General features: G+C 39.9%; 7 protein-coding genes and 1 pseudogene across 10 annotated transcripts in view; 1 reads left to right on the top strand and 7 right to left on the bottom strand.

The window, feature by feature from the left end:
• Nucleotides 1-24,478: 24,478 nt before the first annotated feature.
• LOC144042967 (nanos homolog 3-like) lies at nt 24,479-25,519 on the top strand. Its single transcript, XM_077556113.1, has one exon. It carries the CDS (start codon nt 24,643-24,645, stop codon nt 25,264-25,266), a length of 624 nt encoding a protein of 207 aa, XP_077412239.1. The 5' UTR covers nt 24,479-24,642; the 3' UTR covers nt 25,267-25,519.
• A 12,761-nt stretch (nt 25,520-38,280) lies between these two features.
• Nucleotides 38,281-39,706, bottom strand: LOC144043110 (uncharacterized; annotated as a pseudogene).
• A 3,580-nt stretch (nt 39,707-43,286) lies between these two features.
• Nucleotides 43,287-52,515, bottom strand: LOC144042968 (lithostathine-1-alpha-like). Its single transcript, XM_077556114.1, has 8 exons — nt 52,373-52,515; nt 51,566-51,648; nt 51,413-51,475; nt 49,876-49,903; nt 49,717-49,802; nt 49,463-49,600; nt 46,794-46,905; nt 43,287-46,715 (listed from the first exon to the last, which is right to left on the bottom strand). Exons 3-8 carry the CDS (start codon nt 51,473-51,475, stop codon nt 46,645-46,647), a joined length of 498 nt encoding a protein of 165 aa, XP_077412240.1. The 5' UTR covers nt 51,566-51,648; nt 52,373-52,515; the 3' UTR covers nt 43,287-46,644.
• Nucleotides 52,516-71,936: 19,421 nt separating this feature from the next.
• On the bottom strand, nt 71,937-73,748 carry LOC144043109 (uncharacterized). Its single transcript, XM_077556348.1, has 3 exons — nt 73,715-73,748; nt 72,689-73,294; nt 71,937-72,604 (listed from the first exon to the last, which is right to left on the bottom strand). The coding sequence occupies exons 1-3, from the start codon at nt 73,746-73,748 to the stop codon at nt 71,937-71,939; spliced, it is 1,308 nt and encodes a 435-aa protein (XP_077412474.1).
• Nucleotides 73,749-89,488: 15,740 nt separating this feature from the next.
• Nucleotides 89,489-105,743, bottom strand: LOC144042964 (uncharacterized). The gene is made up of 3 exons (XM_077556108.1): nt 105,316-105,743; nt 102,886-103,170; nt 89,489-91,049 (listed from the first exon to the last, which is right to left on the bottom strand). The coding sequence occupies exons 1-3, from the start codon at nt 105,320-105,322 to the stop codon at nt 89,713-89,715; spliced, it is 1,629 nt and encodes a 542-aa protein (XP_077412234.1). The 5' UTR covers nt 105,323-105,743; the 3' UTR covers nt 89,489-89,712.
• Nucleotides 105,744-113,003: 7,260 nt separating this feature from the next.
• LOC144042965 (uncharacterized) lies at nt 113,004-122,493 on the bottom strand. Of its 3 annotated transcripts, none has more exons than XR_013291025.1 (3): nt 122,254-122,493; nt 119,599-119,794; nt 113,004-116,299 (listed from the first exon to the last, which is right to left on the bottom strand). XR_013291025.1 is itself a non-coding variant. In XM_077556109.1 (3 exons), exons 1-3 carry the CDS (start codon nt 122,429-122,431, stop codon nt 115,590-115,592), a joined length of 1,206 nt encoding a protein of 401 aa, XP_077412235.1. In that variant the 5' UTR covers nt 122,432-122,493; the 3' UTR covers nt 113,004-115,589. The 3 variants fall into 3 exon arrangements, 2 of the variants coding, with proteins under 2 accessions (XP_077412235.1, XP_077412236.1); XM_077556109.1 differs by having other exon boundaries at nt 119,599-119,916; XM_077556110.1 differs by having other exon boundaries at nt 119,644-119,916.
• Nucleotides 122,494-126,306: 3,813 nt separating this feature from the next.
• On the bottom strand, nt 126,307-132,961 carry epor (erythropoietin receptor). The gene is made up of 8 exons (XM_077558532.1): nt 132,859-132,961; nt 132,586-132,721; nt 132,288-132,454; nt 129,751-129,902; nt 129,515-129,671; nt 127,491-127,578; nt 127,319-127,406; nt 126,307-126,890 (listed from the first exon to the last, which is right to left on the bottom strand). The coding sequence occupies exons 1-8, from the start codon at nt 132,959-132,961 to the stop codon at nt 126,486-126,488; spliced, it is 1,296 nt and encodes a 431-aa protein (XP_077414658.1). The 3' UTR covers nt 126,307-126,485.
• Nucleotides 132,962-135,744: 2,783 nt separating this feature from the next.
• rab3db (RAB3D, member RAS oncogene family, b) overlaps nt 135,745-144,179 on the bottom strand; it is a 14,973-nt gene continuing 6,538 nt past the window's right edge. For both annotated transcript variants that reach the window (XM_077559159.1, XM_077559160.1), the window contains exons 3-5: nt 137,627-137,745; nt 137,404-137,528; nt 135,745-137,326 (exon numbers count right to left, since the gene is read on the bottom strand). In XM_077559159.1, the coding sequence (XP_077415285.1) occupies nt 137,139-137,326; nt 137,404-137,528; nt 137,627-137,745 (432 nt within the window). In that variant the 3' untranslated portion in view covers nt 135,745-137,138. The remainder of the gene's footprint in view (nt 137,327-137,403; nt 137,529-137,626; nt 137,746-144,179) is intronic.

Raw genomic sequence — 144,179 nt, 5'->3', positions numbered from 1 at the left:
CCATTCCACTTCATTGTGTCTAAAACGTCCTTATTAGTAATAATCCAGTCCATGCTTTCACTGCGTTGTCGACTGCGACCATGCTTGTAGTTGAACATTCCTCTGTCAGCCAAGTGTTCCAAATATGTCAACTACAAGCAGCATTGAGGAAAATGACGTGACGGATGGACTGTAATTAATTACTTATATGATTAGAAATCAATTGAGTTCCTTAATTTCAATACTACTGTAGATAGCGAGAGCGCTTGTCATGTTTTGTTATCCAATTCTAATCCATTCCACTTGAACTTCCTTATTACTGAGAATCCATTCCATGTTTTCCTGCTTGTTTCCTGGCTCATAACCTGCCGGTATTAGCGTCCATTGTCTGTCACGGACGAAAAAGGGAGTCATGATGGATATAAGGAAGAACGTTTCTGAAGAAGCCACGGCCCAGCTAACAGCAGAAAGTCCCATGCTATATTGTCCAATAATTTCTATACAGTGCATGTGAAGTTCCTGACTGATATACAGATGAAGCGGGTTTTTAGAGGGAACTTTATGCTTGAATTCACACTAAACTAAAAACATCATTCACTTATGGTTGTCGTCAAAGGATGCTGATAATAATATAATTGACAATACTAATCCTCCACACCTGCGATTGGCTGGCAACCAGTTCAGGGGTGCCCCGCCTACTGCCCGAAGCCAGCTGGGCTCCAGCATCCCCCGCGACCCTTGTGAGGACAAGTGGTTAAGAAAATGGATGGATGGAGCAAGTGTGGAACGATACATACTAGAGACATGAGTGTAGACAGTGAGAGTCTAAGGCAGGCGGCTATAGCACATGTCATACACAAGGAAACTCGGTCTGGTAACATATACAGACTAAACAACAGGGGTCCAAGGACTGACCATTGAGGGACTCCACGTCATGGCCATTCGATCAGATTCCAAATTTCCAATGGTCACAAAGTAACTCCTTTCCTCCGAGTAGGATCTGAAACATTTAATGACATGACCCAAGTTTCCAGCCTGCCCAACAGTATATTATGGTCTATCGTGTCAGTTGCTGCACTGGGGTCCAATAGGACGAGCATCGATACCTTCCCTGCATCAGTGCTCAATCTTAAACCATTTAGTACTTTAGTCAGAGCTGCTTCTGTACTGTGATGAGATCGGAAAGCTGACTGGAATTGATCAAAAAGTCCGTTTGAGCTGAAGAAAATACTGAGTTGATTAAAAACCACTTTTTCAACAATTTTGGTTAAAAAGGGAAGGTTTGAGATAGGTCTATAATTTGCTAGCAGGGAGACATTCAGCGTTCTCTTTTTTAGGATGGACTGAACGGCGGCTACTTTCAGAGATTTAGAAAGCTCGTCTGATTGAAGTGAGTAGTTGATTATTTGCTGTAAATCGATTTGAACAGATTTCACAAAAGTTTAGAAAAAGCCAGAAGGTATTGAGTCAAGACAGCTCGCGAAAGGTGTCAATTGCTGAACCAAGTCTGTTATAGTATTTTGATCCACTGAGTCAAATTCTGTCATGGTAGTTGAATTATTCCTCTGTGATTTTAAGTGCTGCATCATTTTGTCATTGTGCTGGTTTGTGACAATGTTTGACCTGATGGCTTGTACTTTTTCACTAAAGTAGCAGGCAAATTCATTGCATTTATCTGTTGAGAGGAATTCTGGGGCTGTTTGATTTGGGGGATTTGTGAGTTTGTCGACCACGGCAAATAGGGTGTGTGTATTGTAGAGAAGGATTTCAGAAAAGTGTTATTAACACTTTGTTAAAATTGCAAAGACATTGTCTGTACAGCTCAAAATGAACTTGGTGTTGAGTTTTTCTCCACTTTCGCTCTGCTTTTCTGCACTTTTATTTCAAAGTCATTATGTTGGTAGCACACCTCCAAGGTGTTTTAGGTTGGGATGAAATGGTCTTATTTTTTTTAATAGGAGCAACAGCATCCAGAACATTTGAATTTTTTTAAGTGAATTCATCCAGAAGTTTATTAACAGTCTCTGCATTGACAGTTGGTGACGCAGACATTTTTTCCATAAACATATTGCTTGTGTTCTCATTTATATACCTTTTTTCAAGCGAGACCGTGGTTGTCTCATCTTTTGGGATTGTTTGTACTTCAAAGAACATACAGAAATGATTTGAAATAGCCAGATCTTTCACCTCAACAGATAAAATCTCAACACCTTTAGAGATGACAAGAATGTGACCTTGATTGTGTGTTGGACTTTTTACATGTTGTGAGGGACCAAATATAGTGGCATTCTCATGAATATGACAAAATGACAAATGTACAAAATTATTTCATGGGATTCTTGAACTCTTACAACAGACTAAATCCAATGCATGTTTTGTTAGAGGAAATATTTATTTCCATAGAACATCATTTTCATTTACATAATACTGTACACCAAATGAGCTCTTGTATTTCACTGTGTAGGTGTACCTAATTGCCACACCATAATAATCTTTAGGCAAGGCAAGGCAAGTTTATTTGTATAGCACATTTCAGCTACAAGGCAACTCAACATGCTTTACACAAGGAAAGACAACATCTATAAGGATCAACAAACACAGCAGTTAACAACATTCAGCAGCAACGCAAAGATAAAAGTAGCTTACACCATTTACTAAAAGAACATACATTGACAATGTTAAAACCTAAGCCAGCAAACTTTAAAAAAACATTTAGAGTAAATAATTTATATATATATATATATATATATATATATATATATATATATATATATATATATATATATATATATATATATATAATTAAAAGAAAAAAACATGATCTAAAAATGTTTTAAAGGCCTTAATCAAAGGTATGTGGGGGAAAAAAAGCAACGTTTTTAACCTAGATTTAAAAGCATTCACACATTTCTTAAATATATTCAGGACCCAAACCATTCAGTGATTTATAGACCAGTAGCAGAATTTAGAAATTTAGCCACAAAACAATAACATAAATGCAAAGCAGTTTGGCAAAACTGACCTTTTTTTAAACTGGAATATCATCATACAATGTTCAATGTTCATGTTAATTAGCCTGTGCGTTAAGGTTTGATAAATAATAGTTTTTCATCTTTAAATGTGGCAGTCTGATGATTTTGTGAAACTAAGAAAGAAAACAAACTTTTTTTGTATATGGATGTATGGTTATCTACTAATGTAGCAATACAATATTTTCAGTAGAATAAAAAAAATCCATTAAAGCATTAAACAGCTGTATGACTAAAACACAACACCATCAGCTGGAAATTGGCATGGGAAAATACCATTATTACAAAATGGGGTTACATACAAACACAACATTGAATCACTCCCTTTGCGTGCCATCCATTTCCACATTTGAAGTTTGCTACAGTACACTGCAGTTATTGCCAAACATGGACTTACTGGATATAACACAATATCATCATTATGACAAACATGCAAGCTCCTGCTCTCAGACATTTTATGGCTTCCTTTTGTTTGTTTTATGACTTAAGTCCATATAAATTCCATTACTGCATGAGTAGATTTGCTGAAATAAAATAACATGTTCAGTTTAGATCATAGGTGTCAAACTCCGGTCCTCGGGGGCCGCAGTCCTGCAGGTATTGGGAGGTTTCCCTCTTCCAACACAAGCTGATTCCAATCAGCGGGACCTTTATCAAGCTTATGCAGAGCTTGTTGATGAGCTGATCATATATCAGCTGTGTTGGAGAAGGGAAACCTGCAAAACCTGCAGGACCGGAGTTTGACTCCTATGGTTTAGATGGAGTCAAATATGGACGAAAGACCGGAATCCTGATTTACTATAGCAATTTAGAGGGAACACCATCTTTACAGCATCACAATACCGCTGATGAGTTGGGATCCTCTGAATCTTGTTAAATCTTCAAATTGTTCAAAACATAATTTGGAGATGAACTCGTTGAGACTGACTTGCAGCACCTCTACAAAGTTGCAAGTTGTGTACTTTATTTTCTTTCAATTGCGTCATTTCAACCAACTGCATGAAGACACTCAAATGCACACATCAACAGAGTTAATTTTTATATTGACTTTCAACCTCGGTGCAAGCAAATAGACCCTATTCTCATAGACCGGTGCCCGTGCATAAAAACTGAACATTGTCATTTGCGTGCCGGTTTGCACCGAGCCGCCACAGCAATTTAAGTAACAAAAAGTAGACTAGATTTTAGACTCTGAAAAAATGGGTCTAAATTGTGGTGCAGGGGGTGTAATGTTATTTTGGTGGATTTAATCGAGGCGCAGGCAGACAGATTCAATCCTCCGCAGATACATATGGTGGATATCACCGTATTTAATTCATAATCATAAATATGGCAACAACTGTAGACAATGCTTTGCAATTGACTTGCGCTGGGCATGAAAATAAAGCCCTAAATTTGTAATTGTCACTATCTTTACTTGATCCAACAAGAAAAAAATACGTAGGTTACAAGATGTGAACAATAAAACAATCTAACTGATTTAAAAAAAATAACTTAGTGATGATGCATTATGTGAAACGCATATTGGCTATAACATATTTGTGTGTAATACACAATATGAAAGACAAGACAAGGAAGCTGATGTAACTGCTCTGACGGATGACAGCAGCAACTATGAAGTAATGGTGTAATGGTCACATCATTGTCTTAAGAGGCATTTTGCACGTGAATATTTTGCACAATGTACACTGAAAAAAATGTTTTGGCTGTGTAATCCATAATCAGGAATTTAAATCAATGTACGCTTTAATGAGGAATATGACAAAAACATACTTACTACTTCTCATAAAATCAGTTCAGTCATCAAGATGAATAAGCTAATAATCTACGCAAGACGACCACAAACCAACACAAGACATTCTGCTTCAGTCATACAGGAAATGTTTAAATTCGAGTTGCGTCAATGCCAAAAGGGAAGTGATCTGGTCAACTTTACTGTATGTAATGAATAAACATGCCGTCACTGGTCATGCATGCATGATCAATTCAAATTCGTCTTTGCAAAGATAACAATGCGCATGGTTTTGGTAACCTTATTTACTTTCATGAGCTGGGTAAAATATTAGAAATGTGCGCAAGAAAAATATACATACAGCAGTGCAAAGTGAATTTCCTCTGAAGTATATGTGTGAGAAATAGACAAAATATAAGCCTTATTTGGATGTTTAAGATCTAAGATCATTTTTGTGCCTATAAAATTCTCTGTAACTAGAAACTCATCACTCCATTACTTCCTGTTTCAACAAACCACTGACGTTTACATCATAGAAATGTCGAGATTATTTGGTTAGTTTTGTCTGTCTCATCATGTGTCATCTATTGTGTTGCGTGCTTTTTTACAGATATTGTTGACATACTTCTAATTCTAACACTTTCAAAGGATACATTTACATGAGTAAAATGTTCTATTTGTTCAATTTTGAAGGTACTATATTTGAAGGTACTATAGCCTACCATAGACTATACATTTCATTTATTTTGTCACCGAATTCTTAATTTTCTCTCCCAGTGGACATGGCAGCTATATATATATATATATATATATATATATATATATATATATATATATTATATATATATAAAGGAATAAGGGGTGGGACTAGATAAGTCATTTTTATGGAAATAAATCTGTGCCATCAGTGGCTCCAGGTGGCGGAGTGGTACCATCACTCGCTGTACATCACTTTCTGTAGAATATGCGCTTAACTCACAACACGGAAGTAAGGTTGATAATAGAATGCATAGATTACAAAATCTTCAGTTTAATTAAATTCACTAATGCAAAATACTATGCATCCCATAACAAAAACGACTACATCTAGTATTTTCAGCACCATCAATGATCAACGCTGGCTCGGCTTTCACTCTGGAGTGAGCTCAGAGACGACGCAATGAGCTGGTCTTGATGGGAAATGTGATCTTCCTCCAGGCAAAACACTGCTGCTTTTGTCCATATTGTGTCGCCATACCCAACAAAAAACAGGCAGCACTTTGTTGTTGCTTTAAAATGATCGATAAAGCCCAGCACCAAATTTTACCAAATAACTTGCAAAACAGATGGACGCAGGGATGAATGTGCTTGTTCCTTAAAAGTGAATTAACATTTTTATTTATTTTCCAAAAAATGTCATTTAAACTATATTGATGTAAACCATCTGAGCAGAGATGTGTATACGGCTCCCCAAGATGCAAAAAGTTTCATTCCCAGTTTTGTAGTCATTGCCTGTCACATTTTATCCTCTTGAGGTGGCATCACAAACAAATACAAACACAAAAACCACAGAAAAAGCAGAACTCATTTGTTCACTGTGCGGAAGTGTCACAAGAAGTAGAGAAGGTCTTATGGGACGGTTGTGCATGACGGAGGTTTGAACTCCAAAGCTTTGCGGGCAATATTTTTCCTGAAAACTTAGTTTGAAATCTGAACAGTTGGGCTCAGCTTCTAAGGTTTCACTGTATATCAGAACTTGTGGTCAATGTGTTTGCCATTTACAGAAACACACCAGGGGTCAGATTTGGATTCCCTGGCATCATCATTGTGCCCGACATCTGAAAAACAAAGAAAAAGCACAATGAAAAGCTGTAATAGTTTATATACATGCTTTCTGCAAGAATGTGCAATCATGTAAAGTTATCACCATTTGTGGAGGAGCAGCAAAATTGACTGATGCTGGTGGAACAAAGTTTTGCAAGGGCCACCAGTATGGCTGCTGTGGAAAATTCACGAGGACTGACTTATTATAATTATTGTCACATTGCATAAAACTGCATTGAGCTTTAACATATCTAGCTACATCAGGGATGTCCAAACTACGGCCCAATTTTTAAATATTTGAAATCACTTCTGATATGGCCCACAAAAAGAGAAGGGTTGAGGTTAGCGTGAGGAGTGCTAGAAGTGTGGCTGTCCAAAAAATTGTGAGGGGGTGCGTGAGTAATGGGGACTTACTACCACTAATAAACTTGCGAAGACACAAATTCAAAGCTAAGATAGCTACAAAGGTTCTCTTCATAACACTGGCAAATAAAGATAATTCAAAAAATGTTTTCCTCCACTTTCGGCTGAGTGTCAAGGTCAGATTTGCGAACATATAACATTCATGTCCTCAAGTACTGTATAGTCATCTTACTACATACAGATTGCCCTTGTTTGGGTTCTGAATGTAGAGATTGAGATTTAGCTGCTGCTCAGTGCAGGTAAGGATCTAGTCAAGTGTGAGGCTTATCACCTTTAACAAAAAGCCTTGACGTAGCAGGTTTGCAAAATAACTACAGTAAATGAACAGTGTATAATTAATTACATGATTGATTGATATTACCACATTTAATAAGATAAAGTAAAACCATTTCAAACGGGCTCTTGAATCTTTTTATTTTTCTGTGTGCAGCCCTTGGAGGAAAAAGGACATCCCTGATCTAATGATCTACTGAGCTATCTATCAAGCCATCTATTCTCATGGTACATGGACTAAGATGCAGTTGAGTTACTTGTACATAAATTATCTAACACTTTGATGCCAAGGTTTCCTAAAAGTACTCTAGACTTATATTCCCCCCAAAAAGAAGAAGAAAAACTTAACATCTTGGTGTATAAAGTAAAAATCCAGTGTTACTTAATATTTTGTCTAGCCAATAAGTACTGAATGTACATTCAAAAAGAAATTACACAAGTAACATCACTTTGAATGTCTTGAAGGGAGGTATTTATACAAGGAAAAAAATCAAAGAAAGTACAACGAAGCCGTGAATAATAGTGGCAACTGTGGGGGGCGCGTGGTTAGGTGAAGAAACGAAAGTAGACGTGCGGTGCAGCGAAGTTAGGCAAAAAAAAAAAGTCAGGCAGGACAGGACAGGATTGGCTGCTGCACAGCCTGCTCTTGTATGGAGCATTGTCATCAAGTCACCGACAGATGTCGCCATTTTTGCTGCAAATTGAACAACGCAATGGATTTTATTTAGAAACACGCTAATGTACAGGTGTGTATATAAAATAGATAAATGAAATGGTGTGGTCCTCAGATGGGCACCAGAGGTTGTTCGGTGCCCTGTTTTACAGGGTAAAACAGCAAAATGGCAGCTGCCAGCCCTGTTGCCAAATAATTATTTGTTATAATAATTATATGTTTCTTATAATTTCTCCATAGTGTATATAAAAAGTGTGTTTAGAATCTATCACCATTCTGATGCAATCTTCTTCCAAGTGTGACGAGATGAAAGTTGGTAAAGTATTATTTTTATATATATATATTTGTTTTAAACAAGCCAATGTAAACCGACAAAGCCACCTTGGGTATTTCCCCAAGGAAATTACGACCAAAAAAAAGGCACTCGATGATTTTGATCAAAGTTCCGTTCCATCATAGTGGGTCATATAAATCCCCACTCAGTAACCATGTGCCGCGTTTCCACCGCAAGAGCCTTCCCAACCGGGCCACATTTACAGGAACTTACGGGGACGAGGGAAGGGGGTAGCTACTCCGCCGGCCCGATAAACTCCCGATTGGGTTTTCGTGCCGATTGGGTTTTCGTGCTGATTGGGTTTTCGTGCTGATTGGCTAAAAATTATTTAGTATAAAAAATTATATAACCTTCATGCGCGACGATGATGCATTCTCGGCTTAAGTCTCTTCCAGCAAAACAATTCTCTTAATAATCCTTTGCCTATTTTCGTTCCACTCTACTGTTAGCCTTTTCAAATTCATCATCTAGACGCCGTCTCCTCTCACTCAAACCATCCATCCATGCCAAGTACATAAAAAAAAAGCTGAAAAAACGGCAACCGCCACAAGTTTTTCTATTTCCTTGTTGTTGTTCTGATTTTTTCGGTGCCGTGCTTGGATGATGTCACAGAAACCGTCGCAAGGCGTCTATGTGTCGATCGAAACTCGTGATGTCACGAAATGGCTCGTACTCGGCAGTGGAGAAACAGCCACAAGCAGGCCGGCTGAGAGGACGGTTCCTGTGAAAGTCCCCACCCCCTTCCCCATACCTGAACGTCCTGTGGGGTAAACGCGGCTATGGTAATTTATGCTGCGAAAAAGTCTCATTTCAATAAACCTGGCTCATTTAAGTCAGTGTTCCATTCCATCAACATTGTTTATGTGAATCCAAACTCAGTAACCATGGAAATTTATGCTGCAGACCTAACTTGCTCCGGAGCAGGTTAACTGTCAAGCATAGTTTAGCTGTGTCAAAAAAAAACGTCAAAAGACTGTTCTGTAGCGTGGATTTCTGCACTTGTGTAGCACCTGAAATTGTGTTTTTTCTTTTGTATGACATTGTATTTGATTAATGACCTCTATGCACATTTAGTTTATTATAAGATGTAATTTAGCACACTACCTTAGAGGGCAGTGTTGAGCTTTGGTTTTGAAAGGACGGTTGGCTAAGCGTACCAGAGGAGAAGTATCCCCCTTGGATGAAAAAAGAGACGGGACTGACGAGAGAGAGAGAGAAAGAGACAGACAGACAGAGAAAGACAGAGAGAGAGAGAGAGAGAGAGAGAGACAGACAGACAGACAGACAGAGACACAGAGAGTGAGGGGGAGAGAGACAGAGACAGACAGATGGACAGAGAGAGAGAGAGAGAAAGAGAGAGAGAGAGAGAGAGAGAGAGAGAGAGAGAGAGAGAGAGAGAGAGAGAGAGAGAGATCATATCTCACCACTTCCCTGTTTCCAAAATCAATTGCTTTAATTAAACTAAAGTAGCAGGCGGAGGTCCCCCACCTTTGGCAGTGGCCTTAGTCTTTGTTTCTGGTGGCTACAATGGTGGGCAACATATTTACAGCTTGACACCTGTTTAATCTTTTTTTGGATTTTTATACATTGTGATAGGCTACTTGCCGACTTGTTGCCATGAACGCTTTTGATGGCTACTGTTGAGATGTAACAGTGAAAAATGAATATGTAGGTCAATTCGAAGTGCTTTACATGAAATTAATGATTAATAGCACGATTAATTAGGAAATACACATCTAACATGAAACCATTGTAACTTATGCATTTAGTCTGTCAGCTATTTTTCTTTCTTTTTTTTCTTGCCAATGCCACTTCCCTCGTCTTATTTATAGCAGCAGTATTGCCTTTTTGGGTGATTTGTGTCTTCAATTCCTCATACAGCTCCATCAATAACTTTTGTTCTGTTTGTGAGAAGAATAGGTAAGATTGGGTAAGTATTGCCTTTGTAGCTTACTGTACTTTGAATCTGCCCAAAGCACAGCAGTTCGCCCCCCAGGCTGTCGGGATGGAATATCAGCAGGCAGTAGTTGTGTTTTTGGTTTGAGCAAGTAATAGGTCTGTTCACGGATGGCGTTCAGGTCTGCCCCTGTGTCAATTTTAAACTCTACTGGTGTACAACCGAGCAACAATTTGACGGCCCATTGCTCAGAAGACGCATCTGCTTTTGTCACTGCCCCAAGGAAATATGGCTGCTGTTGTTGCTCTAGTCATTGCTCAGCCTGCTCTGTGACCTCACTCACTGCTTTCTTATTCCTACACATTTGGCTCCAATGTCCGACTTTGTTGCACGAGTTGCACATAGATTTCTTAGCGGGACAATTTTCATTTTTGTCATGCTTTGCTTTCCCGCATTTTCCACATTGTCCATTATATCCATCTCTTTGCTTAGGCCTTTGGTGCGCTTGTGGTATTTGTGTGTGACTTCACATAACATCCCCGCTGTTTCTCCCTGCATGCTGATTTGAGATGCCATCTCTCCACTCTGCCTGACCGTCTCAATGGTCAGCGCCAGCGTCAGGTCGTTCGTCAGCTGCAGCTTACATGAAACTTCTTTTTCCAATATTCCCTCGACGATCCTGTCGCGGATATTTTCCTCTCAGGTTGCGCCGAAGTCACAATGTTCGTACAAGGCTCGGATGAATGTCTCTGCTTTCTCACCTGGCTGTTGCGCCCGTTGGTGAAAACATGCGCGTTCATTTGTCACGTTCCTTCGCGGCACAAAATATTCATCAAACTTGTCGAACACACGTTCAAAGTCGTTTCTGTGTCCTCCCTCGTTTAAAGCAAAATATGGCAAGGAGGCTTTCTTGTCTTTTAGCACCTTCCTTTATTTCCCAACACGCGCATATATAAGCTCTCTCGCGAGACCCCGCGAGGTAGTGCAGCTGTAATGTACGCACAAACACAAATCTAGCACCATTATATGACAGACAATATGCGTATTTATGCAAAAAATTGCAGCAGCAGACTTTATCAATGAGGAAATGAATGCCCTGTATGGCTGAAAGGAGGTAGGGACAGAAGAAATCTTGAGGTTCATTGTGAAAATCCAACCACCGACCAGGTTTGATTCATGGACAATGTTGCTATGGTTACTGACTGTTGTGGAGGCGATCTTTTCCTCCGCGTGTTCATTTTCTTTCGGGTAGTGAGAATGTTGATTATCTGGATACAGGCTGGAGATCGATGAACAGTTCCTTTGAAGCTTTTATTTCTACAGAATATTCCGGGCACAAGGGAGTTACAGACAATGGCTGTAGCCTCTCACAAGTGTGAAGATTACAGTACAATATTCTTATACTATCTTGAAGGGCGGTACCACACAGTTTCCAGTAAACAGTTCAACCGGAAAAAAACAAAAGCCCATTTGAGGAATAGAGGAGGTTTTTCAGTCATGACTGCACCTGGCAGAAATTGCGATAACACTCACAAAGATACATCCGCAGAACAAAGCTCTACTGAGGAAATAAGGAAATTAAAACAGTTATGACTAAATCTGGGCAGAAGACCCTCTTCAATCCCTCTTTCGGACTCGAAAGAGTCTGACACATGAAATGAACAAAATTTAAAAAATTTAAAAAGTACTAGCGGCGTCATCGTCGCAGACGGCTGGCGCAACATTAACTCTTTGACTGCCAAAAACGTTAAATAACGTTTAGTAAAATCCTACGGAGGAGCGCCAAAGACATTAAAAGACGTTCACCAAGTTTTTTTTTTTTTTTTTTGGGAAACGGGTGGCCTTGGCCAGCTGTGCTGAAAGTATCAAGCAGATCTAGTTAGTATAATGCCTATTTTTGGCCCCTAGATGGCAGCGATGACTCTCTTTGGACAAGATTGGGTAGGCGTCAGTAGAAGACGTGAGGCGGAGCTAGAGTGTTGAGGGGACAATGGCTGAGGAAGCCATAATGGCGACTGGTTGCAAGCAGCTCACGTTTGAGCATTTTTTTCAAAGACGAAAAGCATTGACCAATGCTAAAGAGCACATTGATGACGACGATGATGATGGTGACTCCGAGGTTGACGCCGAAGTTGGAAGCGTTGACGCAGCGGCTATGATCACGTCATAAAGCCTCACCGGTTAGTGATGCTAACGCCGGAAAACGCGGAGCACAACCGAGCACTTCTGCTCAGGCCGACGTTCAATCGGACGACAAAGAGTGCCCCGAGTCCAATGCATATTCATCGGAGGAGTGGGTACAGTCTGATCACGGAGAAGACACTGGTTATGGACTGCAATGCCACCATAAATGGAGCGGATAAGATGGATCAACCACCCGGTATAGGAACTGAAGGACAATGAGGAAGCCAGACGTAACACCACCGTAATGTCACCGTATCATGATCCTAAGAGTAGACTTGATGGCAACATGGCCAAACACACACTGCAGTATATACTTGCTATTCCCCGGAAAAAAAAGCCAGCAAGAAAGTGTAGCGTCTGCACGCTAAGGGGCCATCGCAGTAAAACTAATCTGTTGTGCAAATCCTGCTGCGTCCACTTGCACGCAGGGGAGTGTTACAAAAAGAAAAACTGTATTTGAAACATCCACACAATTGTAAATAGTACCACGGTTGCAAACATTTGTAAATAGTTTGCCAAATTGTTTTGTCAAATTGTTACACTGTTGAATGTAAATAAACGTATTTTGCTATCAAAAAACACTTTTTCATTGTTGGTGGTAGTGCTTTACAGAAGTAGAGCACTGTTAGGGTGTTTGTGGCATCATTCATGGAAAAAAAGGTGTCAAATTAACTAGTGTGCATGAAATAATATCGTTTCACAAAAAGCTTGATTTCTCCGTTTTTTGTTTCAAAACAGAGCATTTCGGTGAAACTAACCATTTTCTATTGTTGATTACTGAAAAACGGAATAAGGTAGAAACAAACTTTTTTTCTGATGAAAGATGAGAGTTCAATCTTTCATTTGGTAGTATGTGTGTTTCCATAGTCCAAACACAAAATTTTCTGTGGACCTTGAAAGATCAGTCAAAATGCATAAATCGGCTGGCACTGACGGCATCCCTTTTCTGAAAACGTCTGGCAGTCAAAGAGTTAAGCAAGGGTTGTGTGGGAAAGATTGGACATTATCATCTCATCAGTAGAATAAGAAGCAAAAGCACGCATCAATGAAACATCCCTTTAGCAGTGAGAGAAGGTTGTTTAGCAGTATGTGGCATTAAAGAACTATTTGATTCATTAAAAGATTTTGCAGTGGAGTAAGCATATGTGTACCACATGTTGATAGTGAAGGGATGCCCCCTGTCCATGGGGTGCCAGGGAGTTTGTGGAGAATCAATACTTCGCTTAGTACGATGCGTTGTGGTTATGTTCAAGGTTGTACTGAGGGGCTTCCAGAGATACCAGATTGGCATAAAAGTCAATATGAGAAAGAGTGTCGTGATGTAGCAGCAGATGGAGATGCGTTCCCACTTCGAAGCCATCTCGAGATGATGTTCTTGGGTTGCTGCTGGAGGGCGCTGTCAGCTTCTTCAGGACCTTAGAGTAGACTGCCTGGTCCCAGGATGAGTCACCGGGATTATTCTGCCTGAACTCAACCTTTAATAGAACGATGCCAGTGGGAGCCGGTTTGCTTCTCGGTTGTTGTTGGGTGATTGCCTTGTGCAGGGACAATGGCTCCAGCCGGTGTCCTTGCCGGTCGGGTGGAGGAGATGTGATACCACGTATCACCTTTTCCGTGCAGACGAAATGCAGAAGATGTCCTCTCCGTCACTTTGTGGGGTCCTGTCCACCTGGGCTCAGACCATTTACGTTTAACCACCTTCAACCATACATATTCACAATCATATATTTCTGAAGGAGCATCTGGTTGTTTTTTTGTTAGCTGGGAGAAAGTAAATGTTAGTTGTTTGAGTACATACATATATACATATATATACATCCATATATATATATATATATATATATATATATATATATATATATATATATATATATATATATATATATATATATATTTATATACATATACATACACACACATATATGTATATATATATTTATATACATATACATACACACACATATATGTATATATATATATTTATTTATTTATTTTTTTTGTATGTGGGTGAGTATGTGTATGTGCGTGTGTGTGTGTGCGTGCGTGCGTGCGAGCGTGTGTGTATTCATCAGTTCACCTAAAGCCCATTAAAAAAAATCCCATACTAATAATATAATTAGATATATATATATATATATATATATGGATATATAACCACTATTACCAGCAAATATCTGTATCTTGACACTGGTTTGATCATGTCAGTGAAATCCATCGAAACCACCTGACCAGGAGCAGTCACGTCTGGATCGTGAGTGCCCTGGGGAGGTTTAGATGTAGGCATACTGTTATACCTGCTGCAAACACTGCAGTCCTGCAGTTCAATTTTAACAATTGATCTCATGATAGGATGCCACCAGGTGTGTAGACGTCTCAGTGTTTGTTCCACACTTACATGGCATGTTCCATGGGCTTCAGAAATTAGATTTTTCAATTGTTTCTGAGCTGGAATGCATTTACCTTCTTTCCGCCATATACCTGCTTCATCTTTTTGTCCCCCTTTGGACATCCACACACTCTTTTCTTCTGAACTTGCTTTTTCCAGCCACAACTTAACTGTTTCTACTATCACCTCCTGTGGATTGTCACATTCAGACTCACTTACAGTTAGTTGGAGTGTAGGTCGGTACCCCGCAACCTTTTTTGCTGCTTGATCTGCTGATTCGTTTCCTACTGATACAAAATCATTAGTTCGAGAGTAACCTTTACATTTAATTAGGAGCATTAAAGCATCTCGCAATTTAAGAATATCATCCTGATATTTAATGGGTGTACCGGTTACAGTTTGGAAATCATTTCGCTACCATTCTTTTAATGCAACATGAACTGTTTTGTGTGCATACGCCGAATCTGTGTAAATATTTACTGACTGGTTTTCTGCCAATCTGAGAGCTGCTGTCAATACCAACATTTCAGCTCTTTGTACTGACTGAGAGCCTAAAATTCTTTCTGCTTGGACTTCTTCAAAAACTGTTTCTGTGGGTTGGGTTACTGCCAATCCAGATTGTAGGCCATCGTTTTCTTTGAAGCAACATCCATCTGTGAAAAGGATCAAGCCCGGGTTGTCAATAGGTGTCGCAAATTGTGGGTTTTTGCTCGTATTTTTCCAATGGAGTTGATGCATACGGACAAACTTGTCGACTTCCTCCTTCCCCCTTCTGATAAAGGGCAGCAGAAACACTGCTGACCTTTTCGGACACATCCAGATAGAACATGCGACTGTAATTAGGAATTACAAGAGCTGTAGCAGTGGAAAGATGCTGTTTTAAGGAGAAGAGCAAAGACCTGGTGGCTTCAAGACAAGTAGTTTCAGATGGAGCTGCCAGCAAGAGGTCATCCACATACTGCACCAGGAGAACACCAGGGGGCAGTTCAAGTGGAGACAGCAACTGGCGAAGACAGTCGTTGAAGAGTCCAGGTGAAAGGACAAAATCTTGAGGCAGGCGATTGTAGGAGTAGCAAACACCATTCCAAGTGAAAGCAAAAAATTGCTTCATTGAAGGGTGGAGTGGAATGCAAAAGAAAGCATTAGACAGGTCAATGCAAGTGAAATGAGTGTGGGTTGATGTAATTTGGGACAATGCCGAGTGAGGATTCGGGACAGACAAAGTAGGGGTTAAGACGGCCGCATTAATCGCTCGCAGGTCATGGACCATGCAAAACCTTCCAGTATCTTTCTTGTTGGTAAAATAGGTGTGTTATAATCAGAGCCGGGAATCTCACACAACACTCCTGCTTTGAGCAAACCGTCAATTGTTTCCAAAATGCCATTCATCCCAGCCTCTTTTACAGAGTATTGGGGAACATATATTGGTCCTGGTTTCATCTGAAACACAACAGGTGAGACGTTACAGAGACCAACATCAGTGGGATCCATGGACCACAGCGATGTGGGAAAGAAATCAAGACGGTAATGAAGTGAATCTTCTGTTTCAATTTAATTATAACTTTTGATTTAGTTATAACTATTTAGAATTGGACTAGATTGCTTTGATTTACTTAGTATAGTTCTGTGTGTGGGTTCAAATGTTGTCAGGGACTGATCTTTTCTTTGTGCTCTCCTGAGAACATGTGGTGGGGGCAAGCGAATGTGTTAATTAGACCCCTTTGTTTATACTATGGCTCCCCAGTCTCTCTGTCTCTTCTGAAAAACAACTCAACTCTCTTATCTGATTTTCTGTGTACCATGTGACTAACTGGGAGGGTTTTTTGCAAGGACAAAGAATATGAGGGACGAGCAGAGGGTTGGGCGTCACAGTTTAGAACCAAAATGGCGCGGGTAGTTGCATATTCTCACTGTCCACAAATTTGTGAATAAAATCCTTTGGAAATGCCTGAATTCACTGATCTCATTGTATGTTTTGATAATCAACATCATGAACACGGAAAAGTAAGTATTCTTCTTACTTCAGTAACCAGCAAAATCGCTGTCGGTTGTTTCACGTCCATGATGCCTATCCAGAAGCTGGTGCTCCAAAACGGAAGTGGGTAAAAATGTGTTAAACTGAATCCAATAAGCATCAAGTGACGGGAAATAGAGCAATTAAGAGTGAAATAAATGTTGCCAATCAGTGGCCTGTGTGCATGCCAGGACAAACGGACCGAGATCCTTCGCTGTGTGCTGAGGCGAGACCATCAAGGAGACATGTGGGAGTTGTTCAGGTCTCTGGGACACCGAAAAGGATACACCTGGTTTGCCTGCAAACAAATCACCCATGTTCAATTCCCACATGTTGTTTTCAATTTCCTGAAATGCCTTGCTATAGATCTCATTAGTGATGGGAAAATGAAGCATCATGAAGCAATGAGGCCTTCCATCCAACTGCTTCGCTCCTTGGCCGAAGCATCATGAGGCTTCATTTGCTCTATTGCGCCATCATGTGGACAATAAATGTCATGACCGAGAGTGATTAAAATGATACCATAGATTTGATGGGGTCAAAAGGGCAGGGAGTTGTGATGTGAATGAATATGCGTGTGGTACTTGAAAGAATGATTGCTCTATTTGTTTTGTTTTTTAGACATTGACATATAAACAAGGAACACATTTCATTCATTTTTATTTAGGAAAACTAGCATTTCCAAAGTTTTGGGCTTCAAACGGTTTCTTCTTTTACATAGGATTTCTCCTGCTTTTGAAAATATTCTTTCGCAAGGGACGGATGAGGCCGGGGGTACAGAGAAAGGTTATTGCTAGTTTGTAGCGGTTTAGGTAAACATGTTTGTGCAGCTCCCTGTAGTCCAGGGGATTTGACATCCTGCTTATGTTGGGTTCCCCCAGGTAAGTGTGGACCTCCACAGTCACATCTGCGGTCTCACTCTGGGTCCTCCTCTGCATGACTGTGTGGTCCAATCGCCGCCACAGTTTGTCACCTAAGACACAACAAACAGACTAACAGGCAGTTCTGGCTGCCCATCGTAGAGATGGGAGCAAAAGAATGCCTTATCCCACAATAATGCACTGCCGCTCATTTCCTATTGCTTAATTAACACCATTAGAATGTATCGAATTTTTTTATTTTTCTGGAGAAGAAGAAAAAGGAAAAATAAAAGAAGAATGTATTGAATATTACCTTGCTCCACAGGCTGGGAAGCTTCTGACGTGTGCGGTTGTGTTGATGAAGATGATGGGTTGGAGGAGGAGGAGGAAGATGCCCTGTGCCGGATCACTGTCGCACCTTCAGCTGTGAGCCTCCTCTCAGCCTCTTGTGCTTTATTGGGGCTAAAGAGTGTTCTCTTGTTACCCAAGTTCTTTAGAACAAAGTTTACACTTCACCTTTTAAGTAGAAGAAAGACATTAAAACGAGGGATACACTGTGTTGTCACAATAATTTACAATATTTATTCACACTGGTTATTATAATTTGTACCTTTTTAGGAGAGATCTGCTCAAAATGATCCCAGACAGGGGATGTTCTCTTCTTTTTCGTTGTGGACTAGACATTGCAAAACGAATCCGATTGAATTGAGGTTTGAAGATGCGAGTTGTGTTAGTGTCACCTCTGAGCTCATTGTCGTCTCGGTGCGCCATTTTATGTCGAATCACCCGCGAAACTATGTGTTGGCGGTGACGTAGGAAGCCCGTCTCGCGACGCTTCGGACGTAGCAACGCGCGTTCCAAGGCTTCGGGCGTGGCCACAAGCGTTCCGAGGCTTCTGAACCAATGCGTAACCAACACATGCCTCGATGCGCGCTTTGCAGATTTTTTTTCCGGTTTACTCGGCACACGCATCGGCGCCTCGGCACAGTTGGGCACATCACTAGATCTCATCCCCTGATCTGTCATCGTACAGAGTGCAATGCATTCAATCAGTTACCATATCATAAGATCTGAGGTAACAAACCCAAGATGACCAGAGAGCTCAGCTTCGAGCCAACCACTGGAGTCCATATTCACTCTTGTCCAGTAGATGTCGGCAGTGGCGCATGCCACAGAGCATTGTTCAACAAGCGAGAACTGGGAGGTGGCACTGGAGGCAGAGGAGGCAGAGCAGCAGTAGGTGTTATGATCCGGAAATTCCAGGATAAGTCCATCAGGGCTGCATTTGATGAGAGGGAATGTGGCGATGAGGAGATCTCTCCCCAAAAGATTGACTGGACAGTTAGGTGCAAACACAAAAGAATGCAAAAGAGTCTGTGAAAAAACATTGAACAGTCACTGAGCATGTGGATTCAGGGCACCATCATTGTGGAAACTGTCCACCAGAGGGAGGCAGATACTGTTGGTTTGGCACCGGGGAATGTTGTTGCTGTTGCGTGCAGTTTGTTGGCCTCTGCCTCTCCACCCAGACGCTTGAGGTCGCTGTCTGCAATCGTGGGCCCAATGACCAGGTCGTCCACAATTGAAGCACATGTTAGGCCACCCAGGGGGCGCACCTTGACCCATGAATGAACCTGCTTGATTCATCATGCACTCGGAATCGACAGAGGGAGATGAGATCACAGCAAGAGTGTTTTCTTCCTGCTTTTTCAAATTTTGCAACTGCAACATAGCAAGTTGTGTTTCTGTACTTTTGTGTTTGTCTACCTTAGACTCTTTTTCTTTAGCATGTCTCCTCAAATTATGTTTAAGATGTGACAACCACCGGTCAACCTCAGCACCGGGAAGACCAGGATTGGCCTCCATGGCCTGTGCCACAGACTTGGGAACGCCCTTCAAAAGGGAAAGGTCTAAGACGACAAGGTTAAGTAATTTCTCGCCTAAGAGCCTAATTATCAGGGAGAGAAAAAAAATGTAATTAAAAAAAAATGTTACATTAAAATATTAAACTATAAAAGCGGACATAATTGTCTTAAAAGAACACGGATATCACCTGCTATTAACATTTGTCCCGTAACCGCTCTCTGCACTGCTTGAAGCCAATTGGCACCACCAGACTGCATAGGCGGAAGTTTCTGCATCAAAACACACTCACATCAGTGGGAGAGAAAGGTTTGTAAAACATAGCAGAGTTACCAGTGGACGGGTCAACTTTAGCTAACATGGGTGCCTGCAAGATTTGGGAATGAGTCACAGGCCGATGAGGAGGAAAAGCTGGACCTTTGGAAGATTCCTCTGGTTCGGGTGGGCACCTGAAAGATTCTGGACATGACACTTTAATTCTGCTACTTGATTCTGTAACTGAGCAATGTACAGCCTGTTTTTCACTTCCTCATTCGAAGGGCCTCTAGCTGCGTGTTCCGCAGCGCCATCATTCTTGCTCTCGACTCATTTCCACAACTTTATTATCATGCTCTCTCACAAAAGCCCATTTGAGGAATAGAGGAGGTTTTTCAGTCATGACTGCACCTGGCAGAAATTGCGATAACACTCACAAAGATACTTCCGCAGAACAAAACTCTACTGACGAAATAAGAATTATTAAAACAGTTATGACTAAATCTGGACAGAGGACCCTCTTCATGACCGAGAGCTTAAATGACCTCTTTTTATGAAACAGGCTCGAGTTACCTCTTTTCTGAGTTTCCCACATTTCAGGGTTTCTTGACCCAGAGTTCTCACTAAACCTGCTTTGTGAAATACACCCCTGGATATGTGTGCCTAACGTTGCACTTGCAACTCTGGCCAAGGCACGACGGAGGAGTCAACAGCTGTTACCCAGCCGATCCAGCGTGCGGCCAGGTGACGTCAATCAGACTAATTGGGGCACGCAATCCAAAATTAACTGCCAGAAAGATAGCTCAAAAATAATTACCAAAAACTAAACTAAAACAAAAAAAGTAAAACAGCCAGTTCCATGGCTTACTGTGGTCAGTCTCGGCTAAACAAAATATGCAAGTAAAAGATTTAAATCAATCTTTATTAATATGCTTGAAAGTTAAGAGTCAGGTGGCCATGAGCCATACATATTAACTGGCTGTGTTGCAAATCATGCTGGAGAGGAAAGTGGAGGAGGAGTGCACAACTGCTCAACAGCTAAACCAATACAGATCCTGACATTGACGTCACGAGTCCCAAAATGGGCGTTAGCGCAACCCTTTTGGCAGCATAGAAAACGCGTCTGCCACTTTGAGTAAACGGCAAATTCCACACTTCAACAATGATTGACAGCTGTTGTTTACCAGCTGCCATAATGAGAAGCATAACAGTGTCGCCGAGGTGAATAAAAGCACTCCTGACATTTCATCGGCAATCCAACATGTCCTCCTCGCACATGTATATCATGTCGTTTTCTTCAAAGTGACTGTCAATGCACTTGGGCAGAAAGTTGACGGATAAATGCCTTCCAGTCTGTTCTTGTTCATTAATGCTGCGCCGCTAATTTTCGTGCCGCAAGGGGGCGTTTTCAGAGAAAGTCAAAGTGATGTCAGGATCTCTATTGAAAGCACCACAAGAGCCAAGTTAAATCTTGAAATTTTTTAAACGTATTAACAGAAAGCTTTAAAAAATATATATATTTAAGAGTAAAGAAATGAGTCGTTTCCTAAATTAATTGAAAGAAGAAAAAAAAAAGCATGATTTAAAAATCTAAATTATAGGAGAAAAAGCTTTCTTTTTTTCTCTTAAAAAAAAAAAGGTTTTTAGCCTGGATATAAAAGCATTATTATTTGGGGCTGACCTCACTTCTGTTGACAGCTTCTTCCATTTGTGTACAGCATAACATCTAAATGCAGCTTCACCATGTTTACTATGAACTCTGGGTTCACACAATTGACCCAAATTTGCAGATCTCAGAGCCCTGTTGGTGCGATATGCTGCGATTTACAGATGATCGGATTAGTCGGCTAATTGTAAGGTCGGTGGCTAGCAAAAGACCTCTAGCCTTCAAGGACTGGCTTTTAAGCTATTATTCACATGACATGCAGAAAATTTGCCAGGAAATGCAGAAAATTAAACCTGAATTATAAGTGTGTGTATGCGACGCGTATTTTGTTTGCGTCTGTGTGTGTCTGCGCGGCGGTTATTTCCTCCTCCCTGAACCTCCTGCCTCCCCCTTGCCACCACAGGTAAAACTGTCTAGAACCACCACTGTGGCCACAGAAACTTAAATGGATTACATGGCTTGTCGTATATGAATCCACAATCTGCTGCTTTTCGTTTTCATTTTCATTTTATTGACCTTTGGAGGATTTTGTTTGTGTGTTCTGTAAAATCAGCACAGATTGTTTTCTTTGTTGTTTCATTGCATTGTACAAAAATTTGATCTGATGGTTTTTGCACTTTTGATTAAGTTGAGGTGAAAGGTTTTGATTGACTGAATGATGACTTTGAAGTAAATGACAGCAACTCAACTAAAGTGGATCTGAAGAGACCTTTGTTGCGATGAACGAGGTCTGGACTAGAAAAGCTTTGGATGGCTTCTTCAGTTCCAGCATTTCATGTTTTTACTTTTATTGATTATAGAAGCCAATGTTGTGATTTTCTTTGTCAACACGTTCAATAAATAGCAAACATAATTCATGTTGAACAATGTTTCCATGGCAACATAGCAGTGCAAGGGGCAAAGTTGGATAAGCCTGCGTCCAAGTCGGTCGGCCGTGTGGCATTTGTCCTGCCTTCCAGAGAATAGAAAAGAAAAGACAGCGCATACACAATATCTTCTCTTCGTCTTACTTTGCTTCATCTTCAGCTCTAACTCCACCTTTTTAAATGTTCCTCCACCTGCTGCCTCATTCACTGCACAGGCCTCCAGACTCTCTAAATGGCAGCATTTTGTCCCGAAAATTTGAGACGGCGTAACTAAAATTTTCATCTATTCGCGCCAGTGCAACCAGTAAGTTGGCGATTTTTTAAATATGACTATTCTTTAATCATTGTTGGCTGGCATACTTGTTTTCCACACTTCATCCCATTGATAAGTAATATAGTGAAAATGAGTGGGATGAATATTTTTGCAAATTAATTTATAGTGTGTGCCCCTAAAGGTTCGGGTTAGGGGCCATTGTGCACAGAGTTAAAGTTAGTCTTGAGCCTTCACAATGTCATCTGAAGGGATATAGGCCCTATATCCATCAAGATGGCAAAGAGGAAGGGGCTTAAGTGCTGATCCATGATGCAGCTCAACCTCCATCTTTGCACAATTTCTGTGCTTCTCTCAAAAGTCATATTCAACATGCCACACGAGGGCACATGCTGGAGAGAAACTTTTTGTCTGCACCGACTGTGGCAAAAACTCCTTGCTTAAACATGTAAACAAACATACTACAAACCCAATTCCCAAAACGTTGGGACACTATGCAAATTGTGAATAAAAACCGAATGCAATTATGTGGAAGTGCCAAATTTTCATATTTTATTCAGAATAGAACATAGAGAACAGGTCAAACGTTTAACTGAGAAAATGTATCACTTTAAGGGCAAACTATGTTGATTTTAAATTCCATGGTGTCAACAAATCTAAAAAAAAGTTTGGACAAGGCCATTTTCACCACTGTGAGGCATCCCCTCTTCTTCTTACAACAGTCTGCAAACGTCTGGGGATCGAGGAGACAAGTTTCGAAATAGGAATGCTGTCCCATTCTTGTCTAACACGCGCCTCTCGAATTGTTCAATGGGCTTTCTTTGTTGCACCCTCCCCTTCATCGTGCGCCAAATGTGCTCTAGAAGTGAAAGAAGTGGACTGCAGGCTGGCCATTTCAATACCCGGATCCTTTTCCTACGCAGCCAAGAAGTTGTAATTGGTGTTGCTGTTGGTCTGGCATTATCGTGTTGAGAAATGCAAGATCTTCTCTGAAAGTGATCATGCCTGGATGGGAGCATATGTTGTTCTCCAATCTGAATATACCTTTCTGCACTGACGATGCCTTTCCAGATGTGGAAGCTGCCCATGCCACACGCACTCATGCAACCCTATATCATCACAGATGCAGGCTTATAAACTGAGTGCTGATAACAACTTGGGTTGTCTTTGTCCTCTTTAGTCAGTATGATATAGCGCCCCAGTTCTCCACAAAGATCTTCGAATCGTGATTCGTCTGGCCACAAAACAGGTTTCCACTTTGCCACACTCCATTTTAAATAACCCCTGGCCCAGAGAAACGTCTGCGCTTTTTGGCCTGCTTTAGAAATGGCTTCTTCTTTGTACTGTAGAGTTTCATCTGGCAACGGCGGCTGGCTCGGTGGATTATGTTCACCCACAATGTTTTCAGGAAGTATTGCTGAGCCCTTTCTGTGATTTCCCTTACAGTAAGCATTCCTGTTTGCGGTGCAAGGCCCCGAAGATCATGGGCATCCAGTAGGCTTTTTTGGCCTTGACCCCCCCCCCCCCCCAAAAAAATCGGTTAAACACACGTCTGCCCTGTGGCATTATGGTGAAAAATGCTCCGTTTTTAGCTTTTAGCATACAAGTACATTTAAACTTTTGTTATTTGCCAGTCAAATATGTTTACTCCACATTGGCAGTTCCACACTTCTGTAATCTGTCCTGTGAGGGAAATAAAAAATGTTCCACTGTGTATTGGATTCATAGCCAATGAAAAAAAAAAAGTAATTTAGTTCCCATTTATAGTCTCAGTACAGCTAAAAAATTGCACTTGCGCATGTTTGCGAATTTTGTGCATGGATGATTTGATGTCAGTGAGTGAGTGCAGAAAATGTGCTCCAATTCTGGAATGACCCAGGTCACATCAGCATCAGGGTTGCTTCGAAAGTTGGGCGGGGCTTAGCCAACCCCCTTTGTTTTTCTTTCAGCGCGTGTCTGTGGTGCGCTTTGCGCGAGTCGCGCGTGTCTTCAATTAACTAATCAAAGCCCGGCAGCAGACACCGCGCCGTCAGAGGGGCAGGGCAAAATCCACAGCCACTTGCTTTGCGACTAACAAGGGAGCCGTTGTGTCTGAAAACGCCACAACTTAAGTTATTTGGTTTGGAAGACTATCATGGAGTCTAACAGCAAATGTTTCCAGCCTTGGAAAGATTACATGGGTCTGTCGGATGCAATGCGTCGAATCCTGGATGTGAAAACCTCCATGCAGTCTCGCCCAGCGGCGTCCAAAGTTCGACACTCCGACGATGACGTCACCGAGGCTTTGGCGTCTCTGCGCATGGACGCACTAGCAGAAAGAAGCGAGTCCGAGGCCAAAGGTGCTGCAGCTGCTGCAGCTACTGGTGCTGAAGGTCCAAACCGAGGCTTCTCCTTCTCCACGCAACAGTCAGTTGACGGCCAGTTGACTGTTTCTGACTTGGGAGGAGGGAGCAGCGGTCCGCGGCATCGCATGAAGAGCGCACGTCAGCAGAGACCCGAGCCTCTGTCTCATGCAGGTATGAGCATGAGCCAGTGCAGTTTTTGTAAGCAAAACGGGGAGAGTGAACTGGTCTACAGTTCTCACTGGCTGAAGAATCTTGCTGGCGAGATTCTTTGCCCCATTCTGCGCCAGTATGTGTGTCCACTGTGCGGCGCCACAGGCGCCAGAGCCCACACCAAGAGATTCTGTCCCCGAATTGACCGCGAGTACAGCTCCGTTTACGTTCAATCCAGACGTCGAAGATCGGCTAACATTTGACTTTGACTGTCATCTGCGTGCGTTTTCCCCCCAACATTCATGTGTGTGTGTGTGTGTGTGTTTTCTGTTTTAAACTTTTGATACATGAAGACGTGGTCGGCTCGTTCCTTCCTTGTTCTTGTTTTGTGGTGTGCAAGCTTCTTTTCAGGATGATGCATGTGACCTGAAAAAGTTAAAGCTCCTCTCCGTTCTTGGAGGAAAAAGTGTGTGTTCATGTTTAACGGCACCCAATTAAAACTGATTGTAAAACCTACACTTTGTGTTGCTTGATCTTTTGCTTCTGATGTGAAATAATTTGTCAATAACTAATGAACCCAGCTTGACTTAACAATGAAAGTTTTCATGTAAATGTATACAGCATTTAAAAAACACACGTTTGAATCATTATCAGACACTGTGAGGGTGTACAAATACGGTACCATTATTTTTGGTTTATTGTATCTGTGTGATTTGATATGTTACACCAAAAATATTGCTACGGTGTTTGTATGCAAATGTGCTTTGAATGCTGTTAACAACGCATACGCGGTTTTGTGGGGTAGCAATGAGTGGCAGCTGCCACCTGTACGACCCCACTTGCCACCTCTGCTGCCGATGAGTCAATAAATTCAAAATGTTATTATAAATGTCCCTTATAATCTCTCCATTGTATGTGTACAAAAGGGCACTTGCCCTTTTGGCACTGATGCCCAAAGTGCCTCTTTGTCTTTTTGTTGGGGGGGACAGGTTACTTTTGTTGCCTTTCAAAACTAAAATTCACATAATTTACATAAATTAAATTTTTATCACAATATCTTTGGTCACGACATCCTCGAATATGACGTCATACTACGAGATGCGCCCTCATTTGAAGCCAGGTTGCTCGCCGCTGCACCTGCGGTCAGTAAATTGGTTGCTCCGTTTTTATTTTACAGTAGTCTTACTCACAGTAAACAAAAGCCAAGGTCATAGAGTGCCGAAAACTCAAGCAAAACAAATGCCGTTATTTGGCAGATTTTGTAGATATTATCACAGCATGCTAGCATCATCATCAGGGAACGGCAGTTGGAGACTGGTGTATCTCAAATGCCACTTTCTCCAGACCTGAATCCTATTGAAAACCTGTGGGATCAGCTGAGTCGTCGTGTAGGACGCCATACCTCAGCCGACAATGAGTCGACTTGTGAACAGCATGAGATGTCAAGCTGTAATTGATGCTCAAGGGCACATGACCAGTTATTGAGACTTTGACATTTTTGGTTGTGGTTTACACTCTAAAAACAGATGGGTCAAAAATAATCCAACTATGGGTCAAAAATGGACCGATCCTCTACTTGGGTCTATTTGACTTAACTATGAGTCAAGAAATGGGTCTTTTAGTGTAAAACAACTCGTAAATATTGGTCAGAGCCTTTACTTGGGTCAAAAAAACATAGACATTTTGTATGCTTTGTTTGATCAAATTGACCCATTAAGTGGATCGGTTCATTTTTTATCCATAATTGGGTTATTTTTGACCCAACGGTTTTCACAGTGTACCCACCATTGTTGTTAACTTGACATTGAAACAAGTATTGGCATTGTAAAAGGTTGCATTGAAAAATAAAATACAGTATAGACAAAAAAAAAACCAATTTTTTCTTTAAGCATATTTTTTGTATTATGATGTCTTTTTCAATGCCAATCTGCAGATTTTTTTTACACTCTTTTTTTCGAGTGTCACATGTTTTCAGTTTCAACTCAGGTTTTCAGTTTCACTTTCTTTTTCCATTTTCAACTTATTGGCAGTGTTTTAACGTGGGGACTGGGTTGGGGGCGGGGCTTTGAGCGTGAGAACACCTTCCCCAACCCTGCCCCACACGTTAAAACACTGCCAATATGTTAACTCTTTCACATATTGACTTTTATGCCAATCTGGTATCTCTGGAAGCCCCTCAGTACAACCTTGAACATAACCACAACACATCGTACTAAGCGAAGTATTGATTCTCCACAAACTCCCTGGCACCCCATGGACAGGGGGCATCCCTTAACTATCAACATGTGGTACACATATGCTTACTCCACTGCAAAATCTTTTAATGAATCAAATAGTTCTTTAATGCCACATACTGCTAAACAACCTTCTCTCACTGCTAAAGGGATGTTTCATTGTTGTGTGCTTTTGCTTCTTATTCTACTGATAAGATGATAATGTCCAATCTTTCCCACACAACCCTTGCTTAACTCTTTGACTGCCAGACGTTTTCAGAAAAGGGATGCCGTCAGTGCCAGCCGATTTAAGCATTTTGACTGATCTTTCAAGGTCCACAGAAGATTTTGTGTTTGGACTATGGAAACACGCATACTACCAAATGAAAGATTGAACTCTCATCTTTCATCAGAAAAAAAGTTTGTTTCTACCTTATTCCGTTCTTCAGTAATCAACAATAGAAAATGGTTACTTTCACCGAAATGCTCTGTTTTGAAACAAAAAGCGGAGAAAAATAGCTTTTTGTGAAACGATGTTATTTCATGCACTCTAGTGAATTGTACACTTCTTTTTGTCCATGAATGATGCCACAAACACCTAAATAGTGCTTTACTTCTGTAAAACAGTTACCACCAACAATGAAAAAGTGTTTTTAGTTTGCAAAATACGTTTATTTCCATTCAACAATTTGACAAAACAATTTGGCAAACTATTTACAAATGTGTGCAACCGTGGTACTATTTACAATTGTGTGGATGTTTCAAATACAGTTTTTCTTTTTGTAACGCTCTCCTACGTGCAAGGAGAGGGAGCAGGGTTTGCACAACAGATTACTTTCACTTTCCATTGTCCGTTTCGCGTGCAGACGGCCTTTTTTTCCGGGGAATAGCAAGTAGCAGACTGTACCCACTCCTCCGATGAATATGCATTGGACTCGGGGCACTCTTCATCGTCCGATTGAACGTCCGCCTGAGCGTGCTCGGTTGTGCTCCGCGTTTTCCGGTGTTGGCATAGCTAGCCCGTGAACCTTTAATGACGTCGTCATAGCCGCCGCGTCATCGCTTCCAACTTCGCCATCAACCTCGGAGTCACCATCATCATCATCGATGATGATCATCGTCGTCATCAATGTGCTCTTTATAGCGTTGGTCGATGCTTTTCGTCTTTGAAAAAAATGGCTCGACCGTGAGCTGCTTGCAAACCGGTCGCCATTATGGCTTCTTCAGCCATTGTCCCCTCAACACTCTAGCCCCGCCTCACGTCTTCTGCTGACGCCTACCCAATCTTGTCAAAAGAGAGTCATTGCTGCCATCTAGGGGCCAAAAATAGCCATTAGGCTCACTAGACCTGCTTGAAACTTTCAACACAGCTGGGGAAGGCTTTCCTCCACCCGTTTCAAAAATGTTTTTTAAAAAATTGGATGACGTCTTTTAACGTCATTGGCGGCCCTCCGTAGGTTTTTACTTGACGTCTTTTAACGTCAGTGGCAGTGAAAGAGTTAAAAGTGAAAAAAAGAGAAGTGAAACTGAAAACCTGTGACACCCCCCCAAAAAAAAATCTACAGATTGGTATGAGAAAAGACATCATAATACAAAAAATATATACTTAAAGAAAATTGTTTTTTTAATGTCTGTATTTTATTTTTCAATGCAACCTTTCACAATGCCAATTCTTGTTTCAATGTCAATGCAGCTTTTTCCACAATGACATTTTTTTTTCCAATCCCAAATCTTATTGTCAATGTTGTGGCTCCTTAACCAAGCGACATCGACAAGTGGAAGCTGTTTGCAAGACTCAAGTCGTCAGACGCATGGATGGTCTGTTCACTAAAGTTCCTCTAAACATTTACAGACGTTGTTGATGTGATGTAAAATCCAAACCCAAAGTCTTTAACCCACTCAAAAAGAACAAGCTTCCACTTAACATTGACAGACGTTTATAAAGGTGGTGTTAAAAAACTACACTAATGGACTGAATCACTGATCTGTACGTATAACTGGATTGGTCGTAGTCCATACACGCCCGTCCAATCCGTTGAAGCCACAGGGTGGCCATTTCACCACTCCCATCCCGTGAGCAAACTGCTGTACAGTATATACTATACATATATACGGACAGATTAGACCAGGCCACAGGGGTGTCAAACATACGGCCCGTGGGCCGGATCAGTCCCGCAAAGGGGTTTAATCCGGCCCGCAAGATGATTTTGGAAAGTAAAGAAAAAATAAGCAATGTCGGACCAAATAATCAGCTGGCCCCAAACAAAACATATAAATTAACTGCCCCACACAATGCATTCTGCGAACAATATATATGCAAAACGGGTAGCTATAACATGTCCTGAACTAATAGAGGAAAAGTTTTGCCGCGTTCCATTTGCATTTGTGTTATTTTTTGGAACAATATAATTACAGTTGAGCCCCGTAATTTAGGTGTAGTGAAATAGTGAAAATCTGGGTATAATTGATGCTAATTGTGTTAAAATTATATACTATGATTTTACCGATCTGGCCCACTTGGTAATATATTTTCCTCCATGGCCCCTGAGCTAATATGAGTTTGACACCCCTGGATTAGACATAAGTGGGGGAAGAGTGGGTGCTTTGAAGACCTGCTTTTTCTTTTATCGCTCAGTTCCTTGACCATTTACATCGGAGCTTCTGTGATTACGTAATCATGTTTTAACAAATCATGATTATTGTTACAGTCTCTCATTGCATTCCTTATTTAGTTGTTTTCAATAGTTGTTGACCACCGTCAGTTCTGATCAGGTTTTTTTGACAGGAAGAAAAAGATTGCCCTTATTGAGAGATATAGCTACAAACTTAAAGGTAAACAAAAAATGCAGACATTGCCAGAAGGGCGCAACAATTGCGAAAAAAATGGATTTATCGAGAACACATGGACAAAAGACTGTCGGATCTTCATCCAAACAAAAGAAAGACTCATCTTTTGAGAAGGGAATACCGATCGTGAAAAGAGTGGAAGAATTGGCGGAGTTTGAGAGGCAATAACTGCAATCAGTAACTCACATCATTAAATTGTGGGTTATGTCTTACCCAAATTAAATTATTGTAACATATTACTAATGAACCCAAAACTAGAGCTGTTACGATTTGAATAATGTAAGTATAGCATATGATTACTTGCTGACACTGGCAAGGTTAACTCTTGTTTATACACCTGTTCCTAAAACAGTTCTTAAAACATTGTTCTTCTGTGTCTATACATTTTTTTTTTGTTTCCCTTTTTTACGAAAGTAAATATTTGAATTTCAGCTAGTATTTTGTATTTATTTATTTTTACGGACGGACGGGGAATGAATCGGTACTTCTGCTTTGAGTTTTTATTTTTTTTTATTTTTTACACAAGAGAAATATGTGTACTTCTTGTTGAAGAGCGTGGGTGGTACTGGGTACATATTTGTATTTACTTCAGATTCGGAACACGTTCCTGGAAAGTGTAATGCGCGGCAGATCGGCCATAGATGGCGCAGCGGGACAGCAACTGGAGCAACTGGAAGTCCACATGTTGAGTTTTATTAAAAAGAAATATAAATTGTAGAACTACGACCTAAAATTGTGGCCTTAAGTCTGGCAATGAGGTATTGAATTTATTAAAATTCTGTTGTAAATTATCTTTTAATGTAAGTTATCTTTTTGTACAGCCAAAAATGTGATGACCCTAATTACATACCTGTCAACTTGTACGTTTTATACGTATTTTATACGTTTTTTTACCATTTCAAATCATGTACGCCGTACACCGACTTTTGTACGGGGAAAAAAAAATGCGCTGACATGCGCATGCGTAGATATACATAGAGTAAATATCGTGGAAGCAAGCATGGAGGAGCCACCTAGTAAGAAACGAAGAACTCAAGTATCGGGTCGACACCAGAAAGAATGGGAGTTACTTCAAGGTGAATATGCTGGCTGGATTAAAGCATCGTTAAGAGGCACTCAATTCTCATTCTGTGTCCCTTGCAATAAAGACGTGAAAGTTGCTGCGAGTGGATTTTACGATCTGAAGAGCCACTTTAAAACTGCCGGACACGTGGAGAATGTGAAAAAAACCAATTCACATGTCCCATTAACCAAGCACTTCGTCTCTACCGCAAATCCTGCAGCATCCCACAAAACGACAAATGCGGAAATTCTCTTCTGCCATTTTCTTGCTGAGCACAACATTGCTTTCACAGCTGCGGACCACTTCTCGGATTTGGTGAAAGTTATGTTTCCGGATTCACAGACAGCTAAGGTAATTTATTATTATTATCATTCATATCTACAATGAATCAGCATTTATGGCACCGTGTCAAAAATTAAAATTTTATATTTTAATATTATATTTTTGCAGGAGTTTGCATGTCGGAGGACCAAGGCTACGATGATTGTTAAGGAGACCAAGACACCAATGAGGAGGATGAAATCAGGCAAAGCATCACACCAGCCATGCAAGCAACTTTTTTTTCCTCTGTTCGCTCCTTCTACGAGGCTGTTGTAACTAAAATGATACAAAAAATTCCATTTGAGAATACAATACTGAGTGACTTGGTGGTGTTGGACCCAAGAAAGAGAGAGATGTTGGATTACACAAGTATTGTTAAGCTTGCAAACAGGTTTACACCAGACTTTGATCAGGAACAATTAAAAGATGAATGGGAAGACTATCAACTAATACCTGATGATCTTCTCCCTCAGAAAAGTCAGGATGGACAACCAATTCGTCCAGAGACATTTTGGCCTCATGTGTTCAAAATGAAAACTGGTTTGGGGCTGGATCGCTTTCCACTGATGAGAAAGATGTATCTAATTTTACTCAGCCTTCCTCACAGTAATGCTGATAGCGAGCGGGTTTTCAGCCATATGAGGAAAATTCATACAGAGTACAGAAAGACAATGGGAACAGACACTCTTACTTCTTTATTACAGATGAAATTGAACTGTGACAACTGTTGCTCACAAGTGAGACCCTCATTAGAGCAGATAAAGTCTGCTAAATCATGCACATTGGCTTACAATAGGAAGCACTGAAGGCACAGTTTATTGCATTGTAAACTTTTTAAATTGAATAAAAGACTTTGTATGCAAATTACCTTTGTTATTTCTATTACACTGTCTGGTTACCGCGAGTAAACATGCGTCGTACGGTGTTTGTAAGGTTTTTTTGGGGTTTGTAAGGGGAATCATAATCATTTATAAGGGCAGTTATCGGCAGAGGTTGACAGGTATGCTAATATCACATCCAGTAGCCAATATTTTGCTACAGGCTAGTAATACCTTGAACTGTGTTGCCACTTCCAGTGTAGTGGGCAACACGGCTCTTCTTCGCCGAGGGGAGGCTGCTCTTGCTTAGACTCGTTCTTCAGGCATCCTTACATTTTCGCCAATATTTTGATGCAGATGTAATGTTTCCTCTGCTGTATAACTTTTTATAGACCATGGTGACTTCTCTCTTAAATCAGAGCGGCCATCACTCACGTATTGAGCGTGAGTTCGGGCTGGGCGATATGGCTCAAAATTCATATCTCAATATCAATTGCATCCCTTCACGTAACAGTACATACCACAATGTAAACTTACAAATGTAAAAGTATTTTAAATTATTGATAATAAATGAATCATTTCTGACTAAGTTTATTATATTACAATAAGCTAAATTCATCAAATAAATAGTGATAAAACACAATTATTATAACTTTTATTGTGCAAATCTCAAGTCAGAATGAAATGTAAGCACTCCTTTGTGCAAAACACAATTTATAAAAAATATTTATCAACATTTATTTACATTAATGTAGTCATTTAAAATAACTTAATGTGTGCTATGTGATTTTGTACTGACTGCATGAAGACATACCCATCTCAGAGCTCACATTTTGGAAAAGGAGCGCAGTAGCTCCTAACCATGACATTTTAGGAGCGCATGTAAAAGATTTAGGGGCATGCACTATAAATTGACTTGCAAAGTAAATATTCATCCCACTCATTTTTCACTTCATTTCTCATAACTGGGCTGATGTGTGGAGCGGAAGTTTGACAGCAATGACAATATTCACCAACAGTAATTACAAAAAAATAAACATTTTAACTCTTTGACTGCCAGACGTTTTCAGAAAAGGGATGCCGTGGGTGCCAGCCGATTTAAGCATTTTTGACTGATCTTTCAAGGTCCACAGAAAATTATGTGTTTGGACTATGGAAACACACATACTACCAAATGAAAGATTGAACTCTCATCTTTCATCAGAAAAAAAAGTTTGTTTCTACCTTATTCCGTTTTTCAGTAATCAACAATAGAAAATGGTTAGTTTCACCTCTGTTTTGAAAAAAACGTATTTTAACGTCTTTGGCACTCCTCCATAGGATTTTACTAAACGTTATTTAACGTTTTTGGCAGTCAAAGAGTTAAAAGGGTAATTCCGTGTCAATTCACATACCCTCTCTAGTGACAACACTTCAATTTACCTGATTTTTACCATTAGTGGCGTTAAATATATATATATATATATTTTTTTTAAATCCACCTTTTAAGGTTTAAATATGTAGAAGTAGAACACCTACGCTCTTTGTAAATGCAGATTCTGAAAGACAGGCCCAGAATACATTAATGTAACAATTTACAGGTCTGTGCCTCCCTTAAAACAAAAGAGAGGAGGAGGTTCAAACTTTGGATTCTTTCTGTCGACATTATAAGGCACAAATGGAATAAAAATCAGACAATGTACTGTATGCACGCAGCACTTCTGCATTCGATGTCATAAAGCACCCAACCTGCCGGTGGGGAGTGACTTCAACTGAGCGTACTGTTGATGTGATGTAAAACTCTAATCCTAAATCCTTAACCCACTCAAAAAGAACAGGGGCTGCTCCTTGCTTTAACACTATGTCTATCAGAATTTTAAAACTACAAATTAGATTTCCCAGAGCCGTAATTTTCACGGCTTGAGCTGTGGTAATGACGTCATTGCTTAAAATGATTATTACACGGAAGTACAAGCCGTTTGAGCAGCTAGTAAAGGTATTTTGTGTATACTTAAAAAAAAAAGAAAGAAGTAAATTATGTATTGTAGCTCCTCTCCGGGGTCCACACAGTTAGTATAAACACTCCGTTCACTTTCATCCTGTATGTTTTTTTTTTTTTTTTTACAAATGTATGTAATGGTGTCTTTTCCAAAAATAAATAAACAATTTAATGGTCCAGCGTTCTTTGTGGCTCAAGTAACTAATGTCTAATGAACTGTCTGAATATGTGCTTGGGCTGTTCTACCAATATCTTTACTCTGAAAAATGACTACTCCATCACACAATGATGTTGTTTTTGTTGGAAAATATTGTTGAATGCATGTATGAATGTATGTGTCATAACAAAATTGACTTGTGCCCTGCAGACGTACAGCAGCTGGTTGGTCGTCAAGAACTTCCCCTTGAGCCACTGGGGGAGAGCTCCATTTTGGGTCAAAAGGATCCACAGCCCATCCATGTTAAAGTGGAAGCTGCAGCTCCGCAGTTCCCCCATGTTGAAGAGGAAGAGGCTGAAGTGGGCACATTTCCACTGTCTGGTGTCTCTGCGAAGAGTGAAGACGACCAAGACAAACCACCCGAGTGGTCACAGCTTTATCATGACAGCCCAAGTGGAGGCCACTTTGGAGGACCACCACCAGATGGCCTCTTAGCTCCACAGTCTGACAGTGATGACGTGGAAGAACGTCTGAGTAGCAACAGCAACTGTGAAGGTGACAACAAGCAGTTGTAATGCTCTGAAAATGAGAAAACTGGCAACAAGAAAATGACACAAATGTGGAAAAAGGGTTTTCCATGCTCAGTGTGTGGTAAAAGTTGGACAAACAAATCGAAATTGCGTGACCACATGAGAACACACACAGGAGCGAAACCCTTTAGTTGCCCAGTTTGTAGTAAGAAATTCTCTTATAAGCATGTCATGGTCACACACATGGTCACACACACAGGAGAGAAACCGTTTAGTTGCTCAGTTTGTGGTAGGAAATTCTCTCGAAAGCAAGATGTGATCAGGCACAAGAAAACACACACAGGAGAAAAACCCTTCTAGTTGTTCAGTTTGTGCTAGGTCCACTTTGACTGCACACATGAGGACACACAACAAGGGAGATTAAATGTTTTATAGTATTCCCCAATTTCCCACCCCAATATTGCTGTGTCCTAGGCAGACCACATACTGTTTTTCAGAAATTTCATAGTCATGAAGATCTGTAATGTACCTTGTAAAAGTATCAAGCTCCTTCACTTCTCCTTTAAAGAAAAGTCTATTTTGCTACATTACTGCCTCTAAGTGTTTTTTCCCCCTGTAAAAGTCAATCTTATTTCACAGATCTACACAAAATATTAAAGGTTTTTAAATGAGATGAGAAGTGTGTGTGTGTGTGTGTGTGCGCGCCTTTGTTTTTTACTACATTGTGGGGCCCATACACGCGTGTTTTTGCATGTTTAACTACCATTGTGGGGACCGACTTGAAATTGTGGGGACATTTTAGTGGTCCCCACATGTTCAGAACTCTTTTGAGGGTCAAAACTTGGTTTTAGAGTTTAGGTTTGAGTTGGGTTATGGTTGAGGTCAGGGTAAGGAATGGGGGTGCGACAACAACGGAGTGATTGACGAAAGAGGCAATGAAGCAACCCGAGTAAATATTGACGTATGTAAACAAACACGCTAGTAAATGATTGAGTCCAAAAAACCTATCGTGTCCATTTTTTTCTTATTGAGCGATGGGCACACAGGCAAGTTTCTATGGAGGACCAAAAGTGCCAAAATTAAATAAATGAATACACCATTAAATAATAAATACATGTATCATTAATTCATTAAATATTTCATTTATTAATTTAATATGGAATTAAATAAATCAATGTGTTATTAAATGTGTCATTAAGTAATGACAGTACCTATGATTATTTGTAAATATATATATATATAATTATTTATCTATTTAATTAATTATTTCATGGTCACTGTGTTGCAGTGTTTTATGAATTTACTTTATCTGTCAAACTCACCCATCAAAGTTTGGTGGGCAGGTCCTAACACCTGATTGGTCACCCTGCTCACCAAGTCAAGGCAAATCCATTTCAGAATAATGAATTGATGCAGAGCGAGTAGCTAGTAAATACAATTCGATAGGCTGGGTGGCGCTATTGACCTCAATAGATGCGTTACCATTAGACTCAGATTTACTCTCTCATGAGGTGCTTTTTGAGACGTGTTGAAATGGAAGTCACTTTTTCCCCCCCGCATTTCCTGTAGTCATGTGACCCCGCCCGGTAAAAGGAAGAAAAGGAAGGTGTTCTGTTACCTTGCCTTTTGCAAGCGCCTTGTGTTTTTTCCATTTTTGTATCCTGGCTTGGTCCAGCATTTTTTGTTATTTACCCGATTTGGACTGCAATAAATCTTTGCTACGCCCTCACTGTTGCCCCTGATTTTGGGATCCACCTCTCCGGTCACTACTGGACTCTGACAAAATAATCCGACCATGGATCCCGCGGGCGACAAAGAGGTTAGGCACGCATTGGCCAGTCAGGGTCGTCAGGTGAGCCAACATAAAACCTCACCCGCAGAGCTCCGCAACGCGGTCAACATGCTGGCTCACTATTTCAAGGACCTGAGCTCCTGGATGGAACAGGGGGACATCAGAAAGGGGGCTACCGCAGGTGTAGCTGCCGGGCTACACCCCGGGAACCTATATTGCCACCCTCTGCGTTACGCAGCAGAACCGGGGAACTGCAGAGTTATTATTTTTATATTTTTTTACATCACTGCTTCCTTATTTTTTGTCAGCAGCCCCTTACGCTAGTGATATTGCTATAGTTGCGTTTATTATTAGCCTCCCGACTGGTCCGGCGACAGCTTGGGCTATGGCCATGAGCAACGCACGGCCTGACCTCTGAGCCTCCTACCAGCATTTTGTGGAAGAATTACGTAAGGTATTTGATCACCCGGTGAAAGGCAAGGAGGCTGGGGGGGGGGCAGCTGATAGACTGTGTGCAGGGGAAACATTCCGTCGCGGACTACTCAATCGAGTTCCGCACTCTCGCGACTGTTATACATTATTAACATTTTTAATTCTTTATTTCATATATTAACCATGTTGAAATGTTTTATAGATGTGAAGTAGGTAAAATAGTGTTTGAGCTCAGTATAATTTGACCTTAAACTAAGCTGGTGCACATTGTTTGGTCTAGAAGTTCCTTCTCAGTGTTCTGTGCGAAAACACATTCTTTCGTGAGAGAGAGCGCGCACTCCCACAACTCTACTACATTAGGAGCTGTCCAGTTCAACTCGTTTGTGAGATTTTGTTATGGGAAGAAGTACGAGAAGTGCCCTGAAAGTATATTTTGTCTTGAACACAGGTGCAACTGAGAATTCTGTTTTTGTAATCTGTTTTCGTCTCTTATATAACATATTTACTTATTCATGAGAGGAGGAGGAAGAGGTATTTTTCTTTTAGACTTGATTGTAATAAAAAGCTGGCTCTTCGAAGGAGGGGGGGCATTATTGATCTGAAACTGTTTGAGTTTGATTCAATGATGTGACTGTAGATCTCCGGAATAAATCATCCTGCGCAGGGACTCTGTTCATGTCTTATCTCATCATTTGATTTATTGGACACGCAAAAGTATGGATTTATTAAACATACACCCTTCACGACTGAAAGTGGGTTCAGAGGAGAGACAGCGGCGGCTCAAGTCTGGAGTGTGCTTCTCCTGCGGGCGGCTGGATCATCGCATGGCCTTCTGTCCAGTAATGACGGCTTGACCAACACGGGACACCAGTTCGTCTCGCAAGTGTGGAGACGGTTTTGCTGGGCCATGGGGGCAACGGCCAGCCTCTTCTCTGGTTACCATCCCCAGTCCAATGGACAGACTGAGCGGGTCAACGAGGACCTGGAAGCTCTGTGGTGCGTGTTTCTCGACTAGCCATCATCATGGTCCACCTTTTTGTCATGGGTGGAGTACGCCCACAACACCTTGGTCTCGTTAGCTACAGGTCAGTCCCCCTTTTACGCAGCATACGGCTACCAGCCCCCACTATTCCCGTCCCAGGAAGGCCTGGTCGACGTTCCCTCCGTCCAGCTCCACCTGAGGCTAGGGCGGCCTTGTCTCGCAGATCGCTGTCAGATCGCATACCGGCAGCGGCCTGCACCTGCTTATGATCCTGGAGAGAAGGACTGACTGGCTGCCTGCTTGGGATTTGTGTCTGGCTGGCAACTCCCGGAAGCTGGGTCCCCGGTACATGGGCTCTTTCTGTCATAGTGCAGGGCTGTCAGTGCTGCTCTTTTTGCGCATCAGCTAATTAGGACTTTATAAGGACTCAGACGCCGACTAGATGACTTTGGATTATTTATCTATGCTTATAGCCGTAGTCAAGTGTGTTTTTATAGACCTTTTTGCCATAGTATTGCTCTACTCTCGTCTTAGTTTTGCTAAGTCGTTTTGTGTTTTGGCTGTAGTTTTCTCGTGTTTTTCTTCATAGTTCCCGAGTTGTTATTTGTGGTGTTCTGTTACCTTGCCTTGCAAGCGCCTTGTGATTTTTTCATTTTTGTATCCTGGCTTGGTCCAGCTTTTTTTGTTATTTACCCGATTTGGACTGCAATGAATCTTTGTTGCGCCTTCACTGTTGCCCCTGATTTCGGGATCCACCTCCCCAGTCACTACAGTACACAGTAGAAAAATGTAGGTTGCACAAAATGCAACCATTGGACTCTCAAACTCTGTTTATTTCATATAAAATGAGTCGATGATGTCATCTATTGGTGGTTGTGCATCAGTATAGTTGTTTCCAAGTTTGATATTTACAGTAGAGCATAATCAGATTCTGCCCCATCTAGCCCCGTATAAATGTTTTTAATTAAGAAGTATATTTGTCAAAGGTAGTGGGGTTAAGAGTTGAACATAAAAAAAGTGACTATCATGTTGCAAATGCACTCAAAGTAACTGAAACTCCATGAAACCATTAACAACTCCCAATCCTGTGGTGAACTTGGCCTGACTTCAGTGTCTTTGGTGCAAGGGTGATACCAGTTCCAGAAAAGTAAACGTGCCACACCTCCTTTAGCCCAGCTGCTGCAGCTTTGTAGCTTCCGTCTTTGTCCAGAGTACATCGAACTTGAAAGTAGCGGTCAAATGCGTCAAGAAGTTGATCCGAGACACCCGAGGATTCTCCACTAGGCTCTTTTGGCTTATAAGAGGCGATGCCTCGACAAGGGGCGGGGCTCGATGTCTGCTGCTCAAGGAGGCCCGAGAGAAAAGTCGCCGTGTTGCACAACAATGCTGAGAGGTGTGCAGCACAGGACTGCTCCCCGGGGTGATGCCCCATGTGGATGTCACCTGCAGGTCCACACAGAAAGTCCTCCAGTCTGTCCATGATGATCAGTGATGGAGGGATGGGAAACGTATTGGTGGACTCAAGAAGGCCTGCCACTTGCTGTAGCAACTCCTCCAATGTCCTCGCATAGCAAAATTAGCATAGTCCAAAACAAGGAATTTCAAAGTCATTAATGTTTTGACTATAAATAAAAACAAATAATTATTGTCCTGAAAGCTGCCATTTAAAAAGAGTTGTATAGACTTTTATTATTATTATTATTATTATTATTTATCTCTACTGTATATGGAAGTCAGAATATTAGACAGCATTTAATGCAGAGCAATTCTGCACCACAGCAAACCACAACCACCACTATAATAGGCATACTCAAGGCTGCTTTAATGCACGGGCTTACCTGGGCTGGAGCCCAGGGGCCTACAGTCATACATATCAGAATAATTATTAAAAAAAGAAAAGAGAGAAAGAAGACAATTAGTTGATTTTTCTGTCAATCATGCATGTAATGAGTTGACCAACCTGCTGCCGCAGATGATTCTGTGCATCGCTGTGGTCATAATATGGTGTGTCTCAAGAGAGGGCCTAACAGAGGTCTTAACAGTTTCATATACTATTGTGCCACTTGTTCAACTTTCTGTCACTCACTTCGCTGTTGTATCAATTTACTAACCACGCCCACTCCGCCAGGAGGGGATATCAATACAGTTAATGGCGAGCAAGGACAGACAGCTATGTCACCGAAAAAAAAGTTTTAGAGCAGCGCTCGAAAAAAGGTTAAAAAGGAAAAAATGCGCCGTGACAAAGAGCTAATGGGCCAAATTCCCAAGCTCACCGTTTTTTTAACACGTAAAAACGCGGGCTTTGAAAGGAGGGGAAGTGGTAGGTGGGACGAGCCTAATCGGCAAACGGGCCGCTACTACTACACCTGAGGCCGCCGCCGCTGTTGCTGCGGCCACTACCACCACCAGCTGCAGCGACAGCGCCCATCCGGTCCGGGGGAGGAGAGTCCGGGGCATTGCAAAACATACAATAGTCATTCTTAAAAATGATAAACCAATAACTGAGACAAATTGTTGACTATATACATAACAAAAGAAAACAAATAAAACAACAAGCCAGGGGGGATAAGTCTACAAAAAAAATACTGAAATGTTTACATAAATTGTAGGTCTTGATAGCCCACTTCCCTGACGTCTTCTTGCTGTGCTTCAATTACTTCAATGGACTTTCACACTATTCTAGTTAATAATGTTTAGTATTACAAACAGTGACATAAATATTGACGGTGCAGCTGGTGCGTCGCACCGGGGCTCAGAGACAGCGCAGGGGCCCATGACAGAAGGGGAGGGAAAGAAAGAAAGAAAGAAAGATAGAAAGAAAGAAAAAAAGAAAGAAAGAAAGAAAGAAAAAGAAAGAAAGAAAGAACAAAAACGGGGAAATAAACGGCCAGAGTTATTTTGTAAATACGATGTTGGAAATGATCATTTAATCACTTGACTTCGGTATCTGTCAGTCACGATAAGTCTCGACGTGATGCGAGTTGAAAATGAAGTGGTATAGTGTGCACGCCAACGTCGCCATCATGCTTTGCAAACTAAAAAAAAAAGAAACTGCGCAAAAAACAATAAAAGACCCCAAAAAAAACATGACGTTAGAGCTATTAAAAGAGATGTTATAGACGTGGCTTGAGTCTAGGCCATTAGCAAAATCTAGTGTCCCGCTCCCACCGGAGTCGAGCTGTAGTTTGCCGGCAGCTAGCTCCATCGCAGAAGCGACCCTCCAGCTGCGTGTTGCTTCTTCCGGCAGTCAAAAGGCGGCTTCCCCGTGTCCCCGCCGCCTACGCAGTGTTGGAGGATGCTTTTTCCGCCGCGTGTTCGTTTAATATCGGGCAGTGAGAATGTTGGTTATCCGAATACAGGCTGGAGGCGATGAACAGTTCCTTCAAAGCTTTTATTTCTACAGAATATTCCAGGCACAAATGAGTTACAGACAATTGCTGTAGCAGATCACAAGTGCAAAGTTACAGAGGACTTACAACATTCTTATCCTATCTTGAAGGGCGGTACCACAAAGTTTCCAGCAAACAGTTCAGCAAAGTTAACTGATGAGCCGGATGTGCAGAGATACGCGATATCACTCAAGGACACATCCGGCCACAGAACAGAGCTCAACTGAGGAAATGAGGAAGTTATACAGTCATGACTAAATCTGGGCAGAAGACACACTTCAATCCCCCTTTCAGACTCAAAAGAGTACGACACATGAAATTAACAAAATTAAAGAAAGGTACCAGCGGCGTCATCGTCGCAAACGGCTGGTGCAACATTAAGCAAGGGTTGTGTGGAAAGATTGGACATCATCATCTTATCAGTAGAACAAGAAGCAAAAGCACGCAACAATGAAGCTCGCAAAAGAGGAATAATGCATCCGAGGCAACACAAGATAAAATGGATGCGAAACATTTGGCTCCCTCTTTAGACATCCCTTTAGCAGTGAGAGAAGGTTGTTTGGCAGTATGTGGCAATAAAGAGCATACATAACAATTTGATTTATTAAAAGATTTTGCAGTGGAGTAAGCATATGTGTACCACATGTTGATAGTTAAGGGATGTCCCCTGTCCATGGGGTGCCAGATGTCCGCCGGGGCAGGATCATGAAGGAATCGACGAAAGTGTCGTGTTGGTGAGCTAGATGACCAGGAGAGACACACCAAAACCAGGAGAGAGGCTGTTGCAAGTCTGAGTCTGAATGCCATGGTGAGACGGGAGGAGGGTCTTACGCCCGTTCTATAGTGATGAGTTGAACTAAGACGCAGTCGGCTTCTTCAGGACCTTAGGGTTAGACTACCTGGTCCCAGGCTGATTCACCGGGGTTATTCTGCCCGTATACCGTGAAATCAACCTTTGTTGAATGATGTCTTCAACAGAGGGCAGCTGACACTGGACCAGTAGACGTGGTTTTCCGGTCGTCGTCAGGTGGTGGGATCGCTGAGCCTGAAACCATCCATTCTCGCAACACTTCCTCATCGATTTTTTTAACTGTTCTCTCTCACTCTCCCGTTCCCCCTCAGGCAATCCTCCCACGCACACATCACATGCATTCCTCACTTTCTCACCCAGCAACACTTGTTCAGAATGGTTTGGTATTTGCCACAAATCGAACCATTCACTTTCCCTATCAAACTCTCCCTCCATTTTGTTTTAAATCGACTCCCCTCTCTCTCTCTCCTTTTTTTTATTTATTATTAATTTTTTTTTAAATGTTCGAACCTCTTTGTTATCTCAAAAGTACTCGATACTACTCATACAAAAGTACTCAAACCTTAATTTAGCAAAAGCACTCGATACTACTCAAACCAAAGTACTCGAACCTTAATTTAGCAAAAGCACTCGATACTCTTATACAGAAGTACCCGATATCCTACGAGGGTACCCGAATCTTTATTCCAAAGGTGTTTGATCCTTTTCGCAAAAACACCCGATTCCTTTTTCTTCAAAAATGCTTGATCCTTGTCTTCAAAAATATTCTTAAAATAATCTTATTTTATTTGAGGAATTCTAGTTTCTAGGATTCTTGACAGAACAAAACAACTTCTCCTAAAATAAAATTACAATTGCGCATTTCACTGTTCATCCAGCCACAATTTATTTTTTTAGAATACCAATTCAAGGCGTAATTCCTACCTCGATTTCAGCCAACAGAGACGATGAACAGTTCCTTCAAAGCTTTTAATTCTACAGAATATTCCGGGCACAAATGAGTTACAGACAATGGCTGTAGCAGATCACAAGTGCGAAGTTACAAAGGACTTACAACATTCTTATACTATCTTGAAGGGCGGTACCACAAAGTTTCCAGCAAACAGTTCAGCAAAGTTAACTGATAAACCGGACGTGCAGAGAGATACGCGATATCACTCAAGGACACATCCGGCCACAGAACAGAGCTCAACTGAGGAAATGAGGAAGTTATACAGTCATGACTAAATCTGGGCAGAAGACACACTTCAGCAGCCTCAGGGGAGGAATTTGACGCCAAATGCAAAAAAGCTAATATCGCATTTGGCTCAGGCGCTCTGGACCATTCTCCAGATACAATGAACACTGAAACAGGGTGTTTGTCTGATAAATGCTACTTTTATAGGAGCGTCGTAAATGACTTTGCTGAGCGCGGCGCGCAGATGAGCTTCTATAATGAGTGACTATAGCTACAAATTATTTTTGTTATGAAGTGCAGTTAGTTGGATTCAAATCTATGGCAAATTACTTTATTGTTTTTGGTGCCATAGTGTGCCTTTTGCACATGTTCAAACATATATAAAAGTTGTGAAATAGAATATAATGTATTGGAAGATTTGTGTGGTATTTTTAATGTTCAATATAGATGTCACAATATTAAAATTGGAGGCCCTGCAATAGACCTTGGTGACAAGTCGCACTTCTCTCTCCTGTGTGGCTGTGTGCGAGCACGTGTGTGTGTGTGTGCGTGCGCGGGAGCACTCGTGTGTGTGTAGAGGGGGGAGGGGGGTTGGTTATTGAGGTGGTGGATGGCGGAAAATTGAGGTGAGGGGGGGCCAAAACCTTTTTTTTTTTGCACCGGGGCTTCTTAGCATGGTGTTACCCCACTGATTACAAACTGTAAATTTTTGCCCATTTGGCATCCCCTGATTGCTGCTCAGCGCCAGATCTTCTGCTGATATGAATGTAGCAGGCGGAGGTCCCCCACCTGTGGCAATGTCTTTTTTTCTGGTGGCTACAATGGTGGGCAACATATATTTACAGCTCAACACCTATTTAGTCTTATTTTTTTTATATTGTTATAGGCTACTTGCCGACTTGTTGCCCTGATCGCTTTTGGCTACTGTTGAGATGTAACAGTGAAGAATGAATATGTAGGTCAATTCGAAGTGCTTTACATTAAATAAAAAAATTGTCAAAAGTTTTGCTGTCTTTTGACATAATTGATCGCAATTTCGCCTATCGACTCATCAGGGCTTCTTGTCCACCCCGGGAGCGTGTACAAAGGCTTACGTTAGCCTTGATTAGACGCGGCTGGAATGGGTTAGTGGAACGACTTGGCGCTTTATTTGGAGATGGTGTTCACTTCCAGCCTCGCTTTTTTTGCATGAGCCTCGCTTTCTTTAGCTGCGTTGATGGAATATCCCCCTGATCTTCAAATCAAGGTTGACACAACTACAGCAATGGATGCAGAAACGGCTCTTCTGGACATCAAATAAAACATTTCAAATGATGCACAATCTTGTTTAGTGAATGATACATGTTATTTGATTTGACTATTTCAAATAACTCTCAATATGAATTAAATTGTACTCCTTTAACATTTCAAACTCAAAATTGGAAGACATTTAAATAGAAAGCATAATTTCTTCACTTTCCCAAAGGTGATTGCAGTGAAATTCTCTCAGAACAGAACCAGTGTATCAAGGATTCTCATTTGTTGGACTTCACAGCCACTTTGAAGCAGGTTTGATGTTACACCATGTGCCACCGTCTAGAGATGGATCAAGAAGTAGCTTTGATTGACTGCATGCTGGAATCTGTGCAAACAGAATGGTTGGGTCAGCATATTCATACAATAAAAAAAAAAACATAACTTCCTAGCTGGGTCATTATCAAAACACAGCCACTGAAATTTTACGTAATTGGTTAAACGTTTAGCTTTTTTTGTTAGCCAGAAAAAAAAACTAAGATTTTGTCACATCTTAATATCAGAAATAGTGGTAATACTGATAGACACAGTTCGTAAACATTTCCATTTGTATTATTTTTATTTGGCTTCAATGTTGAAGGCAAATGTATATGTTTACAAGTGTTAACAACGATCATTTGAATTTCACCGCAAAACTTGTTTTAACAACAGATGGGATACTGTATGTACAGTATAGGCTTTTGAAATAAAAACTGCAAATATGTCATCATGAACTCACATCATATGAAAGGGTGTCGAGCTTAATATATCTCAGTTCAAGTATACAGGTAGTTTTTGAAGACATTAAAGAAGTGCAGGGACAAGCTATTGATCGTATGTTTACAATACAATACAAATGGCCCAGGTAAAAGGAAATACATTCAGGACAGAAAGTCACAGTCCAAAGGTAGGCTTTAAATCTTTAAATGAAAATCGTGACTTCAATGTGTTCAGTTTTCGTGACAATTAACAACATGAGATGAGCTAGCTAGCACCGGATTACGAGCTATGATCGTACAATAAATCTTACCTTCATACTAAAACTTCTTTCTTTCTGCCCACTTTGAGTGCTCTGCATGTCAACCAACGTTTAAGATGCTCCACACGGTGTTTGTATATTGAACCATGTTGAAATTGTCACCCCTGGGACGTCCTCTTCTTCCATAATGACACGTAACCTGGTGCAGTTACTCTGTTTGGAATTTCGAACTTGTGCATATTAATGATAAAAACGTGGCGTCATTTGAGATCAAACCACTGTCGTTTGCTGAACCAATGAGGTTGAGCTTTAGCCCGCCCAAATCCTCCAGAGCCTGCCCTCTTCTCTACGAGTACAAATCACAGAGCTCTACGAATCAGTTTTGCACCATCTGTAGCGAGAGTCAAGTGACTGGACAGCAGCAGAAAAAACACTTGTGAATCCTAGTGGCGACTTCTTTGACTACAAGTTGTTATTTTTACAGGTACAAATCACGACTTTTACAGATACAAATTTATACAGGTACAATGTTTTTTTCAATACAACAAAAACATTTTTTTACAGGTACAAGTTACTTTTACACCATATTTACCTCCATAACTATATGGTGTAGATAAAAAGTGCTATATAAAAAGCAGTCCGTTTACCATTTTACCTACATACGTGAATGCTCTGAGGTAAAAGGTAGGATGGAATGCCCTTGAAAAAAGCCAAACAAACATATGTCTATAGTTTGAATCATGAAATCATGGAATTTTTCTCTTTATTCAAAATGAAAACGTGAGGACCAGATAAGTAAATTGAAAATAATTTTAATCTTGTATTTTTCATGATAATGATTATTGTGCTGCCCCGAGTGTGCATCCCTGAAGCGGTGCGCTCAGCACTCGTGCGGCAAATCTCTGCTGCAAACATACCCAAATTCTTCTGTGCAGGGGCCATCTGTCAACGCTGAGTTTGGAAGAAAATCATGTTGAAATACCACAGCGACCGATCCTCAGCTAACTTCAGTTGCGTATTTTCACTCACCCCTTCCCTCAAAATGGACACAGTCCCCAATGCCATCGGGACGAAATCTAAAATATTTTTGAAGGAAATCTAAATCTACTTGAGTGCCATCAGTCCAGATGTAGTCACCGTCCTGAAACACAAAGTCACATTTTGAAACTTTTGTCAATGGTTCATGAGCACATATTAGGTTTATAAAACTAATTATATTTGTAGTGAAAATGTCCTTTGTCTACGAATAGCATACATGAGCTTTTGGGGCTGCTTTTAAACATATTTATTTAGGCCGTGTTGTCCATGCACAGCTAGCTACACAGGAAGTTGTACTTGACTTTGTTAGACAGCACTTTTTTTTTCTTGCACTCGACAAATACTCCATACATTTAAAAAAATATATATATACTACAATTAATTTAAAAAAAAAACTGACAAACTTGCCCTATAAAATAATCAAAACTAACTGAATTTAAAAAAGAAACTCCGAATGAAATGACAGCTAAATATAATGTAAAAATCTCAAACTATTTTAAACCTGGTTGCATGTGTATTCATTGGCCCGCTCTTGACCAGCCAAGTGTCTGACTGCTCAAAATGTCATTTCTGAAAATGTCCCCATTTTTGAAGGGACTGACGAGGGCGGCAGTTGTTGTAGTGCTTTTGGTTAAGTCTCGCCTGAAGTGTTGCTGATGAAGTACTGCCTCCACCCAGGAAAATATTGCACATTAGATGCTCGTTTAGACAGTATCCCCGCCGAGTAGTCATCATGGACATGAAAGCCATCAAAACTTTGTTGCAGCTGAGCAGTGCTTGGTCCAGCCTCAGACTCTTCCTTTCTTGACCATTGAGGCCATTTTGACCAAAAACATCCCAAAATTCTTAACAATCAGCGGCAAATTGAGAGACAAGTGACACAACTTGAAAGATTTTCAAGACATGGCTTGTCATTCGGCTGAAATCGTTTCCCCTCACAAAGTTGAGATACAAGCGTTGTGTGGCAACAACAGTCGACTCAACGTACTTCACAACAATCGTGAGTGAAGCAACACTTTGACAGATAAAATGAAAAAAGTGGCTTCATAAAGTTATAATAATAATAATAATTAATTTCACTTTCACTTTCAAGACCCTCAAGGACGCTGTATAACAGTTAAAAACTAAATTTAAAACACAAATTCTACAGATTAGATAGAATAATAATGAAAAAGCTAAAAATTGTTCAATATGTTCGCTTTATTTTCATGACAATGTACATTATAGATTCTGACTGAAGGCTTCAAAACTATGATGACAACTACGACAACTAACGACCCCAAAAAAAGAGAAAATAATAAAATAAGTACATAAATAAATAGCCACCCTTTTCTCTGATGACTTTTTTTTTTTTTTGCATATTCTTGGCATTCTCTCGATTAACTTCAAAAGGTAGTCACCTGAAAGGGTTTTCCAACAGTCTTTAAGGAGTTCCCAGAGGTAAGAATGCCAAGAGTATGCAAAAAATGTAACCAGGGCAAAGGATGGCTATTTTGAAAAATCTATCATATAAAACGTTTTTAGTTATTTCACCTTTTTTTTTGTTAAGTGCATAATTCCACATCAGTTCATACATAGTTTTGATGCCTTCAGTGAGAATCTACAAAGTAACCAGTCATTAGAATAAAACAAATGCATTGAATAAGAAAATGTGTGTATATATTAGAGCTGTCAAACGATTACATTTCTTAATCAGATTACTCACTTCTTAGAATTTTGATTAATCACATTCAATCACTTAATTAAAAAGCCTTTTTTTAATCAACATTTTTTGCCTGCCAAATTTAAAGAGCACTTGTGATGTGTTAATTCTTTCAACATTTATTGTTATGAGGACATCCTGAACATTTTTTAATCCACTGCACGCTCCCATCCTCCTCTTTTTCTAATCAGTTAATTACTTGTATAATTTAAAATGGAAAAAAATGACCCCGATAGGTTGACATGAACAAATATTCTGAATGTCATACGCAAACATTACATGTTTTACTTTAATGCATGTAGTTATGGTTATTGCTCTAATACAATTTCTTTAATGTAACCATCCACTGTCTGCTAAATGATCATCTGCAGTCAAAATTAATAGTGTGATTAATCTGCGTTAATACATTATTAATGCGATCATTTCTTGGGATTAATATACTCAGTACCAAATACTGCATTTCGTGTATTGAGTACCTTGTGTCGATTTATCGTGTATGAAGTATCATGTAAAGGGAGTCCTCGAGTTACGTCGCACGCGGCCTACGTCGTTTCGACTTTACGGCACCCGTGCCTCATCCGTAGCACCTTCTTTTTCATTAATTTCCCACAGTAATCACACCATTTTTAAATTATTTCAAGCTGTGTTGTTGTTACCTCCAGGAACGAACGCCCATCAGCCGGTCGGCTTGCCATCAGGCGCGTCACATTTCCGTGTTTAAACTTGAATTAGCTCCGCTCTGCCGTCCGCCGGCAATGAATGTCCGTGCGGAAAAACAAAATCTTCCGGGTCGCGCAAATATGTTTTTAAAATTACTGTACAAAGTCTTTTGATGTAAATATCGACTTAAGCGGGGAAATCTGACTTAGGTCGAAATTTGGGTTACATCGCCAGTGTAGGAACGGAACTCCGCTGTAACTTGAGGACTCCCTGTACTTAGTGCTGGTCAGCATTTTACCACAAGTGCATCATGAAGTCCAATCCAGTTTTCCTGAGTCTCGTCAGTGCCAGAGTTCAAAAGCAGCCCAATAGTGAAAAAGCCTTCCAAGGGATTGTTGAGGGACACCAGATTCCCACCAAGAATGTTGCAGACGCGCTGATGGGAGAAAGACGAAGTGAAAAAGTGGCCCAGACACGGCCGTCGACAAGATATTTTGTATTCAGACTCAAGTTTTCAATCGCCATATGTGGCGGAATCGCCACTTTCCCAACCTCGGCATCGACGAAGGTCCTCTGGTCGCCTTGGTAGATGTAACAGCGATTGTCCAAGCGAGTCCAACCTTTTGGGCAGCAGTTGTCTGCAACACAATTGACTATTGGACCAACAACAACTATTTCTTTGCTTTGAAAAATTATCCTTTGGCTACCAACCTTTTGCAGGAATGGCAGTCTTTGACCACTGAGGAGGAGGAGGAGGGGAGGAGAGGAAGAAAAAAGGCACATTGTTAAGATGCGGTTTCAGAACGCTGTTCACAAGTGTTTGTGGTGGCTGACCCTGACCACCTACCCACCTTAATTCTGAGGGCTCTCATAGAAAAACGATCATGCGCCCAACTTTCAGCTAGGCATAGGTGTCAAACTCCGGTCCTCAAGGGCCGCAGTCCTGGCGGTTTTGGATGTTTCCCTTCTCCAACACAGCTGATATATGATCAGCTCATCAGCAAGCACTGTATAAGCCTGATAACGATCCTGTTGATTGGAATCAGCTTGTGTTGGAAGAGGGAAACCTCCAAAACCTGCAGGACTGTGGCCCTCGAGGACCGGAGTTTGACACCTATGAGCTAGAGACTTCCGGTAAGTATTTTGCTATTTGTTCGTTTCATTGGAACTTGTTGTAATGTTGACGGTTGTACTAACAAGCAGAAGAAGTCAAATCTGTGGTTATGATTCTGACATGTACGTTTCTGGAATTCTCATAACGGGTATCCTGCTATTTGGATTTGGCAGTTTTCTGATTTATCGTAAAAATTAGCTGACTGGAGAACAGACAACACTCACTCAAGTGACGAGTGAACTCAATCTTCAGACAATGCGCAAATGGGCAAAAATGCTGGAGAATCATCCTGAAAATTTTGTTTATTAAATGTTTTCTCGAGACGTTGATCATGATCAAATGCATTTGATGGAAAATCGGTCATCAATCTGTAATATCATCATTTACGCAATTGATTAATGACGTAATTGATCGGATTTGCGAAATAGGGCAGCTGAAAACAATCTTGTTCACTCCAGAGTCGTTATGTATTGCCATAGTGTATTTTGGTAGTTTGTATTAAAGTAAATTTCGGGTTTATGAACTTTTCCATGTGTTCACATCATTCAAAAAATATATCTTATTCAGTTCAGGTTTAAATAGTTAAAAACTGTTACACCACAAAAAAAACACACAAAACAAAACACCGCAGAGCGTTTACAGGTTTCCTACGTTGTGAAAGTACCCTGAATGCACCATGTTGCTTGTAACAAGCCCAGAGCGAATCAATCAAACATTGATAGCCTAGCGCTAACGCTAAAGAGAATGGAAGATCCCATTCAAATGCTAAGAGGAAGTTAGCATCAACTTTGAAAAAAAACCCTCTTTTTTTTGCATGGCAATATTAATGAGCATCATTTATTCACAACTTTTCACTATTTGTAGTAGTTTTAACAATTGTGCATGGAAATTTTAATGAGTTGCAGTTTTTTGCTACTCACAGTAAAAAGGCAATTTTTTTTCATACTCACGTATAATGAGCATTAAGTATTCACACTTTTGTCAGCAAATAGCTAACATGAGTGAATTGGCATTAATATTATAATAATAATAATAATAATAATTGGGGTTTCTGCAAATAACATTTGACAGCTTCTCCCAAATACGTGAACAGGCAACCGGCCAATGTCGCCGTTTGCGGAAATCTGGACTTACGGCTATGGTCCAGAGTCGGCCGAGGATGCACAGGAGGAAAATCCAGCGAAGGGTAAACGTCATCTGCAAATGGACCCAACAACCAGAGTAAGTTAACGCTATCAACAACCCTGGGAGCTTGCAGTCTCAAAAGAGGGGTGTATGTGATGTTACCTTTGCAGTTGCGAAATTGTCTGCGCAGGACAGCAGCAGGCGACGCCTTTTATACTCCAACTTGACAATCTAGGAGTGTCAAACTAGGTGGCACCCAATTATTGTTAGTGCTAGTTTGCCTTTTTGTAACTGGTACTGTAACTGCTAATGTTAAAGCTTATATATCACTGAATGGCGCGTGATTGCAAGGATAACACATTTTTTCCATCAAGGCTTGTTTGGGGGTGAGTGCAGGTGGCTGGGTAAAGGGTGCTGGGGTGGGGGGTGTCTGGGGGTTTGGGGGCCCGGGGGCTGGGTTGTGGTGGTTGGAGGGTCGTGGGGGGACTGTTGGATGTGGGCCGTTGGGGTGCCGTGTGGGCCTGCTGTGCCCCGTTCTGCTTTGGGCATTTTGCCGTGTCGGGGGGCAGATGTATCTGGAGTTGGTGAAAGATTCTGGATTTGTAACTCTGTGAGTAGAGAGTGGTGTCTGATTGGTGTTGGATTTCAGTTTGCTTTATCTTTCTTTCCTTTGATCCTTCCTCTGTTCTCCCGACAATTTAACAACTCTGGCGGGACTCTGAAGTATCCAGTTAAGATGAAGGGTCTTGGATTTACAACAGGTTTCAGGTGAATTAAAGCGCACAAACTTGCATGCACGCACGCACCCACACACAGATGCACATGTACATGCACACTCAAAAAAGCAACAACAACAACAACAAAAAAAGAGAGCGATGACAATGACATGTTGACTCGGGAAGGCTGCCAAATGAATCATCAAAAAAGAAAAGAGAGAAAGAAAAAAACAGAGAGCGTACATGATGTTACCTTTGAGGTTGCGAAGCTGAATGCCAATGCGCAGGACGGCGGCGACCACGCCTTTTGTAATCCAGCTAGACAATCTTGAAATGTCAAACACGTTAATCGTCCTAACCAGTCGCCCCAGGTGGTGGCCAATTATTGTTAGCGACAGTTTGCCTTTGTGTAGAACATGCTGTAACTATTAATGTTAAAGCCTGTATGTCACTGAATGATGCGTGCTTACAAAGGTTATGTCGCGAGTCTTTTTTTCCATCAAAGTTCATTCAAGGTCTCAAAATTTGCAGATTCCCTTTCCCCACTCTTCTTGTTTGGATGTTTGTTTAGTGAACATATAAACAAGTAGCAGAAAATAAAAATAAAAATTTAAAAGAAGAAAGAAAAAACCTGATACAATCATTAGTCACCGTTTACATGTTCAAAGGGAGTAGCAATAAGTTGAAAACGTCCTACCACTTATTTTTTTTTAAAATGTTTTTACTTATTTCATTATTGATACAATAATAGGTTAAATATTTTAATGAAAGAAGACATGTATAAACTTGTTTGTGTATACAACTGCACTTTTTGTCACATTTTCCATTAGCATATGTACATGTAATTCATAGCCATACAACATAATTCATCCTCATACTCATATATACAATTTTCATTACACTCATACTGATACATTGAAAGACGTTAAAAGACGTTCACTATGTTTTTTTTGTTTTTTGGGGGGAAAACGGGTGGAGGAAAGCCTTGGCCAGCTGTGCTGAAAGTATCAAGCAGATCTAGTTGGTATAATGACTATTTTTGGGCACTAGATGGCAGCGATGACTCTCTTTGGACAAGATTGGGTAGGCGTCAGTAGAAGACGTGAGGCGGAGCTAGAGTGTTGAGGGGACAATGGCTGAGGAAGCCATAATGGCGACCGGTTGCAAGCAGCTCACGCTTGAGCATTTTTTTCAAAGACGAAAAGCATCGACCAATGCTAAAGAGCACATTGATGACGACGATGATGATGATGGTGATTCGGCGGCTATGATCATGTCATAAAGCCTCACCGGCTAGCGACGCTAACGCCGGAAAACGCGGAGCACAACCGAGCACGCTCAGGCGGACGCTCAATCGGACGACGAGTCCAATGCATATTCATCGGAGGAGTGGGTACAGTCTGATCACAAAGAAGACACTGGTTCTGGACTACGATGCCACCATGAATGGAGTGGATACGATGGATCAGAACATCTACCACCCGGTAGATGTTCTGAAACTAATCCCGAAACTAATCTGTTGTGCAAATCCTGCCGCATCCCTTTGCACGCAGGGGAGTGTTACAAAAAGAAAAACTGTAGTTGAAACATCCACACAATTGTAATTAGTACCACAGTTGCACACATTTGTAAATAGTTTGCCAAATTGTTTTGTCAAATTGTTACACTGTTGAATGTAAATAAACGTATTTTGCTATCAAAAAACACTTTTTCATTGTTGGTGGTAGTGTTTTACAGAAGTAAAGCACTGTTTAGGTGTTTGTGGCATCATTCATGGAAAAAAAAGGTGTGAGAGTTCAATCTTTCATTTGGTAGTACAGTATGTGTGTTTCCATAGTCCAAACACAAAATTTTCTGTGGACCTTGAAAGATCAGTCAAAATGCTTAAATCAGCTCAATTTGCAGATTCCCTTTCCCCACTCTTCTTGTTTGGATGTTTGTTTAGTGAACATATAAACAAGTAGCAGAAAATAAAAATAAAAATTTAAAAGAAGAAAGAAAAAACCTTATACAATCATTAGTCACCGTTTACATGTTCAAAGGGAGTAGCAATAAGTTGAAAACGTCCTACCACTTATTTTTTTTTAAAATGTTTTTACTTATTTCATTATTGATACAATAATAGGTTAAATATTTTAATGAAAGAAGACATGTATAAACTTGTTTGTGTATACAACTGCACTTTTTGTCACATTTTCCATTAGCATATGTACATGTAATTCATAGGCATACAACATAATTCATCCTCATACTCATATATACAATTTTCATTACACTCATACTGATACATTGAAAAAATTTACAACATTTTTGCAATTTTACCAGTTCATGTCTGATTTAAATAATTTTCTCGAACTTCGCTTTTAAACATTTTTTTAAACTCAGCAAGTGACTTGCATCTTTTCAGGTCAATACCAAAATGATTCCAGAAATTAACACCTTTTACAGAAACACACCTTTGCTTAATATTTGTTCTTGTTTTGATTTTTTTTGGAGACACTTGTGCTTGTGAGTCATAAGGACTCTCTCTAATTTCAAATGATTTCTTATTCAGGACATCTTTAGTTTTAGAGAGTACTGTATCCCTATGATTTTTGACATTTTCCTTTTGATGTTATCAATGTGTGACTTCCAACATAATTTTTCATCAATAACTACACCAAGAAATTTATTTTCATACACTTTCTATTTCAATTGAATTTACCATAATTTTTACTTGATGTGTGATTTGTCTAGTGCCCAAAACTATGAACTTTGTTTTGTTTAAGTTTAATGAAAATGTGTTTGTGTCAAGCCAATTTGATATTGTTTTCTATATGTCATGATACGGGAGGCGTAGGAGAGGGTGGACCCAAAGGCAAGGAGACGCATCAGGGAGACAGGAATTGTGAACTAAAGGAGAAACTTTATTGAATCACGTGGGGACAGGTTAGAGCACGAGGATTGGACTGGACTGTGACCGAGGCTGGCGTGAACGTGGGCAACTAGGTGGCACTTGGGAAGCTTGGCGGAACTTTGTAGAACGTGGAGACAGGAAGGAGACGTGGACAACTTTGTAGAATAGGAGACTTGAAGGAAACGAGGGCGACTGGATGGTGACGTGACGAAGAAGACTTTACTATGACGTGGACTACTGGACTGAGACGAAGATGACTAACGGTGACGTCGACGACTGGACAGAGATAAAGGGTAACTTACTGTGACAAGTAGTGATGTGCCCAACTGTGCCGAGGCGCCGATGCGTGTGCCGAGTAAACTGGAAAAAAAGTCTGCAAAGCGCGCATCGGGGCATGTGTTGGTTACGCATTGGTTCAGAAGCCTCGGAACGCTTGTGGCCACGCCCGAAGCCTCGGAACGCGCGTTGCTACGTCCGAAGCGTCGCGAGACGGGCTTCCTACGTCATCGCCAACACATAGTTTAGCGGGTGATTCGACATAAAATGGCGCACCGAGACGACAATGAGCTCACAGGTAACACTGACACAACTCGCATCTTCAAACCTCAATTCAATCGGATCCGTTTTGCAATGTCCAGTCCACAACGAAAAAGAAGAGAACATCCCCTGTCTGGGATCATTTTGAGCAGATCTCTCCTAAAAAGGTACAAATTATAATAACCAGTGTGAATAAATATTGTAAATTATTGTGACAACACAGTGTATCCCTCGTTTTAATGTCTTTCTTCTACTTAAAAGGTGAAGTGTAAACTTTGTTCTAAAGAACTTGGGTAACAAGAGAACACTCTTTAGCCCCAATAAAGCACAAGAGGCTGAGAGGAGGCTCACAGCTGAAGGTGCGACAGTGATCCGGCACAGGGCATCTTCCTCCTCCTCCTCCTCCTCCTCCAACCCATCATCTTCATCAACACAACCGCACACATCAGAAGCTTCCCAGCCTGTGGAGCAAGGTAATATTCGATACATTCTTCTTTTTTTTTCCTTTTTCTTCTTCTCCAGAAAAATAAAAAAAATCGATACATTCTAATGGTGTTAATTAAGCAATAGGAAATGAGCGGCAGTGCATTATTGTGGGATAAGGCATTCTTTTGCTCCCATCTCTACGATGGGCAGCCAGAACTGCCTGTTAGTCTGTTTGTTGTGTCTTAGGTGACAAACTGTGGCGGCGATTGGACCACACAGTCATGCAGAGGAGGACCCAGAGTGAGACCGCAGATGCGACTGTGGAGGTCCACACTTACCTGGGGGAACCCAACATAAGCAGGATGTCAAACCCCCTGGACTACAGGGAGCTGCACAAACATGTTTACCTAAACCGCTACAAACTAGCAATAACCTTTCTCTGTACCCCGGCCTCATTCGTCCCTTGCGAAAGAATATTTTCAAAAGCAGGAGAAATCCTATGTAAAAGAAGAAACCGTTTGAAGCCCAAAACTTTGGAAATGCTAGTTTTCCTAAATAAAAATGAATGAAATGTGTTTCTTGTTTATATGTCAATGTCTAAAAAACAAAACAAATAGAGCAATCATTCTTTCAAGTACCACACGCACATTCATTCACATCACAACTCCCTGCCCTTTTGACCCCATCAAATCTATGGTATCATTTTAATCACTCTGTCATGACATTTATTGTCCACATGATGGCGCAATAGAGCAAATGAAGCCTCATGATGCTTCGGCCCAGGAGCGAAGCAGTTGAATGGAAGGCCTCATTGCTTCATGATGCTTCATTTTCCCATCACTAGTTTTACATTAAGGTTAGGGTTTCAAACTAGGGTTTAAAATTAGGGTTAGGATTTCAAACTAGGGTTTCAAATTAGGGTTAGGGTTGTTGGAATTTATTGCTATATTAATATAAACTTAAGTTAATAATCTGACTCCAATTTGTGACCTTACCAAACTATCACCCATCCAACAATAGCATGCTCGTTCTGCAATAGAAAGGTATCAGGATGCCGGCATTTTCACACACGAGTGGATTTATTCCTAACACTCAAATCTAATACATAACAGCTGGGGTCCCGGGTCCCTATCAACACAATTCTATACGTCTCTGTCTCAAGCAGCCGACGTAGTCTCATCCGAGTTGCCCCAGTGAATAGTTATACTACACAATATTTAAATGACACAGAAACAAAGGCATCCTGGCATTATTCTATTGGCTATGTGTTTTCTGCAGTTTAACTTTAGCTTGCTTTTCATTGGCCGATCTTCATCCGCAGCGTCACTGGGTGGCTTCTCCTGTTTTGTACTTTTCCGCCCCGGTGTAAAACATGTGGTTTACAACCTACTCTGATCTTATCGCGGCTCTGCATCTCCCCCTGCAATTAGCATCCTTTGTTCTGCAACATTCCATTCCTAAAACCCCCACGTCCATCACACACATCCTGTATTTTACCCCCACTCACACAAACTCTTATATTCCTTTATTCCCTCTCAGGACCTCAGACGACTGAGGTCATCACTCGAATACCTTGTTTTTTATTGTTACACATGAGCTATAAATCAATAAACAACTAAAAATTTGTAAAAAAATTTCATTCTAGTAGAAAATCAGTATAAAATTTCATTCTCTCTCATGGCCTCAGATCCCTGAGGCTACCTTCACATACTCACATCCCGGACTCCCGGAGGGCCACAGCTGTCTCCGCTTCCTGGGGGTCCTTCTGAGGGATCATCATATACTGACCACCCGGCGGTAGTAGCCCCAACGTGCGTTCAATTGTCTTAACAGTCAATGATCTGATACATGGAATACAACAACATCCGCATAACACCATAATAGCCTGAATGCTCTTTCATTTTATTACTTAGCGTGCGCAGACCCTCCAATGCCTTAGTAAGGCGACCATCAGGAGATGTATTGTTGGGGATCAGAGTACAACACTGCTCCCCAAAAATACCACACACTCCTCCTCTTTCAGCTAACACCATATCTAAACTCATTCTATTTTGGAATGCCATAATAGACGTGGCTGCTAATTGCTCGTGCACTGCCTGGAGTGCCGAAGTGGTAAAGTTCGCCAATCGTTGGACATTGTAGTGGACATAATTAATCCGGTCCACATTTTTGTTTACTGTAATAAACAGAAAAATACTCTCCCCTCCTGCCGCCACTTGATCCACCAATTTGTATTCATTAGGGACCCCTCTCGGAACTCCAATTGCATCTATGTATGTGGGGTCTCCTGCATTCAACCATTCTTGCATGTCCCTTTTCTTCCTCCCAAGGAAGGGGATTCTTCCCCACTGTCTAACTCCTTCCCAATTTATCCTAGCCATGTCTAATGCTGTCACACTAATTGGCATGATCAGCGTTACTAGGGCGCACTAACCTGAGGCATTGGGGGGAAGCCTATCGTACAACACTCTCTCTCCACACCACAGCCAAACATCAGCCCGAGCGAGAGGTATTCCTGCTGGCAAAGACACATTTTCATTACACCATGACTCCTGGATGTTTCCAATCCCAGGGCCACTCCCATGTAACTTTAGGCAGGTAAAATTTTGTTGTGCAACATGGATGTCAAAAATGGGCTTTTGCTTTTCCATATTTGTCAGTGGAAAGGCCGAATCCAATTGGCTGCACTTTCCTTGGCCAATTTATCTAACAAATCAAGCCATTGTTGAGTCCAGTTGAAAATTGTCACCCAAGTGTTCACCTGTGTCGGTTGTTTACACTTCAGATTTAACAGTAGTTGTTGTGTCTGTGTCACCGTCTTACCACCATCTTGCTCTGCTTCATACAATACCGTTCCATTACAGGAATGATACACCATCACTCGTTCTCCTTTCGTTCCATCACTTCTATCATCCCGCACCATATGTTCAAACGCTAACATAGTCCACACAAAGCACAAGCCTGCAAACAAAATAGTCAATAAAGTTAAACATTTGCATCGTCGTCGATTTTGTTCAGACACTTCCGAGTCCGATTTTGATCCAATTCTCGCCATCGTCACATTCCCTCTCTTGACCTGCCCGTCCAGGCAGTCAATCTTTAAGCTCACCATTGGCAGGCACAAAGTCTGGGGCCGGGCGCAACTGTGAGTAATGGTACCACTTTTGTCCTTTAGTTTCAATTCTCATAATCGCTTGCACCTCATTTGGGAGGCCGTTCAGCATCGCCGTCCTGAACATCATCTCAGCTTCAGGGTAGCTGCCTGGGTGTTTACCTGTGGTCTCAATCCACAGCTCCAATGCCTGAGCATAATGTTGCTCTTTGTCGTACATCAAATTTCTGTATTTTTAACGCTGGTTTCTTATTATAGCAGTGTAAATCATTTAAAAACAACATCATCTTAACTCAGAACTATTCATGTCCGGCCGGGCCATGAACAGTCTGAGAAGAGATTTATACTTATACCTTAAATAAACACCGCAGTTCATTTTTAACAACTTGTCTCATGAAAAAATGTCACCTAGGTGTGTCAATGTTCCTTCCACACCTAAATGGCATATTCCATGGGCTCTAGAAATTATACTTTTCAATTGTTTCTGAGATGGAACATACTCACCGTATTTCTGCTATAAGGGTCGTCTTTTGTCATCTTTGTAGAACTTATTTTTCCAACTCCCATCCTCTTCATTCGCTGCCTGTAAATTCCTCACACCAAACTTCATTCTCACATCAGACTTCCTTTTCAACCATACACAGACAGACCAGTCATTCTCACATCAGAGTTCCTTTTCAACCATACACAGACAGACCAGTCATTCCCCCATCTGATAAAGATCAATTTTGATCATTTCAGACCTGAATGTGAAAACTGCAGCCGCTTCCAAATTGCTGCTTAAAAAAAACAGACACCTTGTGTCCTGTAGATTAGAAAAACAACCAAATTGTGACAATTTGGCCAACACCAGAACTATAAAAAAATCTCCAGCTGAGCTAGCCAGGAGCCATAAAAACAAAAGCCTTTGAGGCAAGAGTTTGTAATGTAAATTTGAATCCTGTTCAGGTAACTTAAAGTGAGAAAAACAACTCAAGCAGATGTAAATTAAGATACTGCAGCGGAGGACTTTTAGGGTCAGGAAGAGAAGAAAATCTTTTTTTTTTTTTTTTAAACAACCCCATTAATCTATTGCAGGTCACAAATCTTCCAAATATCTGCCATCTCAACTAGTAAAAGGAACGAGTTATAATCAGAAAAACAAAACAAAATCCCTACTTTAAACCAACCAAAAAGTATTCTTAAAATGCTAACTAACCTCACCTCTTCTACAGAGTAGTGGGGGCTTGTAAAAACAATGCAGGCAACTTTGCAGATCATGACCCAATTAAAAATCAGTGCTGCGACCTAAATCAAAATTAAAAATTTAACCAGCAAATTCGCCGTAAGTGTTCCATATCTGAGTCCACTCTGAGAAGCCAAAGTTATAAAAGAGAAATGGGAAAAAAACTAGAAGGCCAAATTCAACAAGCATCAAACAACGGAAAATATAGTATTTAAAGATTAGAATAAATTTTACACTTCCCTAATTCACATAAGGTGTTCTCTATTTCCGAAACTGCGTTGCTATAGATCACATCTCCTTTCTGACATAGTACAGAGTGCAAATGTCTACAAACAGAATACAACATACAACCTCAGGCACCAAACTCAGATGATTCCAGAACTTTGAGTCCACAACCGGAGTTCATATTCCTTCCTGTCCTTGTCGATAGCAGTTTATGCAGGGCAAAGTTCAAAGCGGGCACTGGGCTTTGTGTACTGGAGTTCTCAGGAAAAGTTCATCATGGCAGAATCGATGATAATCCTGTCTGCACAAAAAGTTGCTGGACATTATGCTCAAACAATGCATAAGAGTCATTGAACCGTCACAGGACGAGCGGATTTACAGTGTACCATCCTTTTCGCAGTCCGTGTGGTCACTTCCCCCCCCGAAAGTGACCATTGTTCAGTTCGCCGTCCACTCTGAACATCAAGCATAGCAGGAGAATGCTGTTCATTCCATTTCCAGCACTTTTTGGTTGAGTCACCCAAGTAAAACACCTTTCAGTCAAAGATTGAACCTGCCCGAAACATTTATACACTTGGAACAGACAGAGGGAGATGAGATTATAGCAAGAGAACACTGCTTGTTGTCATTCAATTTCCAAGACAAAATAAAATAAAAAATTCCCCCAAAATATTTTGTTTTTCAAACCCCTAATTTATTCATTTTGTGGTTTTATTTGAATTTGATCACTACACTATAGCAAGTAGTAGTACTATATTTACGCATATGTCTACCATAGACATCTTCATTACGTGTTACCTCAAATTTAAGAAACATGTGACAGCTGTCAGTCACCCTGGCCACTTGGATGGAAGTCCTTTCCAGACTTCTAGAATGGGACTCAGATAAAGACAAAGGTTAAATCATTTTCACACCTACGAATAAGTTATCAGAGATGCAGGGGAAATATAAAAATCAAAAATGAAAAGTCTATTTCAATTAAAATTTGGTTTTATTACTTATTCAACTATATTACACAGATCTGATTTTAAAAATAATATGATAGTGGCCTGTAGTTAACACCTAGACCTCTATGTCCTTCCGCATAACAGGAACAATTTGATTTTAATAGATTAGCCTTAGACGACCCCTGCTATTCACACACACAACAGACTACAAGTCTCCCAAATGGAGACAATGGAAGAGAGGACTAAACGTATCACACCCCCCTGTCCTTTTTTATCTAGTTTAATTTAATTTTAACAGACAACAGTACAAATCACCACCTTCTTAAAACAACAGCTCACGGCCCCCATCCTTTCAAAATATGCAGATTTCCTGCTACCATTCTTTTTCACCCTTTTTTTGAGGACAAAGAAACTGGAGAGAGAGGAAATTTTTTCCACCTCTTTTCCATTGAAATCTACTCTTTTCCTCTTCCTACAAAACGCCATTCATATACATCCTATCTTATCTCGCTCATTTTTGGAGACACAAAATACCTACCTTCCAACAAACTCAGTCCTTCTTTCACTTACTGTAACTTCAGTTTCCTCTCCCTTGTCATAAAGGCATTGAGGAGAAAAAACACAAAAACAAGAAGAAATCAAATCCCCCCTTTAAACTCACAATTCACACATGCTTCACATATTCACAGTTTCAACTCACCAAACTAGACCCAGAACACACTCACACACAACACAAACTCCTCAACTTAATTCAGTGGCGTCTCAGTTGTTGAACCACAGACGAACACAAACCTCTCCGAAGTGCGCACTCATTTGTAAAATACACCGTTTATTCGTCTAATAATAACTTCACCACGTACTTATAGCTTAAATGTCGACTTATTCGCGCACAATCCATCGCAACGTTACGGCTGCGACACAGACACGTCGCGCACAATTTAAAACAAACAACGAAAAAACGCGTGGCCACAACACACCATGGAGCTTAACAAACAAACAAACGCGTACACTCAACAATTCATTTCTATGCCAAGAGCTCTCGCTTGGTTCAAATTTTCCCCGCGGGTCATCTTTCACAGTCAACACTTCATCCAATTTATGTTCCAATTTCTTAACAGATGCGGCTGCCCGCAGCTAACTCATCCTTAGCCTTAAAAACAGATTCGTGCGGTAGCGTCTTACCAAAAACTAATCTCCCGTGCATGGCAACTGTACACTGGCAGAGCCGCTAGCCTAGCATCAGTCTCCTCATTCTCAAAATCACTTAACACCGCCATCCGCGCAACTTTCACAGAGCTATCCAACGCTAACATTCTAGCACAAACCAACATTTGGCTCACGACCCCACACCGTCTAACTTTTCTTCCATTCGAAGAAACTTATAGAAGTGTTTTTCACGGAGGTAATCAGCGTCTGGCGCTGTTTACACAATCAAATTCCACAAACACACCACATTTTACAACGGTGAGAACCAACCACTATCACAATTCGTGCGCATTCATACATTTAAAAGAGTTTCATACTTACGTTGACGCTGTGGTGGAAATGCATCCAGCATCATGAACTCACTGTTCGCTTAGCGACCAATTCTGACTCTCGACCGGAAGTCTATGCAAACCTCCTTAGTTACGGTCAATTTTTTCGTCCATAATATGTAGTAATTAGTCGTTTTTAATATTTATAAAGTCAGTGACGTCTCACTTATGATACTACGATATAACAGATCAAAACTATTCTCATTAATCCCCCCAAAAAAAAATATATATATATATTTTTTTCAGACAAACACAAACAAGACGAAAACGAAACAGATATTAAATACCTTTTGCGCGACTTCAACAAATATATCCTGGATCTTCACGGGCGGCTTATAACACACAGCTCTCGAACGTAAAAAATTCACGGACGGCTAATATCACACCACGCACCGTCAATATACGGGCGTTTAACACAGCAGACGTCTTGTGTGATCAACACAGACCGCTAATAGCACAACACACAACAGCACTCACTTAAGTGTGATCAACACTTAGCGGCTAATAACACACCTACAATCAACCCAAAAGCCAATCCCCCGTGGTACTCAACCTCTTTCTTTTCCTCTCTTATCGCTGCCAGCGCAGTCGCAATAGTCGCCAATTGGTGAATGCCCCGTCTATCATTCTCTACATCTTCAACTTCTTTTCCAAGTGTATGACGCTTTCGCCATCCGACTCGGCTCTGTTCCTCCTCCATATCTTGAATATTTGCCAACATTCTGCTCTCCTTTTCCTGTAACTGCCGCGCTAACTTCGACATATCCCATGTTCCAGGTTCTCCGCGAAACAATTCATCCTTCTTTAATTTCCGAAACAACTTCTGACACCGTTCTCTTTCCTTCTTAATTCTCTTACTTTCTATTCCACTAATCAACTGTGATTCCAGCTTAGCGTAATGACCATTAATCTCCGACCAGACTTCAGGGGACCCGAGACCCTCATCACACTTTCTCTTATCTGCCATCCTTAAATCCACTCGCGCGTGTCCTAATCACTTCTCTTGCAGTTCAATTTTAGTTTTTACATTCACACCGCTTCCACACTGATACGTAAATCCCAGATTTTAAACCGTATCGATACGTAAATCCCAGATTTTAAACCGTATCTAACCACGAATAGTTGCAACCTATTCTAGTAGGTAAATCCCAGATTTTATACCCTACTAATGTCCACACTGTTACACTTTTACGCCGTTCCGCTCCTCCTTTCTCTTATAATTTAGCGTTGCCAATGTGCAGAATTTGAAAAGGAATCTGCTTACCTTATTTGACTGTGGGCCCAAGAGAAAAGACGGTCGGAGGTATGGCTTCTTTATCAGGTCGTCACCTGGTGTGGACTTGGATCTCAGATCCTCGAGTCCCAGACTCTTGTGGTTTTTCTCGAAGTCCCAGACTTCTTTTTTACCTCTCTTGCATCACGTCGGGGTCACCATAAATTGTTGGAATTTATTGCTATATTAATATAAACTTAAGTTAATAATCTGACTCCAATTTGTGACCTTACCAAACTATCACCCATCCAACAATAGCATGCTCGTTCTGCAATAGAAAGGTATCAGGAAGCCGGCATTTTCACACACGAGTGGATTTATTCCTAACACTCAAATCTAATACATAACAGCTGGGGTCCCGGGTCCCTATCAACACAATTCTATACGTCTCTGTCTCAAGCAGCCGACGTAGTCTCATCCGAGTTGCCCCAGTGAATAGTTATACTACACAATATTTAAATGACACAGAAACAAAGGCATCCTGGCATTATTCTATTGGCTATGTGTTTTCTGCAGTTTAACTTTAGCTTGCTTTTCATTGGCCGATCTTCATCCGCAGCGTCACTGGGTGGCTTCTCCTGTTTTGTACTTTTCCGCCCCGGTGTAAAACAAATGTGGTTTACAACCTACTCTGATCTTATCGCGGCTCTGCATCTCCCCCTGCAATTAGCATCCTTTGTTCTGCAACATTCCATTCCTAAAACCCCCACGTCCATCACACACATCCTGTATTTTACCCCCACTCACACAAACTCTTATATTCCTTTAGGGTTTCAAACTAGGGTTTTACATTAGGGTTAGGGTTTCAAACAAGGGTTTATCATTAGGGTTAGGATTTCAAAACAGGGATTTTAAATTAGGGTTAGGGTTTCAAACTAGGGTTTTACATTCGGTTTAGGGTTTCAAACTAGGGTTTTACATTAGGGTTAGGGTTTCAAACTATGGTTTCAAATTAGGTTTGGGGTTTCAAACTAGGGTTTTACATTAGGGTTAGGGTTTCAAACTAGGTTTTTACATTAGGGTTAGTGCTTCAAACTAGGGTTTTACATTAGGGTTAGGGTTTCAAACTAGGGTTTAACATTAGGGTTAGGGTTTCAAACTACGGTTTTACATTAGGGTTAGGGTTACAAACTAGGGTTTTACATTAGGGTTAGCGTTTCAAACTAGGGTTTTACATTAGGGTTAGCGTTTCAAACTAGGGTTTAACATTAGGGTTAGTGCAGTCAAGCCTTGTCACTAACAAGGCTTGACTGAGGGACGGAATCCAAACACAAGGCTTCCAAAACATAGCTCTTACATCAAGATCTGATCATAAACAATGATCCCACACCGACTGGACAAAGACAACAGACTAAATACACCAACACTAATGACACCTGAGAAACACAATCGGGTGAGGGCACTGATTGGTCAAACACACTGGGAAGGGGGAAAGACACACAGGTGGACGTAATCAGACAAAACGAGACAGGGGAAACACACAGGAATACAAGACAAACACAACAAACCCACCAAAATAAAACAAAGAAATTGCCTTTTTGTAGAACATTTTGTAACTGCTACTGTTAAAGCCTGTATATCACTGAATGGCGTGTTTTTGCAAGGGTAACTCAAGGTTCATTCAAGGTCTCAAAATGTGCGAAGATTCCCCCTGCCCCCGCCGAGTTGGGTGAGGCCCTGCTCAGGGGTGGACTATATATATATATATATATATATATATATATATATATATATATATATATAGGAAGGAAAGAAGGAAGGCAAAAAGGCAAATATATATATATATATATATATATATATATATATATATATATATATTCAGGACATCTTTAAATTTAGTTTAGTTGTATATATATATATATATATATATATATATATATATATATATATATATATATATATATATATATATATATATACACAGTTGCGTAGTCACCGGAGGTTAGGTCACATATGTTCTCTCCAGCCGGTGGGGGTTGTGCCTTGGTGCTGCCTTGGCCTGTGGGGCCCTGGGGTGCTGTGCTTGCCTTGTCGGGCCGAGGTTGACAGCTCTCAATCAGTGGAGGTTGGCGTTTGTGCATCTCACTCTACTTAATTTATTCTTCCTTCGTTCCTTCCTTCCTTCTTTCCTTCCTTCCTTCCTTCCTATCTTCCATCCATCCTTCCTTCCTTTAGTCTTTTTTCTGGTCTTTTAATGTCTCCCTAATGGGTTGGAATTCAGATGTATCTAGGGTAGGTGAAATATTCTGGATTTGTAACTCTGTGGGGGGAGGGTGGTGTCTGGTTAGTGTTGGATTTCACTTTGTTTTATCTTTCTTTCCTTTGATCCTTCCTCTGGTCTCGTGACAACTTCACGACTCTGCCGGGACTCTGAAGTATACAGTTAAGATGAAGGGTCTTGGATTTACAACAAGTTTCAGATAAATTAAAAAGTTCAAAGAGAGTGAGAGAGAGAGAGAGAAACAGAGGGTCATACGTGATGTTACTTTTGAAGCTGCAAAGCAGAATGCGCAATACGTGGGCGACCACGCCTTTTGTGATGCCAAACACGTTAATTATCCTAACCAGTCTGCCCAGGCGGTGGCCAACTATTGTTAGCGCCAGTTTGCCTTTTTGTAGAACATTTTGTAACTGCTACTGTAAAAGCCCGTATATCACTGAATGGCGCGTTCTTGCAAGGGTAATGCAAGGATCGTTCAAGGTCTCAAAATGTGCAAAGTGGGGGTTGTGCCTTGGTGCTGCCTTGGCCTGTGGGGCCCTGGGGTGCTGTGCTTGCCTTGTCGGGCCGAGGTTGACAGCTCTCAATCAGTGGAGGTTGGCGTTGGTGCATCTCACTCTACTTCATTTATTCTTCCTTCTTTCCTTTCTTTCTTCCTTCCTTCCTTCCTATCTTCCGTCCATCCTTCCTTCCTTTAGTCTTTTTTCTGGTCTTTTAATGTCTCCCTAATGGGTTGGAATTCAAATGTATCTAGGGTAGGTGAAATATTCTGGATTTGTAACTCTGTGGGGGGAGGGTGGTGTCTGGCTAGTGTTGAATTTCACTTTGTTTTATCTTTCTTTCCTTTGATCCTTCCTCTGGTCTCCTGACAACTTCACGACTCTGCCGGGACTCTGAAGTATCCAGCTAAGATGAAGGGTCTTGGATTTACAACAAGTTTCAGATAAATTAAAAAGCACAAAGAGAGTGAGAGAGAGTGAGAGAGAGAGAGAGAGAGAGAGAGAGAGAGAGAGAAACAGGGTCATACGTGATGTTACCTTTGAAGTTGCAAAGCAGAATGCGCAATGCGTGGGCGACCACGCCTTTTGTGATGCCAAACACGTTAATTATCCTAACCAGTCTGCCCAGGCGGTGGCCAACTATTGTTAGCGCCAGTTTGCCTTTTTGTAGAACATTTTGTAACTGCTACTGTAAAAGCCTGTATATCACTGAATGGCGCGTTCTTGCAAGGGTAATGCAAGGATCGTTCAAGGTCTCAAAATGTGCAAAGTGGGGGTTGTGCCTTGGTGCTGCCTTGGCCTGGGGGGCCCTGGGGTGCTGTGCTTGCCTTGTCGGGCCGAGGTTGACAGCTCTCAATCAGTGGGGGTTGGCGTTGGTGCATCTCACTCTACTTCATTTATTCTTCCTTCTTTCCTTTCTTTCTTCCTTCTTTCCTTCCTATCTTCCGTCCTTCCTTCCTTCCTTTAGTCTTTTTTCTGGTCTTTTAATGTCTCCCTAATGGGTTGGAATTCAAATGTATCTAGGGTAGGTGAAATATTCTGGATTTGTAACTCTGTGGGGGGAGGGTGGTGTCTGGTTAGTGTTGGATTTCACTTTGTTTTATCTTTCTTTCCTTTGATCCTTCCTCTGGTCTCCTGACAACTTCACGACTCTGCCGGGACTCTGAAGTATCCAGCTAAGATGAAGGGTCTTGGATTTACAACAAGTTTCAGATAAATTAAAAAGCACAAAGAGAGTGAGAGAGAGTGTGAGAGAGAGAGAGAGAGAGAGAGAGAGAGAGAGAAACAGTGTCATACGTGATGTTACCTTTGAAGTTGCAAAGCAGAATGCGCAATGTGTGGGCAACCACGCCTTTTGTGATGCCAAACACGTTAATTATCCTAACCAGTCTGCCCAGGCGGTGGCCAACTATTGTTAGCGCCAGTTTGCCTTTTTGTAGAACATTTTGTAACTGCTACTGTTAAAGCCTGTATATCACTGAATGGCGTGTTCTTGCAAGGGTAATGCAAGGTTCATTCAAGGTCTCAAAATGTGCAAAGATTCCCCCTGCCCCCGCCGAGTTGGGTGAGGCCCTGCTCAGGGGTGGACTATATATATATATATATATATATATATATATATATATATATATACATATATATATATATATATACATATATATATATATATATGTACACACAGTTTCGTAGTCACCGGAGGTTAGGTCACATTTGTTCTCTCCAGCCGGTGGGGGTTGTGCCTTGGTGCTGCCTTGGCCTGGGGGGCCCTGGGGTGCTGTGCTTGCCTTGTCGGGCCGAGGGTGACAGCTCTCAATCAGTGGAGGTTGGCGTTTGTGCATCTCACTCGACTTCATTTATTCTTCCTTCCTTTAGTCTTTTTCTGGTCTTTTAATGTCTCCCTAATGGGTTGGAATTCAGATGTATCTGGGGTAGGTGAAAGATTCTGGATTTGTAACTCTGTGGGGGGAGGGTGGTGTCTGGTTAGTGTTGGATTTCACTTCGCTTTATCTTTCTTTCCTTTGATCCTTTGGTCTCCTGACAACTTTACGACTCTGCCGGGACTCTGTAGTATCTGGTTAAGATAAAGGGTCTTGGATTTATAACAAGTTTCAGTTGAATTAAAAAGCACAAAGAGAGTAAGAGAGTGAGAGAGAGAGAGAGAGAGAGAGAGAGAAAGAGAGGTGCATACGTGATGTTACCTTTGCAATTGCAAAGCTGGATGCGCAGGGCGTCGGCGACCATGCCTTTTGTATTACAGCTGGACAATCTTGAAATGTCAAACACGTTAATCGTCCTAACCAGTCACCCCAGCCGGTGGCCAACTATTATTAGTGCCAGTTTGCCTTTTTGTAGAACATGCTGTAACTGCTACTGTTAAAGCCTGTATATCACTGAATGATGCATGCTTGCAAGGGTTATGCCGCGAGTCTTGTTTTTTTCCATTAATGTTAATTTAGGTCTCAAAATTTGCAAAGATTCCCCTTGCCCCCGTCGGGTTGCTCTTGTTAACTCACTTTACTAGTTTCGCACAATACACTTTGTAAATATACACCTAGGGCACGCAACACATTCCTTGGGATGGTGGAGCAGACTGAAGATCAGGGGTGGAATGATTTCAGATTTTGGTGTACGATTATAGTCTGAGAAAAAAAATGTGGTTTTACAGTTTTATGGTTATTCTTAAAGACATAAAAAAATCACATCAATATTCTTTGAAGATGTTTATTTTTAACAACAATAAATTACTGAAAATAAAAAGTTGCTCCCTTTTAAAACAAATATAGCACACAATATACTTAGTACAATATACTTTGTACTCGTGTTTTTTTTCCGGAGATAAACGAGAACAAAACAAGTAATACTATGATGGCTCTTTTGCGAGCGCGCTTCTATGTTGACCCCCTTACGTTTCATGCTGCTGAATTCACGGGTTAAACACAAATCCAAAACAAAACAATTTTCACAAAACCCATGACTTTTTACTTTTATCCGGTGCTCAAATCCAAACAATGTGTTCAGATCACACACACAGAAAGTAAAAATATATTCACCACAAGAGCATTTGTTAGACACAAAATAATTTAAGACATCCTGGACATTAAGTCAACAGAAAGATTTATTTTGCATGCATAGAACAAACATAATCAAGTCCGAATCAAAATCGGCACTTTTCAACAAAAAACATGCACTTAGCAAACTCAGCACTCAAAAATATGCATTCCGCAAATGATACGCCTATCAGCACTTCCATATAAAAAAAACTACAGTATGTAAATGAAAGGCATATTACAGTAGGCCTACTGCACAAGTCACTGATACTGATTCTGCATCACGTCTTTATGCTTTGTCTGGCCAGAGGACTTTAACCACGTCACAAGCGATATTTTCCCTTGCCAGGCAACGAGGGAAAAATGCTCTGGTGTGCCGAACCCAGCCTTGAAATGACTCATCACAGGCCTGTTCCATTGCCTCCAATTAATTTGCCATGGTGTAAGGCTCTCGGTCATGGACCTTCCATCATTGGAAACATGAGTGTTCAATTATGGGTTGTTGTGTTTGAAAGACGACAATTGTGTTGGAGTTGTGTTCATATTCTGCTGCCAGTGTTTAAAATTTTGCAAAACATGTATCACCGTGTGAAAGGTGTTTAGGAAAAGTATGAAATATGTTTAAGGTTTATCAAAAAAAGATTGGATGAGTTTTGAGAATTGGGTCTAAGTCTGAACAGTGTGTAAGTTTGGGCAGAAAAAGTGTTTGAGTTGAGAGATTAGTCTCGGAAACTGAGAATTCAGTTCAGAGAATGGGGTTTAGTGTTTTGGCAACTGAGAAAAACTGTAATTTGTTCAATAAACCAACTAACCAACATTAACTCGTTGGAGTTTAATGTCCTCTTTGGCCATGTCTCTTCTTCGCCGACGGGATCTGACGACCTCTGCCTCAGCAATATTTTGAAGCAGATGTAATGCCTCTACTGTTTTTCGTTTTGTTTTGTTTTTTAATTGGTTGCTATGGAAATTCGACAGCACAGTCATTGGTGCAAGAACAATGACTCATATAAATATTTTCACATTTTTTAATACAATAAAATGGTAGCATAGGAATAATATACATGCAGGCACATAAAAAGTCAAAAGGCCAGAAAGGCAGAGACATCAATAATCGATGTAAACAGAGTAACAACACATCAAAGTTTAAGCTTCCAAACACTGTTCAGGGTTACTCTCAGAGTTTGTTGAACGTGCTTTGTGAAACAGCGCCCTTGTGTGGTCGACGGATGGATAACATCAGCAGGAAGAAAATGCCGAGAACACACTTTGGTGCTGTCTCTAGTTATACCTGCGAATGTTATTCCTCAAAGTCATAGTCAGAAAAACTATGAGGGCACATAAAACAAGATTATTTATTTATTTATTTTCAGTAAATTCACGCTGCAATGGATATTTTCCCCTGCTTGCCTTACTTTTCTTTCATTTGAGTGGTTTTGAAAGCATTACGTTTACACCTTAAAGTAAAAAGCTGGAGTTGCTACTTCAACTTCTACAGAAGTCTTCTGAAATCCTAATATCAACTGTATACTTTTACTTGAGTAATGAACGTGAATAATTTTGACTGGGCAAGGTAGCTCTGAGTAGTGTTTTGTCCTTCTTTTATTTAATATCTTCATTTATTAACTACATTGATGTTTCCTTGGGTTATCTTTGATATTGACATTTGTTGAAAGATTTTACTGTAATGTTTAAGAATGTTACAGGCAAAGAGAATTTACATCTGATTTCCTTTACGTTTGTAATAAACACTTTTTTTTTAAAATCACCACAACTATGACAAAATGATTCTTCCGTCACTGATAAAATTGTCTTAGCATCTGTCAATGGTCATCGTAAAATTCATTATTTTAGGTAAAATCATTGACACTTTTACAGCTTACAAGAGACTCACTCCCATAATTTTAAAGCTGCAAATATCACTGCTTTTCTCAAAAGCACAATTGTGTCTCTTAAAAACATTTTTACAAGAGAATCTTTTAGCACAAACGCTGCAACTGAATGGTTTCTTCCCAGTGTGTGTTCCTATGTGTTTTGTTAAATCTGACTTTTGAGAGAAGCGTTTGCCACAATCTGAGCAGGAAAATGGTTTCTTTCCAGTGTGTGTTCCTATGTGTTTTGTTAAATCTGACTTTTGAGAGAAGCGTTTGCCACAATCTGAGCAGGAAAATGGTTTCTCTCCAGTGTGTGTTCTTGTGTGGCGTGTTAAATGTGACTTTCGAGAGAAGCTTTTGTCACAGTCTGCGCAAGAAAAAGGTTTCTCTCCAGTGTGTGTTCTTGTGTGTTTTGTTAAATCTGACTTTTGAAAGAAGCTTTTTCCACAGTGTGAGCAGGAAAAAGGTCTCTCTCCAGTGTGTGTTCTTGTATGTTTTGTCCAATTGTTCTTAGAAGAGAAGCCTTTACCACAATCTGAGCAGGAAAAACGTTTTTCTCCAGTGTGTGTTCTTGTGTGGTTTATTAAATATGACTTTTGAGAGAAGCGTTTGCCACAGTATGAACAGGAAAAAGGTTTCTCTCCATTGTGATTTCTTGTGTGGCGTGTTAATTGTGACTTTTCAGAGAGGCTTTTGCTACAATCTGAGCAGGAAAAAGGTTTTTCTCCAGTGTGGGTTCTTGTGAGGTTTGTTAAATCTGACTTTCGAGAGACGCTTTTGCCACAATCTGAGCAAGAAAAAGGTTTTTCTCCAGTGTGGTTTATTTTATGGCGTGTTAATTGTGACTTTTCAGAGAAGCTTTTGCCACAATCTGAGCAAGAAAAAGGTTTCTCTCCAGTGTGTGTTCTTTTGTGCACGTTCAAACCCTGATTTGAACATAATATTTTCCCACACTGAGAACATTCCCAGCGGTTGTTGTCAGAGTTATATACGCTACTACCATTACCGTCATCATCTTCATCACCATCAGTATCAGCAGAGTGTGACTTTATGTCATGACTTTGTGCTTGTGATGGTCCACAGTGGTCTGCATCGCCTTCTGTTGTCATGTGTTGTTTTGAGCTGTTGCCTGGAGGCTCCATCCTTCCGTCCTCTTCACTCTCACCCTTGTCTTCATCTTCACTCTTAAGACGGACAAAGGTCTTTAGTGACTTGGTGATATCCTCCTCAACATCCTCCTTTTTAAGACAAAGGGGCTTTTCCTCCTCTTTGATGTAAGGATCGCAAGGATGGTCTTCCTCCTTTTTAATGTGAGGGGACTCTGGCTCCTGTTGCTCAGGACGAAGATATTTTTCACTGATGTCTGCAGGAAACAAGAAGACAAACACACATTTGGTTGGGTCAAGTCAAATCTCAAGCATAACCTTGATGTTGTGCATCTTTGCTTCTACAGTGTCACATTTACTTGGGCTCACCACAGTAGTGATGGATGAAGCACTCACTTTTACAAGTACTCAATTTGACATGTACTCGAAGTAAAAAGCAGATGTGGGCAGTCCGTCGGGACTGACGAACTGTCTGTCAGCCCGTTGCCCACGGACCCTTGTTTACTTGATGGAGGACGAATAATGAGAAACTTGCCTGACACCGGGGGCTTCCAAGTAACTTGCTTGTCCTCTCGTCGTAATTCTCATTTATGGGCCATGCCACGTTTTGTTGTGCAATAAGTTCATGTAAAAAAAAAAATTGTTTTCGTTTATTGGTAACACCTCATAGGTCGTGCCGGACTTGGAGATTCTCTCCGCCTTCTTTGCCATCCATGACTTTGGATTTCTTAAAAAGAACCCCGACTGTAATGACAAGTTTGCTCTAAATTATTTATTAGTTTTTTTACTAACATAACTATCAGATTCATTTTTCAAAAATAATTTCCAGTTTAACTCTTTGACTGCCAAAAACGTTAAATAACGTTTAGTAAAATCCTATGGAGGACTGCCAAAGACGTTAAAAGACGTTCACTATGTTTTTTTTTGTTTTTTGGGGGGGAAACGGGTGGAGGAAAGCCTTGGCCAGCTGTGCTGAAAGTATCAAGCAGATCTAGTTGGTATAATGACTATTTTTGGGCACTAGATGGCAGCGATGACTCTCTTTGGACAAGATTGGGTAGGCGTCAGTAGAAGACGTGAGGCGGAGCTAGAGTGTTGAGGGGACAATGGCTGAGGAAGCCATAATGGCGACCGGTTGCAAGCAGCTCACGCTTGAGCATTTTTTTCAAAGACGAAAAGCATCGACCAATGCTAAAGAGCACATTGATGACGACGATGATGATGATGGTGATTCGGCGGCTATGATCATGTCATAAAGCCTCACCGCTAACGCCGGAAAACGCGGAGCACAACCGAGCACGCTCAGGCAGACGCTCAGGCAGACGCTCAGGCGGACGCTCAATCGGACGACGAGTCCAATGCATATTCATCGGAGGAGTGGGTACAGTCTGATCACAAAGAAGACACTGGTTCTGGACTACGATGCCACCATGAATGGAGTGGATACGATGGATCAGAACATCTACCACCCGGTAGATGTTCTGAAACTAATCCCGAAACTAATCTGTTGTGCAAATCCTGCTGCATCCCTTTGCACGCAGGGGAGTGTTACAAAAAGAAAAACTGTAGTTGAAACATCCACACAATTGTAATTAGTACCACAGTTGCACAAATTTGTAAATCCATCCATCCATCCATCCATTTTCTTGGCCGCTTTTCCTCACTAGGGTCGCGGGGGTGCTGGAGCCTATCCCAGCTGGCTTCGGGCAGTAGACGGGGTACACCCTGAACTGGTTGCCAGCCAATCGCAGGGCACACAGAGACGAACTACCACACTCACATTCACACCTAGGGACAATTTGGAGTGTTCAATTAACCTGCCATGCATGTTTTTGGAATGTGGGAGGAAACCGGAGTACCCGGTGAAAACCCACGCAAGCACGGGGAGAACATGCAAACTCCACCCAGGAAGGCCGAAGCCCGGACTCGATCTCACGTCCTCTGCACTGGGAGGCGGACGTGCTAACCAGTCAGCCACCGTGCTGCCCACATTTGTAAATAGTTTGCCAAATTGTTTTGTCAAATTGTTACACTGTTGAATGTAAATAAACGTATTTTGCTATCAAAAAACACTTTTTCATTGTTGGTGGTAGTGTTTTACAGAAGTAAAGCACTGTTTAGGTGTTTGTGGCATCATTCATGGAAAAAAAAGGTGTGAGAGTTCAATCTTTCATTTGGTAGTACAGTATGTGTGTTTCCATAGTCCAAACACAAAATTTTCTGTGGACCTTGAAAGATCAGTCAAAATGCTTAAATCAGCTGGCACCCACGGCATCCCTTTTCTGAAAACGCTTGGCAGTCAAAGAGTTAATACGTTTTGTAGAAACTTTATTTGGCCGCCATTCTACGTCACTGTCACACCGCGGTGAGGTTGTCTTGTCTGGGCTTTTACAGTCTTGTCATTTCCTGTTTTATCTTGAAAATTCTGACTCCTTTCGTTTCAGGTCACTTGCTCTTCCTCATTTGGTGTCAGTGTCAAACCTGATTCCTGATTGTGTCCACCTGTTTCCCATTACCCTCATGTGTTAAATGGTCTGCGTCTCCCCTGTCTTGTGCCAAAGTGTTTTGGTCAGAGTCACTCTAGCCACTCACAGTCGTAGTCCTCAGCCTTGTTGTACTGTCTTCTGTGTGAACTTTTGTTTGTAACTTTGTATAGCCACAGTATAGTTTTAGTTTAGGAGTGATTTTGTTTTGTTTGTAGTTTAGACATCCTCCTTTTTGGGGCGCTTTTAGTTTAATATTTTATAGGCTTTGTTTTTCCCTCTAAACGAGGAGTTTTATGTTTAATAAATATCTGCCTTGGCGGCAAACTTCTATCTCTGCGCCTGAGTCCTAAATCTGTCACGCCTTGTCAGTCACGACGCACTGAATGCCTTGCGACGTAAATAACAATTGCTGCGCACGTCCAAATACATTTTCTACAATCTTCTATAATTAACTCACGATTCATCGCAAATTAATCGCACATTTTATATCAGTTTATATCTAAATTTATACTAAAGTGTACAATATTTTTTTTCTAATTTTTCATACTCTTAACATAAAAGTGGGAAGAAATGTTAACCTAATAGAAATATGGCTGCATTTTTCAGTCATTGAATCAGTAATTTCATAACAATTAATCTTTTTTTAATTAAAAATAGGTACTATACTGTAAAAAAATGAGTGTGACATTGATTTGTGTTGGTCATTTTTCTGTCACTACATGGCATAATTGCGTTTGTAAGACAATGGTGACAGCTCAGTGCATTTTTCTTTTCGTATTAAGAGCTGACTAATTTTTAACATGAAGTAACTTGTGAAATTGTGCACATTTTAAAAACTGTAAAATACAACTTGACCCCATTCCCCAAATATATGCATTGTTATTTAATTTATCACTGCTAAATTGTGTTACAGTGACTTGTTTGCACAACGTTGAATGCTTTTTTTTTAAAGTTCAATACGGATACACATTGTAAAATGACACAATTTTACTGGAAACGAAACATAAAAGATCTTTTCATATTAAGAAAAGCTAATTTTGACATGGACGTTTCTGCTGCTCATGACTGGAATTCCCTTCAGTAGAGGCTTTCCAAATAAGGGGCGGTCAGTAATCAAGCGTTAAAAAAAATTAGCACTTTAAGTTAACGAGATATTAATGCGATAATTTTGACACCCATAATATATATATATATATATATATATATATATATATACAAGGGATGCACCAAAATGAAAATTTTGGGCCGAAAACCGAAACGCCGAAAAAAAATTATGGCAATTTTTACTCTAATTGCATTTATTATAATGACAGTAATTCTAATTATAATACTATTATAAATTATTTATTTAGCACTGGCATTTTAACAAAGCACAATATAAATTGAAATGTGCCCACACTGCAGACATGTTGGCTAATGGTACGTGCATTAAACACCAAAACGATGATTGAGCATTTTCTGGCGGTGCGATTGCACTCGTGCTTCAGGCCAAGGTGCAGCGCACCTAAAATCCGCACATTCACATATTCACCAATATCTAAAAATAAATAAATAAATTTGTTCGCACCAGCTAATCGGCTTCGGGAACGGATTGCAAAGCCACATACAGCGTCCTGTACAGGTCTGTCGCCACCCGGAGATAGCGTTAAGAGTTTCCGTGTTTAAAACTGTTGATAGCAATAGTGCTAGATTAGCTAAAGTATTTAGCATGGCCACCGGGATGCCAGTGAAAAAGTGGAAGCGTTCAGGGTGCTCTTACAACAAAAAAAAAAGGGAAGGTGCTGCAAGAGATAGAGTGGCTCACCTGTACTGCAGTACAGCGCCGTTCTGTCTTTTTGACCCACTTAAATGTTGTACACCAAGCGACGCCCCTCTCCGGTGTGCGTAATGACCCCGGGAGCTGCTGCGACTGTCCGGTGCAAACTCACACGGTGAAAAGCCAGCGAGAAGCAAGGCGGACACAAACCTCCGAGTTCGCTGTTTACAGTAATTCAAACAGCCGTTTGCTTGCAGCATTTTTTTTTTTGCTTGCGTCACCACAACATCCTATTTCGGCCATATTCTTTCGGATTTAATTTCGAATGCCAAAAATAGCCGAATATTCGGTGCATCACTAATAAATATAAATATATATATATATATATATATATGTAGTGCTGTCAAAGTTAAAGCATTAACTAATTAATTACAGACGCTCCCCTACTTACGAACATTCGAGTTACGAAGAACGGTATATACGAACATGTCTGCGCGTACAGTATGTCGAAAAATGTTCGGAAAGAGATGCTGTAAGTTAGATTTTGTATTGCGCATAGTGCTTCTTTCCGCCGCTAATACCGACGATTGGCGCTGTGAGAGCTCATTGGAGGCTGAGCAACGTGTCGAGGAGGAGGAAGAAACGCCAGTCCCCATGAAGCAGGAAATAACTTTTGAAGCCGATTCCAGCGACGACGAAGAATCTCTCATGATATAAAATCCTCCTCTTTCTCCTCCTCCATCATCTCCTTAAGCATCGAGTACATCTTCCAAAAGTAAGTTAAACTTCATTTTATTTATCTTATTATGTACATGTACATACTGTGTGTGTCTCTCGCTCTCTAACATACGTAGTACAATACAGTACTGTACGTATTCTCTCCATTTTATTAAAAGTTTTTTTCAGTACAAACCAATGCAGGTTACTTGTACAAGCCTTAAACATACTTATATAAACCTTCAATATACTTATATAGGCTTTAAACATAAATTATAATACAAAATATAGCACTGAAGCAACTTACGAACAAATTCACCTTACGAACGATCGTCCGGAACGTAACTCGTTCGTAAGGTGGGGAGCGTCTGTATGTGGTTATAAAACCTAAAATATGAATACTCATTATGTTTAGGCTATATTATAAATATATTATTAAATACATAACTATATCTAAAGTATATTTAAACAAAAAATCTTTAATCGTTTAATCCCCCGCTAACTTCCTTCACTTTCACCTCCCTACCCGTTTTTTCACTGTTATATTTACTTACACGTCACCTCATATTTTACACAAATTACATAAACCACCTAACCACTTTGATTCTATCCTATAACATGCCAATATTGACAAATGGCCTCGGCAGATATATACACAGGATTGAGTCTATATTGTTTGTATGCATGAATTAGTTCTGGTTTCCTGGAATGTTTGTGGCGCTCGCTCACAAGCAAATAGAATAAAAACTTTAGACTATCTCTTAAAATTAAAAGCAGATATTTGCCTCCTACAAGAAACCCACCTACAAAAATCTGAAGAAAAATTACTTATTGATAAGAATTTTAGCAAAGCGTACTCTGCCCCTTATAACAGTAGACAAAGAGGAGTCTGTATACTCATACATAAGAATTTACTCTTTACTCTAAATAATACAATAACAGACCCAGAGGGCCGATACATTATTATTCAGGTGACTATATTTAATAAAATATATACATTTGGTAATTTATATGCCCCTAATAATGATGATCCGGCCTTTTTCCATGAATTTTTCTCTCAGCTGTTTGATTTAGCAGCGAACTCTGCTATTATTATTGGAGGAGACTTTAACACAGTCTTAAATCTATTAATTGACCGTTCTAATAATACAACATGTATAAGGCGATTACAATCTACTAAAGTAATAGGGGAATATATGAATGATTTTGGCCTCGTCGACAGCTGGAGACTTAAAAATCCAAATAAGAAGGAATTTACATTCTTTTCCGCTGTGCACCGGTCTTTTTCAAGAATTGATTATTTTCTTACAAATAACTCTATTGCTGATAAAACTGTTACAAAAATACATCCTATTATTATTAGCGACCATGCACCAGTCTCCCTTTCCCTCCAAGTTGATTATACCTTTAAACCACCACCGACATGGCGTTTTAACATCTCACTGCTAAACGACGCAGAGTTTGATAAAATTATAAGAAAAGAATGGGCAGACTTTTTGGAAATAAATGATTCTCCAGACCTATCCCCATCTCTTCTCTGGGAAGCTGGGAAAGCAGTAATTAGAGGTAAAATTATATCATATTCATCTTATAAAAAGAAACAGGAGCAAAAATTTGAAAAAGACTTGGAAGATAAAATTAAACAACTGATGGATGAGTACGCAATAAACCCAAATAACCAAATATGGACTGACTTACAAAATACAAAAATACAATTAGACGATATGCTAACTAAAAAGACAGAATTTATAATACAACAATTGAGATACAACAACTTTGAATATAATAACAAATCAGGTAAATTTCTTGCAAACCAACTTCAACGCAATCGGGAAAAATCTCTTATAACGGCTATTAAAGGGACAACTGGTGAATGCACACAATCACCAGAAGAAATTAATCAATTTTTTTATAACTATTATCGCAACCTATACTCAGAAACTAATAAGCCTAACCCTGAGCATATTGAGGCATTCCTCAGTAGCTTAAATATACCTCAGTTAACTACTGAATATAAAGACATGTTAGATGCGCCACTTAATATAAACGAGTTGTACAGTGCTCTAGATAGTATACCTAATGGCAAAGCACCTGGCCCGGATGGTTATCCGGCTATATTTTTTAAGCACTTCTGGTTAATGCTTGCTCCACTATTCTTAAGAGTAGTAACAGAAATCAAAACTAATGGTTACATACGCCCACACATGAATACAGCAGCAATTCAACTTTTATTAAAGCCAGAAAAAGACCCCACCCTTCCATCAAGTTACCATCCGATTTCACTAATTAACACTGATATTAAAATTATCACTAAGGCTTTGACATCTAGACTAGAAACAGTAATCTCGACAATCATTCATAGCGACCAAACAGGCTTTATTAAAGATCGTCACTCTACTAATAATATTAGGAGACTCTTTAACCTTATTAGAATGTCACAGCGGCATGATAAAAAGGCAGTTATTATATCATTGGATCAGAAAAAGCTTTCGACAAAGTTAACTGGTCCTTCCTCTTTGCTGTTTTAAATAAATTTGGCTTTGGGAAATCATTTATCCACTGGGTATCAGTATTATATGATTCTCCTAAAGCTACAGTTACTACAAATGGGATTATATCTCAGAGCTTTACTTTACAGAGAGGCACAAGACAGGGATGCCCACTATCCCCTTTATTATTTGCCATATTTATTGAGCCACTTGAATTAGCCATACGCCAGGAAAGAAGGATTCAAGGAATTCACTCTGGGGTAACAGAACATAAAATTAATCTACGTATATGCCGATGATATCTTACTTTATTTAGAAAAGCCGGCTACTTCGTTAGGGGAAGTATTTAACTTAATAACTAAATTCTCACAGTTATCAGATTATTCTATTAACTGGACAAAATCAACACTTCTACCTATTACAGAAAATTCATGGAACCCTGCAAGCCAGGACCCACACTACTCATTTCCTATAGGTAATTTAAAATACTTAGGCATAAAAATCTCACCTAAATTAACTGATTTAATTCATTTAAACTGTTCTCCACTTCCGGATAACATTTATAGTGACTTGGAGCGCTGGAATAATCTTCCTATTTCTCTAATAGGACGAATAGCCACCATTAAAATGAAAGTTTTACCCAAAATAAACTATTTTTTCTCAATGATTCCATTTAAACCTACGGCTAAATGGTTCCAGTTGTTGGACTCAGCCGTTACAAAATTTTACTGGAATAAAAAAAAAGCAAAGATTAGTCTATCTACTCTTCAGAAAAGTAAATCCAAAGGTGGTCTAGAGGCACCAAATTTTATGTACTACTATATAGCTAACCAGCTACATTATATCGTTCTATGGGCACAACCCAACAGAGACACTAACTGTTGGCTGGAACTAGAACAGAAGGATTGTAATAACCTCCGACTTCTAGATTTACTCTTTATTACAACATCGATTAAGCGACATAATTGTTTTAAAAACCCAATGATTTCCGCCACACTGACTGCCTGGTGGAAGGCACTAGAAATTACAAAAGCCCAAGTGGAGCCCTGTGGGCTTTCTCCCCTATGGCATAACCCCGACTTTCAACTTAACAACCAACCGTTTCATTTAGGTGTGTGGGAGCAGAAAGGAATTACACATCTCCACCATCTCTTCTCAGATAATATGTTTATATCATATACATCCTTGCTCTAAAAATACAAAATAAAAAACTGAATTTTTTTACATTATCTACAAGTTAAAAATATGATAAAGAAAAAAATTCCAACACTTCGGGGTACGCTCCGACCGCCTGTTTTAGCTAAAGATATTAACAAGCTTTCTCCGACAACAACAAAAAAACTTTCAAAAATATATATGTTACTTTCATATACTGATAAAATGTCTTTACCCATCTCGAAATGGGAGACAGACTTGTCTATAGCAGCGGAATCTGACTTTTGGATTCAAGTTTATGAAAATGCATTTAAAATGACAAAACATACAAATTTACAACTTATCCAATATAAAATTATTCACAGAACATACATTACTCAATATATGATGAAGAAAATGGGACTCTCAGACTCCGACATTTGTCTCCAATGTTTACAAAACACTACAGACACTTATGTTCATGCTTTATGGTTATGTACTCCGGTTATATATTTCTGGACTAAAGTCTTAGAAAAACTTTCCGCTATTTTGGACTGTAGGATACCTTTATCTCCAAACTTGTGTTTGCTAGGTGACCTAACAACAATTGACTTACCACATAAACAATTTCAATCTACACTTGTAGCCCTTACTATCGCAAAAAAAACAATTCTTGTTAACTGGAAAAATAACAAACTCTGAATATCGACCAATGGTCTAACCTCCTCATAAATCACATTTTAATGGAAAAAATATCGGCCTCAAATAAAAACCAAATATCAAAATTTATAGAAACATGGTCTACGTATATAGAATTTTTTAACCTAATTCTGGTTACTTAATTCTGTCTGTTAGCGAGAGCCACCACATCGTGATAACTTACATTGATGTTTCTGCATTTGGAAATTTATTATTATATTATATTATTAGTATGGGATTTTTTTTTAATAGGCTTTAGGTGAACTGATGAATACACACACGCTCGCACGCACGCACGCACGCACGCACGCACGCACGCACGCACGCAGAAGCAGAATCAGAAGCTGTTGTATGTCCAGAGACTCTCTGTTTTTATTAAATCATTTTTGCAAAAGGTGTATTTTTCTTGCATCAAACCTATCCTCATTTTTGGAACACGCAAAGAGGACAAAATTTCTTTTATTCCTCTTCACAATCCACAGGAGGTGATAGTAGAAACAGTTAAGTTGTGGCAGGAAAAAGCAAGTCCAGAAGAAAAGAGTGTGTGGATGTCCAAAGGGGGACAAAAAGATGAAGCAGGTACAGTATATGGCGATAAGAAGGTAAATGCATTCCATCTCAGAAACAATTGAAAAATCTAATTTCTGAAGCCCATGGAACATGCCATGTAGGTGTGGGAGAAACACTGAGACGACTCCATTCCTGGTGGCATCCTTTTAACAAATCAAATCAAAACAAATTTCTACAAATTGTTGAAAGTGAACTGCAGGACTGCAGTGTTTGCAGCGGGTATAACAGTATGCCTACATCTAAACCTCCCCAGGGCACTCATGATCCGGACGTGACTGCTCCTGGTCAGGTGGTTTCGATGGATTTCACTGACATGATCAAACCAGTGTCAAGATACAGATATTTGCTAGTAATAGTGGATTCCTTTTCAGGATGGCCAGAGGCATATCCCTGTAAAACAGAAACAGCAAATATCGTGGTAAGACATCTGATTAATCATTACATCCAATCACAGGGGTTCCCTAGAAAAATTTGATCAGACAATGGAACCCATTTCAAAAACAAACATCTACAAGCAGTAGAAAAGGCATTGGGATTAAAACACACATTTGGTTCAGTGTATCATCCTGTTTTGTGGAAAACACTACTTCACTTTTATATTTTTATGCAGGATCGTGAGTGATCGGCGGTAACAATGAATACACAGAGACTGATATACTGTGCTAGAACAAATGTGCCTTTTATTCCCCGCAAATAGCAATCAACACACTTCAACGCTAAGCAGTATAATATGATCATCATCAGCGCTTACCTTGACACTAGACCGGAGAGCCGACGGTCCGGGTAGAACGAGCTGCAAAACGGCTGGGCAATCGTACGTATCCCACAGCTGACTCTACCCACACCGTGTGCCGCTCCGTCTTTTATTCGTTAACAAAAAGTTGTGAGCGCGAGAAACCGGGCTGGCCAAGCCCTCTCCCAGGCACCCTCGAAAACATGTTTCCGAAGCAGGAAGGACTGTAGTATAAACAAGGCATTTACTCCCAGGCACCCTCGAAAACATGTCTCCGAAGCAGGGAGGACTATAGTATGAACAAGGAAGAGTTCCCAGGTTGATTCCGCCCTTTATTCACAAATTGTTGGGCACCTGGATTCGTACAACAGTTCAGGACAACAACATATCCTTATATAAGAGGTTACATGAGGACATATCAAACCATGGTTATTTTCCCTTCACATCCCCAATCCCAAGGACAGGTTGAGCGAATGAATAGAAATATTAAAGAAAAATTGGCTAAAGCACTGGCCTCATCAAATTTGAATTGGCTCCAAGCTCTTCCTGTTGCATTAATGAATGTGTGAATGTCACTAAACTCAGCCAAAGGCTGGACTCCGTTTGAATGTCATACCAACAGACCATTTCCGGCTCCAACAGCTCTATTGGAAGAGGCGCACGTTCCAGGACCTCCAGAATTTAAACAACTAACATTTACTTTCTCCCAGCTAACAAAAAAAAACAACCAGATGCTCCTTCAGAAATAAATGATTGTGAATATGTATGGTTAACTCTTTCACTGCCACTGACGTTTAAAGACGTCAAGTAAAAACCTACGGATCACTGCCAATGACGTCAAAAGACGTCATCCAATGTTTTTTTGTTTTTTTTGAAACGGGTAGAGGAAACCCTTCCGCATGTCTGGTGAAAGATTCCAGTCTGTCTGTTGTGCCTAATGACTATTTTTGGCCCCTAGAGGGCAGCGATGACTCTCTTTTGACAAGATCGGGTGGGCGTCAGTAGAGGCGGAGCTAGAGCGTCGAGCAGGAGATGAGAATGGAAGACAAAGGAAAAATGGCGGCCGGTCGCGAGGAGCTCACGCCCGAGACGTTTTTTTTCAAATACCAAAAGCATCGCTGAAAGAGCACATTGTTGATGACGATGATCATCATCGATGATGAAGATGAGGGTGGTGACTCCGTGGTTGAGAAGCATTGACGCGGCAGTAGAAGACGTTAGATGGAGCTAGATGGAGGAGGGAACGGGCAATGGCGAGCGTTTGCAAGCAGCTCTACACTTACAAGACGAAAGGCATCGACCAACGCTAAAATAGTACATTGATGACGACGATGATCATCCTCGATGATGATGAAGGTGAATCCGAGCTTGACGGCGAAATTGGAACCGCTGACGCGGCGGGTATGACGGTGTCGTAACGCGGAACACAACCGAGCACGCACAGGCGGACGTTCGATCGGACGACGGAGAGTGCCCCGAGTCCAATGCATATTCATCGGAGGAAGTGTGTACAGTCTGCTACTTGCTTTTTATTCCCCGGAAAAAAAGGCCGTCAAGAAAGTGTAACGTTTGCACGCAAAACGGACCAATGTGAAAGTGCAAGTAAACTGTTGTGCGAGTCCTGGCGTCTCCTTGCACGCAGGAGAGCGTTACAAAAGGAAAAACTGTATTTGAAACATCCACATAATTGTAAGTAGTACCACAGTTGCACACATTTGTAAATAGTTTGCGAAATTGTTTTGTCAAATTGTTACACATTCTTGAATGGAAATAAACGGATTTTGCAATCAAAAAACACTTTTTCATTGTTGGTGAAAGCGTTTTACAGAAGTAAAGCACTATTTAGGTGTTTGTGGCATCATTCATGGACAAAAAGAAGTGTACAATTCACTAGAGTGCATGAAATAACATCGTTTCACAAAAAGCTCTTTTTCTCCGTTTTTTGTTTCAAAAGAGAGAATTTCGGTGAAAGTAACCATTTTCTATTGTTGATTACTGAAGAACGGAATAAGGTAGAAACAAACTTTTTTTTCTGATGAAAGCTGAGAGTCCAATCTTTCATTTGGTAGTATGTGTGTTTCCATAGTCCAAACACAACATTTTCTGTGGACCTTGAAAGATCACTCAAAATGCTTAAATCGGCTGGCAGTGGGGACAACCCGTTTCTGAAAACGTCTGGCAGTGAAAGAGTTAAAAGTGATTAAACGAAAATGGTCTGAGCCCAGGTGGACAGGACCCCACAAGGTGACGGAGAGGACATCTTCTGCAGTTCGCCTGCACGGAAAAGGTGATACATGGTATCACATCTCCTCCACCCGACTGGCAAGGACACCGGCTGGCGCCATTGTCCCTGCACCAGGCAATCACCCAATAACAACCGAGAAGCAAAACGGCTCCCACTGATATCGTTCTATTAAAGGTTGAGTTCACGGTATACGGGCAGAATAATCCCGGTGACTCATCCTGGGACCAGACAGTCTAACCTAAGGTCCTGAAGAAGCCGACTGCGCCTTGGTTCAACTCATCACTGCAGAACGGACGCTAGACCCTCCTTCTGTCTCACCATGTAATTCCCGCCCTTGCATGTTTCTCTCCACTAACACACCTGATTCATGATCAGGATTGTTATGAAGCTTCTGCAAAGCTTGCTGATGAGCTGATCATTAGATTCAGCTGTGCTGAAGGAGGACACATAGAAAACGTGCTGGTTAGGGGCTCTTGAGGACCAAACTTGGCCACCAATGCCCTAGAGCAGACATGAGCAAACCCCGGGCCGCGGGCCAAATACGGCCCATTATGTGTTTCAATCCGGCCCGCCGAACTTATCCAATAAGGCTAGAAAAAAATTCAATTTTTTTTTTTTTCCAGCTCAGTAGCCGAGTGGTTAGAGTGCCCGCCCTGAGACTGGGAGGTCGTGGGTTCAATTCCCGGCCGGGTCATACCAAAGACTATAAAAATGGGACCGATTGTCACTCTGCTTGACACTCAGCATTAAGGGTTGGAATTGGGCGGTTAGATCACCACATGATTCCCGAGCGCGGCGCTGTTGCTGCTCACCGCTCCCTCGGGGGATGGGTCAAATGCAGAGAACAAATTTCGCCCCACTTAGATGGGTGTGACAATCAGTGGATCTTATCTTATCTTATTGGATTTGGACATTTACAGCAGGAGACGGCACGGTTTTGTGTTGAACACAGCAATAATGTCCTGATAGTCCAGAGAATCGGTCAATTCTTTTTTTGAAAGAAAGCAGGGACAGAGAGTTCAGTCTATCAGTCAACATTGTGGCACTGTTGCGTGTTTTGATCCTTTTGACAGCTGAAGATAGTCTTTCTACATGTTGTCATGGGTGAGGTGAGGAGCGCGCATGCAGGAGACTGTTGATATTGGTGAATACATCCCCGGGGCGTGCGTCGAGCACTTCTATGAGCGTTTCCTCGTTGGCTTTTGGCTTCTTTTTGAGCTGCTGCACAAACACCGTGTGCTATGCGTCCCCTACGGAGATGGAAAAGTGGTCAAAGACGGATTGGATGTACGCGCTTTGTCCTCAGCGCGTGACAGGCAGCAGCGGCTATCATGCAGCCGCATGTGTCACACGTACTGTGGGCCTGGGTTAAAAATGGGTGGGCCAATGGAAAAAAATTCTTTAACTTTACGCCTTGAATTGAAATCTATTAATAATAGATGCAGTCACCAGGTTTGACAGATCACAGTGTATGTGCTATTATAATCTATTTACATTTCTCCTTCCACTTTGCCAAATAGTGTGTAAATGCCGCATCTTGCATATTCATTGAGGCAAACGTACTACCTGGATTAGGGCTATTTTATAATAATAATAATAATAATAATAATAATACATTTCATTTAAAAACAGCACCTTTCAGAACACCCAAGGTCACTTTACAAAGCATAAAAACACAGCAAAAGTTGAGCTAAAACAATAAAAAATAAGCTATTGGAAAAGCTGTTTTAAATAAGTGGATTTTGCACATTTGAAAAACGCAGTCCTTAGTGCACACTATAAGTAAATTGGGTTGTACACTTATCTGTGTGTTTTTACTGTGCAATGAGGTCCAAATGCTCCTGGTCCGGCCCACCTGTCAAAACTTCAAACCCATTGTGTCCTGCAAGTCAAAAAGTTTGCCCACCGCTGCCCTAGAGGCTTTCAAATCCTCTTTAAAGCACACCCGGAACATGGCACTATAGTTCTTTTTAACCTTATTGTACCGATGTTTGTTTTAAAGTTATCACTGTCATTTTATGTATTTCAACCTTGTTTTATGAGCTTCAATTGTTTTTAACCTGTGTAAAGCACTTTGACCGACTGCTCTCTCCCTAAATGTGCTCTATAAATAAACTTGACTTGAACATACTGTAGAGGACTTAAATGTTTCCACTATTTCTTAAGTTGATGACATCAACAGATTGTATGAAGGGTTGTTGACATTGGGAGGTACATGGTGTACAAGTACAGTCAAATAAATATGGCAAATAAAAATTGGAACCATTACACTTTTTGAATGAACAATAGTAGTACACAAAGTTGAGAACAAACAATACAGTTTTTATCATCATTAAACATGGGGAATCTATTACCTATATACAGTAGGCCTGTATACAGCAGCTCACCTTTCACATTCAACCATTTAATTAATGCTCAAGTATAATGAATATACCAATGAATGAATGAATATGAATATATTAGAAACAGTGCCGTGCAAAATGCATTTAGCAGACTGCTGGTTGATTTAATACATAGCTATTTTACATGACGTGTTTTTTAATCATTTATGTAGCAGCCAATATAGATAGAAGTAGACAAATGTTATAATTTTATGGGTCCAGCAATACCTGACATATATATTTAAACGAGTAACACTCGTGATCTCAGGAGCAGGTGCATACATACCGTCCAATGCAATAACTGATTAAACGTGGGTTTTAAACATGATCACGTTACTTTCCGTTCTAATCACCGCTTTACGGAATTAACAGTGATATGAAGTTGGGGGAAAGTGCCCTTAGCAAGCGTAGTTAATGCGCGTTTGCAATGTGGTCCAAGTGCAATAGCTTTTACTTTCAAAGCTGTACCACCACTTCCTGATTATCAGAGTGCAATACTCTTATTTTGAAGTGTATCCCACCATTTCCTGTGTGACACTTACTTTCAGAACCTGCACGTTTGTAAACATTGTTACTGGAATGCGGAAGTGCTAGATCTTCCGGCCAGATCCCCTTGGTTTCTTTTGAAACCTAATTTATCATCATATAACACGTTCTTAAATTCCATTTATTAAATCAATATAGAAGAAATTAGTGAATATTGCAGCCCAGTCAACACACAATAAATTACGCAAATGTTATGAAGCAGGTGTTGCCACTCAGACCACAATGACACGAGCGCTAATGTGCAACATGTAGAGATGTGGGAAAGTCAGTCCAGCTTTTTTTTTTACGTTCAACTTAGGTCATGGCAGACGTTTTTCTTCACAGACTTTATGTCACAGGCGGACTCAACGAATGACAGCGTGTTACTCCTCCGACACCGGCACAATGCAGCATCCTAATAGTTGGAGAGCAAATCTTGGACGCTTCTTGTTGCTCCTCGTAGCTGTCACAGCTACCAGCTGTCAGATGAGCATCAGGGTGGTGTTCTCTGCCCAAACGCAAATCTAAGCCCTTGCGGGTGACTTTGCAGGAACGTGTTCGGAGTCTAAAGTAAAAATGTGCCCACTACCCAGTACCACCCACGCTATGTCCTCAACAAGTACAGATATTTGTCTTGTGTGAAAACATACAAACCAAAAAACAGTAGTAGGCCTACTGATTCAATCCCCGTCCTTCCGTAAAAAAAAAACATAAACTGAAATTCCAAAATTTACTTTCACAAAAAGTACAACAAAAACAAGTTACAGACAAAGAAGAACAATATTTTAAGTACTGATTTGGTGCGAATTTCATAATAGTTTTTTGAAGTTTTTTTTTCACATTAAATAAAAATGTTCTTAATACCATGCAGTAGCTGTTGTTGTTTTTTAGTTGGCACATGATACACCAGCACAAACTGAACAACTTAAAGGGTTTTTTTCTATGTGTGTGTTCTCATGTGTCTGACCAGATTTTGCTTTTGAGAAAATTTCCAACCACAAACTGAGCAACTAAAGGGTTTCTCTCCTGTGTGTGTTTTCCTGTGTGTGACTAGATGTTCCTTTCGAGAAAATTTCTTACTACAAACTGAGCAACTAAAGGGTTTTTCACCTGTGTGGGTCCGCATGTGTGTGACCAGATATGTCTTTCTAGAAAATTTCTCACCACAAACTGAGCAACTAAATGGTTTCTCACCTGTGTGTGTTTTCATGTGCCTGACCATAACAGACTTTTGAGAGAATTTCTTACCACAAACTGAGCAACTTAAGGGTTTTTCGCCTGTGTGTGTTCTCATGTGTGTAACCAAATATGTATTTCTAGTTAATTTCTCACCACAAACTGAGCAAATAAATGGTTTCTCCCCTGTATGTGTTCTCATGTGTGTGACCATAACATGCTTTTGAGAGAATTTCTTACCACAAACTGAGCAACTAAACAGTTTCTCACCTGTGTGTGTTCTCATGTGCCTGACCATATGTGGCTTGTCAGAGATTTTCTTACCACAAACTGAGCAACTAAAGGGTTTCTCTCCTGTGTGTGTTTTCCTGTGTGTGACCAGATGTTCCTTTCGAGAGAATTTCTTACTACAAACTGAGCAACTAAAGGGTTTTTCACCTGTGTGTGTTCTCATATGTGTGACCAGATTTGACTTTTGAGAGAATGTCTTACAACAAACTGAGCAACTAAAGGGTTTCTCTCCTGTGTGTGTTCTCATGTGTCTGATCATATCTTGCTTTTGAGAGAATTTCTTACCACAAACTGAGCATCTGAAGGGTTTTTCTCCTGTGTGTGTTCTCATGTGTTCACACAATTTTGATTTGTTTGTCCAACTTTTACCACACACCGAGCAGGGAAAACACTTTTTCCACATATGTGTCATTTTCTCATTGCCAGTTTTCTCCTTTTCAGAGCATTTCAACTGCTTGTTGTCACTTTCACAGTCTGTGTCGCTCCTCAAATGATCTTCCATGTCATCACTGTCAGTCAGTGGAGCAAAGAGGCCATCTGGTGGTGGTCCTCCAAAGTGGTTTCCACTTGGGCTATCATGATGAAGCTGTGACCACTTGGGTGGTTTGTCTTGGTCGTCTTCACTCTCCACAGAAACACCAGTCAGTGGAAATGTGCGCACTTCTTCCTCTTCCTCTTCAACATGGGGGAACTGCAGAGCTGCAGCTTCCTCTTTAATGTGGATGGGCTGTGAATTTTTTTGCCCCAAAATGGAGCTCTCCCCCTGCGGCTCAGGGGGAAGAATTTGACGACCAACCAGCTGCTGGATTCCTGCAGGACATAAGTCAGTGGACATATTGGTGGACAGCACAAGCACAGACAGTTCGCTCATGAGCTAATAGTTACTTGAGCCGCAAAGAACGTGGGACCATTAAAAAAAAAAGGTTGGAAAAGACACCATTTCATACATTTCTGAAAAACATAGTGGATGAAAGTGAATGGAGTGAGGCAGGGAAGTTTAGCGCTCTAGCTCAGCATCACCTCAACTTTGGAGAAAAAAAAATGTAAACTTGCGGCCAGAATGACATGGCAGCAGCATAAGCAGCGAGCAGTTTCACATTGAGACTTAAGCCTGGTTCACACGGCAAGATTTTAAAATTGTCGGCCAACTTCCAAATTGTGATGAGGAAAAAAATCACGGGAGTAAAAGTTTTGAACAGTATGTGGTGTGCAGCCACACGGCACAATCAATACATCACACACGAACCAATTTCATTCCTAAATGTTTCCTGGTTAGACGGGAAATCTCGCAAAACCTCTCGAGATTAAACATGACTTAAGAGTAAACAAACATGAAGGACCAGTCACGATACTTACTGGTTTGGTTTTAACAGAAAAAAAGCGACAAAAAGGAAAATGCGTTGTTTATAGGAGAGTAAACAGCGCAAGCACGGACTTTCTGTTGCGCAATGACTTTTGATTTTGGATTACCCACCGTAACAAGAAAGAAAAAAGAAAGAAAAAAAGAAACAAAAAAGAAAGAAAGAATATGCTTTGAGATTGAAAATCCATGTGGGTGGTGTGCAAGTCCTAAGTAAACCTCAAATCTTAACCTGAAAGTTTCAAGTAAGTCCCAAGTAGGGATGCACGGTAATGCTATTTTCAACCGCTACTGATAGACCAATCATTTAGAAAGTGGAGAGGCACCTGGCTGCAGACCTCTACTGTAGGGCTGGGTTTAAAATATTGATACATAAAATACATTGATGATTCATAAAACCAAGTATTGATACTTTTAATACTTTTTCCCGGTAAATGAATGTGCCCGAGGCAAGCACGTACTTGTTCAAAACCTTGTGTGAGCGTTGTTCAAATGTGTCCTTCTGTTATTCAGAGTACCCCAAAAGGAGCCCAGTGCTTACAAAGAAAGGAAACAGCTCAAGCATTTACTGTGTATCTTGCTGCTTTAAATAGTAAATAAGTTATTATTATTATTATTATTTTTTGGTATGCACAGAAACTGTGACTGCATGGTTTCTTTTGTTGGTTGCCAGTATAACTGCTGTAAACTCGGATAGAATCTTTTCGGCGACTACAGTCAACTAAGTGCACTGATGGCGACAGATAACCAGTGACTCTCGCCAACATTTTCTTGGTGACCTTTTGTCAGAGGCTACTAGCGAAAAATCTAGCAACATTTTCTGCCGTTATTGGAGACTTTTTTGATGTTCTTCAGTTGAGTCTCTCGCCAGTCCCAAGGGGCTGGTCAGTCTAGCGTAGCACTCCTAGCTGTAGTCAGCAGTAGATATGAGACTTTATGGAGTTATCTTTGTTATAACAGAAAATGTGGCTTACTTATCTAGCTCTGTAGATAAGTACTTAAAAAAACATACAGCACCAAATTGTTTAATGATATAATTATTGCATATAGGTCACTTTTAACCCCTCATCAGTAAAAAGTGATGGTGATGATGTACGTTGCATAAATTAATTAGTAAAAAGTTCATGTACTCTTAATTGAAACACATAACCCAAAATGTATACATTTTTTTCAGATGCAGCATTCAATTTTCCCCTCTGTTGGAAAGCCTGCAGTAGAACGCCGCACAGCATGCTGCCGTTTGTTTTTTGGCATTTGTTGCCCCTTTGCCCTAAGGATATTTATAAACCAAGCCTGCCTTCGAGGCTTCAACGGCATTTAGACGTCCAGTGAAAAATGCCATTACATTTGAAGGTAATACATTTCAGATTAAAGATACACATGCATACTTTTTTTTTTTTTTAAATAATTTCTATAATTTACAGGTATGAAACATTGTTTTTTGGACTATACTTTTCCTGTTTGTAATACAGGGTGTCCATAAAGTCTCTTTACCATTTCAAACATTTATTAAAAATGCAATTGATTAGATATTTTATTTAGATTTGTTCTATTGTATTTGGCGTTTATTAAAGTTTTTTTTACCTCTTTTAACACACTTCTACATGGGCACCATTACTGTACTTGCACGAAGCACATCAAGACGGTACTCGATTTCTTGCCATGTTCGCTGTAGCATAGCCTCATCAATTGTGGCAATGGCATCAGTAATCATTTGCTTAAGGTCAGTAATGATAAACACTGTGTGTTTTTTTAAACACTGAATACAATAGAACAAATCTGAATAAAATATCTAATCGATTGCATTTTAAATATTTTTTTTAAATGGTAAAGAGACTTTATGGACACCCTGTATATGGACATTTGCAATCCACTTAATCCACTGGGGAAATCCATTTTTGTGACTGACCGCTATGCTGTAGCAGGCTGGTGACCACTAGCATCATGCCACCCACTTGCAAGCTTACCTGTATGTGCAACATGCCCTATTGATTTTATTCAAATTATAGTTCTTGTGTATTTTAACAGTTTGCTTTTGAATTTTGTTGTTGTTAGAATGATGCTTCAATCAGAGATGCCATTGTCATTCCTGTGTGGAAACCTGGGCATTTCCTGCTCTCTGTAAGTGATGGCTACAGTAAAATGAGGGAAATTTGTATCAAATGCAAAAGTGGTTCAGATAATGGATGAATGAATGTTTTTTTGTTCTCTCTCACTCTCACCCTCTCTCTGCAGAGTGGGATGAGGCCAATCATAAACTCTTTGCTGCCAGAGTGGACCTGCCCAAAGTTCTGTGAATGGGGGAGGAGTGACAGACCAAGGCCACTGAGCAATATAAAAGGCACATAGATGAGCAAGAAAAAGAAGAAATCCTGGAGGTCTTCAAATAAAATTTCCACAACATTCAGGACCTATTGATCTTCTATGAGACTATAGTTGATGAAAATAATTTTTTGGTATATTGTGAGTGTTATGCAGATTAATAAATAAAAGTAAGTCTTTGATCATGTTGTTTTCTCATTGAGCCCTTAATTCATTTGGATACAGTGTCAATCTCAAGAGTGTAGGTAGGAGAGGTATTACTTAGTATGTATCTAGGTGTTCCAGCCGCACAGTACTTGGCATAGACATTGAAATTTATGGCAGTAAATAATACAATTACAAAATAATAATAAAAATTTCCATTGCTAGTGCCTACACGATTTTATTTTGTCATGAAAATAACAACATTTATGGCAGTTAAGAATTTAAAATACAAAACAATACAAGGTTTTTTTTTTTTTTAGTATTTAGGAAAAGAGCTCACATTATTACATGAAAGCTGTCACGTTTAAACAATTAATTATTACGTTAAATCATGAAACTTAACATGTAAAAACGTGAAAATTATCAGTTAAAAGTGTGAATCTTGTGCAAAAACGTGAACATTATCATGTAAGACAAATATAGACAAATAAAATGATCCTATATAAACCGTGAAACTCAATATGTATAAACAGGAAACGTAAGTAAATTTTAGTAATGTGAAGTTTGCCGCACTGAGTAAATTTTAGTAGTGCGAAAAAGTTGGCCGCACAGAGTACGAGTCAAAGTTACAGCAAGTGATAGTGAAGTGGCAGCAAAGAGTATAGAAACAGCATTAGCACGAAAAAAACGGAAGTTCCTATGCAATTTTTGGAGGAAATGAGCACCGTGCATTTCTTGCCCTGACAGTGGAGGTGTCCCAACAGAAAGTGCTGATGTCGATAATTGTTTGCAGAATTAACCTAAATACAAATATATTTTGGAGTCCTACTATAAGTCTAACATGTCCAAATACATTGAAAGATTGTGTAAAGCATTATGAAGCTAAATTTTATTGATATCTCTGCTTCAAAGACGACCAGTAACTCATTTTGAGCTTACCAAAAAAAAAGTCATGTAACAAAAAACTGAGAGGGTAACATTTTGGGAAGACACAGTAAAGAAAGCCCACACTGGAGACTGCCATGTCGCCATGATGCATCGTCTGTGAACACGAGGTCGCATGCATTATGACGTCACAAATATGCGACACTACCATAGAAGGGAGGGCTTGAGGAGTTTGGCACAACTTGAGCCACAAACACAACAGATTGACCAACGTGGCATGACTATTATTATCGGCGGATTTCTTTATGATCTGGTTTATCTGTATGACGTCAAAATGGTCGATAATTATCAGCCACCGATATTATCGTGCATCCCTAGTCCCAAGCTATTGTCGCAAATAAGTCAAATTGAGTGAATTTCAAGCTCGTCAAGTCATTGTGTTATGCAAGTCAGACAATCTTGCGCAATCACAGCCTATATTTGCACCTGAGCCGCTTTGTGTAGACTGTAGTTGTGTATGAAAAGTCACACCTGTTATTATAAAAACACCTGTTATTATAAAAACATGTGAATTTTTAATCCAAATGTAACTACCTTCAGATTGCCCTCCACATAGTACTTGTCGAATGTGAAAATACATACATATATATAAAGCAAACTAAGGTATTAATGTATGCATGTAATTTATTTATACACTCTTGTGATTTTTATGCTGCAATCCAGGAAAATGGGAATTATCCAATCTGAGATTATACCAGTTGTGACAAAGGCAAATGTAAACAACAAATAACTCCCCCAAAATGGTGGCATTTTGCCTCTATAATGTGAGACAGTGCAACTTCACACAAATCCTCAGAAGCTCCCCAGTCACACCTCTTTAATTGCCTGATTTGTATTCCATTATTATAATGTTGAGAGAAAGAATCCCAAATTTGAGCTTCCGAGCTCAAACGTTTTTTTTGAGTTATGGTCTTACAAAGTTTGGGTGCCACGCCCACTTTTACGATCAGGGAATTGCACACTAAATTGCGAACCATATTTGGAGGCGCCACTTTTGTTTTAAGGGAGGTACAGACCTGTAAATTACTATATTAATGTAGCTTCATCTATCCTTCCTTCCTTTCCTCAGTCTCTCCTTTGGTCTCTTGAGGTCTCCCTAATTGGTTGGAATTTTCTGGGGTTGGTGAAAGACTGGTTGGTAACCCGGTGGGTAGTAGGTAATGTCTGGTCGGTGCTGGATTTCACTTTCCTTTCTTTTCTTTGATCTTTCCTCGGGTCTCCTGACAACCTCACAACTCTAGCTGGATTCTGAAGTATTCGGTTTAGGTGAACGGTATGGGATTTTTAATAGGTTTGAGGTGAACTAATGAGTACACACTCATGCAAATACAAAATAAAAAATAAAAAAGAGAGCAATGATGATGACATGTCGAATCAGTAAAATTACCGAATGAACAATACTGAGCTCTCTCAACAACAACAACAAAATTGCTATATTAATGTATTCTGGCCCAGATGAGTTGTCACTTTAATTTTTTTCTTTTGCAATTACTGTTTGAATATTTTTAATTGGTGTCAAACTTCTGCTCCACATGTCAGCCCATTAATCAGTAATAAGTGAAAAGTGAAAATGAGTGGGATGACTATTTACTTTGCAAGACAATTTATCGTGCTACCTTCCTTCACAATGTCCTTTATTTATATAAATAAAGGATTATCTTAACTTCTAAACATTTCACCGAATAATGCCATTGCAGAGAGATGGTGGTATATCTTCATGCAGTCAGTACAAATCACATAGAGCACAAAGTTATTAAGAAGAACTACATTAATGTAATAATAAATGTAGATAAAAGATAAATGTTTACAATCTTGTAAATTGTGTTTTGCATGAGGGAGTGCCAGTCTTGATATTTGCACAATAAATGTTATCCTTTGCACAATAAAAAATTATCGTAATTGTGTACTGTTTTATCACTATTGGATGTATGTTGCTTCTGTAATGTAGTATATAATAAACCTATTCAGAAATTATTCATTTATTAAATTATCATCAATTAAAATGACTTTCACCTTTAATTTTACGTTTTAATATTGTACCGTTACCATGAAGGGATGCAATTGATAACGTAATATGCTGCTTCAAAATATTGACAAGGCTGAGTCAGAGTCAGAGGATGACTGAGAAAGCAAGTTCAAGCAAAAGCAGTCTCCCCTCGGCAAAGAAGAGCCATGTTGACCTCTACACTGCAAGGGGCGACACAGTCCAAGGTATTATTAGCCAATAGTAAAATACTGGCTGATAGATGTGAGCGAGTAATCACATTGTTGTCTGTACAGGGCAGATAGTTGAAAGCTCCAACACCTGCAGTAACAAGGACGTTTCTTTGTGGACACTGGTGGTCCCGGAAGAGCAGCTAGATTAGATAACTTGCATTAAAAGATAACTCAGAAAATAATTTTAATAAATTAAATACCTTTTACCTTTCATAGTATTAACCAAAAGATAGGAGTTTACATTACATAAACAGTGTGCTCTGCTAAAGTCTCCCCCACACCGTGGCTGTGTCTGAATGTCCCTGTATAGTGTCCTACTGAGGGGTCACGCCATTTTGTTGGGGTGCCTGAATGTCCAGGGAGCAAACTTGTAGCGCACTCAAAATGACCCACAATGTACTCTGAAAAGTAGCGAACATTGATGCTCACTCAACTGGGTTGATATAGACCACAGAGGCCATCAGCCAAGGCCACTCATCGTTTACCTTCGTTCTACACATCGGGGCGCCAACCACATTTTGCACTGTTCGAAAGTACATTACAATTGCACTCTACTGCCAAAAGTTCTCCACACGTAATCCTGTAGTTTTTGTGTAATTTGACATTAAAGACGGCTATTTTACCCAAGTAGCCCTGGATGCAGAGTGCAGTTCGAGGCGTGCCTTCACTTCAGGTAGACTTAAACGTTGACTTCGCCCACACGCATTTTTCAAAATGGTTTAAACAATTTTTTTCCCAACAAAATTTGCTGATTTAATGATGCGCCGTCTTAGTGTTATAGTATCCAACTATTTTGATTTACCCACAGTAATAATACTCATAATCAGATTATACATTTGCTTAACCGTACAGTAGCCTATAATTGTAGTAGGCATAACTGTAGTTTTAAAACCAACTATGTCCACATCATATGAAGTTGTGATTGTATGTATATACCTGCTGCAAACTGTAAATTTTGGGATTATGTTTGTAATTTCTATTAACCTGCTTGAATACCAGGGATATCTCATCGCTTCTTTTCCCACTTCATAAAAATCGTCTTCTAACTGTGAGTACATTTACAGAGAGATGTGTTTTACTGCAGATTTATTCAAAGGTTAAAACATAGGTCACCAAAATTACAGGTCATTCCTCACAACAATTACCTATATTTTGTTTTTCAGCAAAAGAAAGCCAGCGCTCTATGAGGCATCCTACTGTGCCTTGTGCTCGGATGTGAATGAGCAGCGAGTCATCATTGGACAGATCTTGCATAGGACAAAGTTGCTCAAACTCTTTGTCCACTTTGTGCTGAATGAAGCGATAGAGCCTTCTGGTTATCGGTGAGGATCTATTTGTATTTAAAACCTGAATATTCATACTACTAATTTATTTATTACAAATTATTAACAATCAAAAGTGCTGAAAATGTACTATCTGCCAATGCAATGGTAATGGCTGCACAAAGGTTATTGCGGGGGTTTTTTATCTCCTGAAAAGATTTTGAACGTATTCTATGAGGATTCTGCCACGCACTGGCAATATGTAAACTAAATGAGTTAACATGGTGATAAATTGCTGATATGACACTATACCATATTGCCAGTTTCAAGATAGTCTACCTCAGTGGTGCCCAAGTCCGGTCCTCGAGAGCCCCTATCCAGCCTGTTTTCCATCTCTCCCTCCTTGAACGCAGCAGAATCTAATGATCAGCTCATCAGCAAGCTTGAAATAACCCTGCCAACGATTCTGATTATGAATCAGGTGTGTTGGTGGAGAGAAACAGTGGCTCCTGAGGACCAAACTTGGGCACCCCTGGTCTACTTCATGCCATGCCAACTCTTAAATACTTCTTACTTCTCCACAGCCCAGACCAACTCAGAGGAGACTACAACGTGATTATCCCATTGCAGTTCTACACAACTTCCCGCTGCTACAAATGCCAAATGGTGTTTTGTGCTCATCTGGAAGCCCCAGACATCAAGGGAAATATTGCATCCACATCAACTGAAACAGACACATATTGAGAAACTGAAGGTAACGTTGCGGTTTCTCAAGCTCAAGAAAGCATGAGGATTCTCGTTGCGGTTTCTCAAGTTCAAGAAAGCATGAGGATTCTCGACAGCGCTGCATCACTCGTCCATCAAGCGATGCCATTCCAAAAGTGTGTTTTATGGAAAAGAAGGCACTGACGCTCATGCTGTAAAATTATGTCTTTAAAAGTTCCTTCATGCTCTTGGACATAATTTTTATTTGACACCTTCAATAATTGAAACGTTGGAATTCTTTGTGTGCCACCTGTGTGGGGAGCCTGCACTTTGGGATGTCAATGAATATGGATTGAGTGGGTAGGATATTGTTGAAGGGCAAATAATCATCACATGGATGTCCCTGAATCCAGCGCCAGACGTTCTCCTGACAATGACGCACTCTGCCTGTTAAGTATCAAAATATACAGTACAGGCCAAAAGTTTGGACACACTTTCTTATTCAATGCATTTGATTTGTTCTCATGACTGAATACTTTGTAGATTCTCACTGAAGGCCTCAAAACTATGTATGAACGTCAAAATAGCCATCTTTTGCTGTCGTTACTTCTTTGTATACTCTTGTCATTCTTACCTCTGGGAACTCCTTAAAGAGTGTTGGGAAATCCTTTCAGGTGACTACCCTTTAAAGCTCATTGAGAGAATGCCAAGAATGTGCAAAAAAGTCATCAGAGAAAAGGGTGGCTATCTATTTATGCATTTATTTTATTATTTTCACCTTTTTTTGTTAAGTACATAGGTCCACATGTGTTCGTTAGTTGTCATAGATTTGATGCCTTCAGTGAGAATCTAAAATGTACACAGTCAGGAAATAAAGCACGTGTATTGAACGAGAATGTGCGTCCAAAATTTTGGCCTCTACTGTACTAGTTACAACATCTAACTCTTCATGCATTTACGTTTATTGCACATATCTGTGTAAATGTACAGACTGTTTTAATGGCACCAAAGGACACTTATCTGTTGAGTCCGATGTTGATGATGATGACACCTACATATACTGTAAATCAGAAAAACCTTTTGCTCACTTGATCATTTCAGATTACAGTTCAAGTCTATGTACCCTCAAAATTATGTTTTAACATTATCTGTCTGTAATCTGAGTTTAGAATAAAGTCTAGTCATATTGTACTATAATATATTGACTTATGTGTGTTTATTGTTGTCTCAATCTTGAACCCTAACCTGAAATTCCATTGTACATTGCATGAACAGTTATTGAACAAAGTACGTTTTTTACTTTAGCGGTGCCATGTAACCTGTTATAGGACAAAGCTCACATTACATAATTTTGTACAAAATATCACTGTTTATCATTTCACCAAATTTCAAGGATGAGTGACCACCTGATTAGGAGATAAAGGGGTCTAAACATGCCTACAGACACCAAAATCTACTATTTTTATCATTTTTACCCTATCATGCTGTTTAGGCTGGTAATAGCTATTTCAAAAAAAAAATGCAAGGATTCAAGCGGAGAACTTTTAGCACTTTTAGTTAAGGGTCTTACCAACAAGAAATAAACACCTCCGCACCTCCCTTATCTGCCCTTGAGAGGCCAGGAATGAAGAAAATGTGTATCCTTCAAGGAGCAACAAGGAGTAAAATTGGAAAAGTGGGGAACTGGAGTAAACACATAGGTGGAACGTTGAGTCCAGACTCCACTCCGAAAGTACAAAATTGATCAGAAAGTGAATTGTACCCTATAATTGAAGTCTCAAATTCTGCCTATGACGGAGATGGGGGCAGAGAGAGCAGAACCATTCTTGTTTACCAGCCATGGTCAAAGGAGGACCGTGTAAAGGCAGGTGGAAAGTTTTACACCATATAAAAGTGATGTAGAAGAGTGGTGTCGTGATGTTCAACAAATGGTTAACACATACCATAGAAATGGATTAGAAATCCAACAAGCTTTGCAGACAGCCCTCACAATAGACTGGGGCAGAGTAAGAGGCAACTTCAATCCAGTGGGAGGCAATCCTCCCACACCGTTGCCTGCTGATAACCATTTACTGGCAGACTGCTACTACATGCTCCATAACAATTGACAACCTGGGCCCGGTTGTTCGATTCTAGGTTATTTTAACCACTGTTTAACCCCTACTCGGCGGTTAAATTCCTATCCCGCCATTAACTACCCGACCGTTAAATATGTGTTGTTCAAAACATGGTTAGTCAGGCTGTTAATTAACGGCACCATCAAAGTTAACTGTGCCATTTATGTCACTGTATAACACTGATATATCACACAATATCTCTTTTTGTTTACTTCTGGGTCGGCGAAAGAAATACTATCCAAACAACCCCTGGCATTTGCCGGGGAAAAAAAAGAAGCAGGAACTTTTATGCTGACGAAGAAAACGTTATTCAATCAACGGTTGAAGCAATTCAGGAGTTTTTGTGGAATAATTTATTTTTTAAATTCATTATAATTTACTTTTTTCTACTGCGTGTATTTTGTGTAATATTTTTACCAATATTTTTGTAGCATGTAATATTGCATGTTTTTGTATGGTTTTGTTTCTCATATTTTTGTCAAATGTTATTTTTTGTCTAACATGTTTGTATTTTTGACTGATTTGACTGAGGGTGTCTGGGGGTTTGGGGTGGATGGCGGGAGTGGATGGGGGGCAGCGGGGGCTGTGGACAGGTGGGGTGCCCGGCGGGCCTGCAGTGCCCCGTCCTGCTGCGTTGGGTTGGGAGCGCGGGCCGTGTTGTGATGGGGGGCGCTCCTGCTCCTGGGTTTGCTCTCCGGCCGGTGGCCCCTGCGGGGCCCGGGGGTCGTCCTTTGGCGCTGCCGCGGCCTGGGGGGCCCTGAGGTGTTGCGCTTGCGCTGTCCTGGCAGGGGTCCACGGCTCCCCTCTTTGGTGGAGATTTTCATGCATGCCAGATCCACCACACCAGCATCTACCGAAACTCAGACACAATCTGCTTCTTCCTCAGGTCATTGAATCGGTGCAGGCTGGTGTCTGTGGATCTCACTCTGCTTCGTCTGTCCTTCCTTCCTTTCCTCAGTCTCTCTTTTGGTCTCTTGAGGTCTCCCTGATTTGTTGGAATTTAGATGTCTCTGGGGTTGGTGAAGGACTCTGGTTGGTGGCCTGGTGGGTGGTGTCTGGTCGGTGCTGGATTTCACTTTCCTTTCTTTTCTTTGGTCCTTCCTCGGGACTCCTGACGGTCTCATGACTCTGGCTGGAAATGTTCGGTTTAGGTGAACGGTATGGGATTTTTTAATAGGTTTTAGGTGAACTAATGAATACACATGCACATACACATACAAAAAAAAAAAAAGAGCAATGATGATGACATGTCAAATCGGTAAAATTACCGAATGAACAACACTGAGCTCTCCAGAGAGAGAGAAAAAAAAAGTTAACAGCCATTTAAATCTACTTAACCAGTGGTTAAAGAAAAAAACGAGTTTTGAACAACCGGGCCCAGGCGGCTATACTACATATTTTCCAAACCGCTTATTTCTCACAATTCCATTGAAATAATTACACTATTATAAGAGGGCAACAAAATTCAAGGAACTGCCACATGCTTTGACAAGCCACATAAACTGACGGCGATGGCTTGGGCCTTGTTCACTCACACAAATGTTATTACTCAGATAAAACTAACATCTGGTCACCTTCACGGTCTGCGCTGCTCCTCAAAGGTTGGTCTTTTTCTTTGTTGTCACTTTGTGCAAGTGGAGCTTGGAGGCCTTCTGCCGCTGGTTGTCCACGCTGGTCTCCACTGGGACTGTGAGGAGGAAGCTCGGCTGGTTCCTCTTTACACTCCTGCACAGATTCGCCAGCCAGTGGCATCATAATCGCACTGTCCTCCTCCTCTTCCTTTAGCGGGCGCTGTGGATGCTCATGCAGCTGAGGGTGATGAGCATGATGAGCATGATGAGCAATCAGCCTCTGGACATCTACAGGATTCGAGCAAAACAAACATTTCAGCACACAGAACCACAACTGAGAGCTTCAAGTCCTGCAAACAGAGAATACATTTATTTATCAATTGATAAAATATTTAAATAAAAATCAGATAACAAAAATCACAGCGGCATCAAAACAACGCTGTCACAAGTTGTCCAAAATAAAATAAAACAAAAAATAAAGCAAAGCAGCAATGTCTCAAACAGACGGTTCCATGGCTCACTGTAGTCCGTCTTCGCTAAACAAAATATGCAAGAAAAATATTTAAATCAATCTTTGTTAATATGATTGATTAATTTATTAATATCAGCCAAGGAGCAAATGGAGGAAAATTGCTATGCTGCCTAATTAACCCCTTCAGATACGCATTTTTTTTCTGCTGGGCAATTTGATTTTTTTTACTGATTTTGACTATTTTCCCCACATAAGAACATCGGAAAATGTTTGGGGGTTATCTTGTTATAGTGGACGCCAGGATAGTATGGCTGTAACAAGTGTCACGTGTAAACTTACCAAGCGTACATGTAACATTTTTAACATGAACATCTTGCAAATCAACCTGCGATTGTGATTGGTTAGTTAAGATCCAATCATAAACCAGAAATGTTGACATCATCCAAATTATGCGTTTTTATTAGTTTAGAAACGCAAATATGTCATGTCCTCTGCATTCATCTATGGGTCTGAAGAAGGGCACTGATGCTGATTGGCTAAGCAATTAAGGCAATACAGCATGTTTCCACTAGGGGGAGATTCATCTCATCCTGCTACACAAGGATTTTCCCCAAACGGATATTGAATTAATCCCGCTCCCATCTGCTCCTGTGAAGTTTTTATCCTGTCCCGTCCTAATCCTGTGTTTAAAGGTAAAGTTCACTCCCATCATGAGGCAATCCCGAAAAAATGTCAGCTTCAAATACAAACACATTAATCGTTAATCCATATTTAATTACCTTCAGATTCCCCTTCATTTAGTACTTGTTGAATGTGAAATTAATGTTGAATGTCCTTATGCATACATAATGCATATATACTCTTGTGATTTTTATGCTGCATTCCAGGAAGATTTATCCCACTGAGGTTGTATGTACCAGCTGTGACCTCAAAGTGTTCCAGTCAAATGTAAACAACAAATAAGATGCAGAGCTCCACACTGCCCCTAAATGGTGGCATTTTGCCTCTAAAATGTGTCACACTAATCCTCAGAACCTCCACCATCACACATCTTCAATTGCCAGATTTTTATTCCATTTGTGCCTTATGATCTCGAGTCTCGACAGAAAGAAGCTCAAGTTTGAGCCTCCTAGCTCAAACGTTTTTTGATTTATAGTCCTTTATTGTTTGGGTGCCACGCCCACTTTCAGGATAAAGGAATTGTGCACTAAATTGTGGACCATATTAGCAGGCCCGCATCTTTTGTTTTGAAGGAGGTACAGACCTGTAAATTGCTATATTAATGTGTTCTGGCTTCTGGCCCAGAAGAGTTGTCATTGGGGAGGGTGTGTGAATTGACAGGGAAATGACCCCCTCAGCGAAGAAGAACCGTCTTGCCCGCTACACTGGAAGGGGCCACACAGTTCAAGCAAGGTTGTTTTGGAGGTTTCCCTCTTAAAACACAAGCTGATTCCAATCAAAAGAATAGTTATCAGGCTTATGTAGAGCTTGCTGATGAGCTGATCATATATCAGCTGTGTTGGGGAAGGGGAAACATCCAAAACCTGCAGGCCCTCGAGGACCGAGTTTGCCCACCCCTGGCCTATAGCAAAATATTGGCTGCTGGATGTGAGAATAATCACATTTTTGGCTGTACAGACCAGATAACAGGCTCTATCTGAAACGCCTCACCTCCAAGAACAAGGCTTCTTTATGGGCTCTGGTGGTCCCGGGAGAGGAGCTACATTAGATAACTTGCATTAAAAGATACCTTACCATAGAATTTTAATAAATTAAATACCTCATTGCCAGACCTAAAGCCGTCATTTTAGGTCGTAGATTTACAATTCTGGTAGTCATAGTGTTAACAAAGGATCGAACCCTGTTCTTTTTGAGTGGTTTAACCGTTAAGGACTTTAGGTTTGGATTTACAACACATCAACAACGTATGCAAATGTTAAGTAGAAGTTTAGTGAACAAACCATCCATGTGTATGACAACTTGAGTCTTGCAAACAGCTTCCACTTGTCGCACCGGTCTCCTCTCTCGCTGGATTAAGTTGCTCCTCGTTAGGACGCTATCGCCGTTTCAAACCGTCAGAGGATTTCGTCGGCGACCGCAATCAGTCGCTCCCTTTTAAAATCGTTCAACATTTTGATGTAGGTGAACGCTCACACATTCAAACAAGCTGAAGTCCGAAGAAGCTGTTCACAAACTTCACATCCGGAAGTTGTGCGGGTTCTTAACCGGAAGTATTTAAGTAAAAACCTTGCTGTTTCTTTTGCAAGGTGTCCGGATTTAAACCCAATTTATCTTCATATAACACTATTAAATATCATTTATTAAAATAATATAGACGAAATTAGCGGAAATTGCATCCCAGTCACTACACAATAAATGACGGCTATGTTATGAAGCCAGATGTGCTCGGCCTGCTAGATCGTATCGGGGTCGCCGAACGAAAACGTCACGCAACAGGATTGGCTAGAAATTATCCAACTGACGACAAACATTGGAAAGAAAATATTAAAGCTGTAATTTGAATAAAATGTACGGTCTGAAATTGTAAAAATGTAAATAAACCTACAAATATTAAAGCAAGATATATTGAATAAATGATAAATACACAAATTAATTGCCTGGGATATGACAAATATTATCAGTTTAGATTGCTAATGTGGTCCTATTATAATTAAGACTATTTTTGTGATGTATTGTGATTTGTGAACTGCTAAAAAAGAAACCAAACCGAAGTGAACACGTCTGAATCGCACATTCTAACCACAAAAATCCAGTCCCCCAATGCACAATTGTCTCAAACTTTGATTAACTTCAGAATATCGAATATCTTCTTTCACCATCGCCCTTAAAGAGATTGGAATTGCATTTGTTATCTTTGTGTATTCCATTAAACTACATTTTATATCATGGTATTTTTGACAAAAGTCTTCATGTAACAACAGGTTCCCATTTTTATCTAACAAGTGCGCTACAGCCCATATTCCTTTTGAATTCCACTCTGCCTTAAAAACTGATTTCCTATTAAGCATTATGTATTGATTATTCCACATTGGGCTATTGTGAGGAGTAAAATTATAGCAGTACAGTAATTTCCAATAGAAAAGGGCTTGTCGATGAAAATCAGGCAGTTTAACCCAGGCATGGGCAGACCCCGGCCCGCGGGCCAAATACCGCCCGTTATGCGTTTCAATCCGGCCCGCCGAATTTATCCAATAAGGCTAGAAAAAAAAAATCTTTTTTTTTTTTTTTTGTTCAGCTCAGTGGACCGAGTGGTTAGAGTGTCCGCCCTGAGACTGGGAGGTCGTGGGTTCAATTCCCGGCCGGGTCATACCAAAGACTATAAAAATGGGACCAATTGCCACTCTGCTTGGCACTCAGCATTAAGGGTTGTAATTGGGAGGTTAGATTTAGGTAAGGTTTTATGGCGTTATTTCGCTTCTCTAATTACGAGGGCGCAGAAAATAAAATCGCTGGCGCGGTCTCACGTAAAGTGAAGGACTGCTGTGAGTGACGGGTGCAGCTGGAGAACGCGCTCTCCAGCTGCAGCAGTACGAGCAGTGGATGACTGGTGTTGGGATCCACTTCCCTCAGACTCCTGTGCAGATTATGTTTTACACCAGAGTCACTGCTGTGTAACTTCTACACACCCGGAAAATATGATCACTGGGTCGGGGTCTCACTGATAAGATCGTTTACGCACAGAAAGGGGACAGAAAGATACGCAGGGCACATTCATAACAACGTTTGCAATTTATTAAAATAAACGGGAGAATGACAGTAAGCTTAACTCAAGATAACTGATTACAAAAATACAATTCTTCCTGGATTTGGACATTTACAGCAGGAGACGGCACGGTTTTGTGTTGAACACAGTAATAATGTCCCGATAGTCTAGAGAATCGGTCAATTCTTTTTTGAAAGAAAGCAGGGACAAAGAGTTCAGTCTATCAGTCAACATTGTGGCACTGTTGCGTGTTTTGATCCTTTTGACAGCTGAAGATAGTCTTTCTACATGTTGTCATGGGTGAGGTGAGGAGCGCGCATGCAGGAGACTGTTGATATTAATGAAGACATCCCCGGGGCGTGCGTCGAGCACTTCTATGAGCGTTTCCTCGTTGGCTTTTGGCTTCTTTTTGAGCTGCTGCACAAACACCGTGTGGTATGCGTCCCCCACGGAGATGGAAAAGTGGTCAGAGATGGATTGGATGTACGCGCTTTGTCCTCAGTGCGTGACAGGCAGCAGCGGCTATCATGCAGCCGCATGTGTCACACGTACTGTGGGCCCGGGTTAAAAATGGGTGGGCCAATGGAAAAAAATTCTTTAACTTTACGCCTTGAATTGAAATCTATTAATAATAGATGCAGTCACCAGGTTTGACAGATCACAGTGTATGTGCTATTATAATCTATTTACATTTCTCCTCCCACTTTGCCAAATAGTGTGTAAATGCCGCATCTTGCATATTCATTGAGGCAAACGTACTACCTGGATTAGGGCTATTTTATAATAATAATAATAATAATAATAATACATTTCATTTAAAAACAGCACCTTTCAGAACACCCAAGGTCACTTTGCAAAGCATAAAAACACAGCAAAAGTTGAGCTAAAACAATAAAAATTAAGCTATTGGAAAAGCTGTTTTAAATATGTGGATTTTGCACATTTGAAAAACGCAGTTCTAAGTCCACACTATAAGTAAATTGGGTTGTACATTTATCTGTGTGTTTTTACTGTGCTATGAGGTCCAAATGCTCCTGGTCCGTCCCATCTGTCAAAATTTCAAACCTATTGTGGCCCGCAAGTCAAAAAGTTTGCCCACCCCTGGTTTAACATGTAGTGATCTACACTCAAAAGTCACATCGCAACAGAAATTCTATACCCACCACTTTTTTGAAAATTACATTAGGAACAATAAACCAAAATGAATCCTGATTCGTAACAAAAGATTTCAGCCATTTTAACTTCAAAACTCCATTCATAACATCAAAATCAATGGCATTTATACTGCCTTCTTCATACCCTTTAACCATGTCATTTTTCCTTATGTACTGGCATCTATTTCTCCATATGAATCTAAAATTTATAGTGTTTATCATCTTAATCATTTTAGTCGAAATTGGTAAAGAAAATGCAGGATAGATGACTCTTGACAGGCTCTCCATCTTTGTTGATAAAACCCTTCCAAAAATGGAAACATCTCTTTCAAGCCATCTATTTAAAACAAATTTACATTTGTCCACAGTTACACAAATGTTCATTTTTATGTCATAATTTTGTCCTTAGAGATAACAATCCCCAAAAATTTGACTTTCTTTTTTTTACCTCTATATCACACACAGATTGTAATTGGCACTAATGTAATGACCAAATCTCAATTTTTTTCAAGACGCTTTTGAGAAAACATCAATAATTTGTAGAGCCAGTGGAACTTGATCCACATTCTCCCAAAATAAAGTTGCATCGTCCGCTAATTGACTTTTCACAATTTTATGCTCCATTACCTTCATGCCTCTAACCCTACTGGTTTTTATTAAAATAGACAACATGTCAGCAACCATTATAAACAGTAATGGTGAGCTCCTGCAACCCTTCCCAAAACCAAACCTTAGAAAAAAAAGATGGAATTCCCAAATTTAATTTAGAATAAAAGGTCCAACAAAAACAAAGAAAGTAAAATGTTTTAAGGACTACCTGGCCTTGGCTCAAATGTCAAAATCTTTTTTTTTTTCCAGATTAAATATAAATTTGTATTTACACCAGTAATTCCTGGCAGTGTAACCATCCGCAGTGTGGCACTGCACCACAGGGTGGCGCCTCCTTGTTTTTGTTGGGCATATTGTTGAAGAAAATGATCTTTTCCTCCGCGTGTTCGTTTTCTTTCGGGTAGTGAGAATGTTGGTTATCCGAATGCAGGCTGGAGATCGATGAACAGTTGCTTCGAAGCTTTTATTTCTACAGAATATTCTGAGCACAAGTGAGTTCCAGACAATGGCTGCAGCCTCTCAAAAATGCGAAGATTTCAGAGGACTTACAACATTCTTATACTATCTTGAAGGGCGGTACCACAAAGCCCCCAGCAAACAGCCTACCCGGAGTTCACCGGACATGAGATACTTTAAAGACATAATACTAACACATTGACTTCAACTACAGACAAATGGTCTATTGTTGTGGAAATAGAGGAGGCCCCCCAGACATGCTGGCAGAAATCGCGACAACACTCACAAAAGACACATCCACAGATAAAAGTTATACTGAGGAAATAAGGAAATTAAAAGAGTTATGACTAAATCTGGGCAGAAGACCCTCTTCAATATGCAGCACGTTTTCATTTTGGCTACCAATGGTTACGCAGTGGACGTGTACGATTATTGTGACACGTGGTGGCGCCGAGAAGCCCACTGTTTTTTGTGTGTGTTTATTTTAATAAAGTAAGCCTGAGAACTTCCAATACGTTTTTACAACAGTAGTTCTTTAAAATAAGGCCATGAGTGGGGAATATCTTGCTTCTCTTAATCTTTTGCCTTTGACATAAAGCTCCTGGTGCACATTACCCCATGTCACAAGCGCTTGTCACTTTGCAAATCCTAAAAGTCTTGTCAAATTTGGGTTACTTAACCGCTGCAGGAACGGAACTAAATCCAGTAAACGATGGACCGCTACACTGGAAATTGCAAGCGAGTCAAAAAATTTAACAAAAAGGCCAAAATACGTAATCATAGCCTATGATAGCAACAATGATTCTAAATATTTATTATACCTAATGTGCTGTGAGAGTTGAGATGACATGAAAACATTTATTAATTGTCACATCTTTGGTCCTGATTGCATTGATAAATGACAAAAGTGAGTGTCAAGCTTTAAATGGAAAAAAGCACAAGTTAGGCCTACTTTTTTAATTTGATACCGAACAAGCCACACATTTTTCTAGCCCCTTGTACAATCCAATAAAAAAAATATTTCTTACACAGATGATAATGTTCATTTACATATTAATATAACAACAATCCAGTATGCCTATTATAGTGGTGGTTGTTTACACTGCATTATATGCTGTCTAATATTTTGACTCCCATATACAGTAGAGACAAAAAAATAAGTCTATGCAACTCTGTTCAAATGGCAGGTTTTGGGACAATAATTTATTTTGTTAATGACCTTGGAATTTCTTGTCAGCTGTTCAACTGTGCTAATTTCTTCTCCTTTTTTTGTAAGAAAATCCAATTCTGCTATACGAGGACATTGGAAGAGTTGCTCCAGCAAGTGGCAGGCATTCATGAGTCCACCAACACGTTTCCCATCCATCCATCACTGATGATCGTGGACAGACTGGAGAACTTTCTGTGTGGACCTGCAGGTGACTGACATCCTCTACTTGAGTAAAAATACAGTTACTTGTGTAAAAAACAACTTTGGTAAAAGTACTCACTCAAATATTTACTCAAGTAAAAAAGTACACTCTGAAATGTACTTGACGAGTAGAAGTAAAAAGTATTTATTTTATTTATGTCTGTAGCGATTATTGCCAGTCACCCTCCCAAAAAATTTTGTTCTCCTTTCCTCAAACATTTCACTCTTGGAAATATGCGCGAGGTCAACCTGGGGTTGGGGTGAGAGATAGCAACACCCCCACTCTTTTTTTCACCCTCGCCAGAGACGGCCAAAAGGCCTTCCACCCTTTTGAAGTCAACCATCACCCATGTCACCAGGATGTTAATGTTTGCTTTTCACCCACCAGAACCACAAGTTTATGGTACCAAAGTGTCTAATCGGGAACTCCATCCTCTCCCCTGTTGAGTTGTGGATTAACACCACAGATAAACCCCACACCAGATGGCCTAGTTGAACCCCGGATCATCACATTCCAGCGTTCTTGAAAGTTACGTTTGACCACAGCACCTTCAAGTGGGGACGATCGGAACTGCCCTCACTTGGAACACCTATGACCCACAAAGCAATCTTACACATTTCATCTAAAAAAATTAATCACATACAAGTGAACGTACGCACAACTGAATGTTTCACACCATGTATGTTTTGTTTGGAAAAGAATGTCATATGCATACATTATGCTGACCAAATTTGAATTATTAGTTATTAATTCTTTAAATAATTTGGAGTTTAAAAAGTCTTGGAGTTGAGTCGAGTCAAAGAGGGAGGGGTCGGTCCTCCTTTCTTGAACACGCCCCACAACTTAAAAACAGCGGGCGCGGGCTATTGTTCTCTCTTTCGTCTTCTGCCGCTGTTCCTGTTATCTTCCACCTTTTTTTTCCCGTCCGTCTGGCCCAGAACTGACAAAAGGACTTGCCGGTACCGTGCCACGTTCTCACCCACGTGGCACCTTTGTTCCAAGAAATGACAAAGTGTCTCGGACTTGGCGATCGCACTGGAGTTGCAGTGCAACGAAGCCGGCACGCGTCCGCACTGTCAGATGGACACATCCTTTTTGTTTTGTTGTTTTCATTTTTCATATTTTCTTTTTGGTGTGCTCTTGCCACCTCGGCAACACAAACTTTTCCGTGACCCCGTTGGGACCCAGCCATCACAGTTGAACGGACACACGCAAGTCCAGTGCGTCACTCCGCACCTGCTCTCCGAGTCCCATTGCGGCGAGAGCGGGTTCAACGGCTGATCTCCCTCAGGACGCAGACACGCAGCGAATCTCGGCTTCAGGTTGTTGGCCAGCTGATATGCGGATCTCCCCGCGCGCCGAGAGGACAACTCCGGCTGAAGTCCCGACCGCACCTGAGTCGAGCTGTGTCACCTTCGTCCAACTGCGGAACATTTTTTCATAATTTTGTATTTTTGCCTCTTTTTTTTTTTTGGAGCAGCTTTTTTCCTTTTCTTCTTTCTTCAACCGATCTTCCCTCCACCCGCTCGATCCAACTCACTCCAGTAAGTTGCACGTCTCATGACCAATTTGACATATCGCTGGTGCAACTTCCATTTCAAAAATCCCACAAGATTTGGCAAGTCAAACCTTTCCTTTCTACCTCGTTAAATTGTTCCTTTCTTATTTCTATTAGTTTACTTTTATTTTCTCCACCGTATGATAGTTAGGTAGACAGTATTGCGATTCTGTATGTGTGACCGTAGTGAATAAATGCATGTTTAAAAAAATATATATATATCTAGTTCAGTCTCAAATCGTGCTTGTGTCCGAGTGGATTAGTAATTCTTTTAGTAATACAAAGAACCACAAACTTTGAATGTGGCGACTTCAGATTATGAATAAATAAACGAGAATTTTATTCGTTGTGTTTCTCCAAACTGAAAATAAACAGAACGTGGTGCCCCTATAAGCGATTGGGGAAATTACGACTTCCTCAAGCGCTGGTCAAATTACTAATTCGTCGAAAAGACAACATCAATTATCGCTACATGTCAATTTGAAAGATATTAGCAAATGGAGCAAAAAATTGGTATACCAGGTGATGGTTAGCTCACTGCATTTAGCACCCGCACCATGTGTAGGGGCTCGTCCTCAAAGCAGGCGACCCCGGTTTGATTCCCGGGCTGTATGGTCTTTTCCTGCAGGTCATTCCCTCTCTCTCTCCCATTTTCTATCAACTCTTCAGCTGTCCTATCAATTAAAGGTTACAAAGCCCCCCAACACACACACCAAAAAATATATATAAATTGGTATACTGTTAGATTAATGTATTTTAATTATCACATATTTAGTCTTTTATTAATTGTAAAGCATCTATTCAACCTTGTGAATTTATTCAACATTGTGACCTCTGTTTGAACTGTGTGAGTTGGAGCCACTGCAGTCACACTGCAGTCTCGAAGCTTCAACACAAGACAGAAAAATGTGCAGGAAAGACAAATGGCTGGATGGTTGAGAAGCTTTTAGTGTTAAAGGATGTCTGCATTGTTGCTTGTGTAACGACTTTTTGTAAAAGATTGTCGCATTGCTGCTACGTATTTCCCCAAACCCCTCAGAACAGTCTTGTCTATGTGGTAGGTCAACCCAATAAAAAGAGGAAGAACGACAGAATGTGTCAGAATGGGCAGGAGGTTGTGACCTGCACATCTCTGTTCATTCTCCTCGCGAGTCTGTATCTCTTGCCTTCCTTCCGTGTCTGTTTATTAAATGTTCTAGGTTGAATAAACCTGACATTACCTCGGCCAACTGACTCTCTGAGTTCAGATTACCCTCATGTTTAATCTCATAATAATTAAATTTAATCTCATAATCTAGCCAATTGCACATCATGTGATCGGGTGTTGTAGAGGCAATCACAGGCTGGGATGTACGGGAGCCAGGATACATAGACGGCTGATTTTTCTTCCAGTTCAAGTATTTTATTTGTTTTAATGCAATTAAAAACTAAAGTAACGACCTTGTTTTGAAAATGTATCAAGTAAAAAGTAGTCATGTTAAAATGTAACGGATACAAGGAAAAAGTAGTCTGAAAAATAAATACTCAGGAAAATACAAAGTACTGAAAAAAACATATCAAGTAAAGTAATGAAGTATTTGTACTTCACTACTTTCCATCTCTATGGGGAATACTATAAAACATTTAATATCCCTTGTGTGTCTTCATGTGTGTATTCAAAGTGGACCCAGCACAAACCGAACAACAAAGAAGGGTTTCTCTTGTGCGTGTTTTCTCATGTGCTCGACCATATCTTGCTTTCCAGAGAATTTCCTACCACAAACTGTGCAACTAAACGGCTTCTCTCCTGTGTGTCCTCATGTGCCTGATCATAGCATGCTTTTGAGGGAATTTCTTACAAGATGAGCAACTAAAGGGTTTCGCTCCTGTGTGTGTTATGTGCCTGACCATATTTTGCTTTTGAAAGAATTTATTACCACAAACTTTAGAAACTAACGGGGTTTTCCTCCTGTGTGTGTTTTCATGTGCCTGACCATATTTCGCTTAGTAGATAATTTCTTACCACAAACTGAGCAACTAAAGGGTTTTTGTCCTGTGTGTGTTCTCAAGTGTTCACGCAATTTTGATTTGTTTGTCCAACTTTCACCGCACACTGAGCATGGAAAATCCTTTTTCCACATTCGTGTCATTTTCTTGTTGCCAGATTTCTCCTTTTCAGAGCATTTCAACTGCTGCTTGTTGTTACCTTCACAGTCTTTGTCGATCCTCAGATTGTCTACCATGTCATCACTGTCAGACAGTGGAGCTAAGAGGCCATCTGGTGGTGGTCCTCCAAAATGGTCTCCACTTGGGCTGTTATGACGCTGTGACCACTCGGGTGGTTTCTCTTGGCAGGTAAATTGTCCCTAGGTGTGATTGTGAGTGTGGATGGTTGTTCGTCTATGTGTGCCCTGTGATTGGCTGGCAACCAGTTATATATATATATATATATATATATATATATATATACGCTCCCCAACTTACGAACGAGTTACGTTCCGAGCGATCGTTCGTAAGGTGAATTTGTTCGTAAGTTGCTTCAGTGCTATATTTTGTATTATAATTTATGTTTAAAGAGAATACGTACAGTACTGTACTACGTATGTTAGAGAGAGAGAGCGAGAGATACACACAGTATGTACATGTACGTAATAAGATAAATAAAATGAAGTTTAACTTACTTTTGGAAGATGTACTCAATGCTTAAGAATTTGATGGAGGAGGAGGAGGAGGAAGAGGAAGATTTTATATCATGAGAGGTTCTTCGTCGTCGCTGGAATGGGCTTCAAAAGTTACTTCCTCCTCCGTAACTTCAATGTAGGAAGAAGTTGAGGGTCGCGGAGAAAAAGATGAGGGTTGATGAGTATCTTCCTTGGAGGATTTACTAGAAACTGGCCGAAAGAAGCGATCTAACTACGATTGCACAGTTTTCTTCTTTTTTCATCATAAATGATGCGGTAGCACTGTATGGCATCATTCAATTGATTTGCAACCTTTGTGCAACGTTCAATATTTGGGTCTTGCTGCTCGAAGAGTGCGATGGCTTTATCTATGAGCGACAGGCGTTTCTTCTTCTTCCTCCTCCTCGACACGTTGCTGAGCCTCCAATGCTGGGTGAGCTCTCACAGCGCCAAGCGTCGCTATTAGCGGCGGAAAGAAGCACTACAGTACTCGGAAAAAGGTGCGCAATAAAAAATCTAACTTACAGCATCTCTTTCCGAACATTTTTTGACATGCGCGCAGACATGTTCGTATGTACCGTTGTTCGTAACTCGAATGTTCGTAAGTAGGGGAGCGTCTGTGTATATATATATATATATATTCACCAGCACAAATTGAACAACTAAAAGGGTTTCTCGTCTATGTGTGTACTCATGTGCATGGCCAGATATTCCTTTCGAGAGAATTTCTTACCACAAACTGAGCAACTAAAGGGTTTCTCGCCAGTGTGCGTTCTCATGTGCCTTACCAGACCTTTGTTTTGAGAGAATTTCCTCCCACAAGTTGAGCAACTAAAGGGTTTCTCTCCTGTGTGTGTTCGCATGTGTGTGACCAGATGGTCCTTTCGAGAGAGTTTCTTACCACAAACTGAGCATCTATAGGGTTTTTCTCCTGTGTGTGTTCTCATGTGTTCACGCAATTTCGATTTCTTTGTCCAGATTTTCCCACACACTGAGCATGGAAAACCCTTTTTCCACATTTGTGTCATTATCTCATTGCCAGTTTTCTCCTTTTCAGAGCATTTCAACTGCTTGTTGTCACCTTCACAGTCTGTGTCGCTCCTCAAATGTTCTTCCATGTCATCAATGTCAGACAGTGGAGCAAAGAGGCCATCTGGTGGTGGTCCTCCGAAGTGGTCTCTACTTGAGCTATCATGATGAAGCTGGGACCACTCGGGTGGTTTGTCTTGGTTGTCCACAGAAACAACAGTTAGTGGAAATGTGCCCACTTCAACCTCTTCCTCTTTAACGTAGATGGACTGTGGATCCTTTTGCCCCAAAATGGAGCTTTCCCCATGCGGTTCAGGGAGAAGTTCTAGACCAAGCTGGACGCCTGCAGGACACAAGTCTATTTAGTTACTATGCTGACATTCAAACATATTTTCCAACAAAAACATCATTATTGCGTGATGGAGTGGTAATCTTTCAGACATATTGGTGGACAGTCAAAGCACACAATCAGACAGTTTGTTCAGTATAAATTATTTACTTGAGTCACAAAGAACTTGGGAACATTTTAAACAAACAAAAATGTTATAAAAGACACCATTCCATACATCTATGATATTTTATTTCTATATTTGCTGTAGTTTATCCTTTTTCTTGATAGTACACTGTCCTTGCAGCTCAGTTAGCTAACAATATGGTTACAGTAACAAAAAATGGCAAAGCTCAACTTTTCTTGGTCTTATTGAAACCGCATACAAAGAAACTTAACAAAAATCCATATTGGGTATAAACTTGTCATCTTAACTCTTTCACTGCCAGACATTTTCAGAAACGGGTTGTCCCCACTGCCAGCCGATTTAAGCATTTTGAGTGATCTTTCAAGGTCCACAGAAAATGTTGTGTTTGGACTATGGAAACACACATACTACCAAATGAAAGATTGGACTCTCAGCTTTCATCAGAAAAGCTTCTACCTTATTCCGTTCTTCAGTAATCAACAATAGAAAATGGTTACTTTCACCGAAATTCTCTCTTTTGAAACAAAAAACGGAGAAAAAGAGCTTTTGTGAAACGATGTTATTTCATGCACTCTAGTGAATTGTACACTTCTTTTTGTCCATGAATGATGCCACAAACACCTAAATAGTGCTTTACTTCTGTAAAACGCTTTCACCAACAATGAAAAAGTGTTTTTTGATTGCAAAATACGTTTATTTCCATTCAACAGTGTAACAATTTGACAAAACAATTTCGCAAACTATTTACAAATGTGTGCAACTGTGGTACTACTTACAATTATGTGGATGTTTCAAATACAGTTTTTCCTTTTGAAACGCTCTCCTGCGTGCAAGGAGACGCCAGGACTCGCACAACAGTTTACTTTCACTTTCACATTGGTCCGTTTTGCGTGCAAACGTTACACTTTCTTGACAGCCTTTTTTTCCGGGGAATAAAAAGCAAGTAGCAGACTGTACACACTTCCTCCGATGAATATGCATTGGACTCGGGGCACTCTCCGTCGTCCGATCGAACGTCCGCCTGTGCGTGCTCGGTTGTGTTCCGCGTTACAACACCGTCATAGCCGCCGCGTCAGCGGTTCCAATTTCGCCGTCAAGCTCGGATTCACCTTCATCATCATCGAGGATGATCACCGTCGTCATCAATGTACTATTTTAGCGTTGGTCGATGCCTTTCGTCTTGTAAGTGTAGAGCTGCTTGCAAACGCTCGCCATTGCCCGTTCCCTCCTCCATCTAGCTCCATCTAACGTCTTCTACTGCCGCGTCAATGCTTTCCAACCACGGAGTCACCCTCATCTTCATCATCTATGATGATCATCGTCAACAATGTGCTTTTTCAGCGATGCTTTTGGTCTTTGAAAAAAACGTCTCGGGTGTGAGCTCCTCGCGACCGGCCGCCATTTTTCCTTTGTCTTCCATTCTCATCTCTTGCTTGACGCTCTAGCTCCGCCTCTACTGACGCCCACCCGATCTTGTCAAAAGAGAGTCATCGCTGCCCTCTAGGGGCCAAAAATAGTCATTAGGCACAACAGACAGACATGAAACTTTCATCAGACATGCGGAAGGGTTTCCTCTACCCGTTTCAAAAAAAAATAAAAAATCATTGGATGACGTCTTTTGACGTCATTGGCAGTGAAGCGTAGGTTTTTACTTGACGTCTTTAAACGTCAGTGGCAGTGAAAGAGTTAAACACTGTTGAAAAGAAACAACACAAGTTGGCGCATCAATGAATTTCGAGTGTCCGTTATTCGTCAAGTCAGGACATCGTCAATCCGTCAATATTTCAAGACGAACCACATTGTAATCGTCAATCAGGAAACAACAAATGGATGTGGCATGTCCACATGTATTTCCTTGAAAGGAGATTAAGTGTGATGATCACAACTGACAACAGTCAAGAAAGCGCTTTCACCAAGCTAAGATGCTAAGCTACCACATGAAAGATGTGAAACTGTGCAATGAATTATGACACTTGCAAATGAATTATATCCAGGCTGTAAGCGTGAACAGAATAAAATTCCTTGTGTGATTTACAGCTGCCTGCCACACATGGCTTCAATCACTCTTGTTAGGGGCTATTGACTATTTGCACCGACGTCACGTGATCACGTGACAGCCCTATGACAGACGGCGGAAGGAAATGATTGTTGAATGGAAGTGGACGTGACCCGGAGCGACTCAGCGACTGCTATTTTACGAATTAAAAGTTATTATTGCCCATAGAGCCATGGAATCTATTACTTCAACCGAATGTCGCATGTCAGTCGAAGTTGGACATTGAGTCGGGACTCAGAGCGCGATATTTACTTTAGTTGGAGATCGCTAGTTTGAAAACAGCCCTCACCTTCTGTTGCCTGCTGTTTTTACCAAGTTACTCAAATTGCCGACTTTGCCGGAATACACAGCGCACGACCTATATCATTATGTAGTCAATGCCGTCTCTTCTCCTTACACCGGGGATGATTCAAAAGCTTGTTGCTGGCTGAGTCTCTCGGACGAGATGCTACGCTCACACCGGGGGACAATATACCTCGTAATGCAAAGGTAAAACTTGTTTATCATGCTACCTGACTTGCACACAATTTCAAACAGAACTGCTGTATGCTTTGACGAGCCACATAAACTGACTCACAAATGTTCTTACTCAGAAAAAAATAACATGGTGAAGCAAAATTTAGCTGTTATGCAGCACACAAATGGAATCACATGCCGAGAAGTCACCACAAAGTGTAAATGCAGGTTAAAAACTATGCTTTTTTTTTCTCACCATACTTAAAAAATATATATATCTTGTTTTTCCTATGCATGTTCTTTTAGTCATTTAGTAAGCTAGGTTTAACTTCTTTACTTTGCGTTTAAATGTCTTCAATCATTTTGTTTGTAAATGCTTTTAAATGTTTCACTTTTAATTGTGTCAATCACATCAAGTTAACTTGTGGATAAAATGTGCTATTTAAAAGCAGCTGCCTTTCCTTGCCTATAAAAAGACATGATCTGTTTAATGCATTCAAATAAGAGCATGGAGGTTCTAAATTGCGAGAAATGGCACCAGGAATTAAAAGAACTTCACGTGCCTTGTTCTATTCTCATTTTGAGCATTTTTTTAACCACAAATTGAACATCTGTATTATTATTATTATTATTTACATGCTGGCCATTTCTTGCCTTTTTGAGATGTTTTCTTAGAGCATTTCGATGTTCTGCCGTCACCTTCACGGTCTACGTTGCTCCTCAAAGCCGCCTTTTCTTCTCTGTCGTCACTTTGTGCAAGTGGAGCTTGGAGGTCTTTTGGCGCTGGTTGTCCACGCTGGTCTCCACTGGGACTGTGATGAGGAAGCTCGGCTGGTTCCTCTTTACACTCCTGCACAGAGTCGCCAGCCAGTGGCAACATAATCACACTGGCCTCCTCTTCCTTTTGCGTGTGCTGTGGATGCTTATGCAGCTGAGTGTGATGAGCATGATGAGCAATCAGCCTCTGTACATCTACAGGACGCGAGCAAAACAAACATGTCAGCTCACATGGGCCAATTATGATATGTGGTATGAAGTCAGATTGGTCAAAATTATGTTTTTCAAACAGAAATACTGTCACGTTCAAATGTATTAGTCGCCAACCTAAGCGGTACAAAGGTGGGACTAAGTTACATTTGTGCTCCACGTCAGCCCATTTATCAGTAATACAGTGAAAATGAGTGGGCTGAATATATCGTGCCCCTAAATCTTCTACTTGCGACCCTAAAATTTCAGGTTAGGAGCTATTGTGCTAAAATGTTAAGTCTGGAGCTCTGAGAGGGCTGATTCCGATAAATTGTTTTGTTGTTCTGGTTCATCACAACACATGTTGACCTCCAGCAAACCTTCCATCACAATGTCCTTTATTTATATAAATAAAGGATTATCCTAAATTCTAAGCATTTCACCGAATAATTTTATTGCAGGGAGAGGGTGGTATATTTTCATGCAGTCAGTACAAATCACATAGAGCACATTAAGTTATTTTGAATAACTACATTAAAGCAACACTAAGGAACATTTAGTTTACGTTGATTATGACGGCACCATATGGACAAAGGCGGTAACGTTATGCCTGAAGGAAGACCTGATTTCCCATGAGCGAGTCCAAGCAAGAGCAGCCTCCCCTTGGCGAAGAAGAGCCGTGTTGCCCTCTATACTTAAAGGGGCAACAAAGTTCAAGGTATTATTAGCCTATAGCAAAATATTGGCTGCTAGATGTGAGAGTCATCACATTTTTGTCTGTACAGGGCAGATAGTTGGCCGGGAGATAGCAGGCTCTGTCTGAAGCTCCAACACCTGCAGTAACAAGGACGTGTCTTTTGGCGCTTATCTACCAGACTGGTTCCACACCGAAGCGTAGTTTTTTGTTCCCGGATGTTTGGGTCTCCATGGGATTTTTTTGGGGCCGTGTCGTCACCTGTCATCTGATTGGCCAACAGCAACGCAGCAAGTAATGCCGTGGCACACGGCCATTTCCGGGTTTTACGCGGTAGCAGAGGCGCCCGCCGGTCTTTGGAAAAGTAATAAAAATACAGTATATAGAATAAATATATTTTACAGCAACGCTGAACTATATTTACAGTTTACAAGGTACTTGTGGTTGGATTTGTAATGATTGTGGTTAAAAAAAGAAAATCGCGAGTGCACACTGCTTGCCTGGTCGTGTGTTCCCATTCACTTGAATGAGAGCTCGATCCACAGTTAACTGAATGAGGCTGAGTTCTCGTTGAGAAATAGCGCAGGCAGCGAGCTTTGCGTGCCGGTCGTGAAATCAAGATCGCAATATTTCATCCATGGTAGTCCATATTAAATTGTAAATACAGTTCAATGTTGGCGCAACTTGTCACACGTGAAATGTTATGGCAGAGCCGCACGCACTGCGGGAGTGCAAGCTTGGCTTGGACAGTTCAAATGATCCCGCCCCCTTCCCGCCACGCGCCTGTTGTAATGGAAATGCAATGGCGGTCGTGTAGTGTCGTTTCGTGAGGTGCAGTGTGGTAGCGTGCCGTATGGGGCTAATGGAAAAGCGGCATTTGTGGACACTAGGGATGCTCTGATCCACAGGTGTCAAACTGCGGTCCTGGAGGGCCGCAGTCCAGCAGGTTTTGGATGTTTCCCTTCTCCAACACAGCTGATATATGATCAGCTCATCAGCAAGCTCTGCATAAGTCTGATAACCATCCTGTTGATTGGAATCAGCTTGTGTTGGAAGAGGGAAACCTCAGTTGAGTTCACTACTGGTAAACAATAGCCACGCCTGCCTGTCGTCACATCAATATGCTTTTTGGACATTATTTCTGGGACTTCTACCTTCTTCTATTTTGACATTTCTAGATTATTTTTTAGCTCATTTTTTGTCTTTTAAGTATCCGACTCATGTCAAGCTATGTTCCTGTTTTCATCTGACGCCTGAGTTCCTGTTCGGCTCACCATAAATAAATAAATTAATTAATTTTTTGGGGGGTGGGGTACAGATAATGTGATCGAACACTGGTGGTCCCAGGAGAGGAGCTACACTAGATAACTTACATTAAAAGATAACTCAGAAGTTTAGAATTTTAATAAACTAAATATATTTTACCTTTCATAGTGTTGAACAAAGGAGCAGCCCTTGTTCTTTTTGAGAGGGTTAAGGACTTTGGGTTAGGAGTTTACATTACATCAACAATGCGCTCCGCAAGTCTCCCCCACAATGTAACTTTCGGAAAGTGATGCGTGCATACAGTCCATTGGTGTACGTTTTTCTTAAACCCTCATTAGCTAATACACGTCTGTAAATGTTAAGTGGAAGTTTAGTGAACAGACCTTCAATGCGTATGACAATTTGAGCCTTGCAAACAGCTTCCATTTGTTGTCGGTGTCGCTCGGTCTCCTCTCTGGCTCGACAAAGTTGCTCGTCGTATGACGCTATCGCCGTTTCAAACAGTCCGAAGATTTCGTCAGCGGCCGCATTCAATCGCTTCCTTACCAAATCTTTCAACATTTTGATGATGTAGGTTTAAGTTTACACATAAACACAAGCTGAACCTCGGCCGTGTCCGACGATGCTGTGAATAACCGGAAGTTGTGCGGTATTTTAACCGGAACTATTTTTTTTTAAAGTTGCAGTTTCTGTTGAAACATTTCTGGATTAAAACCTAATTTTACATAATCTAATATGTTCTTAAATCTCATTTATTAAATTTATATAACGGAATTCCCGAAAGATGTAGGCCAGTCAAAAAAAGAAGAAGACGAAAGTGTTATGAAGCAGTTGTTGCCACACGGACCACAACGACACGAGCGCCAATGTGCAACATGTGCAATATCTGATGGCGACTTTTGAAGCCGCGAGGCCGCCGTATTTTCACTCCCAAGAAACTTTTTTTTTTTTTAATTGGTTAAACAAGAGGACTTCAGTCATTTTGCAAATTGCCTTAAATAATTTATTAATTATATGCCTGCTGATGTTTACAGGAGAAAACAAAACAAAAAAAAAACAATAATGTAATTCAACAAAAGATGCCTCTGCCAAATCTAATATTGGGGTATAAGGAACTGTGCGATAAAGAAAAAGGGGTCTTCAAAGCAGCACATACCGTCCGTCCACTTGTTAGAAAATAATGACTCAAACTTGTTTTCAATTAAATTTCATTTTAATATGTATCTGTAAATTCAGTTAAGTTAATCTACATCCATTTTGCCATGACGAATGTACATGTAAAGTGTAATGTATGGAGATAAATATGGTATCATATTTAGCTAGTTTTTATTTGTTATTATTAGTTTTATTAGCTACAGTAATAAAATATAATGTATAAGTCTTATTTGTGTCGCTGATAGTGGTACTTCGCTGACATGAAGGCAGCGTGGATTCACTTTCCACTCAGTGAATGAATGTGAGTGTGAATGGTTGTTTGTCTCTGTATGTGCCTGCGACTGACTGGCGACCAGTTCAAGGTGTAGTCTGTCTTTTACCCAAAGTCAGCTGGGCTCCCCGTAAATATCAGTTACAGTTGATAACCTAAAAATGTGGTCTTTTGTTCCAAATAATGCTATCTTTTAAGTTGATTATCCCCTCCACATGTAGAGTAAATATCAGGAAATAAACCTGGAATGTTGATATAGCCTACTGTCAACTGTTCATCTTTTAATGTCAAACCCAAATATCGATATATTTTCGATTTTGGAGGTGTGTGTGAAGAATGTTGCAGCTAATCTTAAAAAAGAAGACAAAGCCATTAGAAAAATGTTGTTTTTAATCTCTGAAAACAAATGTATACTGTATACTCCTAAGTTAGACAATATGTCGATATTGGCATTTCAAATTTGTATTTCAAATATGTGAAGTTGATGCAATTTCCCATTTGTTTCACCACTATAGCCTTTATTTACTTTTTAAGATGCAATAAAAACAATATTGAGATGACATATGAGATGGTTGAAGTGTCAGTTAATATTATTTAACTATTCTGTTAGTTCTGCACATTTTTCAGGATATACCTTTGTAAGAGAAAATATAAAAGCAAAGACAAACACAAATCATTAGCGTAATGGCTGACTTACCTGTTCTGCTCTTCAGATGGCAGCAGTGAGTAAAAACAACATAAAGGCTCTACCCACGACAACATATCCTGCACAGCCTACAGTAGAAGTGTCTTATATTTGTCTTAATCTAGGAGTCTGAGTTTGGGAAATGCCAACAAAATGTATCTGCTCAGTTTGGGACAACATTTGCATAAAGATGAAAACATTATTTACAAATACAGTGTGTTTTCGTGAATTATCATCATGTATAGGTTCATTTACATTTCATAGACATCATTGCAGGCCTTATAGAATGAGGCAGTTCATTATATATTTGTATTTATTAAAGAAGAAAAAAAATCTGTTCAAAGGGCCAACAAAGGGTCTTGAATTGCTCCATTGTAAGAACAGCCCTGTGTCACTTTTCTTAACCCCTTCTAGTTTCCAGATAATTTTCCTCCTAGAAATGTGACTTTGTGAAAATAATTACTCACACCACCTTTATGGTTCATATGCTGGTATTATTAAAAATGAGTGACACTAGCCTCCAAAAGCATTGGAACACTGAGACCAATACCTTTATTTTTTAGGAAACTGAAAAAGGATGAAATAACATTTTTGTTATTTACATCTGCATCTGAGACACACCTTAGAAGATGGCATTATTTGTTATGAAGCACCACATTTAACCCCTCTAGACCCATAGATGATTGCAGTGGACATGACATATTTGCATGTTTAAACCAATAAAACGGATCATTTGGATGATGTCATGGATTTGCATGATATTCATGTTAAAAATGTTACAACATGTTACAGCCATATTATCCTGGCGTCCAATATAACAAAAAAAAAAAACATCAGATGGCCCCATTTCCCCCCATGTTGTTATGTGGAAAAGAGTCAAAATCAGCAAAAAATAAATAAAATAAAATTGCCCAGCAGAAAAACTGCGGGTCTGAAGGGGTTACATTTAAAGATTAATATCCATCGCTTGCCGCTGAAAGTTGTTTTGGCATTGTGTTTTGGTCTCATTAGTTTGCTGTATGATGAATGATCTCCTAGTTTAGGATCAGTTTGGTTGCAACAATCCTGGATTGCCAGGCCAAATGTTTCTGTACATATCCAGAACATTATAATTGGTTGTATTGACTATAGCCAGTGATTTTCAAATGATCTACCCAATCGTCTATAGGATGCCTTTTGGTTTTCATGTTGGTTGCAAAATTCAATGCAAATTTCAAACGTGTTACTGATCAGAGATGCTATCAATCATCAATTTAATAGGACACACGTGGGCAGCAAAACACATCCACAAGAGTCACATGTTGCCATACTTTTGCTGTCATTAAAATGGGCTGATTCAAACAATGGTGCCGCCTTCTAAGTTATGTGTCTGACCTACTTGCTAATACCTGGAAATAAAGGCAGAAATGGTCCCATAGTCAACCTAAATGTTTTAAGTATACAGCAAAAATAATGACTTGATTTGTTGTCATTGTTTCAATACTTTTGGAAACGTTTGGGTAGAAACTGTAGCTATGTTCAGATGCCATTCTGTACTGTTATGTTGTCAACTGTATGGAACGATTACTACACTTAAGCGCTAAGTTTAACCTTATTTAAGAAGAACAAAAAATATATATATGAATTTTTCCATTTTGCTTTGCGAATGTCTCCATAAGTACATACACAACTAAGATTGGGTGTTTCTAATCAGGTGTGTCAACCAAGATTCTGAAGGGGGATGGTTATAATCAATTAATTGGTTTATTGTGTGGAATTGATTCTTGTTTAAATCACTTTTCACTGAAGCAACACCATTTGCTCCCGGGTGATTTACTGGATTTTGACTGATTTTGCAAGGCTCACAGCTGTGTATTGTTTAGCAACAAGCATGACACTTTCTTAACTATAAAATAGTCTATAAGGAAAGACCAATGAAATTTAGAAACGTTATGCAAATACTATGGAAGACTTGTGCCAGAATGATATGCCAACCTGAATACTAGTAGAACAACACGGAAACTAATGTTTCAAACAGATTATGAAAACTTTGATAATTGACGTTTGATGTTTGTCTTCATCCTTCTGACGATGCTGATGATCTAAACCAGGGGTGGCCAAGTTTGGTCCTCGAGAGCCCCTATCCTGCCTGTTTTCCATGTATCGCTCCTTCAGCGCAGCTGAATCTAATGTCCAGCTCATCAGCACGCTTTGCAGAAGCCTGATAACAATCCTGATCATGAAATCAGGTGTGTTAGTGGGGAGAAACATGGAAAACAGGCTGGATAGTGGCTCTCGAGGACCGAACTTGGCCACCCCTGATCTAAACAGTCTTGTGTCTGTTTCAGTCTTTTTAGCAGTCATCCTGCACAAGAGGCTGCATTGGTAGGAAGATTCATCCTTGAGCAGGCACAAATAATGTGATCTGCTCATGGACTGTATTCCATTGAGAAGACGGAGTCGGCTGCCCATGTCTTTAGGGTATCCAGTCATGCTCTGGGTCCAACTTGCAGTACAGACTCAGATCAGTGAATTTCAGAAAGCATTGTCTTTTTAAAGGCCAAAGGTGCTTCTAGGGGCAAAGACTCCCCGAGAGTGTTACTGTCCTGGCTATGGTTGTTTCCGGTGAGGGTAACATAAGTATCCTGGGACACCAGTAGAGACAACTGGGAGCAAGGAATAGGGCGCTGGTTCTGCATCCTTTCCATCAGCCAGTGATTATGTGGCATCTTTCTCAGTGCCAAATCCAGATCCCTTTGCAAATCCTCCTCTGTGCACGGTAGTGTGGGAGCGCCAGACATTTTTGGTGGTAGAGGTGGAGGGGGGTTCGGGCTTAGCTCTGAGAGAACCTCCAGAGAAGTGGGGTATTCTTCGTTGTAAAACACTGCTGGGGTCAACCACAAGCCCCCATTCGTATGCTTTAACCACTCCTGCGCAAACAGAAAAGCAACTGAAGGAAGATTGTGTTGACTCATTTAAGAGATAGAAATTACACACTCCACTGAATTTTTTGCTATGGGTCCTAACATATCATAAATATATAGAAAAATAAGATAATAAACCAAGATAAAATATCTAATATAATATACAATTAATAAATAACATTAATAAAAAAAAATATATATATAATATAAAATAAAATATTAAAAATATAAAAGATTATAAATATAATAATAATAATAATATAAAAATATAAATAAATAATACATTAGATAAATAATATAAGTAATAAATAAAATATATGATATAAGATAAACACATGCTAAACAGCACATGATTACACAATAAAATATTTATATAAAATCAAGCAGAGTGTATTTACACTGTTATTCTTTTCAGACTCTTGCCTTGTTTTTACCTGAAAGTCTCCACCGTAATCAGTAAAAAGGCCTTGAAACTTTCCATCCGGAGTTGGAATAGTTGGCCAAATCTTCTTTCTCAGAAACCTGAAAAAAACACAAATGTTTAATTGTTCTCCTCCTACTTCAACTGATACTGTTCGTACTTTATTGTGATAGCAAAATCCTGACCTGCGATTAGACACGAGCACAGTGAAAGACAGCATCATTAGGATGAAAGATATGGTGAGGATTAGGAAGACGATGAGTAGGTTGAATTCTGTAAAGAGTCACAGTAAACCACAAATTATGCATAAAAAAGAACAAAAGGTGGCATTGTTGAAATAAGTGTAGCTCCTGATGCAACCGTTGCAATATTTAGCACCAGAAACAGTACTGTAAAATATCACATGCTGCAAGAAAACTGGCAGTTATAAACTAATACAGTACACTATCAAATAAATAAATACATAAATAAATAAACCAAATCTGTAATTTTATGTTACCTGGGTCACAAACAAAATACAGTGAAATAACAAGAGTTGTTCTTACTAACTTCTCATAAAAATACCCCCCTCCCCCAATTAAGATACAGTTTGTAGTTAATATCAACAAGATTTGCCTTATTTTCAGGTTGTTTTTAATGTTTAATTAGGAACATCATCACATTTTATAACAATTAAATTACTTAGAAATATAGCAAGTAAACAATTAATAATGCTTAAAATTGCAGAAATGTGCTGTTATTAGTTGTTTTTAAACGACATGATTTTATGGAAAGAGGTTGTATAATAATTTGTGTTTGATGTAATATAACAGTATATGAAACAAACAAAGAATGTGATTCAGCTTTCAAAACATGTATAAAAAAAGGTTAAAAAAGTAGATATTGGGTTTAAAATTGCAACAATTACTTTCATTATATAGCGCTTTTCCACCTTACAAGGCCTTTAAACCGCTATACATTTTGACTACTCTTTCACCTTCTTATGACGCAACATCAGGAGTTCAGTATCTTGCTCAAGTAGACTTTGACATGGTCACAAAGGGGATCGAACCCACAACCTCAGGGAACTAGACAACCACTCCATCACTGAGCCCCGCCACCAGTGTTTATAGTAATTTTTGATCACATGAAATGTATACTTAGTTAGTAGTGATGTCTCTAGAGATAAATAAATAAATAAATAAATGTTAATACAATGTCAATGAATGTTACCAGGACATTACAGGAATTGTAGTTATCCCCACCCCTCCAAAAAAAATAAATAAAATAAAATATATATATATATGTGTGTATATATGTGTATATATATATATATATATTTACATATATATATATATATATATATATATATATACACACACAAATAATTTATTGTAAAATTACACTTTTTAAAAATTTTCCTCAGTATTTTTACATTTTTTCCTCATTTCTTTAAAGTTCTAAAGTTGCATTTTATTGTTTAATCCCTTTAATTACAAGAAAATTGTGAAATTCTGATTTATTTATTTTAACAATGTATGCATTTCTAATGCATTTTCTCGGTAAAATAATGTGTGTGTTTTCACAGTTATAGTGATTTCATGTTAATTTACATTCAACATGTAAGATCACAATCTATTTTAGAAAATTAAACTTTTTATTTTAAAAATATAGGAAAAATCTGTAACATCAACTAAAATAAACATCGAAATTCTGTTGTTTCATTTTTTTTTTACAGTGTACCTATGTAACTCCAAAAGGAAATGCTCATACAAAAAGCGATCTTTATACAAAATACCATATGTATTCAAATCACACCTGGTTACCTCTTTAAATTACAATAAAGTACAAGAGTCAAACACACAAGTAGCTCTCAGTATCATGTAGTACAATTCTACACCACTATAATGAACATATTGTTAAATTAATACCTCTCTAACAGTATGAAATGACTTTAATTTTATTTACATTAAAATTCCACATAATATACAGTACTGCACTCACAGTAAACGGGTTTGTTTTGGGTCCTCCTAATTAGTTATTTTATCTGAGTTTCTTTTTCGACACTTCTACACACTTATCTGGGTTTGGAAAATGTGCATATGTGTATTTTGCAGTGATTTTTTTAATTTATTTTACAATTGCATGGCATGGTTTCCCACCCCTGCTTTTAACTCGCTGAGCTATATACTTGAACTGACACAATTTAGTTGTGTTAATAAATGCAGACCTGCAGGCGGTGTCTTCATGAACACTGGATCACTCCACACACTCCAGTAGCCATTATAGCTAATTCCATCCAGTTTTACCCGAACCTGCACCTTGTACTTAGTGCCTGGCTGTAGGCCCCTTAAGATCATCCTGGAGTTGGCTCGTACTACCTCTACCTGCAAAAACAGCCATCAGATCAATACTAAACCTCCACTTCAACAACAAGAAAAATGCAAGCAATTAAAGAAGCCGTACCTGCACCACACGGCTGCTGGACATTGCATAGGAGACCTCGTACATCAAACTGTCATCCATGTGTCTGAGAGGGGGAGGTGTCCAGCTGACATTTAGCTGACCCTGTTGCCCCGTGGTGCTCACGCTCACCTTAGCGGGAGGGTCCAGCAGAACTGTTGGATAACCACAGGCAGAGTGATTAATGTAACAGACTGTCTTTCTCACTACTTGTCACGTCACACATATTAACTCATTCACTTCCAGCCATTTTCACTGAAGCACCCCCTTTGCTCTCGGCTGTTTTACTGGATTTTGACAGATTTTGCAAGGCCCACAAAATATTGTTTTCTATTGCTATAAAAACATAGAACCTACCAAAATAAAAAAAAAATGAGTCTCTTCTTTCATCAGGAAAAAAAAGTATATTTGTATCGGTTTCCGTTTTCCCGCAATTAGCAAAGAAATATAGCTAAGTTTCATCATTATTCACAAATCTGTTTAAAACAGTGGGGGAAAGAGCTTTTTGCAACATGGCCCTGGTTGATCTCTTATACTCTGCTGCCACCCGCTGGCCGTTTGTAATAACTACCATTGCTTTAGACCAGAGGTGGGCAATCTCGGTCCTCGAGGGCCGGAGTCCTGCAGGTTTTGTAGGTTTCTCACTTCCAACACAAGCTGATTCCAATCAACAGGATCGTTATCAGGCTTATGCAGAGCTTGCTGATCATATATCAGCTGTGTTGGAGAAGGGCAACACGCAAAACCTGCAGGACTGCGGCCCTCGATGCCCACCTCTGCTTTAGACGACCTCTTCAGGTCAGAAGATGCATCAAAACCTTCTGTATGCTCTATCGTAAAAAAAAACAACAAAAAAAACAACAACATATAAATACGTTTTTGGCACACTGGCGATATTTAAAATAGAACGTTTTTATACGTTCAATGAGTTAAGGAGAGCAGGATCATGACACACAAAATAATTTATTATTGATGTATTACAACAAAGTTATCTTTATAGTTACCTAAAGCATTAGAGTTTAAACCGCCATCGTGTATAAAAGGCAAAAAATGTGCAATTTTTACAAGACCTCGGTTCAGGACCAACTCTGTAAGGTGAAAAAGAAGAATATATCCTGGAAATCGAAGAAACAACTGTTGCCTATAATTTGACAATTTACCATGTCAATGGTATTTGTATACATGAAAATGTTACCCTGAACTAATTGGAAGTCAACCAGTTTCCTGTTATAGATTTTGTTCAACCTCAAAGATTCTACTGGACTAGTTCTTTCCCCTTAGAATTATCGCCAAGAACATGCCAAAATTTCATTTACAATGAAACCTAATTCCAATCAAGTTGGGACACCGTGTAAAACTTAAATCAAAAAGGAATACAAGGATTTGCAAATGTTTTTTATGAAAAACTTGGCCCCCCTTGAAGGCAAAATGAATCCTGAAAGGTCATACAGGTTTTAGAGCAACATTATGCTGCTATTCAAACAACGTCTTTTTCATGGACGCCCTCGCTTATTTCAGCAAGACACAATCTGCACGTGCTAGCTACAACAGCGTGGCTTCATACTAAAACAGTGCGAGTACTAGACTGGCCTGCCTGCAGTCCAGATCTGTCTCCCACTGGAAAAGTGTTGCACTATATGAAGCACAAAAACGCAGCGAGCGGACTCTTGAGCAACTGAAGTTGTACATCGGGCAAGAAGGGGAAATAATTCCACCTACAAAGCTTCAACAATTACTATCCTCCGTTCTTCAATGCTTATTGAGTGTTGTTGTTTGCATACAGTACATTTCATAGAGTGAATTTTACTCTAAAAAGACTATATTTGGTTCCACTCTATACAGAGTAAACTTTTACACTTGAAAGAGAGTAAAAAAAATAAAAACTTACTTTCAATAAAGCATGCAAGGGTTGAGGAAAGATTCCACAACCTTCAGCACGGAAGGCAGCTACTCTACCACTTCAGCCATGCAAGACTTATGGTTAGCAAACATATTGCTGATGTGTCCCAAAGGAGACCAAAAATGGATATAGGAGGATTCCACCTGTCACCTGCGATATTTTGACACCGAGTAGGAGTGACATGGGTTAGTGGTTAGGTTGCCTGTCTCCCAACCTGAAGGTTCTCTGATTGTTCCTCAACTCTTGAGGGTTTTGTTTTGTTTTATTGATATTTTACTCTCTTCCAAGTGTAAAGTTTACTCTGTTTAGATTGTGACTGAATATAGTCTATTTCACAGTAAAATTTACTCTACAAAATTTACTGTGCAGGCATCAAATTCAAAATGAGTGAATATACTTTTTTTTTTTTTAATAAAAAGTAAAATAAAACAAAAAATATATATCCGTTTAATCATAATAATTATTTTGTTTTTGCAGAGTTTTCATTTGAGTTGGGGTTGAAAATGCTTTGCAAATCATTATATTCTGTTTCTATTTGCATTTTACACAACATTCTAACTTCATTGGAATTGGGATTTGCACATATTAGGTTGCAGTGTCACAATAATATTTATGTTTTTAAACAAACGAAAAAACTTACACAAAAGTTCCATCAGAAGGCTCCGATTGTGGATCATCTTTTTGTCATGATGTATTTCAATGTCCATTTGGACAAACATGATAGTGTGATTAAAGTGGCAGATGTACAGCTTCTTTCCCTCCTCTGTTTGGTGGGCTGTCAGTGGGCATTTGCTGCTGTTTTCATTTCTGTCAGTAAGACAGACAAACGTTCAGAAAACAATTGCAGTTTGCAGCATTTGCACTGGTGAAGAAGCACACTGCATTGCACATAAGCAGTAAATGTGACTTCTCCATTGATCATACATGGTTGTTCTTACTCGTATGCATATGTGAATGAATATTGATCCACAGAGTCAGCCATCTCCTCATCTTCCTCCCAGAAGCAGGTTAAGTCCTTTCTGCTTTCTGCAAAGCATTTGGGGCTTTCTGGCTCCTCTTCCAGCATAATCGAGACTGTATAGGTGATGTTTTGGTGCCCCACAAGAGGGTTTGCATCATGAAAAAAAATTGTTTCGTACCTCTCAGTTAGGTCAATCTGTTTCTATAGCAGAGTCTAGTGACGGACCCAAAAGGTTATTTAAGGTCCCTACCTTTCTTCTCGAAATCTGGCGCGCCTGGGATGCTGGAGGTCACCCTCATGGTGGACGCAATGGTGGAAAGTGCCAACAATCGTCTCAGGTGATCACATGTCATCCTCCTGTCTTCTCGCTGAACAAAAAGACCCGTGCTGTCTTGTTGTGCACAACATGAGACCAAACTGAAAGAAAGACGCGCGCATCTGCACAACTTCTCTCCCGAGGGGGGCTTGTCCTGTTTTGGCTTCAGATACCATGGATAGCGCAACACGGTTATAGGGCTGCTCCTCGCTGATAAGAAGTGTGTAGAACTGTTTACTTGCGCTTAAAATCAGCAAAGGTGACGAAAGGGAGGGGTAATTGCACATGACGACTTTTGTTTTTGTTTTTTACTTTACTCTTGTTGGTACGCGGGAGTTGGACTCATTGACGGTTTTATGACTACGTGAGCCTCATTCCTCATGCATATTTGATTTTCATAAAGTATGTATATATATATATATATATATATATGTGTTCTGTATACTCTTCTCCTCATACTCTTAACATAAAAGTGGGGAGAACTGTTAACGTAATAGAAATATGGTTCCAATTTGATGCATCATAATATATATATATATATACGTATATGTGTGTGTGTGCGTGTATGTATGTATATATACTCAACAAGGCCTACATCATTTTATATGGTCCGCAAATTCAGGAAATAGTTAATTTTACGTCATGAACATACATTTTGTCATCTTTCTTGCTAAATGAATTTGTTGTTTTAAGTTGGACAGGAAATGTGAACTGTAATTGAAATTAGTAACATGTTTTATTATTATCAATTACCTTGCTAAAATAAATTAGATGTGTATTTGTTCTGGCTCTCGTACTTTGAACAAAAATACATTGAATAGGTCAAAAGATCGGACCTCTTACTATCTGTAAAGAAATACCCCTTGATTCATTTGAAATTGTTTAGGACCTGAATATGGTAACTCTTCTTCATATAATCAACATGTTTTGGACAACTGTATGCTTCCAACTTTGTATTTCAACTGTGGTTGATTTTAATTTGCTCTATAAATCAAATTCAGTCAAGTTGTATTATGGGAATACCACAATTAAAAAATAAAGGCATGACTGGGTTAGTTTGGTGTGGAAGAACTTGCAAACCCTTGACCAAAGAACACAAGTTTTAGATGCTGCATGGATAGACATACAGACAGATACAGTAGATGTGCTCATAGTAATTTAAAGAAGCAGCATACTATTTACCTTTAGAGGCAGACATAAACGGTTTCTTATCATCATTCTGCACCCTTGTTGTCTTGGTTTGACCAGCGTTATCAAAGCAGCAGACGTGGCTGTTTCTCAACCCTGATAGGAAGCCGAAGTCAAATTCTCAACCAATCCTCATTTCTTTAAATGCAACCCCGCTCTTCCTTACATAATTTAAAAGAGGGAGGGCAACTACATATTATTGATACAGTATCTGTACTGATGCAAGGAAAGATGTTTTTTACTTGCATGGCAATTCTCAGTAATGGACATGAAATTCAAGCTGTGCTTGAAACCGAAGGCATGCAGAGGGAAACGGTGACAGGAAAAGGAAGGTGTGGAAATCGGTATTGTTGAGAGAAGAACAATGGCAAGTGCGGTTTTGCTGGTTCTTCAGATAAAACAAGAACATGGAAAATGAGTATTGTTTTGGGGTAAGAAAATGGATGCAAGAAAAGCGTTGTACAGTACAAACCACACAGGATAACAGCTAAGGTGGATGCGCACACCTTAAATGACTTGTTCTAACATTTTATTACAACATTTATTCATTTTGTAATTGTCTCTTAGCATGGTGCATTTGAAATTATTATTTTATTTTCCTACTCTTCTTTTAAAAAAATGTCCAATTCTATCTGCTATAAGGATCTCCATCTCCTTCTGGTCACTGCATATATATATTTTTAAGTGGATCGAACTTCTGGTCGAAGGTCTGAGCTCTGGTTCAAAACTAAAATTTTAAATGTTTTTTATTTTATTTATTTTTATTCAAATGAATAATTTTATTGTGGACTGCGATCCACTTCTTTTGGACCATTATTACTTTTGCTAACCTTTGAAAATTGTAACTTCAGGCTGAATAAGTCACACTTTAAGTGTTGTGTGTGACATGTCAATAATATTTAAATTTGATTAGTTGATTATGAACACCTTTCAGAATGTTTCAACTGTTTATCATTCCATCATTTCAACTTTTTTATTTTTTATTATCATACAATATTTATATTGTGTATATGTGCCCTGCGATTGGCTGGCAACCAGTTCAGGGTGTACCCCGCCTACTGCCTGAAGCCAGCTGGGATAGGCTCCAGCGACCCTTGTGAGGACAAGCGGTTAAGAAAATGGATGGATGGATGGAATATTTATATTCATGCTTACATACATTGCTGCCATCTATTATGCTCTCAACCACAAATAAACTCTATGATGTGATATCACATTTTAATAATCAGAAATGAGACACACAAGTGACACATCAGTGTCATATACTGCATTCCTTTAAAAACATTTCAGAAATGAACAGTTCAGTTCATATATGATGTAATACCAAAATAGTGTTGTAAGTCAGCCATTTTAGCCCAAGCCAATCGTGTGGTACGGAAGCTGGTGATAGATAGCATCAGCAACCTGATGTGTGTGAAAGATATTTTCAGCGACACACACAGACCATGACCGGAGAGATAACTGTAACTGGCCACAAGGAACAAGTCATCAGTTTTACTGACTAAACCAGAGTGTGAAAATACAACTTGTCAAAATCAAATGGGGTTTAACCTTTCAATGATTACTTGTAGAGAATAAGATCTTTTGCAACTGTACAATCCAATAGGACCAAATACAAGAGTTGTATCAATGTTGTCATAAAAGACACTCATGGTCTCAACCTTTAATAATAATAAGTACCCACATTTCCTTTCCTGAACAGTGATCGTTGCATAGCTTAACCCACGCACACACAATTTGATTTATCACTTGATTTACAATGCATCAGCTAGCGGTAAGCCAGTGTTAAAAGTGCATAACGACTTCCTCACAGGGATCAACAGCCTTGTTGCCTCATTCTCATGCAACGTAAACCGGAGAAAAGAACCAAAGCAAAGATTAATTAATTTGACAGGAGGTGCGTCAACATAGCGGCAATGGCATGAGGAAACCTTCACCTCAAATGAGCTCAAATTAACATTCATTGAATGTCGTTGTTCAGGAACAAGATTCATTTTGTCACAACGTCCCAATCAAACGATCAATGATTTAAACTGCATGAAACAGATAAGCTAAAGGCAACTCACACAAACACACTAACAGGACACTACATTAGGTACATCTGCACAATTTAATGAAATCCAACAGAAAAATAATCAGGGAAAAAACAGCCTTTACAAAGAGAACGCGGTTCAGTGTTGATTGAACAAAATGATTCATATCTTGGTGCTAAAGTTAATGTTTTTTTTTGTTTGTTTTTGATGGTTGTCGTCTGGCTGGAAATAGCATGAGAAAGTGGCAAAAGACATCTTGGATATTAGAGACAAAATCATTTGACATTTTTTACATTTGGAAATTTATCAATTCTAATCTACCAGTTAAAATATTTAATATGCACACTTTGAGAAAGGGTGTGAATAACTTCAGACATTTTCTCATTATGTGGAAAAAAACCTGGGAATTATTGATTAGTAAACATCAAGTCTTAATCTTTGCCACTTTCCTGTCATTTCCATCAAAAAGTTACTCGTTCATCATATAAAAATAGACTTTGGCTATAGTAATGATTCAATTTGAACTGAACCGTTACTGCACTGCAACACACTGAGGTCCTTCTATTAAATTGGTTCCCTTACTTTTTTTTTTACTTTATTTACTTTCAAAATTACAAACTACCTTCCAAAATGCAAGAAACAATGTTCAATTAAAACTGAGCAATATTAGCAAAACTATGTGCAGATGTCTCCAATGAAATTGTATGCGTAATAATATCATGAGAGCCACTGAACTTAGATTTGTAAGCATAGTGGTTGTGGCATATCATACAGATAACACAGAGGCCATGTTGAGGGTGAGGGTGTCTCAAAAGAAAAATAGCCGAGAGACATTTATATGGGGAGGAAAGAGGAAGTCTAACAGTACTAGTGATGAGGACTATCTCAGCTTTTATTGTGAACAGAGTACGAGGAACAGCGGTTCCCAGAGTTGAGGCACAGAGAAGTAGATTATCAGCATTGTGTGCGTGTGTGTGTATTCATGCGTGTAGTTTAGCAAGCGCAATTCCCTTGGCTGTCGGAAGAGGAGTCTTTCAAGCCCTGGTTCCTGTGGTTGGCCACTAAGCTTATGTCTCCCTCGATGCTCTCGTTCATCTTGTCACAGATGACATCCACCAGGCGCTCAAACACCTGCTTGACGTTGATGTTGTCCTTTGCGCTGGCCTCAAAGAACTGGAAACCTGGGAGCGAGAGATGAGAGAGTGTTGATGTACAATGCACAAACATGCTGGACAGATCCATGGGACAGTTTTCGCACCGAGATCCTCCGCCAGACGCTGGCCATCTTCGGTCGGTATGAGCCTGTCATCCTCTAAGTCACACTTGTTACCGATTAGGATCACCTGAGCATTGTCCCACGAGTATGTTTTAATCTGTGTAGCCCTGTAGAACACACAACAAATTAGGGGAGCATTCAAAAATACACGGCACTTGACCATTTACGCTAAATAGTAGCAATACTCAATACATGCGGAACACACCAGTCCTGAACTGCATTGAAGGAATCCTGGTTGGAGATGTCGTACATGAGCAGGAAGCCCATGGCGCCTCTGTAGTAGGCTGTGGTGATGGTGCGATAGCGCTCTTGTCCTGCTGTGTCCTGCATTTAAGCACACATTCAGAGTTCATGTCAATGCAAAAAATGTCATTCACTCGACAATACAAACGGTCTAAAAATGTACAAAGTAAAAGATTTTAAAGGTCAAGTTTTTTAGGTGTGCATTTAATATGATTGTATTTTAGATTAGGGCTATGCAATTACTCAAAATTCAATTACAGTTTCAAATAATTTTATTTGTCTTAATATTATTATTATTTTATTTAATTCTTTTTACATTTCTTGTTAAAAAACAAAAAATAAATGATCGTCCTAATCATGATTTTTCTTCTTAGTTTTATTTCAAACATGGATATATAATGTATAAATAAAGACAACTGGTTATAAATGTACATATGTGAAGACAAAATACAACACATATAAACACAACATAAAAGCAACAAAAGCAACATTAGAAAGTTCACAGTGTTTCACCTAATCATGAGCTACACGTTTACACATACATTTACGAAAAGGAGTAGGAAGAAGTATAAACTTATCAGGTCCCACCCACTTTAACATCCGTTACACAATAAATAGTAGGTTTGTATAGTAAACAAACAAAAAACTACTAGTATACAGCTAATATAGCCTTATTATTAATCAAGGTTTTTATAGTAACTATTAATAGTGAACTATTAATAGTGAACAGTGTGCATTGTGCATATATTGTCATACTTTTACATATGCATATATATGTTTTTCTTATCAATAGCAACAATACTAATGATAATATAATAATAATAATAACAACATCAACCAATGTTACTTTTCATTGAAAAGCACTTCTTTTTCCCTATACTTTTCAAAAATGTTGATTTTATAATTTAATTTTAATTTCAATTATTACCAAAATAATAATCAAGCTACCCTATTTTAGATTTGTGTTTGTTTGTTTTTTTGTAGTTTGTACATTATTTAATTAAGTTTGTGTTCCAATCATGCCAATGAATATTTTTTTTGCTAGTGCAACTCATGCTAATCAGTGTAATATTTATAAAGGCATATTTTTGTCCCTCACAATAGTATTGATGCTGATTCGAATGGACCTTTGAATGACAGTAATTGTAAACAGCAAGACTCTTTCACCACAAGGGAGCACTATTGTTCACACTGTCAACCTACTGTACAGTACTGCAGTGGCACTCAAAGTGTATCTTGAGAGACCACCAGTGGCTCTGGGGTAAATATAATATGTAAACTATATCTTTATTCACCTATCTATTTCAGTGTATGGAAGAGGATTAGGGCCAGTGAAGAGAGAAAAAAAAAAGGTTGGCAGGATTCTAACTTTATTCTCAGCTTTGTGACGTTAAAGTTGCACTAATGAACTATCAACTTAAAACTAGTTGAATGGTACCTTTGGCATGGCCTGAGGAGGTCTCTATTATTTTTACTGGCACTAGACAACTTTGAGAAGAATGGTAGGAACACTACCACACAAAAAACTACAAATGTGCTGACTGCTTTATGGCTTATGTCACTTCCCCCTTTCCCCCATTCGTCGGAAGTCAATTTGACTGGCATGAGCTAAAAAAAAAACGACGCAATACACTGCCTCATGGGAAATGTGGTCTTCTTCAGGCATTACATTACCGCTATTTTGCATATGGCGCCTCCAAAATCAACATAAACGGAAAGTTGCTTAGTGTTGCTTAAAAGTGAGAATTCTGACTTTAAAAGGAACCCCGACTGCCATGACAAGTTTGCTATATATTATTTATTTGGTTGTTACTAACGTAACTATGAGATTCATTTTTCAAAAATAATTTCCAGTTTAATACATTTTGGAGAAACTTTATTTGTCGCAACGCATTCAGTGCGTAGTGACGCAGAATGGCGGCTGGCTCTCTGCCAAGCAATGTGAAACACTCAACTCCTCAACTCCTCCCCTCTCCTATGGCAGTGTTGCATGTTTGTGACGTCATAATGTGTGCAACCTCGTGTCCACAGAAGATGCAACATGGCGACATGGCAGTTGCCAGTGTGAGCGTTCTTTACTTGTGTCTCTCCAAAATGTTACCCTCACAGTTTTTTTTGTTGCATTTTTTAAAACATGACTGTTTTGTTTTGTCAAACTCAAAATGAGTTATGGTTGTCTGAAGCAGAGATATCAATACAATTCAGCTTCATGGTGCTTTAAACAATCTTTCAATGTATTTGTACATGTTAGACTTATAGTAGGATTCCAAAGTACATTTATATTCAAGTTAATTTTGCAAACAATTATCGGCTTACTTTATCGGCATCGGCACTTTCTAAATTATTTGTTTATCGGTATCGGTTGAAAATAGCATTATCGGGCATCCCTACTTTAAAGTAAGAACACTGACTTTAATTTAACAATTAAGTCAAAATTCTCAGAATTAAATCAGAATTCTGAGATTTAAGTCAGAATTCTGACTTGCAAGTGAGAATTCTGAGAGTAAATTCACAATTCTCACTTGCAAGTCAGAATTCTCATTAATAAGAATAAGAATTCTCACTTGAAAGTCATAATTCTGACTTTAATCTCAGAAGTGAGAATTCTGAGAACAAAGTGAGAATTCTCACTTGAAAGTCAGATCTCAAAATTCTGACATATATTAACAGGCAGAACAATATAATGTTCATCCACTCGATGGCCAAAATTATAATTACCATCTACTGTATGTAAATGCCATCAAATCAGCACAACTGTCTATCAAGATAGTATTTATTGACATACTAGTACTACAACTATTAATGTAGTAATATGTTTAATGTGTAGCGCCTAAAAAGTATAACACAATAACAGTATAACTACGTTTATTGAGAATTGATGTTTTCCTTTCTACTCTTGTCCTAGATTCCCTGCGATACAAGCACAGTCTAAAACAACATACAGTTGTAATTTAGATGGATTTGTTCTTATTGGAGGTCGAGAGGCACAGTTTCCAGTTGCTGCTGCTAATATGGAAGAACGATCATAATAAATACATTTGGACATAATATTACATGTGTAAATGGTTTGGTGGGTGCACATGGGAAATGAAGATAAACGAGAGAGACCCAGTGGAAGTTGGTTACTTGGTAACGTCTTTCATCTACATGAGGGTCGTGTGTGTTTGTGTTTGTTTGTCTGACGTTATGTAACACGTTGAAGAGGAGAGTGTTGTCCAGGTAACCATGGGGGCAGTCAGGGTTATGAATGTTCAATTACAGTGAGGATGACCGGGTGCTCTTCCAAAAATGAACCCAATCACTTTGCAATAAGTCACAGATAAATTGTCGTGCCCTGCTAATGTATATTGTTTGTATTTCCTTGTTTTTCTTAATCCATTTCAAACCAGTCAACTTGAAAGGAAACAGTGTTTTCGTCAAAGCGCACACGTAAACAAAAGCTGTCCTCTGATATGTACCGCAATGTGTGAAGCTAAGCAACGGCTTAAATGAGCCTCGGTGACTCCTGACGTCAACAGGACCCTGATCTTGAAACATGCGTCACTTGCATGTTTTTATGGGATCATGCCAAAACAAGGCACCCACAGGAGATCATCCATGCACTCAGGGTACAACAATAATTGAATGAGAACACGAGCTAATAAAACTTGTCTGACAATAATGTTTTGATTTATACTGTCAGAGGATGATCACTGAGAGTTGTTTGTAATATTCTGGCGATTCTGTGCAGCTAAATAAGGTAATACGAAACCTCACCCTTCAGCTCAGTACACTTTTACATCCCATTAATGCAAAAATAATAAATTGCAACAAATTGCAGTAAACTCAGTCTAAACAGAGCAGGATTGTATCAAGTCACAATTTTAATTGGATCACATTTTAATTTTGTAACTTTGTAAAATGAAGGAGAATTTGGAAGGGGAAAAAAAGGAAACTTTTTAAAGCCAGCATGTGTATTAATGTGGGTGTCTGTTATGGGCTGAAATATTTATATTTGAATATGAAACTAAAAAGCAGAATTTAATTAACTGAATTTAATTTGTATTGTTTAATTTGAATCACTGCATTGAAAAACTGAATCTGAATTGTATTTCAATTTCACTGAAGCTATATTTGAACCTGACTGAAATGGCAACTTTCACTTTCAGTTTATCTATCCACCCATTCTTCGACCGTTCAAAGCAAATTCCCTTCTGTAAAGATTGACCAGAATGACTTGATAGTAACCAAGTCAAACCAACCGCCTAAAGTTTGCAGTAATTACTAGGCTACTATTTTCTCAAATGCATTTGGCCACATGAAGAAAATCTAAACTGTGCTGCTTTATTTTAGCCAGCAGCTATATATGCCGTTTACACTGTGTGTGTGTGTGTGTGTGTGTGTGTGTGTGTGTGTGTGTGAAAGGTGTGTATTTGCACAGAGATCTGAACACACATCATCTCCATGCCAAAGAAAAGAGATGAATTGTGTGCAGATAGTGTGTACATGTGCTTGTACAGTAGATGAATGCCCGGCCGGTGCAAGGGCCATGTGGTGCATTATCAGTCACGCCTGTTTCCGTGATGTACAAAAGGCAGCCCAGCAGCTGGCAGGGAGGGATCAGCAACGCACCAAAAAATGAAACAGGTGAAATATCTTACAGATGGTGTTCAATGGGAACTATCATGAATTTGATGGTCAATGGGTTGATAAGTAACACTAAATGTGTAAGAAAACAACTTCACACCCTTTAAACACATGCTACTCTGGCACTGCAGTACATTTTCGTTATGTCTCCACCACATGCTGATATTGAACTTCCTCAGCTTCCTGAACTTGGGAAATACCGGTCGGTGTGCCATTAAACAGTCGAAACAAGACCGGGCAGACAAGTAAGGCCACATTCTGGAAAACCTTCCGATGAACACATTATGTAGCCATTTTTGGGAGAATTCTTCACATGCGTAACATCATTTAACAAACGCTCAGGTTCAAGGAAGTGAGTGTGTGTTTTGGTGTTGGCTCAGTGGTATCAATTCATTTCAGTGGCTCAAACATTATTAGTTTAAGTGAATCATCTATTTGATCGCTCTTATCAATGTAAATCAACAAGGCTGTGAACGACGTAACACTCCTGAAATTAACACCAAGTTGCAATTCATCACTAAGTGTGTCTAAGGTGTGAACTTTATGCTTGTTTTCCTTTCAAGAAGTGACATTAATGTTGGACTAAAATGCACCCTGTGGCAAAAGAGAGGGATGCTTGAAAACTTAGCATGACTCAGGTTCATCTTCGTGTATAGATGCCCGATAAGTGTGAGAATGACTGTGTGAAACCTCAAGTACTTGTGCAATTTAGAGGCTTTGTTTAACAGGATGTTGGATTTCACTGTTGTTGTCTGACTCAAAATACTGCTGTTGCTGAATGGTTTAAAGGCCTAAATGTATTTCTGATTTGATGCTGCTGATATAGACAATTCTAGACCTTTCAAGTTGTCTTGGACAGGTTCCCTTCTGCAAACGTCCGGTTGGAAGCCTTGATATGCCGAATTACTGTTGATCAATTGTTAGGGGTCGTCTCAGTCACATGGTGCCGAAATGTGGCAAAACGGCCCGATGAAGATAATGGTTCAAATAAACATTCTAAACAAATCAGGAATTTTATTGGTCCGTTCATAGATCCAACACCTGTTGTAAATGTCGCTGTTCAGCTCCATGTTTGAGAAAAGCAAGTTGTACAAAAAGTACTACAAAAGTGCGCATTGCATTTGCACGTGTGAAAATCAAGTAAAAAATAAAATAGATATTTGGCCGCCATTTGAATGGTAGAGATTAGAGTGCTGAAAGCCTATGCCTAACTACATCTTAAAGCTTGCAGGCATTGTTTAAAAGTAGTGCTGTCAAGCAATTACATCTTAAAAAACAAACTAACTAACTAATTAGTTGTTAACTAATACAGTACAAAGCTTGTAACAGATATTTACTCGAGAAAAATCTTTGAATGAATGTAAAATCATTAAATAGAAAGTATATTTACAATCAAAGTTCTCTTTTCTGAATAGAATTCTTATGGTGTAAAATACAAACTTGGAAAAAAAAAAATCAAAATGGTCTCAGCTTTACAGGCCATCTTTTTTTCTCATAGAAAAAATTCTCAAAACTTCTTGCTTTCAGGCTTCAGCAGCACACTTCAGAAGGGTTGATTTGCAAGGCCCAGTGGATGGAACTTGAGCAGGCTATTTTACTCTATGTAAATAAAACTGAGTTAACTGAGTTACATTTTTTTAATGCTTTAAAGAAATTAAATTAATCTTTAGTAGAGTTCACACTTTAATTTTGTCAGCCGGCTTTCAGCCTTAAGTAACAAAATGACAGGTGCACTTTGTGCCATTTTTAACTGCCCTAATGGGGTTTATAGGCAAAAAAACAACAGCAGCATGGTAAGCTATAGCTAGCGGACATGTGCAGCGAAGCTAATGGAGAGACAGAACATAACATCAACCTGACAGAAATTGTTTTCCAGTCACTGTCCCTTT

Source organism: Vanacampus margaritifer, chromosome 2 (genome assembly GCF_051991255.1).
Source record: "Vanacampus margaritifer isolate UIUO_Vmar chromosome 2, RoL_Vmar_1.0, whole genome shotgun sequence".
Classification (NCBI taxonomy): domain Eukaryota; kingdom Metazoa; phylum Chordata; class Actinopteri; order Syngnathiformes; family Syngnathidae; genus Vanacampus; species Vanacampus margaritifer.
Note: the sequence above shows the minus strand (reverse complement) of the source record. Positions and strands in the feature narration are given on the sequence as shown.

Coding starts and splice junctions, on each gene's coding strand:
- LOC144042967 (XM_077556113.1), top strand. CDS start 24,643: ATGGAGTCTAACAGCAAATGTTTCCAGCCTTGGAAAGATTACATGGGT.
- LOC144042968 (XM_077556114.1), bottom strand. CDS start 51,475: ATGACGTTTACCCTTCGCTGGATTTTCCTCCTGTGCATCCTCGGCCGA. Junction 49,803..49,875: donor GACTGCCATTCCTGCAAAAG/GTTGGTAGCCAA, acceptor ATTGTGTTGCAG/ACAACTGCTGCCCAAAAGGT. Junction 49,601..49,716: donor GGACCTTCGTCGATGCCGAG/GTTGGGAAAGTG, acceptor TTCTCCCATCAG/CGCGTCTGCAACATTCTTGG.
- LOC144043109 (XM_077556348.1), bottom strand. CDS start 73,748: ATGGCAAAGAAGGCGGAGAGAATCTCCAAGTCCG. Junction 73,295..73,714: donor GGAGAGAATCTCCAAGTCCG/GCACGACCTATG, acceptor TGTTTCCTGCAG/ACATCAGTGAAAAATATCTT. Junction 72,605..72,688: donor AAGCGTCTCTCGAAAGTCAG/ATTTAACAAACC, acceptor CTGAAAAGTCAC/AATTAACACGCCACACAAGA.
- LOC144042964 (XM_077556108.1), bottom strand. Junction 91,050..102,885: donor GAGCAGCGCAGACCGTGAAG/GTGACCAGATGT, acceptor TATGTCCTGCAG/GAATCCAGCAGCTGGTTGGT.
- LOC144042965 (XM_077556109.1), bottom strand. CDS start 122,431: ATGTTGAAAGATTTGGTAAGGAAGCGATTGAATGCGGCCGCTGACGAA. Junction 119,917..122,253: donor AATTGTCATACGCATTGAAG/GTCTGTTCACTA, acceptor CGCGTCCTGTAG/ATGTACAGAGGCTGATTGCT. Junction 116,300..119,598: donor TAAGAAAACATCTCAAAAAG/GCAAGAAATGGC, acceptor TGTGTCCTGCAG/GCGTCCAGCTTGGTCTAGAA.
- epor (XM_077558532.1), bottom strand. CDS start 132,961: ATGACATGTGATCACCTGAGACGATTGTTGGCACTTTCCACCATTGCG. Junction 129,672..129,750: donor CCAGCAGCCGTGTGGTGCAG/GTACGGCTTCTT, acceptor CTGTTTTTGCAG/GTAGAGGTAGTACGAGCCAA. Junction 127,407..127,490: donor GTGCTCGTGTCTAATCGCAG/GTCAGGATTTTG, acceptor TGTTTTTTTCAG/GTTTCTGAGAAAGAAGATTT.